This window comes from Malania oleifera, chromosome 1 (genome assembly GCF_029873635.1).
Source record: "Malania oleifera isolate guangnan ecotype guangnan chromosome 1, ASM2987363v1, whole genome shotgun sequence".
Taxonomy (NCBI): domain Eukaryota; kingdom Viridiplantae; phylum Streptophyta; class Magnoliopsida; order Santalales; family Ximeniaceae; genus Malania; species Malania oleifera.
The window spans coordinates 1,653,971-1,798,149 of record NC_080417.1 but is presented as its reverse complement, the minus strand read 5'-3'; the positions used below and the strand labels follow the sequence as shown (position 1 = coordinate 1,798,149).

The 144,179-nt window shown below is 36.4% G+C and overlaps 5 protein-coding genes across 12 annotated transcripts; 3 read left to right on the top strand and 2 right to left on the bottom strand.

Annotated features, from left to right (window-relative positions):
• Positions 1-20,836: 20,836 nt before the first annotated feature.
• Positions 20,837-22,408, bottom strand: LOC131151720 (uncharacterized). The gene has a single exon (XM_058103103.1). The coding sequence runs from the start codon at positions 22,201-22,203 to the stop codon at positions 21,244-21,246; it is 960 nt and encodes a 319-aa protein (XP_057959086.1). The 5' UTR covers positions 22,204-22,408; the 3' UTR covers positions 20,837-21,243.
• A 49,738-nt stretch (positions 22,409-72,146) lies between these two features.
• On the top strand, positions 72,147-99,764 carry LOC131151687 (uncharacterized). 8 transcript variants are annotated; one of them, XM_058103039.1, is made up of 6 exons: positions 72,147-73,440; positions 76,208-76,260; positions 83,799-83,865; positions 83,993-84,078; positions 87,758-88,047; positions 88,125-88,649. In XM_058103039.1, the coding sequence occupies exon 1, from the start codon at positions 72,205-72,207 to the stop codon at positions 73,387-73,389; it is 1,185 nt and encodes a 394-aa protein (XP_057959022.1). In that variant the 5' UTR covers positions 72,147-72,204; the 3' UTR covers positions 73,390-73,440; positions 76,208-76,260; positions 83,799-83,865; positions 83,993-84,078; positions 87,758-88,047; positions 88,125-88,649. The 8 variants fall into 8 exon arrangements, with proteins under 8 accessions (XP_057959022.1, XP_057959031.1, XP_057959049.1 ...); XM_058103048.1 differs by lacking the exons at positions 87,758-88,047; positions 88,125-88,649 and adding an exon at positions 99,076-99,540; XM_058103066.1 differs by lacking the exon at positions 76,208-76,260.
• Positions 99,765-106,005: 6,241 nt separating this feature from the next.
• On the top strand, positions 106,006-107,545 carry LOC131151679 (transcription factor bHLH30-like). Its single transcript, XM_058103019.1, has 3 exons — positions 106,006-106,172; positions 106,292-106,578; positions 106,766-107,545. The coding sequence occupies exons 2-3, from the start codon at positions 106,345-106,347 to the stop codon at positions 107,225-107,227; spliced, it is 696 nt and encodes a 231-aa protein (XP_057959002.1). The 5' UTR covers positions 106,006-106,172; positions 106,292-106,344; the 3' UTR covers positions 107,228-107,545.
• Positions 107,546-117,895: 10,350 nt separating this feature from the next.
• On the top strand, positions 117,896-119,136 carry LOC131151672 (protein PELPK2-like). Its single transcript, XM_058103006.1, has one exon. It carries the CDS (start codon positions 118,372-118,374, stop codon positions 118,762-118,764), a length of 393 nt encoding a protein of 130 aa, XP_057958989.1. The 5' UTR covers positions 117,896-118,371; the 3' UTR covers positions 118,765-119,136.
• A 451-nt stretch (positions 119,137-119,587) lies between these two features.
• Positions 119,588-137,676, bottom strand: LOC131151666 (uncharacterized). Its single transcript, XM_058102993.1, has 6 exons — positions 137,293-137,676; positions 137,031-137,072; positions 120,747-120,862; positions 120,361-120,466; positions 120,128-120,181; positions 119,588-120,031 (listed from the first exon to the last, which is right to left on the bottom strand). Exons 1-6 carry the CDS (start codon positions 137,542-137,544, stop codon positions 119,879-119,881), a joined length of 723 nt encoding a protein of 240 aa, XP_057958976.1. The 5' UTR covers positions 137,545-137,676; the 3' UTR covers positions 119,588-119,878.
• Between the last annotated feature and the right edge of the window lie 6,503 nt (positions 137,677-144,179).

The window sequence follows — 144,179 nt, the reverse complement described above, 5'->3', positions numbered from 1 at the left end:
ATTAAGGGAAGTTTAGATGGTTTTAAATCAACATTTTTTCTCTTCAAAATTTACCTTTATTTACAAAATTTACAAAACGTGCATAAGTATTTTAATAAAATAATTTTAATTTTAGAATTTTAAAATATTTTTAGCTCTCCCATTATCTCCATTAGTATTGTTATGAATAATGGTGGATGTCCACTTCCATCTCTTCTCCGAAGTTTGTGTATGGTCATTTGACTTCCCTACGGTCAATCTATGGTCTTGTCTGAGCATTCAATTCATATCATATAAATGCATGCATTATTATAGGTCAAATAATAAAAATAAATGCAATACAAATTAAAATCAAAATGTCTTCTTCTTTTACTCTTCATTTTCTATGGAATTCGCCAAGAGAGTGTGAGTTTTATGTCCTTGTTAGCTTCAATTTTGTGGTATCTTATGTTCATGCTGAAATGATAACCTGTTCACACACTAAATGCACACATAAGATACTAGTGGTTTGTCAGCATCAAAATAGAAATCAGACTCAAAAGCCAACACCATTATACTGGAATGAGGTTGGTGAACGACGACTTTTAGGTCCAGTGATTATACAGAGAACCTCCGAGAAAATTAAGTTCATACTAGATATAATAAAAACAATTTAGAGTCGACAAAAGAGTTATGCAGACACCCATCGACGAGACTTAGAGTTTGAAGTAGGGGATAATATATTTTTAGAAGCTACTATAATGAAAGTGATCATAAGGTTTGGAAAGAAGGGTAAGTTAAGCCCTAGATATTTTGGACCATTCGAGATATTGGAGAGGATTGATCCAATTGCTTACAGAATAGTTCCACATCCTGTATTATCAAAAATTCATTATGTATTTCACATTTTTATGCTGAAGAAGTACATTTTAGACTCTTCTCATGTGATAAGTTATGAGTCGTTGGAAATCAACGATACTTTATCATATGAAGAAGCAGGAGTCCAGATTTTAGACAGCAAAGATCATGAATTACGTACAAAGAAGATTCTATTGGTAAAAATGTTCTAGCGCAACCATGTCATTGAGGAAACGTTGTGGGAACTAGAAAAGAAAATACGTTAGAAATACTCACATCTTTACAATAATGGGAGGTTGGACTAAAAACTTGACATTATACAAGGTACTCATTCAATAGATTTTAATTAGAATTATATTTAGTAAATTTCGAGGACAATTTTTATGAGGGGAGGATGTAATGATCCCAAAAATATATATACCATATGTGAGCCGATCACTCACTTCCACACACCAGCATAATATGATAATAAAATAATATTTTTATTGAAAGCTCATTCCCACTCCATTGTGGTTCACTATAACTAGGAGACCCTTCCTACTAAAAGTCACAATTTCCACTGAAAATTTCAAGGAGAAAAGGAAAAATGGGAAAAAGATTTGAGTGGTGGAAACTCACAACCTCCACTAAAAATTTCAAGAAGAAAAGGAAAAGTGAGAAAAAGATTTGAATGGTGGAAGGAGATTTTTTAATTTATTTTTTATATATGCTTGAAATTCTCACTCTCACTCTTTTCAATCTCGTTTTTATATTTTAAGAGATAAAAAAAATTTGTGAGGAATGGTGTAACTCTTTAGGTGCAACTTGAAATCTCGCACACATACAAACACTAAACATGATATCAGGTCTACTCACAGTTAGGTATAACAAACTACCAATCATGTCACGGTAGAGCTTAACGTCTACCGATATGCCTTGCCCATCTTTATCTAATTTGGTGAAAGTACTCATAGGTATTCCTAAAATTTTACCATCTTCCATATTGAATTTCTTGAGCAAGTCTCTAACGTATTTTGATTGGCATACAAATGTTTCATGTTTGGCATGTTTTATCTGAAGTCCTAGGAAGAAATTAAGTTCATCCATTATGCTCAACTCAAATTCATCTTGCATGCATATGGAAAACTCATTACACATCTCTCTATTTGTTGCTCCAAATATGATGTCATCTACATATATTTGCACTAGGAGCATATGTTCATTTTCAAATTTAATAAAGAGAGTTGTGTCTATCTTTCCCTAGTGAACCCATTATCTAAGAGAAAACCACTTAACCTTTCATACCAAGTTCTAGAAACTTGCTTTAAACCATATAAGGCTTTAGTCAATCTAAACTCATGATTTGGGAATCTGTGATTTTTGAAGCTTGGAGGTTGCTCAACATATACCTCCTCATTTATGTAGCCATTTAGAAATGCAATTTTAACATCGATTTGATATAATTTGAAGTCATTAAAAGTTGCATATTTTAATAACATTCAAATGACTTCCATCCTAGCTACAGGAGCATAGGTTTCCTTAAAGTCTATTCCTTCTTCCTAGTTGTAACATTGGGCAACTAATCTAGCTTTGTTTCTAATTACAACCACATTCTCATCTTTTTTGTTCCTATAGACCCATTTACTTCTAATGATAGTATGATCATCTGGTCTAGGAACCAAGGTTCGGACTTTGTTTCTCTTAAATTAGCTAAGCTCCTCCTGTATAGACATCACCCATGAATCATCGTCAATTGCCTCATTCACATTGTTGTCTCATTTGCCAGATCATCAGGCTAGTCGATTGGGCTTTAAAGCGTATTTAGGGACTGGTCGACTGAGCCTTTGTATTTTAGCCAAGTGTATGGTCCGGTCGACTGGGCTATAAGGGCCAGTCCATGGTGTAAAATTTATATTCTGGTCATAAGGCTTGGTCGGTCGACTGGGCCTTCTTGGCTAGTCGACTGGACACTTGAAAAATATGATCTTAAGCCCTGTTTTGAGCTCAAAATTATTTCAAACCTTTGTATGAGTGTGATATTTTATGAAAAAGGGTTTCCCATGAAAAGTTTTGGATCTTAAGATCTCTTTGCGGTCAGTATTGAGCATCAAACCAAATCATGCAAGACATGCAATTTACAACACAAATTAAATGCAATTACAATTGAAAAGTTAAGGTCTTCACTTCTTGCTCTTCAGTTTGCCATGCTACGTCATGTGATGTGAGCTTTACAAGTCTCATGGCTTCCATTGTATCCTTATCATACGTGCGTGTTGAATTATAAACCTGTTCAAGTACTCAACGCACAGATAAGAAACATGTGATTTGTCATTATCAAAACGGGATAGGACTTATAAAGTCAACAATCTCTCCTTTTTTAATGATGACAACTACAAGAGCAAAAAATGGTTCAACCTGAAAAGGCTTCCCTTAAGAATATGCAAAATTGTAAAAATTTACAATGAAATTCAAGCATATGTGGAAAGAAGACATTTAAACTTTTCAATATGCAATTTGATTTGACAATATAACTTAGATATTTTTCCCCTAAGTTTTCTCGCTCAATTTTCCCTTTTCTCACCCAATTTTGCTTACTTCTCCACCTTTTGTCATCAATAAAGGGGTTAAGGTCAAAAACATATAAGCAATTAAAGAGTCCTTAGCTTGAGAAGTTCTGTTTTGAAAAATATGGCAATTTGTACACAAAATAGTGTGACAAGCATTATGACATCAATTACCTAGGCAGCATGTGTGTTTTTATATACTCATTTTAAAACAACATGCAAACCCTAATCAACTACCAACATGCATACACAAATTCTGTAACAGCCTTGTAGATGGCGTTCCATTCAAATAACATGCAAGTAACCTAAATAAATATCGATCATGCAAATAATAAAGTTCTGCATTAGCCATGCAAATGACATTCCATACAAGTAGCATGCACTCCAGTATATCCAAACAATTCAGTATAACCATTGATAGTTCAAGATATTGGATATTAATCATCCATCAAAAGAATTTAAATATTCAGTACAATATGGATAGCACATGTAAGCATATAAGCATAAAACAATATAATATTGTGAGAATGTTTAACTTTCAGAGCCATAGTATTTTTAAGACTAGATGCTCCCCCTCAGTTATGCACTCCAGTTATTACCATAGGATAGACCTATTTTCTCACATGATCACTTAAGTATATCTAGGCAACTTCCCTAGTGTGTAGTAAGTCTAATTCATGTCTATCCTCTTGAAGTTGTTTCGTAAATATATCAGCTCATTGTTTGTCAATGCACACAAATTCAAGTACTACATCCCCCTTTTGCACATGGTCACGAATAAAGTGATGTCTAATTTCTATGTGCTTAATTCGTGAGTGTGATATGGGGTTTTTTAGAAATATTTATTGCACTAGTGTTATCACATTTTATGGGAATAGTGTCATAGTGCAATTTATAGTTCATAAGTTGTTTCATATAAAACGTTTGTGCACAACAACTTTCAGCTGCTATATATTCAGCTTCAGAGTAGCTGACAATCTCAAACAAGGTATACTTAGGGTACCATAATCCTAACTCAATGGACCCAATAAGGTATTTAAGTATCCTCTTGACAAATCACAAGTATCTTATATGTGTATTTAGTGCTTAAGTAGGTTATAATTCAGCACACACATAAGGTAAAGGAAAAATAAAAGTCATGAGGGACTTAAAGCACATATCGTCTTGCGTATTCCATGGAAGATTGAAGAGTAAAGAAGAGAAGACATATATTATTTGAATTGTAATGCATTTAGATTTTGTTGTATGTGCATGTCTTGTTTGGTATGATGCAAAGTTCATTAACAATTATAGACTGACCTTAGAGAATCATATTTTTCATGAAAAACCTTTTTCTTAAAAAACTTTTATACCAAGTGTGATTTATGTTGTATTCCCAAGAAGGAGATGAATCGAATATTTAAAAAAAATTCATAGGTTAAGTATGTTATATTTTTAAAACCACAGATAGTATTTTGCAACCTAGGGTCTTTCTATGCAATCGTCAATCCAACAAATATTTAAAATGAATATGACTATTTCAGTATTTCTCAATCAACCACAAAGCAGTGCTCACACGCATATACAACAATCACAACATGTAACTCAAAACATGCAAATACGGAAAAGTAAAGAGTGTATGGAAGAGAGAGCAAACACAAGGGTTTTTACGAGGTTCGGCAAACCCTGCCTATGCCCTCACCCTAAGCCAACCCGCTTAAGGATTTCACTAAACTAGCTCCATTAATTGGGTGGAGTCAAGTCGTTCCACACTCCTTATAGGGTGGAGTCCCCCTTTACAACCACTCCTTACAGGATGGAGACCTCCTTTTCAGGCGAAACCCCATGCCTGGCTTAGTTCACTACCCGAATCGTAGGGATACAAAATATATAAAAAATTTGTGCGTTCAACAAGATGCTTCTCAAAAAGCTAGTGTGTACAATGTAAAAAATATAAGCACTCTCAGATGATTAGATTTTTGCTCAATAGAGATTTAGGGCTTTTTGTTACGACCCAAATTTAAATTGGAAATTTGAGTAATAAAAAGAGAGGGAAATAGAGACAAAAATAGAAGGAGGCTGTAGACTTCGTCGACAACAATGCTTGTGGGGAATAAAATAATTTTAAAGAGATTGCCTGAATTCGTCGACGAACACAGGGTTTCGTCGACGAAGGCTTAAAGGATTTTGTCGACAAACATAGGGCTTCGTCGACGAAGAAATGCCGAGAGGGGTTTTTGAGCTAACTGAATTTCGTCGACGAGGAGTGGATTTCATCGACGAAATTTGTGAAGGACTCGTCGACGAAAGTTGGGCTCGTCGACGAAATCCCCTGTATAAATATGGAAAAACCCGACTTTTAATTCATTTGAAGATTCCTCTCTCTCTCTCTCCTCTTCGGCCCTCTCACTCTCTCTCTTCGATTTTGGCCCCACAAGTCGCCGAATCGAAGATTTGAGGCTACCACGACGTTCCCGGCGAAGTTCACTATGAGTTTGCCGGAGCGGATCATTGGGAAAACAAAGTTGGAGATCATCCCTAGGTTGAGGTAAGGCTTTTTAAGCCAAATTAGGCTTTATGGTAGTTAGAGAAATTGATGTATGCATGAAAATATCGAGGTTTAATACTAAATGTTTTAAGTTTCAAGGTATTGAGTAGGAAATCCTATGTGGGTCAGGCTAGGAAGTTGTAGGGACTTTTTCAGTAGTTAGGTAAGAGAGTAAATTAAAGCAGTTCTTTTCCATGCAAACTATTATTGATTATGAGTAGATTTATTTTCAGAAAAGCATATGATATATTCGTTTATTATGAATGAAATGTATGATTTGGAAAAATACTGTTATGATGCTTAAAATATATATGTATGTATGAGATGTCAGAAAATCATGATTTTAGTATGACTTTTAATAGAGCATGTGTGACATGAATATTATTTTACGTGAGATATGAATGCTTTTACAAGTAAAACACATTTCCAAGTATTATGAAACGATGAGTTATATTGTGATGGTTTTGACGATTATATGATGAACGATGTATTTTCAGAATGTATATACCTGAAACGATTTGCCGCGTGAGGCCATATTTTATGTTATTGGCACGAGGCCGTATTTTATGTTATCGGCACGAGACCGTATTTTATGTTATTAGCACGAGGTCGTATTTATATTATTGGCGCGAGGCCATATTTACTATGATTTTGGCGCGAGGCCATAGGTATGATCTTGGCGCGAGGCCATATCTATGTTTTCAGCACAAGGTCGTAATGATGTTATGTATGATCATGTATTATATATTTTCACAACCAGGATGTTAATTTAGTTCAGACCAGGAGCTCGGTACCGTAACTATGGGTTGATTTTGGCACGAGGCCTTATTAGTGCTACCGTCCCACGAGGGGATGGGAGATGGATAGTCGATGAGGCTTTCAGTAGAGTGTAGACGTCCACCTGACAGTTCGGACCAGGGTGCGGCGGGCCCATCGTACTTACAAACATAGTTGATTCGGCAGTGGTCGGCCAGCCATTTTCAAGTTCCGCCTTCGGGCTGCACAACCCGTCATGAGGGGTAATACATGACATTAGCTAGCTATTCATCCTGAGTTGATTTTCAGTATTACGAGTTATAACAGATATATATATGTGTTATGATTTATTAACGAATATGAAAGTACATGATTATCGAGTATGATATTATGATTATTTCCAGAGTTATGAAATGTATTATACCTGTATAAGCACTCTAAATATTCATGTTGCCACACAACTGTATTTAGTTTATTTTCTCTTACTAAGAAGTGTCTCACCCCCAACATTATTAAATTTTTCAAGAGCCCCTAAAAGACCGGCGGGTCAAGGTCACCTTTGAGATAGAGAGATTACCCCGTGAGGAGGGTAAGATTTTTGTACTAGGGTTAAAGTTATTTTGTGTGACCCTAGAGATATTTTGATATATATGGATATGTACAGAAGTACAGGAATATAATGTTATAAAAGCTCTAGTATTATGTTTTATGGATGGATGTATGAATTTTTTATGTTTACTGCTGCTAAGTTTTTTTTCGCTGTGTATGACAGGTGTCCCCGTTACCCACGGGTTCGGGTTGACCATTTGATTTATTTGTTGTGTTTTAATGAGGGACATTACACTTTTCTTCTCTTGAAAATGTTTTTAAGATAAGTGAGAGGATATGTGAGTATAGATGATCTTTGATTCAAAAAGAAAATATGCAATAGGTCCTTTCAAAGATCTAAAACCCCAAAGTGTCTTCTCCAAAAAATGTTTTGCAATAGATGAGGTGAGGAGAAAATGAGTTTTGCTCTCAATAAATTTTTCAATTAAATGAGAAGGGGAGAGTGAAGATGTAACGACCTCAAATTCCTTAATCGAAAATGAAATATAATAAATAAAATGATTAACCCAAACCCGTGGGTAATGGGGACACTTGCCAATCACAACGGAAACCTAAGTAATAGTAAATATAAAATCTAAATCATCCATCCATAAAACATAATACCAAAGTTTACTACATCATTAAAATACTATATTTATGTACAACCTTCAAAAACATCAAAATAACCCTAGGATCGTATAACAAAATCTCCTAATCCTAAGTTAAAATTACCCTCCTAGTGGGGTAACTCAATAAGATCAACGGCGGCCACGACCCGCTGGTCTCTCAGGGTCTCCTGAAAAATATATTAAGTTTGGAGGTGAGACACTTCTCAGTAAGGGAAAATAAACTAAATACAGTTGTGTGACAACATGAACATTTAATACAATTATACATATACAATAGATCTCATATATCTGTAAACATTCGTCATGTCGTACTGAATAATCATATACTTCCATACTTGTTAACAAATTGTATCGTACATAAAACATATGTTATAACTGATAATACTGAAAACATACTCAAGATGAATAGTTAGCTGATGTCATGCATTACCTTCCCCCCCCCCCAATTACAGGTTGTGCAGCCCGAAGGCGGGACCCAACGATGGCTGGCTGACCACTGCCGAGTCAAATATGTCTGTAAGTACGATGGACCCGCCACACCCTGGTCCAGACTGCTAGGTGGACGTCCACACTTTACTGAAAGTCACATCGACTATTCATCTCCCACCCCCTCGTGTGATAGTTAGTACTAATCTGATCATAAACGTCTAATCTATAAGCTACGGTACCGTGCTCCTGAACTGAACTAAACTAACATTCATGTTCTGATAACATATAGTACATGATAATATAATATCTTTCATAATTTCATAAATACGATCTCGTGCCGAATATTTAATATAAATACGGTCTTGTGCCGAACATTTCATAAATACGGCCTCGTGCCGATCGTTTCATAAATACGGTCTCGCGCCGAAATCATACATAAATACGGCCTCTCGCCGAAATCATACATAAATACATCATTCTAAAAATAATCAATTTATCATGTATTTGTCAACATCATAATGTACTGTATACTTTCATAATTTCTCAAACCATACTGTATTCATATCATTATCATATAATAATATTTCTCCACGTAAAATAATATTCATGCCACACATTTGTTGTGTAAAACCATACATTGTATTCTAAAAATCATGATTTCCGACATCTCATACATATATACACATTTCAACATAATAACAGTATTTTTCCCAAACGTGCATTTATTGCATAATATTCAAATATCGTACATATTTTCAAGAAATCAATTTGCTATAAATAATAGTAATTTGCGTGAAAGATAACTGCTTTAACTTGTTCCCTTACCTGGCTATTGAGAAAGCCCCTAAAATATCCTGGTCTAACACCCGTAGAATTTCTTGATCAATACCCTGAAAATAAAAACTCTCAGTATTAAACTTCAGTATTTCCACGTGTACATCATTTCCTATAACTACCATAAGACCAAATTTGACTTAAAAAACCTTACCTCAACTCAGGGATAATTTCTAACTTGCTTTCACCAGCGATTTGCTCCAGCAGATTTAGAGAGAACTTCCCCAGGAGCGTCGTGGTGACTTCAGATTGTCGATTCGGCGTAAATCCGGCCCAAAATCGAAGAGAGAGAGAGAGAGAGAGAGAGAGAGAGAGAGAGAGAGGACCGAAGGGTAGAGAGAGAGGAGAGAGGTTGCTTAATAGTGAAGTTAAAAATTCGGATTTTGATATTTATAGAACAGGGAATTCGTCGACGAGCCACGTCATTCGTCGACGAATCCTTCAATAATTCTGTCAACGAAATTCAATCCTCGTCGACGAAATTCAGTCGGCTCAAAATCTCCCTCGATATTTCCTCATCGACGAAATTCAGTCTTCGTCGACGAATTATCTTATGCTCTCGTCGACAAATCCTGTCTTCGTCAACGAGTCCTCTGATAATTTCCTTTCCTCTTTATTAATTAAATTCCATCTTTATTCGGGTTGTCACAAAAGATCTTTGATGATAAAAATTAATACCCAAACAAAAGCTTCTTCAACAACCCTCAAGAGCAATAAATGATTTTGCTAATGAAGGGAGTGAATGAGAATGAAAGTTCTCTTTCAAAATAAATTTTTCAAAATAATGAGAGAAAAAGAGAGATGTTTGCTTGCTTTTGAAAAGATGAGATAAATAATGCTCAAAATAATCAAGGGTATGATCAAGATAATCAAAAGTTGATAAATTAGCTTTGAGTCAACTATATATAGAGTTTTTGAAAATCTTCCCTTTAAGTGACCGTTGGACAATATCATAATATTAAATTTTGAAATTTTTGGCCGTTTGGGAGCTTAAAAATGGCTCAACCCGAGAGGTCCCATCGACTGGCCTTAGGTGATTTTCAAATCCTCGAGGTTCGGTCGACTGGGGCTTAAGATCCAGTTTGCCGGATCATCTGTCCGGTCAACTGGGCCTTAAAGAGTATTCAAGGGCTAGTCGACTGGGCCTTTGTAGCCAAGTGTATGGCCTGGTCGACTAGGCTATAAGGGCCGGTCGAATGGGGCCTTTGTAAATTTATGTTCTAACCATAAGCTTGGTTGGTCAACTAGGCCTTCTTGGCCGGTAGATTGGGCACTTGAAAAATATGATTTTAAGCCCTGTTTTGACCTCAAAATTATTCCAAACCTGTGTATGAGTATGTCATTTTATGAAAAAAGGGTTTCCCATGAAAAGTTTTTGATCCTAAGGTCTCTCTATGGTCAATGTTGAGAATCAAACCAAATCATGCAAGACATGCAATGTAATAACCCGGGAAAAAAAAAAAGAGTTATTAAATTAAAAAAATATTATTAATTAATTAAAAGTATCAATCAATTAATTAGTTAAACATTATTAACTTGAATTAATTAAGTTAAGTAAAATGGTGGTTATATATATATATATATATATATATATATATATATATATATATATATATGATATGAAGTTAAGTTAAAAGTAAGTACAGGAAAAAAAAAAGGGAAAAGGATAAAGGAGCTTACCTCAGAAGAAATTTCAGAGGCTCCTCATGCGTCTCTCTTAGTCTCTCACTTCTCGTCGCCTCCTCCATCCTCCTTCTCTCTCTTCTTATTTCCATGGCCAATATTCGGCCGATCGAAAAACAAAAGGTATCGTTGAGTTCATAGCTCTGCCACTGACATTTCTACTGGAGTGGATTTATTATGGGAGCGGCGTAGGCACCACTCTTAGGGAAATGTATATTTCCTCTAAATCCTTAATTTCTCCTTAAATCTACCGTTAAATCGATGATCAGGCACCACTATGTGGTCCTAGTCACGATTGTTGTCATTTTGGCGTAAGTAAATTTTCAATTTGGGTTTTCTAAGCCCCACTTCAAAGCTAGAGTGGGATTTGGGGAATTAGGTAAATTGGTTATATTTTGAGTGTATAATTATTTATTTGGAATTTATGAACTTAGGAAATATTAAAATAATATTTTATTTATGGTTGATTTAATGGAATTAGGATTTTTTATTTAGGACTCGGATGAGCACTACAGGTATTTTTTCGTGGTTCTTATTGGCGTAGTTTAAGAAACCAGATAAGAGGAAAATATATATATCAAACTAGAATTTTTATGAATTTAATGGAAAATGAATTGTGTTATATATACGTTTATATGTTTTGATATGGGTTTAAAATGTCAACCATTTAAATTATGTTTTTCCGAGTTTATGACTATTTATTAGATACATATATGTAAAAATGAACTGATAAAATTGGAAAATATTTTCAAGATAATTATGTAAGAAATGAAAGGTATTTTCAGTATATAAACATTAAATGTTGGTCAACTTATTTTACAGACAATGTATGAATTTTATTACTAAATTGTATGGCATGAGTAAATGTAAGTTTTGTGCAAATATATGTTAAATATATGAGATGCAGGCTAAGTAAGTAATGCATTGAGAATGAAATATGATATAAATTATGTTGCTTGTGTATGTTAATGCAACCATGTAAATGTAAGACAGCTGAAAAACCGTGTTAGCAGATTTTAGCGCATTTCTATGTGGACTAACTGATGACAATTAAAATGAGCTGTGTTAGCAGATTCAAGCGCATTTCTATGTGGACTAATTGATGATGGCTAAAGAGCAGCTGTAGTACGAATGAATGAAATGAAAATGTAAGGAAAATGCAATGAAATGACAATGGAATGAAATGTGAAATTTGAACGATGTAAATGGGAAATAGTCACCTAAAGTGAAATGAAATGAAATGTTAAAACTATAAACATGAACAGATGTGAATGGTTGAATAATGACAGAAAGAATAATGTATTATGATATTAGAAATATTTATGTTAATGGAATATGTTACAACTGGGGTGGGGCATACTCTTCGTCCGAGGGCTTATTGAGAAAGACGAGTGCGCTAGTAGTATCATATGTAGTAGTAGGCTGCATAATGCACAGGGCAGAGGGAACCTACTTGTATGGGCGGGTAGATTTTCCTATCCTTGGGGTCTTCGCTGGTAAACTTTTGTTTGAATTGTGTGAATACGAGATCAATCTAATACTAGAGGGCTTACTGAGTAAGGTGAGTGCCCTGATATGCTTCAATAGTGACCTTGGAGTTGTCAAATGTATCAGAGCAGAGAGGTGCTACTTGTATGGGCGGGTAATCACCACCATCCTTGGGTAATCTCTTGAGTTAAATCTTTTGCATGTAATTGATTAAGTTCAGAGAATGATTTTAGAAATTATGTTAACAATTTTCAAATATTAAATATTATGTTATTACATAAACTCATGTTAGTCACATGCTGTTTTAATATGTTGTTTCTTCTCTTACTGAGATGTGTCTCACCCGAATATGAATTTATCTTTTTCAGGATTTCCTCGAGATCGAGCTTAGAAAGTTTGAGGTTTTATAGCATTTTTGGGAAATAGAAAGAGAAAATGGTATATTTTTATGTTAATTTTGAGATGTATAAATTTATATTTTATGTTCTATGTTTTACGTTTTCTAAGATATGGATGGTTGAAAATACTAGTATTTGGGGATTATGTTTTGGAGACATGTATATATGTGATTACAGGTGGTGAATAATTAATTTGGATTATGGATAGGAATAGTAAACTCTAGTATTATATAATTGAGGATCATAGTTATGTTTACTGCTGCGTATTTATTATGATTTATCAGGTTTTTATTAGGTTTAATGCACCAGACCGAGTTTAAGGGTTCAGGGCGTTAGAGATGTTATCAGAGCAATGTCCAGCCGGAAGTGTGATTGGATTCACATCGCCTAGTTATGAAAATATTAGAGTATTAGGTTATGAATGATTTATACCAGAGTATAAGATTGAGTTGCGATAAGGATAGGGATGGGTAGATTAAGATACCGTTCGGAATTCTGAGTTATGTTTCGTAAGCTTGGGGGCAGAAATCCCTTGATGGTCTTCTGTGTTTTTCTGAAGAAGTAACTAACTTTAGAATATCATAGCAAATCCATCAATGGTGATGTTTCCGAATAGAGAAATTAGAACTTGGAATTTGAACTCGAAGGCTAAGTTGGTTGATTTAGGGAGAAAAATCTTTGAAGGAGAATAATTTAGGTGATGTGATTAAATGGTTTGTGGTCAAGTTAGGTGTTTGATATTTAAATTGGAGTAATAGAAATGTGTGGTATGAGGTTGGCTAGTTGATTTCAGACATTATGGTATCAGGGGAAACCAGCAAGTACCTTTAGGTAGAGGTGGATCAACACAAGTGTACTCGTTGATCCCAACTGAGTCAGATAATGTCAGGGGTGCAGGTATAGGTTTATGATTAAGCTAATAATGATTTAATTTGACTGTGGATGATTGAGAAGTTTATATGATGATTTTATTTCATTGTGGATAATGTAGAAATTCATTTGATATAAATATTGGGATATAGTGAGTTAATGAATGTTTGAAATGAAGGAATTAACTACTAACTAAATCCCACCATCTCTCTTCTTAAATATTCTCTAAGAAAGATCTTCTCAAGGTCTTGCTTCTTGTCCTACATTACAACGTTTTCAAAATACATTTATTTCTGCTCCTCCAAATGTGATAAACACTTGCAGCAAAAGTCATAGAACACAAATCAGCTTTAGGGCCTGAATTGAAGCTCATAGCCTTTCCATTCTCTCAAACAACAAAGGATTGGGGAGGCTTAGAGTGCAAGCATCATTCTCATAACCTTTGAACACTTCAAAGTTTTGATTAAATAAAAAAAAAGCTATAAATGAATTAGAACAACTAAAAAGTAGAAACCAATCATGCATCCAAGTTCAAAGGAACTAACTCTCTATTTATACGATGTTTTGTACAAAATGGTAAGTTTGTTACTGTTCCTCAATATGCATTTGAAGACTTAACACGAGCTCAACTCATTTTCCCCACTTCCCTCTCCCAACCATTCTTAGTGAATGATAAATAAATAGATAAATAAAAAATAAATTCAATGAGAACACACACACACACACACACATTCTACCAAGCCACGAACTCGAATAAATATCATAAACCCAAATATAACAATATGCCATAAAACCCAACAAACTAAACACTATTCTCTTGTAGAAGGGCAGAACATGCAAAAATTTGGATTTGAGACTGCACTGTAATAGAACAAGAAAAGAAGAATCTACTTTTCTAGGTCTAAGGGATATATATTTTCCGACAAGAAAATTTGAAGAATATATATATATATTTGCAGAGATAGACTCTAGGATTTGAGATCTCTGGAGGGGGTAGTGGGTGTTGGGGGAATAAACCTGGAGCAACAATCACACACAAAGAAAAATACAAGCACATCCACAATGGAACACCAGATTTATGTGGTTCGGTCCAAACTGACCTACATCCACGGGTGCACACACCACTACACTATAAATTGGGAGAAATATAACAAGGAGGAGGAGCCACACTGCTCAACTCTACTCTCTCTGTCTCACACTCTCTAACTCTCTACACTGCACAATATATCACTCTACACAGCATACAAAGCTCTCCACACTCTCTGCTCTCTACACACAACACATAGCAATAACAACTCCACACACACACGTATATATATATATACACAAGAGGGAGCGGAGAATTCAAAGAGGGTGGCTGCAGATTTCAACAAAATCTGCAGCGTAGGTGGCCGTCGGTCTTCAGTGTCAAAGGTGGTGGCTGGGTTGGTGCGGCTGTCGGCGGCTCCACACTTGCAAATTCAACAATCTCCTACTTGGAGGCGAAGACAGCATCTCAACCAGTGTATATGCAAATGTTGTGCTCATGTCTGACTTCAATCATGAAGACCAACTGAAGTTGAGCATAACTTCAGTTTCTCTGTAGTTACCACCTTTGTCAACATGTCAGCTGGATTTCTGTTGTCTTGAATCTTTTCAAGTGTCAGTACTCCATCCTCTAATAGAGATCTGATGAAGTGATAACGCAATCCGATATGTTTGGTTCTGGAATGAAATGCAGAATTCTTTGCCAGATGTATCACACTCTGACTGTCGTTGTACAAAACATTCCTCTCCTGCTTTAACCCAAGCTCTGTCAACAAACCCTGAAGCCAAATCATCTCTTTGCTGGCTTCTGTCACTGCTACGTACTCAGCTTCTGTAGTGGATAGGGCAACAATCTTTTGTATCTGCGACATCCAACTAACAGTTGTTGTGCCAACAGTGAATACGTATCTGGTGGTGCTCCTGCGGTGATCAATTTCACTAGCAAAATCGGCATCTACATACCCTTTGATTTTCAAGTCTCTTTTGTCGAAACATAAGCGCTTATCAGTAGTGCCTCTGAGGTACCTGAAGATCCACTTCACTGCTTCCCAATGAGTCTTTCCTGGATTAGACATGAATCTACTAACTGCTCCCACTGCTTGGCCAATATCCGGTCTGGTACAAATCATAGTGTACATGAGACTTCTAATGGCTGAGGCGTAAGGTACCTTAGCCATGAAGTCCTTCTCTTCATCAGTCTGAGGAACCTGATCCTTGGAGAGGCGAAAGTGTCCTGCCAAAGGTGTATTTACTGCTTTGGCGTTGCTCATGTTAAACCTCTGTAGAACACGGCCAATGTACTCCGACTGAGATAACTGCAATGTTCCTTGTCGCTTATCTCTGGAGATTCGCATCCCAAGTATCTGCTTCGCTGAGCCTAAGTCTTTCATGTCAAATTCCATTGACAATTGCTGCTTCAATTTCCTGATCTCTTCTATATCTGGTCCTGCGGTCAACATGTCATCCACATATAACAACAGAATGATATAGCTACATCGATACCTCTTGAAGTAGCAACAGTGGTCGGCATTACACTTTAGAAAATCATTCCTGTGCATAAAGCCGTCAAATTTTCGGTACCATTGTCTGGGAGCTTGTTTGAGACCGTACAAGCTCTTCTTTAACCTGCACACCAAATTCTCTTTACCTTTCTCTGAGAATCCTTCTGGTTGATGCATGTAGATTTCTTCATCAAGTTCACCCTGAGGAAACGCCGTCTTCACATCTAACTGCTCAAGATATAAACCCTCTGAGGCAATAATACTCAGAACAGATCTGATGGTTGTCAACTTCACAACTGGTGCAAAAATATCGGTGTAGTCAATTCCTTCCTTCTGCTCGAAGCCTTTAACTACCAACTGAACCTTGTATCTCCTGGAGCCGTCATGCTCCTCTTTGATTCTGTACACCCACTTGTTGTGAAGGGCCTTCTTACCTTTGGGCAACTCGGCTAGTTCCCACGTTCTGTTGGAGGTGAGGGATTTCATCTCGTCCTTCATTGCAAGTTCCCACTTGCTCGCATCTCCTGCCTGATATGCTTCATCATAGCATTCGGGCTCTCCTCCATCTGTAAGAAGTAAATAATCTATATACCTTCTGTTTGGTACATGGGGCCGAGTAGATCTCCTAAGCTCCGGAGCTGGAGTAGGAGACAGTGATGCGACGATCTGCTCCACTAGTTCCTCCACCTAAGGATTCTCTGCATTTTGCTGTTGTGTCCCGGCACACTCTGGGACATCATCCATATCTACACAAGTTGATTCTCTCTGAACTGGTTCGGTGGATTCAGCTGTGTGCCTATCTTTGTACATCACCTTTTAATCAAAAATCACATCTCTGCTTCTAATCACCTTTTTGTTTTCATCATCCCAAATGCAGTATCCAAATTCATCTCCACCATAACCGATGAAAGTGCATTTCTAGGATTTCGGATCCAGCTTATCCCTAACATGATCATTGATATGTACATATGCAATACAACCAAAAACTTTCAAATATGAAAGTCTTACCTCTTTATTACTCCAAACTTCTTTTGGTAGGCAATAGTCCAATGGTACTGAAGGACTTCTATTAATCAAATAAGCTGCTGTGTTGACTGCATGTGCCCAAAACATCTTTGGCAAGCCTGACTGCATACGCATGCTTTTGGCTTTTTCTGTCAACGTTCTGTTTATCTGCTCGGCTAGGCCGTTGTGTTGAGGCGTACCTGGCACAGTCCTTTCCATTCTGATACCATGCTCATAGCAGAATTTCTTGAACTCTGTGTCAACATACTCTCCACTGTTATCAATTCTCAACCTTTTGATTTTCAAACCAGTTTCATTTTCTACCATCGCTTTCCAATTTTTAAAAGCATCAAACAAGAAGTAAACCCATACCTTCCGTGAATGATCATCGATAAACGTGACGAAGTAATGGTTTCCTCCTGTAGACGAAATGGTTGTTGGTCCCCATACATCTGAATGGACTAGCTCAAGTCTTTCCTTCTTTGGGGTACTGATATTTGCCTGGAAACTAACTCTCTTCTGGTTTCCAAATATGCAATCCTCACATGTGTCGATCTTCACCGACTGTAAATCACTCAACTTACCCTTTGAGTGCATCACCTTGAGTCCCTTCTCACTCAGGTGTCCGAGTCGTTGATGCCATAGGTTGCTATCATCATTTCCTGTAGCAACTGTAATAAACATACATGTATCAGGAGTTACATAAAGAGTACCACTTTTCTTACCTCGAGCAATTGTCAATGCACCCTTCGAAATATTTCATTCATCACCAATGAAAGATGTATTATAACCTTCATCTTCCAATTGACCGACTGAGATCAAATTCTTCCTCAGGTTTGGAATATGTCTAACATCCTTTAGCTTCCATACTGACTCGTTCATTTTGATCTTCACTATCCCCTTACCGGCAATGTCGCAAGGTTGATCATTGTCCAGATATACTTTACCGAAATTACCTGATGTATACTCCTCCAGGCAATTTCTGCTGCAAGTGGCATGGAATGAAGCTCTAGAGTCTAACACCCAAGACTCCTTTTTGCTCTCCAAAGAGCAGATCAACAAATCATCAATTTCGGAAGCAATATTTGCTTTTGTCTTTGCCCTTATCTCTTTCTTTTGACTTCTACACTGGTTCTTGTAATGACCAGTCTTTCCACAGTTCCAGCACTCAATAACTTTTTTGCTCTGAGAACCTGTGTCTTGAGTACCTCTGGAATCTCTGGATTTGGACCGCCTGGTCCTGGGTCTGCCACGATTGTTAGATCGTCCATGCCCGCTTCCCTTTCCTCTACTTTCCCCATTCAAAGCTGAACTTGAAGTGGAGTCATTGTTCGACTGCATTCGGATCTCCTCTGTCAAAATCATGCCAATAACCTCGTTGTATTTTAGTTTCGATTTTCCTGCAGAACTACTGATCGCAGTGATAATACATTTCCAACTCTCAGACAGCTGATTGAGAATTAATAGGGCACAGATCTCACTATCAAAGGTAATCCCGACCGAGGCGAGTTCATCCGACAACTCGTTGAAATTATTCAAATGCCTGCTAAAACTCTCACCTGCAAACATGCTCATTGTAAACAATCTCTTCATTAGATGTACCTTATTTGCGGCTGATGGCTGCTCATACATGTTAGATAGCACATCCATAAGGGACTTGGTAGTTGTCAAGTGCTTGATGTTGAAGGCAACAGACTTTGCCAACATAATCCTCACAGCTCCAAGGGCTTTTCGGTCAAGCAACTCCCACTTGCTCTCCTTCATGGATCTGGCTTCTCCATCAGTGGTAAGTGCAACTTCTTACCAAACAAGAAGTCCTCGATCTGCATTTTCCAGAAACCAAAGTTCGTGCCGTCAAACATCTTGATGTGAGAGCTCTTTTCGTTCGACATCTCGATTCGCTGATCTAGAGATGGAATTGACTTAATCGAACAGCACAGTTGGATCCGAAACGGCCAAAAACCCTAGAAATGGCTTAAGTCGCTCGAAAAACGAACCCGAAATGGCTTCGAAAAAGCCTGGTCAAACTTTCGGTCAAATTTGGTCAACTTGGTCAATCCTGCTGACATGGCACATGGGGCCCACTGCTGACGTGGCACGTAGGGCCCACTGCTGTCGTGGCACTGTGGGGCCCACACACTGGCGAGTGACTGTGGGGCCCACTGATGACGTGGCGTGGGACCCGACTGACTTGGGGCCTTCTCGGATGCTAACGTGGTGGTGACGCGGCAGCTTGCTGGCCGCTTACTTGGCGCCACGTGGTGCTAACGTGGACTGGCAACGTGGCGCTGACGAAGCAGCGCTGACGTGGCTCCAGGTCTGGAACGGTTCGGGTTGATCCGAACTAAGAGCTTCTCCGGGTCGGGTCAGGTAGAGTTTGGGTCGGGTTGCGTTTGTTCGGGCGAGGAAGACGCGTGGGCATGCGTGTGGCGCGTGACGGGCAGGCACTCACGCGTGATCAGCGCGTGCGGAGGCGTCTTTCTCCGGCTCGACGCGTGGTGGCGCGTGCATGGTCTTCCGAGCTCTGTTCGAGCTCCGGTTACCTGTGTTAGCTTCGTCTCGTCGAGAGGAGCTCGATGGTAGTCTCAAAATCAAATTTCGAGTTACTAGACAGAGGGTCAAAATCCGAAATTTTTCTCGATCTGGCGATTTTACTCCAACCAAGCTCTGATACCAATTGTTGAAGGAATAAACCTGGAGCAACAATCACACACAAAGAAAAATACAAGCACATCCACAATGGAACACCGGATTTACGTGGTTCGGTCCAAACTGACCTACATCCACGGGTGCACACACCACTGCACTACAAATTGGGAGAAATATAACAAGGAGGAGGAGCCACACTGCTCAACTCTACTCTCTCTGTCTCACACTCTCTAACTCTCTGCACTGCACAATATATCACTCTACACAGCATACAAAGCTCTCCACACTCTCTGCTCTCTACACACAACACATAGCAATAACAACTCCACACACACACGTATATATATATATATATATATATATATATATATATATATATATATATACAAGAGGGAGCGGAGAGTTCAAAGAGGGTGGTTGCAGATTTCAACAAAATCTGCAGCGTAGGTGGCCGCCGGTCTTCAGTGTCAAAGGTGGTGGCTGGGTTGGTGCGGCTGTCGGCGTCTCCACACCTACAAATTCAACAGTGGGCAAAGGAATGAAAGTTCAACACTGTTCTTCAACAGTTTAACATGATCTTTTCTTTTTGGTGTGAAGATTTAGATTTGCAACTAACAAGGAAAGAAAACCAAATAGGTCGAGTACCGATTGTGAACATGCACACTTCTCTTATAATTTATAATTGCTTTTATCAATGCTGATGGAACACTCGTTGAGCATCTGCAAAATCAGTTTGATCAATATATCATTAACTCAAACATGCATTAATACAACTAACACGTCAACGAATCAGAAATGAATTTCAGCCCTGCGCGAGGCCCAGTCATTGATCTACTAATGATATACTAGCATCCACATTAAGACATCCTGCCTTCCCCCAGCAATTACACTGCTGCACTATTTTTAGCGTACAATTCATTCATGTAAAGAAGGCAATTACACAGAAAAACAGCCATCAACACAGAACCAGATTATCAACATCACCATCTTGATGAAGGCAGCCCATTGAGTTCTTTCACCATCCTTCATGCAAGAAATTTAGTCAGCTAACAGGGTTAGGAATATTCATTGTGACAACCTATGACCAAGTCAATTAGAGCTTTAAAAGTGATATATACTTAACAAAAGCTTAATCAAAGTAGCATAAAAGCTCGTGTCCAGAACTATTCTGTCCACTTTTCATCACATTTCAAGTTTTCAACTATTTTAGGCCACCCTCCACTACAAGAAACATATAAACAAGAGAGAGTTACCAATGCCAATCCTAAGGAGTAAGGAGCCTTTAACCAGTCATCAACCCTGCTTCAAGAGACTCCGCAACACTGACAAAGATGTCATCATCTCCATCAGAAAACTCAAAATCCACCCAGGTCAAATCCTCACTCTCCATTCCCCCACCCCTTTCAATACCAGGCTCTCCATCCTCTGTCTCTGACTCCGTCTCTGCGCCCGCATTCAAATTCAATCTTCCGGTTTCGTGTTTCTTAACTCCTTTCCCCATTATTTTCTTCGTAAGCTTGCCGCGGTTTTCTTATTCCGCGCAGAAGGCCTCGCAAAATAGGGCATTTCTCCCCTTTCACCCCTTCTTTCATGCTCATGCATTCCCGTGTTCTCAGTCCCCTTCTTCCCTTCCCTGGTTTCTACGTTCTCAGAATTAACATTCAGAGAATCCTCCTCCTCCTCCTCCTCCTCCTCCTCCGCTTGACGACTTGAAAACATCGGCGAGAAAGGCCAACCAGCCTGAATCCCCATCCCTCCGCCACTGCCTTCCGGCGTAATGAACCCCATCGGGAAATATGCGGAACAGCAGCAGTACTCATCCTTCCCAGGAATCGTCGGCGGCGGTGCTGCTATAGCAACCCCATGAAATGCCCTCATACAAGCTTGACACTTCAAGCAACACCCTTCATAAAACCGATCGTACTCATACACATAGTAACAGTACGGACACACCGTCCAGAACGTTCCGCCACCCAAACCGCCATCAGAGGGCGCGGTTTCCTCTTTTCCGGAGCTTCGCTGAGGAGATTCTTGGTCAGGCGTCTGTTTCTGTTCCGCATCGGCATCGTATTGAGCCTTCTTGGCGGGATAGGACAAGACGGACCACGCATAGGTGACTCGATCGAAGGCTTCCTGGGCGAAGGCGAACTTGTTCTCGGCGGGGTTCAAGAGGAGAGCGAGCCTCTTGAAGTGGCTTCGTATGACGCGAGTGTCGTCGCAGGGGGGCTCCACTTGCAGTACCGCGTACAAGTCGGGGTGATCGCCGGCGGAAGCGGTGAGCACTTCGGCGATGGCTAGAATCTGGTCAGCTTCAGCGAGGTCGGGGTGGGAGCGGAGAGCGAGGAGAGCGCACTTCCGGCAGGCAGTGAGGTTGCGGCGACAGAGGAACTGCTCCGAGAGAGTGAGAAGGCGTATGGGTTTGGCTCTGCTGCTCTCTCCTCCCTCCATTTTTGGAAACATCGAAGAGCGTGTTCTTCCATACCCAATCAATTTGTATAATAAATATTAAATATTAATTTGTATATTTACAGCGAAGAGCGTTTTCTGATGGTCCATACCCAATCAATTTTCGGGTGTGGACAGCGCGAATTGCATGGAGGAAAGGCGCGATAGAGAAGAGCGTTCGGACTTGGGAAGGGAGAGAGTTAGTTGCAGTGGACGAAAATGGACTCGATCTTTTTCTTAAATGACGGGCGGGGGATTTGGTTTTCACCGTAATCCACGCCGTACATGACCACGTGTGAAGAATGACAAAGCGGGGGATGTACACGTGGATGGTGGGATGAAACGTGGGCATGTGACTACAAAGAGGAGGGTGTTTTGGTAATATGAGTCGAATTGGCCGTCTATGGCGGGGCTTACCATGTCGATTCGATTTCAATAATAGTTCAGGTGATAGTGTGGATTGCAAGAGTGCCTTTAACGAGGTCAGTTGTTCAAACCCTCTTGTACTCGTTTCCGCTCCTGGACTCCTAAATTTACCCTCCCTTTGGAGTTGTAGGGTCAACTTCAAGGGGCGCAGGATTAATCACGTGGACTGTAAAACGGACGCGTGGATACCCGGTGCGTAATCCAAAAAAATAATAATAATAACAGAAACCGCAGGAGATCGACCGGCGATCGGTTGTCCAAATGCACTTCCCTTCTTCTAATGACGACGTCGTTTAGTAATATTCAGCTCAAGCCCCCTCGAAACGCGTGTGCTTTCAAAATTTCCCTATCTTATTAACATACATCCATGCTACTCTTCTTTTATATCTCTCGAATTATTTCGAATTATTTCTCCCCATCCCCTTAACTATTATACCCCATGTCATCTATGTACCTACCGATACCATTCTTTCTCTCAAATTATTTCTCCCCATTCCCTTAATTATTATACCCCATCTCATCTATCATTTATATAGGGGAGAAATAATTTAAGAGAAAGAATCATGTCGGTCGGTATATATATGTATGTATATATATATATAATATAAGATACATACCGGCCACAACATATGCATTCTCAACCTATAAATAGAAACCACCTAAGGATTCCACTATCACGTTCCTTTATGGGCGAAACAAACTGTTACAATCCCTCCTTCAATTAGGGTGGAGCCTCCTCTCCAAGTGATACCACACGCTCGGTACAACAATCTAATAAACCTGAACCGTCAAAGAAAACAAGGAAACAAAAGAAGATTCTTGTGTACGAGCGATGCTCTCAGATAGAGCTGGTCAGTACAAATATAGCACAGTTAATACTTCAAAGTAAATATCAAAGAGAATTGAATTGAAGCTCAAGGAAGTATGTCACTGAGATTCTTCTTTTGATTTGTATCAAACCTCAGAAGATTAGCTTTCAAATCAGTGATCAGAGACTCAGTTTATCTCAGAAAATTCTCAGCAAGAGTATATGTGCAAGAGGGCTTTGCGAGAGAGTGAGTAATGTAGCTTGAAAACTGAATTTTAATTCTTGGTATTGATTTCATCTGAGAAACCATGTATTTATAGGCTCAAAAAGTGTTAAATTCGTGTTACCCAAGTTACTTAGAGTGTTTCTCAAGTTTATACGAAGTTAAATGCACAAGCAACTCGATTTTGTAATTTAAAAATCTATATTTAAAAATTGGTCGTTCAATGGTCAGTCGCCTGAGCCCTTAGGGGTCAGTTGCCTGATCCTTTTGAACACTGCAAAATTTCAGTTTAAAACAGGGTCACGCGCCTAAGGATTCAAGGGTCAGTCGCCTAAACCTTCACTACCTGTTCAAAATCAGTTCAAGAAAATCTTCAGTCGTCTAAGATCTAAAGTTCAATCGTCTGAACAGTTATAAAAATTGTTTTTGAGGTTTGTTTCCAAAATCCTTAGCCATCTTGCTTTCATACATTTAAAAATCATTTTACAGGGTTTTTAAAGTAAGGTCTCTAAGTCCATATCAATCCCTAATGAGTTTCAAAGCATTCAAAATGATATTTATAATGAAGTACTTACATAAGACTTCCTAAAGACTTAAAAACCCTCTAAGCTTGAAGTCTTCATGTATTTCTTTGTTTTGAGTCATCTTTGCCTTGAGCTTGAGTATTCTTTAAGCTTCCATATGTTTTGAACATTTTTGTCCTCTTGAGCTTTTCTTTTGATCACCTTGTTGATGAAGTATAACTTTATGGTACTTGTGATCTTAGATTTTCATTTCTTTGAACCTTTTGAACTTTGTCATATTAGGTTACCTGAAATATCATTACTTAAATAATAATTTATTTATTATCATAAAAATAAGATTCGAAATCCATGTTAGGCCAACAATATCCCCCTTTTTTATGATGACAAATAAGGAGCAAAGATGAGAGAACTTTGATAAGGCTCCCCTTTACAATAGGCATACCTTTTAACAATATGAAAAAAAAAATGATGATTTCAAATATAAGTTCAAAACTAAATAAGTCATAGTCAAGTATTATAGCTCATTTCAACATACTTAATATTAAGATTATGTTTCAATGCATTATAGCTCATGTCAACATACTAGTATTAGTTATAGCTCATTTCAAATAGTTATAGCTTATGCTTATGTTTCTTATATCCTCATTTGTGCTTTCTCTCCCATGCTATATCTCATGTCAAGAATATGTGTTTCACATGTTTGTCATGCTCTCATGCTCTCATGTTCTCATGTTAAGATACTCTCTAAGAAACTCATGTTCTCATGTTTGCTTTTAAGATATCTCTCCCCCTTTGACATCAATCAAAAAGAGATCAGGAGCATAGTCATATAGTCATTAAAGAGTACAAAAAATCATAATCCAGGGAGTTACAAACCAGACTAAAAGAAAAAACAAACAAACAAACAAAGCAACCCAATGGCAAAGCCAATACATAGATAGTGTAACGCCCTGAACCTGTCACATAGGGCCTGGAGTGTTATGAGACCGACACGCGTCTCAGATACCATTCACGTAGTGAAAAATAATAAAACAACCTCGAGCATAATATACCAGAGTTTTATATTTGTACATCAACAAACTCATACCATACAACCACTGTGATACCATATTGATGAAAGATTTAAAAGGATTAGATGTTACTACCCATATCAATAAGGTGCACCTTTCTTTTCAGAAACTTTCCCATAAAAACTTCATAGTTAAGCGTGCTTGACTCGGAGCAATCTTGGGATGTGTGACCACCTGGGAAGTTTTCTCAGGAAGTGTGTGAGTGAGGACAAAACACACTGAAAAGGACACGTGTTGGTTTGTAGGGCCAGTCATTAGTCTAATAAGGCCCGCCCCCTGTTGTCTGGTCCAGATGGAGGAGGAGAAACACAGTGCTCCCTGGCAGACTCAGGTTGGGGCGTTACAAATGGTATTAGAGACAACACCTAGCTGGAAGTGTGATGAGATTCACATCACCTGAGTTTGGAAATGTGGATTCGCAATGAGGATGTTGCGTTCCATAAGTGGTTCTCCCATATTGTTATTCATTGCAAAAATTTCTTTGGGGTAGATTATTATACTCTCCCTTCTCTCTTTCTCATTCCTTTGAAAAACATTTTTTAAAGAGAGCATTTATTTTGTGGGCATTCATTATATTTGAAAGCATTTACTCTCTCTCATACTTTATTCTGAAAATCTTACTTGAGAGTAAACTTGAAGGTGTCTCCACACATTTTTCTTGATAAGTAAATTTGGAGAAACTCATTTTAGCTTGTGAATATTTTTGCACAATTTTTTTTTTTTATATATACATATTCATGTGTGCAAAAATCCCTTTGAGAGCAAACCTTATGTTCTCCTACATTTTATTTGAAAAACACTTATTGGAGAAAGTTTTATTTGGGTTTAAATCTTTGAAGTGCTTATTATACATATCATATCCAAAAATTGCAAAAATGATTTTGAAAAACTCATTTACTCACTTGAGCATATTTCATATCATATTTGAGAGTGCATTGAACTTTAAAATTATACATTTCTGCTTGTATTGAGAAGCATTTTTACATGTACAAAAATATTTTTAGTAGACCGGTTCGGCTCATTTCATGAATTGAGTTGGGGAGTGACTCACTTCTAAAAATGAGTAGCACTAAGGCTATCTCAAGTATAAGAGTTACGTCGTGTAATAATTAGCCCAAATAGGCCAGATCGTCTCCACGGGGAATGCAGATTAGTTCTAAACTAGCGCAAAACAAAAAAAGAGAAAATAAGAAAACAAAATTTACTGAACATGGTTCAGATTCAAATTTTTTGGGGGTTTTGAAATTTCGTGATGAAATTTAAACAAATTAAAACCTAAAACAAGAACATAACGTGGATAAATAGGAGAATAACTAACATACAATTAAACAAATAAATTAACTAGGCTAACTTAGACAAAAGTCCTTCAATAATAAACTAACCTAAGATACTACTTGAACAAATATTTAAATCCAACACTAATTTTAAATAAATGCAGCAATCAAACTCAACACAAAGCATCACTTAAACTAGAATTAATGACTTTAATTAAAAAGAAAAACAAACTTACTTTAATAATAAAACAACCCAAATAAGATTCAACAATAACTCAAACAAGTATTCAAATTCAAGAGAGAGAGAGAGAGTAAAAAAAGGAGTAAAGCAGAAATTAATCTAATAAGATTTTTCAATAATGGAATAAATTTACACTCTAATCAACTTATACCAGAATTTAATCATAAAATTAACTTTAAATAAAAGTAAATTAAAGACTTAACAATGAGAATAATCCTTAACAAATATTAAATTCAAAGAGAGAGAGGAAAATGAAGGAGAGAGAGAGAGATCAATGGAGTGCTGGCCGTGAGGAGGTCTCCTTGCTGTCCAACGGCGTGTAGACTCCCTAGAAGACTACAGCTGCTGCCCCCCTCCAAAAGAATTAAATTTCTTTAACCCTACCCTACCTCATTTTCTTTTTGTTTTTCTTTTTTTTATTTCCTTTCTTGCCCCTTTATATGACTTTTCAAAGCATAAAAAAAGGAAACACAAACTCACCCACACACCCAGTGCACATCCGCATGGCTGGGTCACGTCAACACTTTAATTATTATTATTATTTTTTTTTTTTGTTCTCTGTTCACAGCTAAATTTGACCTTTCTAGAGTCTGTTTCTCGTGAAAGTCAAAACATGGAAGTTGTAACTAATCTTTTCCTCTTTCTTCAAAAATTTGAATCGTCTCGATTGGAACTCGTACGGAAAAGTTATGCGTAAATTACAAACAGGTACCGATTTTGGTTTTCAAAAATTTTCCTGTGATAAAAAATTACCAAAAATTCATAAATTATGAAATAAAAATCAAAATGATAAATTCAGCACTTTATTAAAATATTAGACGTAATTGGACATTTAATTAAAAATATAAGCTGTAATGCCCGGATTAAGATGTCTAATTACGCACTTTAGACGCGTGATCACACCCCCCAACTAACGTTTTGGTAGTCCCTAATAAAGAACGTAAATGCAATCAAACTAGGGGAAAAGTTCTAAATTTCAATACTTATGAAAATTACATGCCATAAAATATGCTTAATGAGTTTAGGAACATAGGACACAGATTAATCTAAGTTACGTCTCAATTAGAAGATTTATATACCATTTAGTAAAACAACCAAGGTAATGAAGAATAACAAAGCTCACGTGTACAAGAGAGGTTCAGAATTCCAAGATTGACCACCAGCAAACATTAATGGTTTCAAACACAATCAATTAGTCTAAGACAACCGCATGGTCTTACTCTAATTCAAAACCATTGTATTGGCGGCTTTCACACTATTACACTTTAAAAGGCACCAACTTTTTTAATTAGTTAGGACTCTGGTAGTAAGTAGCCGTTTCCAGTGCATGAATGTACAAAAGTGACTTTCACATTACTACACTTTAAAAGGTACCCACTTTTTTGTTTAGTTGGGGCCCCGGTAATAGTTAGCCCTTTCCAATACACAATTGTTTTCCTTTTTTTTTTTCTTTTTGCAACTAATCCCTGACTTGTTTCTTGTTTCACTTGCTTCAAACCTTTTTTTTTTTTTCCTAAGCCATTAGGATATGGTTCATTAGAGTCACAAACAACTGAAGTGTATATCAACCAGAAATGGTGTAAGGTAGTCTTTCTAAGTCTTCTAACCTGTATAGTGTGTGTAGCAAGACTTTCAACATCATTCTCTTGGTTACAACTAAATGAAATGGATAAAACTCTCTTTTGATTGAAACTTTGATTGCACTACATCTTACTTGTTCCATATCCTCAAAAAGAAAAAAAAAAAATTTGGGCATGTAACTTTCACAAATAAGGAATTCAGCATGCTCTGAGCTCAATACCAGTATTTTCCAAAAGGTGGGTCTAACTAACATGCAAACACCTATAATATGCAAATATTACATTAAAACTCATTAAGTGGAAGCACACTATTAGGGCATGCAAATTCTCTCCCCCCAACTAAAATGAAACATTGTCCTCAATGTGAAAGCATAGGGGAAAAGATATGCATAGGGGAAACAAACTAATAGAAAAAAAAAAAAAAAAGTAAACAAGAAAGGTCAGACGACTCCCCTGGGGTCTTGTAGAAGCAAGACCTCCTCATGTGGATCGAATGGAGTCATAAAGGGCTTGAGACGCTGGTCATTGACTGTGAAGTTGTTGCCATTCTTTAGATCTACAATTTCTACCGCGCCATGGGAATGAACTTTTTCAATGATGTACGGACCACCCCACCGGAACTTCAGTTTTCCAGGAAACAGATGCAATCTGGAGTCATAAAGAAGCACTTACTGAGTAGGGAAAAGTTGTTTGTCTTTGATTTTCCTATCATGCAGCAACTTCATCTGCTCCTTTGCTAAGCGGGCAATGTCATAAGCTTCCCTCCTGGACTCTTCAAGCTCACATACCTGCAATTTCCTTAATCCTTTGGCGTCATCAAGTGAAAAGTTAATCTGTTTTATAGCTCATAAAGCACGATATTGAATATCAACAGGTAAATGACATGCCTCACCGTAGACTAATCTGTAGGGAGACATCCCTAAATCCGTCTTAAATGCAGTTCGATAGGCCTAGAGTGCATCAACAAGTTTTTCTCACCAATCTTTTCGATTAGGACGCACTGTTTTCTCAAGTATGATTTTGATCTCTCTATTGGCCAACTCAGCTTGACCATTACTCTGAGGATGATATGGAGTAAAGACCTTATGGGTCACTCCATACTTTTGCATAAGTTTTTCAAATGGTTTGTTACAAAAGTGTAACCCTCTATCACTAATGATCGTCTTGGGCATTCCAAAACGTGCAAATAACTCCTTCAGAAAATGGATAACAACCCTATGGTCACTTGTTCTACAAGGTATAGCTTCCACCCATTTTGAGATATAATCCACAGCAACTAAAATGTAAGAATGCCCGAAAGAGTTTGGGAATAATCCCATAAAATCAATCCCCCAATAGTCAAAAATTTCAAGAGTCAAAATGGGAGACATAGGCATTTCATTCTTTGCTGTGATTTTCCCTAATTTCTGACAAACCTTACAAATTTTACAAAAATTTTCAACATCTTTGAACATAGTAGGCCAATAGAGTCCACTATACAAAATTTTTGAAACAATTTTCTTTGTAGCAAAGTGGCCTCCACACGCTCCACTATGACAAAAATGCATCACAGAAGTAAATTCATCATCGAGCACACATCTGCGAACCAATTTATCAAAACAATATTTAAACAGATATGGATTATCAAAATAGTAGTGACGTACCTTTGCAAGGAACTTACACTTGTCCTAAGTTATCCAATGGTCTGGCATTCGGTCAATGACAAGGTAGTTTACAATATCAGCAAACCAAGGAACGCGCGACACTGCAAAAAGACGCTCATTAGGAAAATCATCATTTAAAGGGGAAAGAGACAGAAATATCAGTTAGCTGCAAACGAGAAATATGGTCAGTTACAACATTTTCTACTCCCTTTTTATCTTGAATGGTGATGTCAAACTCCTGAAGAAGTAGAATTCATCTTATCAACCTGGGCTTAGCATCTTTTTTTGCCAATAAATATTTCAATGCAAAATGATTAGTAAAAATAATAACAGGAGATCCAATGACATAAGAGCGAAATTTTTCTAAGACAAACACAATAGCCAACAACTCCTTCTCAGTGGTGGTAAAATTTTTCTGAGCATTATTCAAGGTACGACTTGCATAATAAATGATAGAAGGCTGGTTATCAACTCTTTGACCAAGAACGACCCCAAGAGCGAAATCACAGACATCAGTCATAATCTCAAACGGCAAGTCCCACCGAGGGGGTTGCATAATGGGTGTCATGGTCAAATATTTTTTCAGTATCTCAAAAGTCTGTTGGCATGCATCAGTCTATAAAAATTCAATCTCAATTTGCAATAAAGAACACAGTGGTTTAGCAATACTACTGAAATTCTGAATGAAACGCCTATAGAAGCCAGCATGGCCAAGGAAAGAACGAATATCCTTCACTGTCTTGGGGACAGGTAATTGGGAAATCAACTCTACCTTGGCTCTGTCGACCTCTATACCACGCTCAGAAACTAAATGGCCAAGTACCAAACTACTACTTACCATAAATTGACATTTTTCCCAATTCAACAACAAGTTCTTTTCTTCAAATCTTTTTAGAATAGTAGACAAATTTTTCAAATAAGTGTCAAAAGACTTACCAAACACAGAAAAATCATCCATAAAAATTTCACACATCTCATTTAACATGTCAGAGAAAATACTCATCATACAGCACTGGAAAGTAGTGGGTGCATTGCATAATCCGAATGGCATCCTGCTAAAAGCATTACCAACTACTTTTTTGAGTATCTGAGCTAGGAAAGGTAACGGGAAGTGATCTTTTCAGCTAGCCAAATTTAATTTATGATAATCAATGCACATTCTCCAACCCGTTATTTTCCTAGATGGGATCGACTCTCCATTAGCATTCTCAATGACAATCAAACCAGATTTTTTTGGTACTACCTGTGTCGGGCTTACCCACTTGCCGTCAAAGATGGGATAGATGATGTCAGCAGCTAATAGTTTCAGCACTTCTTTCTTTACCACCTTTTTCATGGTTGGATTCAATCTCCGCTGCACATCACGAACTGGCCTTGCATCTCCTTCTAGAAAGATGTTGTGAGTACAGATTGCAGGATCAATACCCTTGATGTCTGCAATTGTCCAGCCTATTGTTCCTCCATGTTGCCTCAATACCTGCAATAACTCAGTTCCCTACTTCAAAGTAAGATGAGAAGAAATTACCACAGGGAATGTTCCCTCATCTGGGCCCAGAAAAACGTATTTCAAGTCCTCAGGTAGTGGCTTCAACTCAAGTGTAGGGACTTCTTCTTCTGATGACTTCATGACTTCTAGTAAGTCAATAGCTTCAAAAGTTGGCTTACACTAACTACTCATATAACCTGCATCTAACAATTAAAGGGAACCATCTATCTCCATGCACTGCCCCTCAGATTCTATCAACTCTCTATACAAAGGAATAATCTCATCAAAAACGTCAGGCTGCTCGGGAGAGTCATTCTCAAATGCACTGTCAGAACCAAACACTGATAACAACTCTGAAATATTAAAATCATCTATCATATCAACTGCACGTACCTCGGAGTCATCACAACCACTAGGCATCTTGCAAGCATTGAACACGTTCATCCCCAATGTCATATTCCCGAATGTGAGCTTCAACACTCCACTTCGATAATTGATCAACGCATTGGAGGTAGCAAGGAATGGGCGTCCAAGTATGATAGGTGCCTGGGAAATGGTAAAGATAGGCTGCTGCATATCCAAAACCACAAAGTCCACCAGGTATTAGAATTTGTCGACTTGAACCAATACATCCTCAATAACACCCCGTGGTATCTTCACTGATCTGTCAGTCAACTGTAGCACAATAGAGGTCTTCTTCAACTCACCTAACCCCAACTGCTCTTATATCGAGAATGGTAGTAAGTTCACACTACTCCCCAAATCAAGTAGAGCTTTCCCAATGCGAGATTCACCAATCATAATGGAGATGGTGGGAGAACCAGGATCTCTAAGTTTTTGAGGAGTTTCACTCAATATTAATGCACTAACCTGCTCTGTCAAGAAATTCTTCTTCTTTACATTCAATTTCTTCTTCACTGTGCACAAGTCCTTTAAAAATTTTGCATACGAAGGAACCTGCTGAATGACATCTAGAAGCGGAATATTAATCTTCACCTACTTGAACATCTCTTGAATCTAAGTGTGGTATTTGTTCTTCTGACCAGTTGTCAACCTCTGAGGATAGGGTACCATAGGTTGGTACTCCTTACTAGTCTCGGCCTCCACGTCGACTGACTTCTTCAATTTTGGACATACTTCCTCCGATTTTTCTTTGGTCTCATCTGCCTCAACTGCAACTTCCTGTGTCGGGGCAACTATTTGCCTCTCAGTAGATATCTCGAGTCGGGGGACTTCCTTCCCACTTCTCAAAGTAATGACAGCCTTTGTCGTCTCAATGAAATCCCCTGAAACATTATGCACTGGCTGCTGTTGCTGCCGGTATACCTGAGGATTAGGCTGAGGCTGCGCTGGAAATTTCCCTTTCTCTAAGGTACTCAACTGTGTACTGATCTTATTAATGGAGCCTCGCAGTGCATTGTAAGTTGTGGCCTAAATTTGTATGAACTGCTGAAGAATATCCTCAAGAGACCTTTTCGGTGGTACGGGTGCAACATTAGATGGAAACCCTAGAAGTGAGTAGTGCTAAGGAATTGGATGTGGCTGATAGGGATGCTGAGACCGTGGTGCAAAAGATTGTGGGGGCTGCTAAAACTGTGAAGAAGATTGACCAGCCTGATCATTCCTCCATGAAAAATTTGGGTGATTCCTCCATCTCGGATTGTAAGTATTCGAGAAGGGCTGATTGGGAGCTCTGTTAACCCAATTTTCTGACTGAATCTAATCAGACCTACTCTCCTATACTACCGTCATGATCGGACAATCCTGGGCCTTATGGCTAGAGTCAGAGCATAGAGAGTACACCTCAACTGATTTCGCCGCTTTCACCTTCTCTAACTCCATAACCTCTACCCTCCTAGCAATACGAGCCTGGATATCAGTTTCCTCCTTTACCTCATATCTACCTCCACCACCAATTGCCCTAAGAGGTTGCACTGCCATTGGTGCCCAATCAAATCGTGTATTCCACTGTTGTGCACTTTCAGTTAAGTAATCAAAGAATGTTAGTGCCTCATCTGGTTCCTTGCTGAAGAACTCCCCATTACACATAGTCTAAACAAACTGCTTACAATCAGGAGTGAGGGCAGTATAAAAATAATTTACCAGCCTCCAAGACTCAAACCCATGATGCGGACAAATATTAATTAGCTCTTTGAACCTATCCCAACAATCCTAGAAAGTCTCATCACCTCTCTGCATAAACTGACTGATTTGCTCTTGTAGCAACTGGGTTCTCTGAAAAAGAAAAAATTTATGTAAGAACTCACATTGCATGTCAGTCCAATCAGAAATAGAGTTAGGTCTTAGAAAATTAAACCAAATCTTCGCTTTATCCTTCAAGGAAAAAAAAAATAAACGAAACTTAATGTATTCATCAGTTCTTGCTCTAGTAATGAAGGTAGTACATGCCAACTCAAAATCGGTCAGATGCTAGTAAGGACTCTCAAAATCCATCCCGTGGAACTGAGGTATTACTGACAACATATCATGCTTAATGGTGAAATTCGGTGCATTATTTGGCAAAGCAATGTAGGATGGTGTAGTGGTGTGTGTAAGCTGCAAAAAGTCTTTCAAAGTGCGAGGTGCAGGTGGAGGTTCAGCCATGGTTTCCTCAAAATTCTCTTCAAAAAAATCACTCAAATCAATTTCAGTGTTCTCACTTACAACAGAAATAGGAAACCTACTACCGGTATTAGGTGACAGATTGTATAACCTATGTGAAATGTCTCTAACTCAAGGGATCAAACATTAACCCAAATAGTAAACAGTCACCAACATAGCAGCAATCAAGCATGATCAAAAAAAAAAAATTTTGCTCTTTTTTTTTTTTGAAAATATTTTATATATATATATATATATATATATATTGTGTTTTTAAATTATGAGAGAAATCAAAATAAATGGAGAAACACTAGATTGAAACTAATTCTGGAAGTCCCCAGCAACAGTACCAAAAACTTGACTTACTTCTAAAAATGAGTAGCACTAGGGCTATCCCAAGTATAGGAACTACGTCGTTTAATAATTAGCCCAAATAGGCCAGATCATTTCCACGGGGAATGCAGATTAGTTCTAAACTAGAGGAAAACAAAAAAAGAGAAAATAAGAAAACAAATTTTACTGAACATGGTTCAGATTCAAAATTTTTTAGGGTTTTGAAATTTCGTGATGAAATTGAAACAAATTAAAACCTAAAATAAGAACAGAACGTGCATAAATAGGAGAATAACTAACATACAATTAAACAAATAAATTAACTAAGCTAATTGAGACAAAAGTCCTTCAATAATAAACTAACCTAAGATACTACTTGAACTAATATTTAAATCCAACTAATTTTAAATAAATGCAGCAAGCAAACTCAACACAAAGCATCACTTACACTAGATTTAATGACTTTAATTAAAAAGAAAAATAAACTAACTTTAATAATAAAACAACCCAAATAAGATTCAACAATAACTCAAACAAGTATTCAAATTCAAGAAAAAGAGAGAGAGAGAGAGAGAGAGAGAGAGAGAGAGAGAGAGAGAGAGAGAGAGAGAGTAAAAGAGGAAGTAAAGCAGAAATTAATCTAAAAAGAAATATATTTAAGATTTTTTATCTCTTTTTTGTTATCAAACTTCTTTTGTGATTTCTCTAACTCTAGAGATAATTTTCTTATTCTATCCTCTAATTCAGAAATATGCGTATCTTTCTCATATACGGTAGAGGATAGGGATCGAAGGTCTTCTATCATTTGGTCATTCTTGTTTTCTAGTTTCTCAATTTTCAAGTTGTTTTGTTTTTCAGCAAGATTTTTGGATTCTATTTCTTTCATTGCTGATTCATACTTATGTTCTAATTGCTTAAGTTTTGAATCTTTATCTCTTTCAGCATTCTTTAAGAATTCTAACTCTTTCATTAAACTTTCATTCTTATTCTTTAATGAGGTGTTTTGTTTATTTGTTTTGATCAACATCTTATGTACTTTGAATAGATCATTTTGAAATTCATCATAAGATGGCATACCCTCATCACTTGATCCATCACTACAAGAATTATTTGAAGATTTAGTTGAGGAGCTTTCTTTTTTATCCCATGCCATAAAGCACGTGTAAGCAACCTCTTGGTCACTTATTTCATTCTCCGAACTACTTGTACTATCCCAAGTAGTGGCTTTCATGACTTTCTTGTTTTTCTTTTTAGACTCTTTCTTTAATAGTGGACATTACGGTTTTATATGTCCAATTTTATTGCAATTATAGCATGTAGGAGTTTTATTTTTAGATTACTTTTTGCTAATTTCTTCTTTTGATTCATCTGATTTAGATTTTTTATTTCTTCTCTTGAATTTGTTTCTTCTTCTTAGTATCCTTGCTAGCTTTTTAGATATGAAGGCTTCTTCATCTTCATCCATTTCACTACTTGAGTTTTCTTTTAAGGCTTTAAAGGCTATTTTTTCTTGGGCTTTGGTTTTTCCGTTCTTTTCATTTATCGTCATTTCGTATGTGAGGAGAGAACCTATAAGCTCATCTAAAGATGTGTTTTTCAGATTTCTTCCTTCGGTTATGGCAGTGGCTTTAGGTTCCCATACGGTTGGTAGCCCTCTAAGAATTTTCCTTATCATTTCATAAGTAGTGTAGGTTTTTCCTAGTGCATTTAGGGAATTGATTATGTGAGTGAACCTAGTAAACATATTTGTAATTGATTCATCCGGGTTCATCTTAAAGGCTTCATACTCGCTTGTGAGCTTATCAACCATATTATCCCTAACATCCGTTGTTCCTTCATAAGTAACTTCTAGCTTATCCCATATTTCCTTAACTGATTTGCAAGTCATTACTCGATTAAATTCATTAGCATCCAAGGCACAATATAAAGCATTTATAGCACTTGAATTTGTTTAGAGCATTTTATAATCTTGATCGGTCATATCTTTCTTCTCTTTTGGGATTTGTTTTCCATCAACTATCTTAGTGGGAATTTGATCTCCATCTATAACAACTTTCCATACTTTCTAATTCATCGTTTGGAGATAGATTTGCATTCTCTTTTTTCCAAAACGTGTAGTTCAAACCACAAAAGATAGGAGGCCTAGTTGTAGATTGTCCCTCTTCAAAGGGAGCTACGCCTAAGTTAGCCATTACGATCTTTTTATAGCTTCTAGTTAAGAGTTTCTATAACTCCTTTCTGATACCAATTGAAATTAGGAATAGCTTCCCAAGAGAGGGGGTGAATTGGTTTTTAAAAATTTCTTTTAATTCCTTTTAAGATACCTTAAACTTCCTTTATTTCTTTTAATCAATTCTTGATTTGTTTGTTTAATTATTTAATCAATCGAGAACTTAGTTCCTTTATCCAATCAATAATACAATTAAATAACCAATCAATTAAACAATATCTTCAAGTCAAACAATTAATTTATTTGTCAAGTACAAGTTAAACAACAAACAACCAAACCAAGATATAAAGTATTCAGCACTTTAGTAATATAACAACTCAAGATGGTTGTTTGTTTATATTTGCCAAATTTGAACCAAGCCCTGTAATGAATGAGAATTTATGTTTGTTGATGTAAAGCCATGTATAGATGAATCAAATCACTCTTTCCAAATATTTAGAACTCAAATAAACTCTTGGTAAATTTATCTTTAGGATGTTAACCAAGTAACGTACTCCTGTAAGGTTTCCGCAAAATATAGTGTAACCAACGTACTCCCTTTTAGTTTCTACAACCCAAACCAAAATTAAACCTTAAGTTTGTTTAATTTTCAAATATATGTAGTTTATATGATTTTCAAATTTAAAATCATGCACACAATTCAAATATGCTGAAAATAAAGAGTAAGGGAAAGAGAGAATAAGACGGAGATTTTTACGAGGTTCGGCTTATACCTAGCCTACGTCCTCGCCTTTGGCAAACCACCAAAGGATTCACTAGTTCAGTTCCGTTGACGGGTGGAACAATACCGATTACAACACTCCTTGGTTAAGGCTAGAGCCCGCCTTCTCCAAACGATATCCCCTCGTTCGGTCACTCCTTACATAGGCTAGAGCTCGCCTCTCTAAGCAATATTTCCTTGTTTAGCCAACGATCCAAACAACCCTTGGAAAATCAAAGAACTCTAAGAAACACAAGATAAGATCTGCGTACAAATATACTCTCTTAAAGTGCAAGTTAGTACAATTTCAACACTATATACTTTGAATGTAAAATATCAATATGAAATACAATGAAACTCAAGTGTAGAATTCACCAATATCCTTCTTAGAAGAGGATTAACAGTAGGAACTTAGAGAAAGAAGGATCGGCACTTCAGAATTCTCAGTAAAAGAATTTTTCAATGAGTAAACAAGAGAACTTTTGAAGAACAAGAGTACTTTCAGTTTTACAAGCAGATTTTTCAATTCTTTGATGAGTTTTGATTTGAAAAACCATGTATTTATAGGCTTTCAAACTTGTTTCCATGTTGCAAAAGTTTCCTTTAAGTGTTTCCCAAAATTTTAGAAAATTTGAAGCTCAAACGGCTATATTTTAAAACATTAGAATTTAAAAAATTTTCCAGTTGAACAGTGTTCAGATGACTGAAGGCTCGAGTTCAGTCATTTGAAGTTCCCTAAACCCCTTTAAAATAGAACTAAAACAGGGTTAGATGTCTGAATTCAGGGTTTAGATGTCTGATGTCGCAGGTTCAGTCGACTGAAGTCACAAGTTCAGTCTTCTGAACTTGCTGCTATAACTCTCTGCCTATTCTGTCTTGTTCTCTGTCAGCAGTGACCCCACTTCAATGTTTTGGTCATAACTTTTTCTGTATAACTCCAAATTAGGTGTTCTTGGTATCAAATGAAAGCTAAGAGAAAATACTACAACTTTCATGTTGACCACTTTTCAAAATTTTGATAGTGAAAAATTCACCTGAATACGGCTGTATAAAAACTGACAGCAAATGGAAGAACTCTTTTTGATGTTTTTCATTCCAAAAATGACTCTAACCTTTTTAAAATAATTTTTGCCCTTATAAAAATAATTTTCAGGTATTTTAAAAAGTATTTAAGTCTAAGTTAACCTAAGAGCTTCAAAATATTTCAAACGATATTTTAAACATTAAAGTACTTACATGAAAATTTCTAAAACTTTTCTCATTTTAGGTTCTTGAGTCTTCATGCTTTGTTTCTTCAAGCTTCCATCTTTTCTTCAAGCTTTCATATTCTTTGAGCTTTATCACTTGCCTTTCTTTGGATCTTTTAATATTCCTTGGCTTTCAACAACTCATTTTTGTCTTCATATTCTTCAAGGTTTAATATATCATCTTTAAATCCATGATTTGACTCTTTTAAGCTTCATTTGATCCTCTTAAGCACTTTGACCTTGCTTTCTCATATATGAGCCCTGAAATATCATTACTCATACAAATACATTAAATTTCACTTGTTTGTTAGCATCAAAACAAGATAACAAGGTTTTAAGCCTTGTAAGGACAACAATCTCCCCCTTTTTTATGATGACAAACAAGAAGCAAAAATTTGAGTAAGCCTTAAAACGGCTCCCCCTTTCAATAAGCTTCATCTTAATAAGATCAATATTAATTTCATCAATCATGCTCATCACTTTCTTTTGGTTTTACAAGCTTTTTCAATCAATATTATGTTCATGCTCAATTATGCCCAATTTTTGTTTCACAACTTCTCCCCCTTTTGACATCAATCAAAAAGAAAATAAATTATTTAAATTCAAATACAAATCATTTTAAGCATATCAATAACCATGTATTCCAAACATATGTACATACTCAAGTTATTGTTTTTCAATATAGCATGTGTAGTGTGTAGCTCACAGCATTTATTCAAGATACCAACTGATATTAATTTGATGGTTTTTATGATATCAATTTAAAATTTAAAATTTAATTCATGATATCAATTGATTAATGATTCATGACACTCCCCCTGAATTCAATACATTCAGTTTTGTTATTAATTTTGCTTTTATCATCCTATGTAAAATATTGAATCATATCATGTATCAATTATGCTTTTAAGTTTATTATCCATGCTTCATATTGATTCATATCCTGTATGTTCTCATGAACACACTCATCAAATACCAATATCATGCTAAGATTAACAATGTCACATCATGCTCATAGACATAATCATGCTCACAAATAATTTGACTTCGTGATATCAAGTGAACTTTTAGATTTGATATCTATTGAAAATTTTTAACATGTGATACCAAAAATACTTTATAGATACCAAAGCTTAATATCACATAATGTATAGTTCATGGATATCAAAAATATCATTCATAGCTCATGGATACCAACATAAAGAGCAACACAAGACAAATTTATCCACTTTATTCATTATTAGCATGCATAGTCAAAAATTAATTTTATATCAAGAATAATGCTCATGCTCAAACTCTATTCTTCGTATATCAAGATTTAGCTTCACAATCATGCTCAAGTTTGCAATATAATGAGCCATAAATTATCAATATAAGTCAAGTCAAGTCAAGTCATACTCATGTAGCATATAGCATATCAGCACATAACATAAGCAGGGAGCTTATCATATAGACATGTAAGCATGTAACATATAGCATCAAGGCGCTTATATAATAAGCTCAGATTTGATATTTTATTTATATTTTCTTAAGTTAAGCCTTGTAAAAAATCATCCTAAGATTTTGGCTAACAATGCCTTTTTCTATTTTATATATGTGTGGAGTCATTATTTCATTTTTGGCACCCATATTTTCTTGGGTCTGGAGGATTTTTGAAGGAAGATTTCTTTTATTTTCCATACTTGCTTGGTTTTAACACCTTTCCTCTTAAACGGACATTTAAACTTTATATGCCCCTTTTTCTTGCATTGATAGCATATGGTGTTTGTATAGGCATTAGAAGATGTGCAAGTATAGTCTTTGGATTCTTTCGAGAAATATCCCATGTAAGAATTCTTTTTCTTTTTATTTTCAATTCTATTGAAACCAATACCTTCTTTATTTAGAGACATTCTTTGTAAGTCAATCATCTTATCAAGGTTTTCCTTTCCTTTAGTAAAGTTATAAATGATCTTATCTTTATCTTCAATTTGACTCTTAAGATTTTCTCTCTTTCTTGTTATCAACCTTCTTTTGTGATTTCTCTAACTCTAGAGATAATTTTCTTATTCTATCCTCTAATTCAGAAATATGCATATCTTTCTCATATACGGTAGAGGATAGGGATCGAAGGTCTTCTATCATTTGGTCATTCTTGTTTTCTAGTTTCTCAATTTTCAAGTTGTTTTGTTTTTCAGCAAGATTTTTGGATTCTATTTCTTTCATTACTGATTCATACTTATGTTCTAATTGCTTAAGTTTTGAATCTTTATCTCTTTCAGCATTCTTTAAGAATTTTAACTCTTTCATTAAACTTTCATTCTTATTCTTTAATGAGGTGTTTTGTTTATTTGTTTTGATCAACATCTTATGTACTTTGAATAGATCATTTTGAAATTCATCATAAGATGGCATACCCTCATCACTTGATCCATCACTACAAGAATTATTTGAAGATTTAGTTGAGGAGCTTTCTTCTTTATCCCATGCCATAAAGCACGTGTAAGCAACCTCTTGGTCACTTATTTCATTCTCCGAACTACTTGTACTATCCCAAGTAGTGGCTTTCATGACTTTCTTGTTTTTCTTTTTAGACTCTTTCTTTAATAATGGACATTTCGGTTTTATATGTCCAATTTTATTACAATTATAGCATGTAGGAGTTTTATTTTTAGATTTCTTTTTGCTAATTTCTTCTTCTGATTCATCTGATTCAGATTTTTTATTTCGTCTCTTGAATTTGTTTCTTCTTCTTAGTATCCTTGCTAGCTTTTTAGATATGAAGGCTTCTTCATCTTCATCCATTTCACTAACTTGAGTTTTCTTTTAAGGCTTTAAAGGCTATTTTTTCTTGGACTTTGGTTTCCCATTCTTTTCATTTATTGTCATTTCGTATGTGAGGAGAGAACCTATAAGTTCATCTAAAGATGTGTTTTTCAGATTTCTTCCTTCGATTATGGCAGTGGCTTTAGGTTCCCATATGGTTGGCAGCCCTTTAAGAATTTTCCTTATCATTTCATAAGTAGTGTAGGTTTTTCCTAGTACATTTAGGGAATTGATAATGTGAGTGAACTTAGTAATCATATTTGTAATTGATTCATCCGGGTTCATCTTAAAGGCTTCATACTCGCTTGTGAGCATATCAACCCTATTATCCCTAACATCCGTTGTTCCTTCATAAGTAACTTCTAGCTTATCCCATATTTTCTTAACTGATTTGCAAGCCATTACTCAATTAAATTCATTAACATCCAAGGCACAATATAAAGCATTTATAGCACTTGAATTTGTTTGGAGTATTTTATAATCTTTATCGATCATATGTTTCTTCTCTTTTGGGATTTGTTTTCCATCAACTATCTTAGTGGGAATTTGATCTTCATCTATAACAACTTCCCATACTTTCCAATTCATCGTTCGGAGATAGATTTACATTCTCTTTTTCTAAAACATGTAGTTCAAACCACAAAATATAGGAGGCCTAGTTGAAGATTGTCTCTCTTCAAAGGGAGCTACGCCTAAGTTAGTCATTATGATCTTTTTATAGCTTCTAGTTAAGAGTTGCTATAACTCATCTCTGATACCAATTGAAATTAGGAATAGCTTCCCAAGAGGGAGGGTGAATTGACTTTTAAAAATTTCTTTTAATTCCTTATGAGATACCTTAAACTTCCTTTTTTTCTTTTAATCAATTATTGACTTGTTTGTTTAATTCTTTAATCAATCGAGAACTTAGTTCCTTTATCCAATCAATAACACAATTAAACAACCAATCAATTAAACAATATCTTCAATCCGAACAATCAATTTATTTGCCAAGTACAAGTTAAACAACAAACAACCAAACCAAGATATAAAGTATTCAACACTTTAGTAATATAACAACTCAAGATGGTTGCTTGTTTATATTTGCCAAATTTGAACCAAGCCCTGTAGTGAGTGAGAATTTATGCTTGTTGATGTAAAGTCATGTATAGATGAATCAAATCACTCTTTCCAAATATTTAGAACTCAAATAAACTCTTGGTAAATTTATCTTTGGGATGTTAACCAAGTAACGTACTCCCGTAAGGTTTCCGCAAGATATGGTGTAACCAACGTACTCCCTTTCGATTTCCGCAACCCAAACCAAAATTAAACCTTAAGTTTGTTTGATTTCCAAATATATGTAGTTTATATGATTTTCAAATTTAAAACAATCCACACAATTTAAATATGCTGAAAATAAAGAGTTAGGGAAAGAGAGAATAAGACGGAGATTTTTACGAGGTTCGGCTTATACCCAGCCTACGTTCTCGCCTTTGGCAAACCACCAAAGGATTCACTAGTTCAGTTCCGTTGACGGGTGAAACAATACTGATTACAACACTCCTTGGCTAAGGCTAAAACCCGTCTTCTCCAAACGATATCCCCTCGTTCAGTTACTCCTTACATAGGCTAGAGCCCGCCTCTCTAAGCAATATTTCCTTGCTTAGCCAAAGATCCAAACAATCCTTGGAACGTCAAAGAACTCTAAGAAACATAAGATAAGATCTGCATACAAATATACTCTCTCAAAGAGCAAGTTAGTACAATTTCAGCACTTTATACTTTAAATGTAAATATCAATATGAAATACAATGAAGCTCAAGTGTAGAATTCATCAATATCCTTCTTAGAAGAGGATTAACAGTAGGAACTTAGAGAAAGAAGGATCAACACTTCAAAATTCTTAGTAAAAGAATTTTTCAATGAGTGAACAAGAGAGCTTTTGAAGAACAAGAGTACTTTCAGCTTTACAAGCATTTTTCAAATCTTGGATGAGTTTTGATTTGCAAAACCATGTATTTATAGGCTTTCAAACTTGTTTTCATGTTGTAAAAGTTTCCTTTAAGTGTTTCCCAAAATTTTAGAAAATTTGAAGCTCAAACGGCTATATTTTAAAACATTAGAATTTAAAAAATTTTCCTGTTGAACAGTGTTCAGATGACTGAAGGTTCGAGTTCAGTCATCTGAAGTTCCTTAAACCCCTTTAAAATAGAACTGGAACAGGGTCAGATGTCTAAATTCAGGGTTCAGATGTCTGATGTCGCAGGTTCAATCGACTGAAGTCGCAAGTTCAGTCGTCTAAACTTGCTGCTGTAACTCTCTGCCTATTCTGTCTTGTTCTCTGTCAGCAGTGACCCCACTTCAATGTTTTGGTCATAACTTTTTCTGTATAACTCCAAATTAGGTGTTCTTGGTGTCAAATGAAAGCTAAGAGAAAATATTACAACTTTCGTGTTGACCACTTTTCAAAATTTTGATAGTGAAAAATTCACCTGAATACGGCTGTATAAAAACTGACAGCAAATGGAAGAACTCTTTTTGATGTTTTTCATTCCAAAAATGACTCTAACCTTTTTAAAATAATTTTTGACCTTATAAAAAGAATTTTCAGGTATTTTAAAAAGTATTTAGGTCTAAGTTAACCTAAGAGCTTCAAAATATTTCAAACAATATTTTAAACATTAAAGTACTTACATGAAAACTTCTAAAACTTTTCTCATTTTAGGTTCTTGAGTCTTCATGCTTTGTTTCTTTAAGCTTCCATCTTTTCTTCAAACTTTCATATTCTTTGAGCTTTATCACTTGCCTTTCTTTGGATCTTTTAATATTCCTTGGCTTTCAACAACTCATTCATGTCTTCATATTCTTCAAGGTTTAATATATCATCTTTAAATCCATAATTTGACTCTTTTAAGCTTCATTTGATCCTCTTAAGCACTTTGACCTTGTTTTCTCATATATAAGCCCTGAAATATCATTACTCACACAAATACATTAAATTTCACTTGTTTGTTAACATCAAAACAAGATAACAAGGTTTTAAGCCTTGTAAGGCCAACAGCTAGGTTATGGCTCCGCCCGATAAGTGTACTCGTCCCGTAAAAAGAGGTTGTAAACGGCTTTTGTTTCGCCCATTTAAGTAAGCAGGGATAGTGAAATCCTTGGGGGGCATGCCCAAGGCGGGGACGTAAGCTAGTTTGGCTTAACCTCAATAACAAATTTTTTTTTTCTCTCTCTCTCTCATTTATTTTCTACTCTTTAATTTCCATATGTGTATGTTTGTTTATTTACTACTGTTACATTCATTTGCATACACACATTTAATTTGAAGTTAATTTGAATGAGATATGTTGCACACGTGTAAGTTCACATTCATTACTTAATTATTTTACTTGCACGCTTATTTTGAATGGGATATTATTCGTGGTGAATTGGCGCAAATGTTTAAATTAGCTAAATATTTTTAAAACCCAATTTACCTCCCCTCTTGGGATTACACCAATTACATCATATATATTCATATAATTTTTTATAAATTATACTAGATCATTAAGAAAAAATCAACAAAATTGAACAAAATATGTTCTACGTTTTCTATTATTAAATATCTTTAAAATTTACTATTGTTAGTAAGAAAATATTTTATTCAATTAAAAATTTTATATACATAAATTATGTATAATAAAGATCATATGACATTAGGGCTTCAAGCGAGCTAATATTGACATAATTTCAATTTTTTTGAAAATAAAAAGTTGTCGAGCCTTTAGGTATTATATATTTATATACTTTTTATAAACTAAATTGAACAAAATTTGTTATACTTTTTATATTATTAAAATATCTTTAAAATTTATTACCGTTAGTAAGTAAATATTTTTTTTCAACTAAAAATTATATATGCATATTAAGTGTAATAGTTATATGACAATAGGCTGTAAACGAGCAAATATTAACATAACTTCAATTCTTTTTCAAAAGCGAGAGCCTTTAGGGATTATATATTTATATACTTTTTATAAATTAAACCGAACAAAATTTGTTCTACTTTTTATATTATTGAAATATCTTTAAAATTTATTATCATTAGTAAGAAAATATCTTATTCAATTAGAATTTTCTATATATATTATAATACCCATATGACATGTTGGGGCTGCAAACGAGCTCATAATGAGATAACTTCAATTCTTTTTGAAAAGAAAGAGTTGTTGAGCCTTTTGGCTTTTATATATTTATATACTTTTTTATAAATTATACTAGTTCATGAAGAAAAAAATCAACAAAATTGAACAAAATTTGTTCTACTTTATCTATTATTAAAATATCTTTAAAATTTATTATTGTTAGTAAGAAAATATTTTATTTAATTAAAAATTACATATACATATATTATAAATAATACCCATATGACATATTGGGGCTACAAACGAGTTAAGTCAAATCGAATTAGGTTTTGTCATGCTCAAGTTTATTAAATTTTTTACCAAGTTCAAGTTTTGGTCAAGTTCAAACTGAACTTTAGTATACTTGCTTAAGTTTATTTATTATACAAACGAATTCACAAACCTTTATCGAGTCAAGTTATTATTATTATTATTATTATTATTATTATTATTATTATATTAGAGTTTTGTTTGTCCCTACCAAACTAGCCTATTGACTTTGGGTATTGGCCCTATTACTAAATTCAAGGTATTTATCCCTATAAAACTAGCCTATTGGCTTTGGGTATTGGCCCTATCACTAGATTCAAGGTTTATATGTTCCTATATTGGCTTTGGGTATTGGCCCTATCACTAGATTCAAGGTATGGTATTTGAGAAAATAAACCGTGCTTGTATGGTCCTTATTTTTTTTCGATAATTTGTATAGTCTCTAATTTTAAGCTTACGGTAGTCAATAAAGTCCAATTTGACCTTGTCAAACTAGCGCACAAAATGAGTCTAATTCAAAAGCACAAATTGAGCCTGTAAGGACCCGAACTCGAATGGGTTTCTACATATAAATTTTTCAGATGACACAAATAAATTTAAATTATTCTATTACCAGAGCACTAATCAGCTTTATTACAAATATATGTCTCAACTATTAAAATGTAAAATTCTAAAATTTTAAAATACACAAATATATTTTAAATTGTATTATGCTAATTTTTTTATTCTACTCTACTCTCTCTACTACCGATCATGCACTTACTACTCCAAATTTCTGGTATGCTCCTCAAAATAATCTGAAATGTAAAATAATAATTAAGATGAAACAACGCTCAGTCTGTAAATAAGATTATTATTAGTGTGTGACCAAAATAAGTTTTCATAATACTTTAATTTCGTAAAATAATATTTAATACTATAACTTCAAAACTGTTTCAAAAATAAATGTAAATTTAAAAATTTCTATATAAAACTTTTACTATCATCTATAGCAGTAGAATTTTATAATCATATACTATAACTATTAAATTGAATTTTTTAACTTTTAAAACTATAACTGTAATACTCAATCATGTATATATATACATATATACTTTTCCTTATTAAATCATTATCTAGACACAAAAATGCCCCCGTTCACATAAACATATACTTTTCTTTCAATTCATCAATATTTTTGTATACGTAATTAAATATGTATATACACGTACTGTAAAAAAAACCCACCCTTAGGCCTATTAATCGTAAATCATGTTTACCCCCATGACTGGGTTGTGCGGTTCAAAAACTAGACTTAGCTGCCTAGCCGGTCAAATTAAATCAACGTACATCATCATTAAGTAAGATTTTCCCTATTAAATCCTGATCTGACTCAGGTGTAAACTCAGGAGAAATCTACTACCATATAAAACTACTCTGCAAGTAGTGTGGGTGCATTCTGATCTGTTTAAACTTTAAGTTGCGGCACCGAATATTCGTAATTTTCTGTATCGTCTGTGCCATAAGGGGTTTTGAAAATATCTTATTATAAAATTTATAAAATTACAATAATATCATGAAAATATTATTTTTATTCATTTTTTCGTGAAATACGCAACGTAAAAATTAACTCATATCATTTTTACTCATATTTTTGTGAAATATGCAATGTAAAAATAAATTCATACCATACAATTTTTGTATTGAAAAGTATTTTCTTGAATAAAATTTTTGATGTAAAATACCCGAGGGGTTTAGAACATTTTTTAACTCAAAAATAAATGCAAGTATATTAAAGATAAAATTAGTATAATTAAATATGCATAAAAATAAACTCAAAAGAATTTTATGAAACTAACTAACATAATTGAAATTTACTTACAAATAAATTCAGGTATAAATTTTAAATAAAAATCTAACATAATCAAATTTACTTATAAAATAAATTCAGGTATGAATTTTAATAAAAGTCTAAGATAATTAAATTTACTTACCTCTTACTTAACCTTGTGCTATAATTACAACGAATATCTTTAAAAAAATAAGATTGAAAAAAGTGGGTGAGTAAGAATTTAATTATAATAAAAATTCTCACTCCACCACTAATTATTTCACTCACTAATCATTATCTTCCTTTGAAATTTTTTTTGTAAAAAATGAAAGTTGAGAGTTTCTTATTTATAAGAAAATTTTGGAGAAGAAAGTGAAATTTATAAAAGTGTGGGGAGAGAGGGGTGAAATTATAATTTTTTTTAAAATTAAGGAATGGGCATGGGATGGATTAGACATTGGTTAAGTATAAGATGGGAATGGGAATCATGTGGTAGAAATGAGACTACTTTTAATTAATTTTTTTTTTTTTTGAGATCATTATTATTATTTTTAAGCTATGTTTTAGTATATTATTTTTTTTTATGAAAAAGAATTAAGTTAAAATTTCGAAAACTCATGTGGGTCCCACATGATCTTGTGGGCCCCACACAACTTCGAGACCCGAGTGGGTCCTATTTAACTCCAATAATTATCGCGCGATTTTATGAGTCCTAATAGTTTCGAAACTCATGTGGACCCCACATGACTTCGGGACTCATGTGGGCCCCACACAATCTTGTGGTCTCCACATAAGATACCTATATTAATTATTATTATTATTTTACCATTTATTTCTACAAATTATGTCTGTCAAAATATTATTTTATGTATATGTACTTATTTACGTGTACAAACGGTGTCTATCCTATTTATCGTATAAAATTCCATTTTGACTAAGCCAACCTTTAGAGAGCGACTAAGCCGCAATGGTCTCTGGGCACTCACTAAGACAATGTCTTTCTTAGGCATCAAATATGAAATCAAGGATCCTACAGAAAAGCACTTCTGTATTGATATTAACTTAATGACCATTTTTATTATTTTATTATTATTATTATTATGCTTTAATCGTATATATATTTTTGGGTCATCACATTCTCCCTTCCTTATAAAAATTTCGTCCTCAAAATTTACTAATTTAAAATGAATATTGTATAATTGGTTGCGCTATTTGAAAGAGTAAATTGATGAACGATTTGATTAAATCTTAAAATAGATTGAGGGTCAAGTTGGCAAAATATTTTATTTTGGGAATTGAAGCGTGAATCATCGGTCTAATAGGTGTTGAAATGAAAAAGAAATTCAGAAGATGTGGAAAAGGATACTTTTATATATATATTATACATGTCCTATAAATTAAAAATATATATATAAAGCAAAATGAAATGAAATTTGGCCTTTAGAGCCTTAACTCAACGTCAACGTCTATTATTAACCTTATAGGTCACGCCCGATTTTGATAATGACAAATACTTCTGTATTTAATAAATATCTAGTTCATGTGCAGGTCTATATTAGCAGATGTATTGATGGCACGTGAAAGCTCAAAACTTGAAGAAAATTTATGTTCTCAATTGTAATATTTAGTAGTGAGATTTGTTTGCAATAGTAAATAGGTCTTTGGTTTGTAATAAGCTCACACACAACACATGCATGGCTTATTTTGTAAGCTCAAACCAAAAATGGACTAAAAGTGACATTTGAATGACCATAGGGTTTACCCTTCGGTCGATCGACACCGGACTTTTTCGGTGTCTTAATTTTGGACAAAAATGACCCTAGGATACACACATTTGTACATATGTTTGTTATGCACTTGAATAGGGTTTGTATATTTCAAGACAGGACCGAAATGCACACTTGGTGCACTTTCGGTCGATTGGCCAACTTAGTTCATTATGGCCTGGTCAACCGAACCAGGCATAGGTCAATAGTTGACCAAGGCCCTCGTCGACCAAACCATGTAGTTCAAAAATCCCCGGTCGACCGAAACCTCTCTAGGTCAACATCTTGATCATCTAGTCGATCGAGCCTTTTTTGTACTCCAACTACCTGGTCGACTGATGGTCCTCAAGAGAAATCCTAACGGTCTGGTCGATCGAACCTCAGAAATTTGAAAAATCACCTCTCCTGGTCGATCGAGCCTTTAGTTCAAAATCCCCCTGATCGACTGAACCATATGAGACCTGGTCAACCGAAACATTTCTGGTCAACCGGACCTCTCAGGTTGCACTTAATTTTTTACTACAGTTAATATTTTTAAAAAAGGTTAAAATGCTTTAAACGTCATTAAACTTTTCTAACAATCCCTAATAGGTCCCCAACAGCCAAAATTCTGATATGTCTATATATACTCTTTTATTTAGGAGAATTAAGCATCGATTAGCAAAAATAGAAAATCAAATTCTCTCTCAAGCAAAATATTTCTCATTGCTCATACTCTTCCAAATACACTCTAGCTTACATTAAATCATCTGTAAGTGTTCTTGAGTGTTTAGATAGGAAGGTTTGCTCTCTCGTTGTTGTGAGATTGATCTATTTTTATTGAGAGTCAAACCAAAAGGATTCTTAGGGGACTTTACTGATAAGTTCATCCTAAGAAGACTTTACTAGATCTTCTGAGATTGCATATTCGTTGCAACATCTTAAGAAACTCGTATTTGCTTTTGGTTGCGAAATATTTTCAAAATCATTTACAAATATCTATTGCTCTTTATTTTGAAAACCATTTGATGAGATATTTGTTTTTGAAGTGAAACATCTTTGTTGCAATATTTATTCACTCATATATTTTTTGCTGAAAACAAAGATTATATATATTTTGCAAGTCCAAGCATATACATATTTATGTGATTGAGATATTCTGCTGATCGATACTCTTGAGGCTTGCTTTATATTCTGTGTGAGCACGTTTGATTGAATACCTTGAAATACACAAATTGTCGTTGACACTCTTATGTACGTATTACACTAATAGAAAATACATTTGAGAGTTGAACTATTTAGACCACACTAAGCTTACATTTTAAATCATCTATGGTGTTTGTGATTGTGTGCATTTGGGGTATAAATTTGCTTTACGTGAAAGCATCCTTATATTGTACCTTTTGATTGTATATCTGAGAGATTTTAGGCGTGGCCTGAGGGGGTGGTAATCCAGCCCGGTAAGGATTGGTGTAAAGGTTGAGGTCAGCTCTATGCTAATTGACCTGGTTTGTATAGGTGTCGCTCCACCCGTTTAAGTGAGCAAGTTATTGTGATATTCCTTGTGCTGGTTAGCCAAGGCGGGGACGTAGGCAGTTGGCCGAACCTCAATAACATATCTATGTGTCACCCTTCTCTTTACTGCTTTCTGGTGCTTGTGTAATTAATTAAACTGTTTTATTTAATTTCTGATATTACTTGCACTAGATTGACCATAGGATTGTGAACATACTACTATTACGAGGAATACCTAGGAGATAAATTTTAAAAATACCAATTCACCCCCCCCCCCTCTTGGGATCACGGTAAAGCTAACAATTGATATCAGAGCCACGTAGCATAGACTAGTTGTTATTTTGCAAAAAGATCACATATGGCTCATAACTTTGTGACCCCTTTCCCTGAGGGACCATCTTCCACACGACATCCTGTTTTCAGTGGTGTTAACTACACCTTCTAGAAACAGAGGATACGCATCTACCTTCAGAATACTGATTGGAAGATGTGGAGGATTGTCTCTAAGGGAAACTATGTTCCTATGAAAACTGAGGGTGCGACTAGGGTTACTAAGACTGAGGATGAAAATGATGATGATAATATGAAAGCTATTAGTCTTAATGCCACTGCCATGAATATTTTATACTATAGTCTTGATGTAAATGAATTTAATAGGATCGTGGCATGTTCTACTGCAAAGGAAATATGGGATAAGTTAGAGGTCACATATGAGGGTACTAGAGATGTGAAAAACAGTAGGATAGATATGTTGACCAGTGAGTATGAGGCCTTTAGGATGAATGTAGGTGAGTCCATTTAGAGCATGTACACTAGATTCACACACATTATAAACTTACTGCATGCATTAGGAAAGACCTATCTCACATATGAGATGATCAGGAAAATCCTTAGAGGCTTACCTCCTGTTTGGGAAGCCAAGGCTACGACCATTGCTGAGGATAGAGATCTTAAGGCCATGAGCTTAGATGAACTGATAGGTTCCTTGATCACTTATGAATTGTTCATCAATGAAAGACTTAATGAGCATAACAAGGCTAAGAAAGTGACTGCACTAAAAGCATCTAATAACACATCTAGTGAGTATAGTGAATTTGACACTAATGATGAAATGGTCATGCTAACCAAAAAGTTTAGAAAATTTTTCAAGAAGAACAGGAAGCCATTCAGGAAATACAGAGACTCCATTAATGAGAAGGGAGAGTCCAGCAAAAGAAAGGAAAAATCAAATGCTCTTACATGCTACAACTGCAACAAGGTGGGCCACATCAAACCTGATTGCCCACTACTAAGAAAGGAGGCTAAGAAAAAGAAGAAAGTAATGAAAGCTGAGACTTCATGGGACCAATTCAGCAGTAGTAACTCAGATTCGGATCATAGTGACACGGAGGTCGCTAATCTATGCTTGATGGCACACAAGGATGAGGTATTTTCTTCTTTTTCATCATCTTCTTATTATTCATCTGATGATTGTGATTCTGACAGCATGCCTACATTTAGAGAATTACAATTTGAATATATATGTGTTTCAAAATTGTTAGGTAAAATGACCAAAGAGAATAACGATTTGAAAAAGAAATGTAAAAATTGGTCAAAATTATTTAATATGGCAAAAACCTCTCATGTCTCTATTTTAAAAGAAAAGAATATTACTATTGTTGAGCTTGAGAGGAAATTGGAGGATAGCTCCAAAATCATTTTTAAATTCACCAAGGGCAAAGAAAATTTTGAAAAATTACTTGGTGCCCAAAGAAACTCCTTAAGTAAATAGGGTCTTGGTCTTAATGGTATTGAAAATGTTAGACGCCATAATCCTTACTTAAGACATTTTACACGTAAGTCAAAATCTCATATTCCTCCTAAAGAACCTAAGTGTAGATTGAAATGTTTTAAATGTAAACAGATTTGTCACATTCAATTTGATTGTCCACTTAGGAATAAGCATGCTAGAATTAGGAAAGTATGGATAGTTAAGAGAGATCCTGCTACTAACCCCCGTGGACCCAACAAAATTTGGGGACCAACATCAGTCACTTAGCTTATTTTGCAGGTATGCCTAAGATCGTCCTCCTCCAAGGACAAATGGTACTTGGATAGCGGGTGCTCACGACACATGACCGGCAACAAGGGAAAATTCACATCAATCATTCCCAAGGATGGAGGTTATGTAACATTTGGGGACAATGCCAAAAGGCGTATCATCGGGGTGGGTAAGGTTGGTAAGGATTCCTTCCTTTCTATTGATAATGTTTTACTAGTTGATGGACTGAAGCATAATCTACTTAGCATAAGTCAATTGTGTGACATAGGATATAAAGTATTGTTTGAAAATGACAAATGCATAGTGAAAAATAAAACGGATCATAAAGTGCTTTTTACTACTGATAGACATGAAAATGTCTATACTACTTCACTTGATAATTTAGCTTCACAACAAGTAACATGTTTTTCTGCTATAAATGAAGCTAGTTGGTAGTGGCATAGGCGTTTAGGACATGCTTGACATGCTAGTATGGATTTATTATCTAAACTTGTTAGAAAAGAATTGGTTAAAGGTTTGCCTAAAATGTCTTTTATAAAGGATAAAATTTGTGATGCATGTCAAATGGGTAAGCAAGCAAAATCTAGTTTTAAGAAAAATAAATTCATATCTATTACTAGACCTTTGGAGATACTTCACCTAGATCTATTTGGACCTAATTCTATGCAAAGTCTTGGTGGTAAATCGTATGCTTTTGTAATTGTGGATGACTTTTCTAGATTCACATGGGTGTTGTTTCTTGCACATAAAAATGAATCATGTGAACAATTCACCAAACTTTGTAGGAGAATTCAAAATGAAAAGGGATACAAAATCAGTCACATAAGAAGTTATAGAGGCACATAATTCAAAAATGAAAGTATATAAAAATATTGTGACTTAGAGAGCATATCACATAACTTCTCTGCACCTAGAACACCTCAACAAAATGGTGGAGTGGAAAGAAAGAATAGGTCACTGCAAGAAATGGGTAGAACCATGTTGAATGAGCATAACTTACCCAAATATTTTTGGGCTGAGGCTATTAATATTGCATGCTATGTTATGAATAGGGTGTTAATTCGACCATCAATTAACAAAACCCACTATGAATTGTGCAACAACCATAAGCCTAATATTTCCTATTTTCATGTGTTTGGTTGTAAATGTTTTATGCTTAGAGATAATGAGCATCTAGGAAAATTTGACTCTAAATCTGATGAAGACATCTTCCTAGGCTATGCACTTAATAGTAACGCATATAGGGTTTTTAATAAAAGAACTTTAACTGTGATTGAATCTATTCATGTTGTGTTTGATGAGTCTAATCCATTTTCTAATAAAGATGATGAAGATGATATTGATATTAGAAAATGCTTAGAGAAAATGTCTATTGAGAATAATGCAAGTGAAAATCAAGAAACAAATGAAAAATCACTTGAAGATAATGAAAATGGAAATCAGGAGTTGCCTAGAGAGTGGAAATACATTAGAAGTCATCCTATAGATCAAATCATAGGAGAACCATCCCGTGGTGTAGCCACAAGATCCTCCTTGAGAAATATAGTGAATCATTCCGCTTTCTTATCCCAAGAAGAATCTAAAAATATTAAAGAAGCTATAGAAGATGAATCTTGGGTGACGTCCATGCAAGAAGAACTTAACCAATTTGAAAGAAGCAAAGTGTGGACCTTAGTTCTTAGGCCAAATGAGCACACCATCATTGGAACTAAATGGGTATATAGAAACAAGAAAGATGAGAATGTGGTAGTAACTAGGAATAAAGTTAGACTAGTTGTCCAAGGGTATAACCAATAGGAAGGGATTGACTTTGATGAAACATATGCTCCTATTGCTAGATTAGAAGCCATTCGTATGCTACTTGCCTTTGCCACTTTTAAAAACTTTAAATTGTTTCAAATGGATGTTAAAAGCGCTTTTCTAAATGGTTATATTAATGAAGAAGTATATGTAAAACAACCACCCGATTTTGAGAATCATAAATATCCCGATCATGTTTACCAGTTGTCTAAAGCCTTGTATGGATTGAAACGAACTCCTAGAGCTTGGTATGAGAGGTTTAGTGGTTTTCTACTAGAAAATGGGTTTACCCGTGGCAAGATCGACCCTACCCTTTTTATCAAGTCCAAAAATGATGATATGTTGCTTGTTCAAATTTATGTGGACGATATCTTTTTTGGAGCAACTAATGATAAGTTGTGTAAAGAGTTTGCCAAATGCATGCAAAGTGAGTTTGAAATGAGCATGATGGGTGAACTTAGTTTCTTCTTAGGTCTACAAATTAAGCAAGCTAATTATAGAACTTTCATATGGCAATCTAAATACATTAGAGACTTGCTAAAGAAATTTAATATGAAAGATTGTAAAATTTTTGGCACACCTATGAACTCTTCCATTAAACTTGATAAAGATGAGTAAGAAATCCCTGTAGACGTAAAATTATATCGTGGCATGATTGGAAGTCTCCTATATCTCACTGCTAGTAAGCCTGACATTATGTTTAGTGTGTGTATGTGTGCTAGGTTTCAGGCTGCCCCTAAGGAATCTCACTTAAAAGCTGTCAAACGAATCCTTAAGTATCTAGTTGGGACTATAGAGTTAGGCTTGTGGTACCCTAAGCATACTACCTTTGAGATTGTTAGTTACACTAATGTTGACTTTGTCGGTAGTAAGGTTGATAGAAAAAGCACTAGCGCCACTTGTCATTACTTAGGACAATCTCTTGTTTCTTTGTTCTCCAAGAAACAAAACTCAGTTGCCTTATCCACAGCCGAAACTGAATATATTGCGGCTGGAAGTTGTTGTGTTCAAACTCTTTATATGAAACAACAACTTGTGAATTTTGGATTGCACTATGAAACAATACCGATCAAATGTGATAATACTAGTGCAATCAACATCTCTAAAAATCCTTTCTCACATTCACGAACTAAACATATTGAGATTAGACATCACTGTCTTCGTGATCATATGCAAAAAGGAGATGTGACTCTTGAGTTTGTATGCACTAATGAACAGTGAGCCGATATATTCACTAAACCACTACCCTAGGATAGATTCATACAAATTAGACGTGAGTTAGGATTAATGCACAGTAGAGAAGCTTCCTAAACTTAAATGTCTCATAACTTGCATAATTTTAGGAGGAGCTCTCTCATAGGAAATTTTCAAGTCTTAGCAACTAATTCTATTGTTGACTTATCTTCTTGCTTAAGACTTTGTGAAAAGTTAATTATTGATTGTATGCACAGTTCATATTTCTAGCACATGCTTATATTGCTTATCATCTGTGTTGCAAATTTGTCCAATTCATGTTCATCTTGATATTTTATTTGCTTAATTGGACCATACTGAACTGTTTGAGTAGTTGTGCATAAATTATTAGGAAATTTAAACTCAAACAGGTTATGATTATACAGGATGTCTTTTGGAAAATCCGATTTACAAACGGCACTCAACCAAAATTTTTCTAAATCTTTCCAAAATTCTTCTTGTATAAACTATAATATTTACCCACTGCCTAGGATTTTAGTTTAATTGACCCCTTTTTACTGTTGTCAAAAGGGGGAGATAGAAATAGACAAAAATAATGAGTACATTGGATGCATATTATGAGGGGGAGCCTTCTTGGGCTTAACCCTATATTTTGCCAATCGTATTTGTCATCATAAAAAATGGAAAGAATGTTGACCTTATAGGTCACGCCCGGTTTTGATAATGACAAATACTCCTGTATTCATAAATATCTAGTTCATGTGCAGGTCTATATTAGCAGATGCATTTATGGCACGTGAAAGCTCAAAGTTTGAAGACAAATTTATGTTCTCAATTATAATATTCAGTAGTGAAATTTGTTTCTAATAGTAAATAGGTCTTTAGTTTGTAATAAGCTCACACACAACACATGCATGACTTATTTTGTAAGCTCAAACCAAAAATGGACTAAAAGTGACCTTTGAATGACCTTAGGGTTTACCCTTCGGTCAACCGACATCGGACTTTTTCAGTGTCTTAATTTTGGACAAAAATGACCCTAGGATACACACATTTGCACATATGTTTGTTAGACACTTGAATAGGGTTTGTATGTTTCGAGACGGGACTGAAATGCACACTTTGTGCACTTTCAGTTGATCGGCCAACTTAGTTCATTTTGGCCTGGTCGACCGAACTAGGTCTGGGTCAACAGTTGACCAATGCCCTGGTCGACCGAACCATGTAGTTCAAAAATCCCCGGTCGACCAAAACCTCTCTAGGTCAACATCTTGACCATCTGGTCAACCGAGCCTTTTTTGTACTCCAACTACCTGGTCGACCGAGGGACCTCGGGAGAAATCCCAACGGTATTGTCAACCGAACCAGCCAGTTCAAAATGGCCCGGTTGACTGAACCTCAAAAATTTAAAAAATTACCTCTCCTGGTCGATTGAGCCTTTAGTTAAAAATCCCCCTGGTCGACCGAACCATATGAGACCTGGTCAACCGAAACATTTCTGGTCGACTGAACCTCTCGAGTTGCACCTAATTTTTTACCGCTGTTAATATTTTTAAATAGGGTTAAAATGCTTTAAACGTCATTAAACTTTTCTAACAATCCCTAATAGGTCCCCAATGGTCAAAAATTCTGATATGTCTATATATACTCTTTTATTTGGGAGAATTAAGCATCGATTAGTAAAAACAGAAAATCAAATTCTCTCTCAAGCAAAATATTTTTCATTGCTCATACTCTTCCAAATACACTCTAACTTACATTCAAAACTCATTAAATCATCTGTAAGTGTTCTTGAGTGTTTAAATAGGAAGGTCTGCTCTCTCGTTGTTGGGAGATTGATTCATTTTTACTAAGAGCCAAACCAAAAGGATTCTTAGGGGACTTTACTGATAAGTTCATCCTAAGAAGACTTTACTAGATCTTCTGAGATTGCATATTCGTTGCAACATCTTGAGAAGCTCGTATTTACTTTTAGTTACAAAATATTTTCAAAATCATTTACAAATATCTATTGCTCTTTATTTTGAAAACCATTTGAGGAGATATTTGTTTTTGAGGTGAAACATCTTTGTTGCAATATTTATTCACTCATATATTTTTTGCTGAAAACAAATATTATATATATTTTACAAGTCCAAGCATATACATATTTATGTGATTGAGATATTTCGTTGATCGATACTCTTGGGGCTTGCTTGATATTCTGTGTGAGCACGTTTGATTGAATACCTTGAAATACATGGATTGTTGTTGACGCTCTCACCTACGTATTACACTGATAGAAAATACATTTGAGAGTTGAACTATTTAGACCATACTGAGCTTACATTTTTAAATCATCTGTGGTGTTTGTGATTGTGCGCATTTGGGGTACAAATCTACTTTACGTGAAAGCACCCTTATATTGTACCTTTTGATTGTATATCTGAGAGATTCCAGACGTGGCCTGAGGGGGCGGTAATCTAGTCCGGTAAGGATTGGTGTAAAGGTTTAGGTCAGTCCTGTGCTAATTGCCTAGTTTGTATAGGTTCCGCTCCACCCGTTTAAGTGAGCAAGTTATTGTGATAATCCTTGTGCTGGTTTAGCCAAGGCGGGGACGTAAGCAGTTGGCCGAACCTCGATAACATATCTGTGTGCATGTCACCATTTTCTTTACTACTTTCTGGTGTTTGTGTAATTGATTAAACTACTTTATTTAATTTCTGATATTACTTGCACTAGATTGACCATAGGATTGTGAACATACTGTTGTTAGGAGGAATACCTAGGAAATAAATTTTAAAAATACCAATTCACCCCCCCTCTTGGGATCACGGTAAAGCTAACATCTATTGAAGTGCTAGTGGTGTCATTGCTAACTGTCTGGGTTCTCTCTTGGCGGAATTGACCTCTTATAATGTCACCGGCTTGGGTCGGAAAAAGGGAGAGGACGCCCGTTTGTTCGGCAATGGAGGAAGAGCTGCCCTCTTTCCCTTGTGGCCTTTGGTGGGGATGCTAATAACGAGTCACCGGTGGCCCGTACATGAGTCTCAACGCATTTTGGATCTCTTGGCAATGGTGGAGTAAGCCAGTATTATCATTAACCCTTAGTGTGGTGACTGCTATGCTGCCATTGTTAGGAGTATGGCTCATTGGTGTGATGTTAGTTACAAGTTTCATAGATAGAATATTGTTGATAGGAATGAGGGTACAAGTGGTTGGGAAAATGTTAGAGGCACTGCTTAAGGCGGTAGTAGCGGAGGAGGTAAGATGGATAATTGGTGGGGCAGTAGTTGAAATAGTGGTTTCTTCAACTAATCCCCGCTTACGCCTACGGTTCTCAAACCAAAAGCGTACATTTCTCGACTCGATTTGACCATACTATCGGAGTCATGCTGCAAGCAAGATAGCCCGCTCCACAGAAGGGAGTTCCCCTTGACTGCTGCAGAATGCCTTCTCTAAAATCTCCAACTGTGCCTTACTGGGTTTCAATCTTTGGACTTGCGATCTAGTGTTGCTCTTAGCAACTTAGAAAGTTGGGTGATTTGGCAACATTTTCGAGTAATGAGACAACCATTATATATATATATATTCTAATATTATTATTATTATTATATTAGATAAAATATATGTTGGGTATGTTTGATCGATCGATAATTTGACATTGGTTAGTTATTTGAAGAATATTAGTTAATTTTTATACTGCTTTCATTAATAGATTTTTTTTAACTATATAAAGTTTTTATTTTATTTTATAATATAGTCAAATTTAAGTTGTATTAACTTTTATAAATTTATACAAAATAAAAATTAAAGATTCCGTCAAAATTTGTACTCCTAAATCAAATTTGGATACTTGATGGGAATTAAATATGTAATGAATATATATATATATATATATATATATATATATATATTTTCATATTTAACTTGCACATACTAATTTTTTGAATATTATATAGTAACATTTAAATTGTATTTAATTCCTTATAAACTAATACAAAATTAAAATTAAAAATTTCGTCAAAAATATATATTCCTAAATTAAGTTTAAATGTTTTTTATGAGAACTAAATATGTAATGTAAAAATACATATTCATATCCAACTTGTACATGTAAAGAAATTTTGGTTAAATTCAGATTTCAGAATAAACCGTTTGTTCATATCTATTTGTATGTGTAGCACCTCCAAATCCAGTAGGGTCTAATGTACTACTTCTTATATTTTTAGTAAAAATAATAACAGCGAAAATAAATAAATCTCGGATATTATTATATTTATATATATGAAAATTTTAAATTATTAATGCATATGATCTAGCAATTAATTATGAGTCATCGATATGGGTATGTGTTTTTATAAACATAAATAACATATTTAACTTAATTAACGTGTTTTCAATAATATTACCATTTTTTTTAGAAAATATAAGATTGTTTCCTTTCTTTGGGAGCCTTTACGTTAATGTCATTTTCTCCAATGTTACTATCTTTGGGATCCATTATAAAACAATGATTAAATGTTATTTTAAAATCATAAATCTATTATTAATGTAAAATAATATAATAAACTAAAATAAATATTCTAAATTACCCAATCCTACCCTAATCATGTTTTATGCCTAAGTTATGATAAAATCTATTTGCTAGAGTATGCAAAACCTATATTTTATTCTCTGATACCAATTGTAAGGACCCGAACCCGAATGAGTTCCTACATATAAATTTTTCAATGGATGCAAATAAATTTAAATTATTTTTATTACCAGAACACTAATTAGTTTTATTACAAATATATGTCTCAACTATTAAAATGTAAAATTCTAAAATACACAAACATATTTTAAATTGTATTATGCTAATTTTTTTATTCTACTCTACTCTTTCTACTCCCGTCCATGCACTTATTACTCCAGATTTCTGATACGCTTCTCAAAATGATCTGAAATGTAAAATAATGATTGGGGCGAGACGATGCTCAATAAGTAAATAAGATTATTATTAGTGTGCGGCCAAAATGAGTTTTCATAATACTTTTATTTCGTAAAATAATATTTAATATTATAACTTCAAAATTGCTTTTAAAATAAATGTAAATATAAAAATTTCTATATGAAACTTTTACTATCGTCTATATTCTATAGCAGTAAAATTTTATAATCATATACTATAATTGTTAAACTGAATTTTTTAACTTTTAAACCTATAACTATAATACTCAATCACGTATATATATACAAATATACTTTTCCTTATTAAATCATTATCTAGGCACAAAAATGCCCCCGTTCACATAAACATATACTTTTTATTCAATTCATCAATAGCTCTGTATACATAATTAAATATGTATATGCACATACTGTAAAAAAAATCACCCTTAGGTCTGTTAATCGTAAGTCATGTTTACCCCCATGATTGGGTTGTACGGTCCGAAGACTGGAGTTAACTAGCTGGCCGACCAAACTAAATTAACGTGTTAACTAGCTGGCCGACAAAACTAAGTTAACGTACATCACCATTAAGTGAGATTTTCCCTATTAAACTCTGGTCTGACCCATGGTGAGCTCAAGAGAAATCCACTACCATATAAAACCACTCTACAAACAGTGTGGGTGCACTTTGATCCGTTTAAACTTTAAACTACGGTACCGAGCATTCATAATTTTCTATATTGTCTGTGCCATAAGGGGTTTTGAAAACATCTTATTATAAAATTTATAAAATTACAATAATATCATGAAAATATCATTTTTACTCATATCTTCATAAAATACGCAACGTAAAAATTAACTCATATTTTTTGTGAAATATGTAATGTAAAAATAAAATCATACCACACAATTTTTGTAACGACCTGCTTATATACCTGTATAATATAAGAAAAATAAATAAAACAATTAACCCGAACCCGTGGGTAACGGGGACACCTATCATTCACAGCGAAAACCTAAGCAGCAGTAAATATAAATCACATTCTCAAAACCATAGACTACACAATACTAGAGTTAATTATAATCCATCACGTTTTGTATTTATATACAACCTCAAAATACCCAAAAACATCAAAAAGTATTTCTTAGGATCCTACAACAAAAACCATTAATCCTAGTACAACACTTACCCTCTTAGCGGGGTAACTCAATAAACTCAACGGCGCTCACGACCCGCCGATCCTTCTGGGTTTCCTGAAAATCATTTAATGTTCGGGGGTGAAACACTTCTCAGTAAGGGAAAATATACTAAATACAGTTGTGTGACAACATGAATATTTAATGCAGTTATACATATTCAGTACATTTCATATATCTAAAAGCATACATCAAAACATAGTGAATAATCATATACTTTCATATTTTCTAATAATTCATACTAATCATGAAATGTCTGTTATAACTGATAATACTGAAAACATACCCAGGATGAGTAGTTAGCTGATGTCATGTATTACCCCCCATGACAGGTTGTGCAACCCGAAGGCGGAACCCCGACAATGGCTGATATACCACTACCGAGTTAAAAATGTCTGTAAGTACAATGAGTCCACCACACCCTGGTCTGAACTGTCAGGTGGACGTCTATAATTCTATACTGAAAGTCACATCGACTATCCATCTCCCACCCCCTCGTGGGGTGGTTAGCACCAATCTGATCATAGTTATCTGATCTATATAGCTACGGTACCGTGCTTCTGAACTAAACTAAACTAACATCCGGGTTTTGATAACATATAGTACATGATAATATAACATTTAACATAAATGGATTGATAGCATTTTTATACTTTCATAAATACGGCCTCGCGCCGAAAACATATAACATACACGGTCTGGCGCCGAAAATCTCATACATATCATTCTGAGTAAATAAATCATTTATCATATACTTCAAAATTATCATATACTGCATTATTTTATAATTCCTGAAAACATGTTTATTCATAAAATTGTCATATCATAATACTTTTCATGAAAATAATATTCATGTCATACAAAGCTGAGTAAATTCGTATATTTCATTCTAAAATCATATTTTCTGTATAACAATAGTATTTTCTCAAGTATGCATCTTTACCATAATATACCAATATAAAACATGTTTTCTTGAAAATTAATTTGCTGAAAAATAATAATAAATTGCATGAAAAATAACTATTTTAGTTTATTCCCTTACCTAGTACTGAAAAGAAACCCCCTAATTTCACTTGTCCTTCACCTGCAGGGTTCCTCGTTCAGTACCCTAAATTCAACAATCCCCATAAGTAAACTTTAATATTTTCACGTGAATATCATTTCCTATATGTAATGACTCGAAGAATAATGTTATTTAAATAATAAAGAGAAAGGGAAATGGGAACAGGAACAAAAGGAAGCAGTAGATTTCGTCGACGAATGCTTCGCGTTCGTTGATGACATTGCATTTTGGATATAATAATCCAAGATATTTTTTCAGGCTTCGCCGACGAACACAGGGGTTTCGTCGATGAGGGTTCTTTAGGACCTCATCAACGAGGTCCCATCTTGTCGACGAGAAGATACCGAGAGAGGATTTTTAGGAAGTCTAAAATTCGTAGACGATAGTGCAGATTCGTCGACGAACTTTCTACAGAACTCGTCGACGAGGTGACGTGGCTCGTCGACGAATCTCGTAGTATAAATAGCCCTAAACTGATTTTAATCACAGAAAATCGATGAAAATTTCTTCTCTCTCTCCTGGACGGTTCTTCCTTCATCTCTCTTTGATTTCAGCTTTGTCAATCACCAGATCGATGATTTGAGGCCACCACGACACTCTTGGTGGAGTTCTCTTCAAGTCTGCTGGGGTGGATCGTCGGTGGGATCAAGTCGAATTTCTCCCAGAATCAGGGTAAGGTATTTTAGCCAATTTTTGACCTCCTGGAAGTTGTAGAAAATGATGTAGGCCAAGAAATATTGGTATTTTGTTCTGAAGAATGTTGTTTTTAGGGTGTTGAGTAGGAAGCCCTGCGGGTGTTAGACTAGTATACCATAGGGGCTTTTCCAGTAGTCAGGTAAGAGAAACATGCTATGCTAGGAAACTCTTTTATGATTTCAGCAAAAATTATATATTTTTATCAAATTATTATTCAGGTTATATATTACAGTTTCCAGAACTTGATAATATTAGTATGTAATTGTGTGGCTTGAGTCGATAACAGAAACAGTACTATATTTACAGAATTTGTGAATACTATGTTTATAAACATTAACAGAAATACCATGATATTTGTATAATATAGAATTACGAATTTTTCAGTAAACAATAAACTCAGAAATACGCATTTTCAGTAATTCTAAAATAACATGTTTATTAGTACCATAACGCCCCAATATATAGATATTCAGACAGAAGTTCAGTTATATAGAAAACAGATTTCAGTCAATTAGAATTTTAGATAAATTTTATGGGGTTATGGTTATTTTAGAAATCACAGTAAAAATAGTATATTACAGATATCAGTTACCTATATAGTATCAGACCCTAATGGATCAGATAGCAGAGTACGGTGCCGTAACTACAGATATTTAGTTCAGAGTGCAACCACTTTACTCAAATAGTAAGTGATATAAGGTCGATCATGCCCACGTCGGGACAAGCTCTCCATCAGATATGGATTGAGGGGGCCGATCAGACTGTCAGAGTTCAATTGACTTACCTTGGTCGGCCAACCAGAATAGGTCCCGCCTTCGGGCCGCACAACCCTGTCATGAAAGGTTAAATCATGACATAGGGCATCCAGGGAAATTTTCTCAGATATTATAAGTATAAGTAGATTTTTTAGAAATAGTAGTATTAATATGAAAAGTAGTTTCATACGGATTAGCATGTTAAATAATATAGTTAATGGTTTTATTATACGTTATGTAATATCAGCATTTTCAGATTCAATTATTCATGTTATTTCTAAATCAGATTATTTTTACCAACTATAACTCAGTGGCCACATACTAGTAATATCATGTTTCATCTTACTGAGCGTTGGCTCATCCTAGTGTTGAATTATTTTTCAGGTGAACCAGCTAGGTGAACGGAACAGGCTCGCAGGTAGAGGGGCTATTGTACTGCCCTTTTCGAGAGTGAGTATCATTTTTTTTGGGTGTTATGTTTTGTAAACCTTTAGTATTAGAAAGGGTAGTTTCAAGAGGAATAGTGATGTTTATATATCATGGAATGATTTGACACTTTAGTGTTGTATTATATGTGGACTTATTTTATATGATTGGACTTCCGCTGTTTAGGTTATTGTTGGATATTAAAAATAGGGAAAAAGAATTTTATTTTATTAGCAGGTCGTTTCACTATAACTATGAAAAGACCAAATTTGGCATAAAAAATCTTACCTCAACTCAGGGATAAATTTTAACGGAGTTCCACCAACGATCCGCTTCGGCAGATATGCAGAGAACTTCTCCAGGAACGTCGTGGTGGCTTCAGATCCTCGAACCGGTGGAAATTCGGCCCGAAATCGAAGAGAGAAGGGAGGGGAACAAAATAGAGGAAAGAGAGAGAGTTCTGCTCCGAAAATTAAGCTTAAAAATGAAGTTTGGGCTATTTACACTACGGGATTCGTCGACGAGCCACGTCACCTCACCTCGTCGACGAGTCCTGTAGAAAGTTCGTCGACAAACCTACACCTTCGTCGACGAATTTTAGACTTTCAAAGATCCTCTCTCAGTATCTTCTCGTCAACGAGATCCTGGAGAACCCTCGTCGACGAAACCCTTGTGTTCGTCGACGAGGTCTGGAAAAATTTCTTGGATTACACCTCAAAGTCGGCTGCCTCCTTCTGTTATTGTTTCCATTTTTCTCTATCTTATTATTTAAATACCATTATTCCTTAGGTCATTACAATTTTCGTGTTGAAAATATTTTCTTGAATAAAATTTTTGATGTAAAATATCCGAGGGGTTTAAAATATTTCTTAATTCAAAAATAAATGCAAGTATATTAAAGATAAAATTAGTATAATTAAATATACGTAAAAATAAATTTAAGATAATTTTATGAAACTAACTAACATAATCGAAATTTACTTACAAATAAACTCGGGTATGAATTTTAAATAAAAATATAATATAATCAAATTTACTTACAAATAAATTTAGGTATGAATTTTAATAAAAGTCTAACATAATCAAATTTACTTACCTCTTACTTAACCTTGTGCTACGATCATAACGAATATCTTTAAAAAAATGAGATCGAAAATAGTAAGTGAGTGAGAATTTAATTATAATAAAAATTCTCACTCCACCACTAATTTTTTTACTCACTAATTTTTTCTTCCTTTGAAAATTTTTTTGTGAAAAATGAAAGTTGAGAGTTTCTTATTTACAAGAAAATTTTGGGAAAGAAAATGAAATTTATAAAAGTGTGGGGAGAGAGAAGTGAAATTATAATTTTTTTAAAATTAAAGAATGGGCATGGGATGGACTAGACATGCGTTAAGTATGAGATGGGAATGAGGATCATGTGGAAGAAATGAGAGTACTTGCTGACACTCCCATTTAATTAATTTTTAATTAGTTAATTATTTTTTTAAAATCATTATTATTATCATTGTTATTATTTTTAAGTTATATTTTAGTATATTATTTTTTTTACGAAATAAAATTAAGTTCAAATTTCGAAAACTCATGTGAGTCCCACGTGGTCTTGTGGGCCCCACACAACTTCGAAACCCAAGTAGGTCATATGTAATTCCAATAATTATCACGTGATTATATGAGTCATAATGGTTTCGGGACTCATGTGGACTCCATATGACTTCGGGACTCATGTGGGTCCCACACAGTCTTGTGGGCCCCACATAGGATACCTATATTATTATTATTATTATTATTATTATTATTATTATTATTATTACAAATTATGTCTATCAAAATACTATTTTATGTATATGTACTTATTTACGTGTACAAACAATGTCTATCCTATTTATTCTATGAAATTTCATTTTGACAAGACCGACTTTCAGGGAGCGATTGAACCGCAATAGTCTCTAAGCACTCGTTAAGATAAGGTCTTTCTTAAGTATCAAACATGGAATCAAGGGTCCTACAGAAAAACACTTCTGTATTGATATTAATTTAATGACCATTATTATTATTATTATTATTATTATCATTATGTTTTAATCGTATATATATTTTTGAATCATCACAGAGCCTATAATCTGGATGCTCAAGAGCTACCTACAATGGGTCGAGCCCATTTATATTTAGGGTCATCTTGGTCATTAAATGATTACGAAATTATACTTGAAAATTGCTCATTTATATAATGATGAGTGTGAACAAGGTCTTTTCAAGTCAAAATCTCAAGTTGTACATTAAAGGGTTTGTTTTGTTTGTGGCATATAACATATATGTTCCAAAAATAGTATCATAAAATACAATATGATTTCATCCTATCTCCTAAACTAGCGAGGGACCCGATTACCCAATTTTGGTCTAATTTGGTCGAACAGATCCCATTCAAGTTTTAAAACTATGATTTAGATTTAAAAAAAGTTTTGTAAGCCCTTTGCGTAGGTAACTCCCATCCCTCTATTAAAAATTAATTTGGAGGACAATTATGTAACACCCCAGCCCCGAAGGGTCTAGGATATTTACTTTTTACTATTGATTTACAACGGAACTAAATAAACTCAATTATTATTAAATCAGAGTGCTAATTATCCATATTACAATCATTTATTTCAAAAGAAAAAAAATTACACAAGCATAAATATCTGAAATCATACTAATATTTCTAATCAATATTTATTTTTCTATCCCCACCCGTATGCTTGCTAAACCTAATTTCCAACATGCCCTTCAGAGTTATCTGAAATAAAAATATGATTGGAGTGAGACGACGCTCAGTAAGTAAATAAGATTATTATTAGTGTGTAGCCAAAATGAGTTTTTTAAAAATTTCGTAAAACAATATTTAATACTATATCTTCAAAACTACTTTTAGAATAAATATAAATTTAAAAATTTCTACATAAAACTTTTGTTATCAATTACAATAGTAAAATTTTATAATCATATACTATAATTGTTAAATTAAACTTTTAACTTTAAAACTATAAAAATATTTAATGATAAACATACATATATTTTTCCTTATACGTTTTCTTTAGATCGTCATTTAAGCACAAGAATTATCATTTTCATGTAAACTTACATTTTTCCTTCAAATCATCAATAACTTTGTACACATAATTAAATATGTATAAACATATATTATAAAAACCACCCTTAGGCCTATTTGTCGTAACTCATGTTTACCCCCACGGTTGAGTTGTGTTGTTCGAAGACTGGACTTAACTGACTGGCCGACCAAACTAAATCAATGTACGTAAACATTAAGTGAGATTTTCCTTATTAAGTTCTGGTCTGAAACCAGGTGTGCACTTAGAAGAAATCTACTAACATAAATAACCACTCTGTAAACAGTGTGGGTGCACTCTGATCCATTTAAACTTTAAGCTGTGACACCGAACATCTGTAATTTTGAACTTTCGTTGCCATAAGGGTTTTAAAATCATCTTATTATAATTTATGCGGTTTAAAATAATATTATGAAAATCTCATCTTTACTCATATTTTAATGAAAAAAAAAATGTAACGTAGAAAAAAACTCATGCCACACAATTTTTGTGTTAAAAATATATATAATTTTTTTTTGAATAGAAAGAAATGCTGAAAATTTACCCAAAGGGATTAGAACATTTCTTAACCAAAAAATAAATGCAAGTATATTAAAGATAGAATTGGTACAATTAAATATACGTAAACATAAACTCTTAAAAATTTTATGGAACTAACTAACATAATTGAAATTTACTTACAAAATAAAGTCGGGTATGAATTTTAAATAATAAAAAAAAATTAACATAATCAAATTTACTTACTTCTTCTTTTATCTTATGTTACGAACATAGTAACTATCTCTAAGAAATGAGATCGGAAGGAGTGGGTGAGTGAGAACTTACTCAAAAAATCTCTCTCCACCACTAATTCTTTCACTTACTAATCTTTATCTTTCTTTGAAAATTTTTGTGAAAAATGAAGGTTGAGAGTCCTATTTATAAGAAAATTTTGGAGAATAAGTGGAATTTGTAAAAGTGTGGGGAGATGGATAAAATTATAATTTTTTTAAAATTAGAGAATGGGTAAGGGATGAGCAAGGTGTGGGTTGAATATGTGATGGGGATGAAGGCTATGTGGGAGTACTTGCCACCATTCTCATTAAATAAATTTTTAATTAATTACTTACTCAATTAATTAATTAATTAGTTAATTAATTATTTTATTATTTTTAAATCATTATTATCATTATTATTACTTTTAAACTATGTTTTAGTATTTATTTTTATTTTTATTTATTTTTAAAAAAAGAATTAAATTTAAATTTCGAAAACTCATGTGAACCCCACACAACTTCGAGACCTAAGTGGGTCCTACGTAACTCCAATAGTCCTTGTACGATTTTATTAGTCTTACATAACTCCGGAACTCATGTGAATCCCACACGACTTCGGGACTCATGTAGGCCCCACATAGTCTTGTGGGTCCCACATATGATACCTATATTATTATTATCTACTATATATTTTTATAAATTATGTCTGTTAAAACACTATTTTATGTATATGTACTTATTTACATATACAAACAATATTTATTTTGTTTGTCCTACGAAATTCCATTTTGGCCGGGCCGACCTCCAGGGAGCGACTGAACCGCAATGGTTTCTGAGTATTCGTTAAGACAATGTTTTTTTTAGGCATCAAACATGAAATGAAGGATCTTACAGAAAAACACTTCTGTATTGATATTAACTTAATGTCCATTTTTATTATTTTATTATTATTGTACTTTAATCGTATATATATTTTTAGGTCATCACAAATTATGTGGCTAAAAACAATTAAATAAGATATTCATATTTAATCATTTGGCATGTACACATGTACAAATCAACCTTGTATTTGAAATTAAAATACCATTAGTGACTGATATGAATAATTGTTAGAATTAATTATAAGTTTAAAATTTAAATTCAATAATCATGATTAATTGAAAGGGTTTAATTAATAATTTTTTTAAAATTATTTTTATTTGAAAGGATTGAAATTCTTTATGTCTATAAATAAAGGATATTATTAATCAAATCAAAACACACACTCTCACTCTCTCTCTCTCACACACACACATTTGCCAATAAATGCCCAAAGAAATCTTCAAGTTTATAGTCTTTTTTTATTTTATTTTTTATTTTTTTTAAAGCTTGCTCTCATAATACTCTACAATCCCAAATACTGATGATATACAAATTTTCTAGGGAAAATTTGTAGTTTACTCCATGCTAAACAAATAGATATGAGGATTAATCTCATTAATAAGAGGCGAAAAAACTAATTGCGACATGAAATTTCAATTGAATAATTTAATTTTAAATTTTTGACTCATCCGTGAGTCATAATTTACTTAACACTTTTAGGGTTTGTTTGGATTCAGGATTTTATGTAGGGAAAGAAAAGGAAAGAAAAATAATAAAGAAACTCATTTTCTTTTATATTTTATTTTTCTATTAAATAATATCAAAAATGAAATTTTGTTTTAAATTAAATATTAATGATGTGTATGGTCAAATTTTTTTTTATAAATTTAGTATATATATATATATATATGTTTATTTTCTTTGATAATCCAACGTGAAAATAAGGATTCCATTATATTTTTTTTCTTTTTCGTAATATTTTTTGCATTCTAAATGGAATCTTAAAAGTTAATGTGACAAAAATCGGAGGAAGATCTTCTCAATAAATTCTTGCCTAATAAAAGTTAAAGAGAGAAATTGGTGAGAATATAAAATTTAAAAATGAATATTACCCATTACGTGAAAGAAAAAAAAAGAAAGAAATCTTTATTTGTAGTGAATGAAGGGACTATTGCTAATTCTTAGCTTTTTAGTGAAATAGGAAAGATGAAAGTCAACAAACCTGCAATGCAAGAAACATAAATTTAAAGTAGAATAATAGAAGACAAATTGAGGGCTATTTGACAAGTTCATGCCAGAGACTGATTGGTAAATTTAGCACAAATTTGTTCCCACTATTGAGTATAAAAATTAATGAATAGAAAAAATCAATAAATAGCGTCCATATGAGTTTTTGAATCGATTTAAAGCCCCCATGGCATGACGTGGTGGAAAAGCATCAATAAATAAGAAAGAGTATCGGAAGTTCAATTTCAGATAAATACACTCACTGAACCAGCAGTATCTGTGGATAGTGAGAGTTTACTCTGTGAGTTAGTGAGAATCGTGGATGATGAAAATTTGTTCTGTGAGTCAGTAGGAATTGTGGATGGTGAGAGTTTTTTGTGAGTCAACAGAGATCGTGGATGGTAATGAACATGTGTCTCAGGAGTTGGATTGATTGAACGTTCAACTGATATCATACTAGGGGGGTCCGAAAGACTTGTCAGTGGTGGTCTATGTAATAAAAAAAAATAATGAAATTATTATTCATTCAATACTTTCGGTTGTACGATGAAATCTTATAACCTAAAACTACTCATCATGTCCTATTACTCTTTTTGTGTTTATAAAATAATAATAAAATGTAAAATACATATAAAATCCATAAAACTTGAACTTTAGTATATGAAAATTGTATCATATAAAAACTTTTGGATAAAATATAAAATAAACCATAATCGAAGAATCAAATTTTAAAGCTAATGAGATAACTCTATTTTAAATTTTATCCATGAGGGAAGGCTTCATTAGAAAATTTATTTTAACTCATAAATTAAGGTTTGGGTAAAAATTTTAAGGAGCTTCTCTTGTTTTTTTTTTAAAAAAAATAAATAAAATCCATTAAATGGAAACTCCCAATTCCCAAAGACAAGGAAAGAAAGGAAAATTTTGAAAGCACGCGCTTCTCGGGTGGACATGAGCTGAACATTGCTAAACGACGTCGTCATTAGAAGAAGCCGGTCGGTCTCCTGCCTCTGCGGTTTCTTTTATTGAAATCGAATCGACATGGTAACCCCCGCCACAGAGTGCCAATTAGACTAATATTACCAAAACACCCTCCTTCAGAAGTCACATGCCCACGTTTCATCCCACCATCCACGTGTACATCCCCCTCTTTGTCACCCTTCACACGTGGTCATGTACGGCGTGGATTACGATGAACACCAAATCCCCCGCCCGTCATTTAACAAAAAGATCGAGTCCATTTTCGTCCACTGAAATTAACACTCTCTCTTCCCAACGCTTCTCTCTCGCGCTTTTCCTCCATGCAACTTGCGCTGTCCAGCACACAACACGGAAAACGCTCTTCGCTGTTTCCAAAAATGGAGGGAGAAGAGAGCAGCAGAGCCAAACCCCAACGCCTTCTCACTCTGTCGGAGCAGTTCCTCCGTCGCCGCAACCTCACCGCCTGCCGGAAGTGCGCTCTCCTCGCTCTCCGCTCTAACCCCGACCTCTCTGAAGCCGACCAGATTCTAGCCATCGCCGAAGTGCTCACCGCTTCCGCCGGCGATCACCCCGACTTGTACGCGATACTGCAAGTGGAGCCTCCCTGCGACGACACTCGCGTACTACGAAGCCACTTCAAGAGGCTCGCTCTCCTCTTGAACCCCGCCAAGAACAAGTTCGCCTTCGCCCAGGAAGCCTTCGATCGCGTCACCTATGCGTGGTCCGTCTTGTCCTATCCCGCCAAGAAGACTCAATACGATGCCGAAGCGGAACAGAAACAGCCGCCTGAGCAAGAATCTCCTCAGCGAAGCTCCGGAAAAGAGGAAACCGTGCCCTCTGATGGCGGTTTGGGTGGCGGAACATTCTGGACGGTGTGTCCGTACTGTTACTATGTGTACGAGTACGATCGGTTTTATGAAGGGTGTTGCTTGAAGTGTCAGGCTTGTATGAGGGCGTTTCATGGGGTTGCTATAGCAGCACCGCCGCCGACGATTCCTGGGAAGGATGAGTACTGCTGCTGTTTCGCATATTTTCCAATGGGGTTCACCACGCCGGAAGGCGGTGGCCGAGGGATGGGGGCTGGTTGGCCTTTCTCGCCGATGTTTCCAAGTCGTCAAGCGGAGGAGAAGGAGAAGGATTCTCTAAATGTTAATTCTGAGAACGTAGAAACCGGGGAAGGGAAGAAGGGGGCTGAGAACATGGGAATGCATGAGCATGAAAAAAGGGGTGAAAGGGGAGAAATGCCCTATTTTGCGAGGCCTTCTGCGCGGAATAAGAAGACCGTGGCAAGCAATACGAAGAAAATAATGGGGAAAGGAGTTAAGAAACACGAAACCGGAAGATTGAATTTGAATGCGGACGCAGAGACGGAGTCAGAGACAGAGGATGGAGTGCCTGGTATTGCAAGGGGTGGGGGAATGGAGAGTGAGGATTTGGCCTGGGTGAATTGTGAGTTTTCTGATGGAGATGATGACATCTTTGTCAGTGTTGTGGAGACTTCTTGAAGCATGGTTGATGACTGGTTACAGGCTCCTTACTCCTTAGGATTGGCATTGGTAACTCTCTCTTTTTATATGTTTCTTGTAATGGAGGGTTTATCGGGTAGCAGTTCGATTTTTTTTTTTTTTGGTTGTCTGAGTGGCCGTACCCAGTGCACAAGGCTCCCACTTTGAGTGGGGTCTGGGAGAGGTGGATGTGGGCAAGCCTTACCACCATTTTTGTTGTCTGAGGTGTTGCCTAATATAGTTGAAAACTTGAAATGTAATGAAAAGTTGACAGAATAGTTCTGGACACGAGCTTTTATACTACTTTTTGTCTAATTTGACTGAAATGATTTGCTTTGATTAAGCTTTTGTCAAGTATATATCACTTTTAAAGCCCTAATTGACGTAGTCATAGGTTGACACAATGAATATTGCTAACTTGTTAGCTGACTAAATTTCTTACATGAAGGATGGTGAAAGAACTCAATGGGCTGCCTTCATCAAGATGCTGATGTTGATAATCTGGTTCTGTGTTGATGGCTGTTTTTCTGTGTAATTGCCTTCTTTACATGAATGAATTGTACACTAAAAATAGTGCAGCAGTTTAATTGCTGAGGGATGGCAGGATGTCTTAATATGGATGCTGGTATATCATTAGTAGATCACTGACTGCGCCTTGTGCAGGGCTGAAATTCATTTCTGATTCATTGATGTGGTAGTTGTATTAATGCATGTTTGAGTTAATGATATATTGATCAAACTGATTTCGCAGATGCTCAATGAGTGTTCCATCTGCATTGATAAAAGCAATTATAAATTATAAGAGAAGTGTGCATGTTCACAATCGGTACTCGACTTATTTGGTTTTCTTTCCTTGTCACTTACAAATCTAAATCTTTACAGCGAAAAGAAAAGATAATGCTAAACTGTTCAAGAACAGTGTTAAACTTTCATTCCTCTGCCCACTATCCCCTCCATAGATCTCAAATCCTTCAATCTATCTCTGCAAAAAAAATATCTCCAAAATTTCTTATCGGGTAAAAAAAAAAATCCAGATTTGCCCCATAGTTAAAAGTAGCTGCCACCTAGAAATATATAGAAGATAATTTTTTTTTTCGAAAAAAAAGTCTGTCCATTCCTATAGATTGTTTAGCTTTGCCAATCTTTGTGCAAATGATTTTCTCATGCATGCAGGCTTTCCTTTTGTGCATAATTGATACTCAATAGTATTAATATCTTAAGATACATGATGTGCATTGTGTTTGTTGTATTGTATTGAGGCAAAATTGTTGTGTACTGTGGACTACATCGAATGGATTAATGTGTTGTGTGATATATGCAGTCTATCATGCCGTACAGATCATGTCATTAACTTGTTATACAAACCTCATGATTATATGAGGCTCTTTTATCGTGTTCTTCGTAGTTTATCAAAGTTCAGAAGGCTGAGGTTTTTTTTTTCTTTGTTTATTTTTTCATTTAGCTTTTATTTTCTTGGAAAATGACTTCCCAAGGTATTTTGGCCTTACTTTGTTGCATGAACGGTTCTATCTTTTTTAACTAAATTTAAAATGTAGGGACCCTTAGCCCTAGAAAAGAAGATTCTTCTTTTCTTGTTCTATTACAGTGCATTCTCAAATCGAAATTTTTGCATGTTCTGCCTTCTACAAGAGAATAGTGTTTAGTTTGGTGGGTTTTATGGCATCTTGATTTTTTTGGGTTTATGATAGTTTATTCGAGTTCGTGGCCTGGTAGAATGCATGTGATGTGTGCGTGTTCTCATTGACTATTATTTTTATTTATCTATTTATTTATCATTCACTAAAGAATGGTTGGGAGAGGAAGTGGGGAAAATGAGTCAAGTTCGTGTTAAGTCTTCAAATGCATATTGAAGATGATGTGAGGACCCAGAGCACTAGTCCCGAGTTAATGTGCAGTAATTGTGGGAAAAGAAATATTGGGGTGGTGTTGAGGCTTATTGACGTTTTTTACATGAATATAAAAAAATGGGAGGAACAGTAACAAACTTACCATTTTGTACAGAACATTGTATAAATAGAGAGTTAGTTCCTTTGAACTTGGATGCATGTACGTGGCTCAACAGTTGCCTCTGAACCTGGAATCATAATGCATGTTCTATGTCTCTTTGGCTTTGGAAATTATAGATTGATTTCTACTTTTTAGTTCCTAGTAATTAGTGTTCCAATTCATTTATGGCTTTTTTTATTTAATCAAAACTTTGAAGTGTTCAAAGGTTATGAGAAAGATGCTTGCACTTTAAGCCTCCCCAATCCTTTGTCATTTGAGAAAATGGAAAGACTATGAACTTCAATTCAGGCCCTAAAGCTGATTTGTGTTCTATGAATTTTGCTGCAAGTGTTTATCACATTTGGTGGAGCAGATATAAGTGTATTTTGAAAACACTGTAATCTAGGACAAGAAGCAAGACCTTGAGAAGATCCTTCTTGGAGAATATGTAAGAAGAGAGATTGTGGGGTTTAGTTAGTAGTTAATTTGATGTTTAGCTTAATTAGTATAGTATTATGTGTATTTGGGGGCTTTTTTTGTAATATTTGTGTTTTCTAGGGGCATGTTTGTAATGTAATGTAGGTTTAGGGGTATATGTGTAATTTCATGTGAAGAAGCTTTCTTATAAAGGCCATGTCATAGGCAGTTGTTGATGAATTTGAAATGAATTGAACGCGCGATTCCCCCTTTTATTTCCTCTCTCCTGTCTTCCTTCTTGCCCTTTCCTTCTATCTCTCATGGCTGCAGGTCCTCAATGCTGTCCTGCATCACATTGTTCCTAATTGTGATTCAATTGTATTTTGTATTGTAGGATATGTTGAAGGTAGGACTTATCGTCTTAGGAGATTCAGAAGGTTCTATTTCGTAAGTTGTATTGTCTCCCTTTGAGCTAATACATTCTTTCTTGCTTCCTTGAAAAAAAATTTGCAGTGTTCATGTATCAGTACAATAGAATATGCAATATACAGAAAAGGGAAGTTGATACGTGATACTATTTTCAAGTTGACAGTTCTTAATTTGAAATGATGTGATTTCAGTTACAGTAACTTGAAAGTTGCAGGTTTGAGAAAAAAAAAAAACCAGAGAGTATGTTGTGAATTTATTTTTGTGACACTTAGTGTGATTCTGTTTAGGATATCTTGCAGAGAAATGATAGCTGGTGTTGTTTGTAACTGCGTAAGGCTTCCTCCGGGGGGTGGGGGGTGGGTTGAGTTGCATTTAAGGCCTAATGCCACAGCCGCACTGTTTGGCCACCCCTAAAAGTAGTCTCAGCAAAACAAGTTATGCATAGAATAGAAGTGTGGAAATAATTGTATGTCAAATCCCTTTTTTGATCTCTTGTTACATAGAATGATGTTTGATGTTTTTAAGGAGAGGAGGATGATGTTTTGTAGAAAAGAATATCTGTCAAAAGTAGCAGATGAAGGTAATTTTGATTTACTGAGGCCTTGAGCCTAGAATTTAGCCCATTGTGCAAGCATAATCTTCAGAAGGTTGGAAGCATTCTACTTGCTGGACTACTGAGCTTAGCAATTTGTGATACTAACAGGATGTAGTAGATTTTTTTGTAAGCAATGAAAATATTAATGTAAGTGCACTCTAATGTGATTCCTCCCTATTATTCAGGGTCTTAATGGGTTTATGTTGTTTCACAGTATGCTGCAGGAAAACATTTGAGACAGATTAGAGAGGCTCAGGCAAATGATTCTCCTTAGGCTTCATGAGACTGAACTAACTTTTGCACAGCTTGGCAGGCAACTTTTACCCTAGCAGCATTTTCTGTAGCTATATGCGTTTCTTTCCCAAGATGGTGAATCTTGTTTGATTGCTGATGAGTGTTTGCCAACTTTAACTTTTTGTTTCTATTTTCCTACTCCTTTAATGTTCCTTGTTGTTTCTCTGCATCTGTCTACATGGTTATGCTATATGATTTTTGAGATGTTAATAGTATTACAAAGGATCTGAGCTTGGGCAAATCAATGAGCACATTTTACAGTTGAAAAAAATTTCGCCCTCCTTCTTCCATTGAGATTATTTCATGGATGATCAAGTGGATTAGGTACAAATTGATTTTGGTACTTGACATAAAGTGTCTAAATTTCATCTAGACTGACAACTGTGACTATAACTGGCCTTTGATTTCATGCCTTGCTATTTTCTGTAATGTCATGTTCTTCCTACGTGTAATCTATGGCCCTTCTATTGGCAGAATCATTCAACTTGATGTTAAGCAATTATGTGAAGACATTTTTTTCCCTATATCAGTTCATCCATCTACTTATCATCTTACCTACCTCTCTCTTTTCTCTCTCTCTCTCTGTCGATGCAGTCATGATTAGATAATTAGAAACTCAGATTTGAATTGTTGTTTGAGGATGTCTGTGCAGTTGGTAACATGAAGCAGCTTCTTGCAGATATGGAATACAAGCTTCCTCATCTTGATTTTCTTGAACTTCTTAGATTGCCATCACTAAAAGTAGTCTCAACGAAACAAGTTATGCATACATATGCTTATTTTGACCTAACTACTCTCACCTCATTGAGGCTCAAGTGTTTTGTTGGGAAAGGAACTTGTTAAGCCATAGTCTTGTTTTTCCCGTCCGCACACACGTAATTCATTTACATGAATGTAGTAAATTAAAGGCGGTGTTAACATAAAGTTGTTTTGAGTTGCCAGCCTTGGACTAGAGCAATGGAGAGGACTGCTTATATGATATTTGGTTTTACAACCGGCTCATAAGCATGTCATTAAATGCTAGGAGAACAGCCTTCTCATGAAACTCCCTTAGTGGTCCAATTACCTCAATCATTGCCAGTGGATCTGGGCAAGGTTTGCTGGGCAACTAATCCTAACTATGAGGCATGAGGGATCTCATTAGAAACCATGATAAGGTTCTTATTTGTTGTGAAAAACGAATGCACAGCGGAATAAAACGATCATACAACGCAGCACTCAACGGTGAAATATACAGAACAACAATCACGCAGATTATAATGAAAGCAATAACAATGACATAAAAAATTATGTGGTTCGGCAATGCCTACATCCACGGGAGCAAACAATAGTGTTTTTCACTATCTTCTTGTTCAAAGACATGAACCTTACAGATTTACAACATATACAACATATATATATAACCCTCTCGGAAGTTTCCTTTTGGAACCCAACCTATCCAATGTCCCAAAATTCAAAATTTGAAAACTAACGTTGGGAGCTTGAGCCAAACCATCGACGGTTTCAAACATACCATCAACGGTTTAATACCGAGAGCAAACAGTTGCAAAAACAGACTCAGAACTGTCGACTATTTCACTGAATTGGGCCAAACCATTGACAGTTATAGGGAAACCTCGACGGTTTCCTCTTGCAAACATCAACTGCTAGTTTCTTCCATGTTTTCTCATTGTACATGCAATCCACTCAGTATATGAGCCACATATCACAACAATCTTCACCTTGGCGAATATGCGCCCCTTAGGAGAAAATCGAAAACATAAACCCGCTGCTCTACCGAAGACAAAAATCCGTATAGGTTGGGACCGCCTCCCGTTTAGCAATTGGAAACAAAAACCAAGTCCAAGCAAAGCTTGAACTTGTTAATGGCAGCTTCAGCTTCTGGCATGAACCCCAATTCAGTTGTAGATGTTACAACCATAGATTGCACCCTAGACTTCCAACAAATAGGCCTTTCCACAGCAATAAACACATACCTTGTTGTAAATCTCCTTTCATCAAAGCCCTAGCATAGTCTGGATTCACAAATCTCAAAACTAACAGATCAATCTATTGCCAGCCGAAACACCTCATTGCACCAGCATAGGGGACCTTTGACATGTCCCGAAAATCACCGTCCATCCTTGGGTACCGAGCGGTAGACAATTTACATTGATTCTCCACAAAACCACCCTGAGACGACAATCTCCACAAAGCCACCCTAAGATAATCCCAATCTCCCTGTAGCTCTGTCCTTGCGAATCTCCAAACCAAGATTATCCTTGGCCGTACCCAAAATTTTCGTGTCAAAACCTTTTTTTAACAGAGTTCCCAATTGATTAGCCTCTGTCAAAGTCTTCTTAGCAAATAACATGTCATCCACAAATAACAGAAACATCACCCCCTTTTATCCTATCACCCCCTTCCCTTCTGGAAGCTCCACCAACTCTCACATCTAGTTCATATACAATGACTTCGTCTCCTCCACCATAGCACTTATCCATCTATTTTTCCTTTTACTGTGCACCGCATCTTGAAAAATAGTAGGAACCTTACTGGTAGTAATGAATGCATAAAACACCAAATCATCAAATTCATACCTGAGTGGTAGCTTGATAGTGCATCTGGGTCCACTGTTTTCTTGATGGTATCCCGATTTATAACTCCTTGCATTATGAACAATGTCATCTTTGCCCTGAGTCTATAACTTCACGTGCATCACGTGTTCATTGTTGCTACAGTTTTCAGGCATATGTTTCTTTATTGACTTGAGTACGTTGCACCATGACTTTCTCACCAAAAATCATGTCTTCACTGATCACCACCTTGTTTGCCATTGGATCACCCAGCTTGAACCCACCTTTTTTATACCCCAGAAAGATGTACCGTCTGGACATTACACCAAGCTTTGATCTCACCTAACTAGAAATGTGCATGATTGGACATCCAAACACTCTCACACCGGAGTGGTCTACTGCATAACCTGTCCACACCCACTCCTGCAACTCTCCCATCTAGTGATACCCTTGGCAATCGATTAAACGAGAAATGCGTCATACTCATTGACTTCACCAAGTTCCTTGCAAGCCTTGCTTACAACCTGACATGCTGCTCACACAAAACTCCTTGAACAAAATCACTGTACTCAATACTAATGTTTGACCTAAGGATCTCTCTCCCGGTCTGGTTTTCCACCTCAGCTACAAGTTAGAACTGGCAAACATTTCTGACTTGTGTCGTATGAGATACACTAAGACCTTTCGTGATAAACCCACAAAATATATATGTCCATCTTGTGATACCATCCTCACCGGTCCCCAAACATCTGAATAAATGTAATTATGAATACCCTCTGTCTTGTGTGTGGTTGTTTTACACAAAACAATATCATTTGACTCAGATTTTACAGTTGCTGCTCCACCTACAACTATTGTACCCTGCAGTGCATAGACATTTCCCTCTAATTTCTGCCTCTTCATCATCATCAAGTCGCTTTCACACACTTTCATTATCCCACTTTCAGACTTGTAACTATACCCGTTACAATCTAAAGTGCCCAATGAAATCAGATTCTTTCGTAGATCCGGTACATGCCTTATGTCACATAAAGTTCTCACAACACCATCATACTTCTTAATTTTGATATTTCCTATTCCAATTATTTTTCATACAACATTATTTCCCATTAGAATATAATCAGAATTAACTGACCTGAAGGTATTGAACCAATTTCTATTTGGTATCATGTGATAAGAACATCTAGAATCTAGGATCCAAGAATCCGTGAGGCGTTTTGAACCTGATGAAACATATAGCATATCACCATCACTGCTCCCTGAGTCTCCTTTCACTACATTTGCAGATTTTGACGAACCCTCTTGATTTTCAGCATCCCTTTCTTCCACTTTGGACATTCCAATTTTATGTACCCAATTTTTCCACACTTAAAACATCTTATGTCATTCTTCTTCCTGGACTGAAATCAAGATTTATTTCTACTCGATCCGCTTCGGAAATTGCTTCTCCCATGTTCCTGGTTACCCTTTACTACAAGCCCTTCACCATGTGAAATTTGATCGCTAGCCATTTTCTTTGATGAAAACCTAGCAATGCGCTTGTTACCTCTTCCAAATTTAGGCGTTCTTTGCCCCATGTTAGAGTAATCAAGTTCTCTTACGTGTGAGACGCAGGTAGGGAATTCAATAGCATCAGTGCTTTGTCTTCCTCCTCGAACTTTACATCAACACGCATTAAATCACTTACAATGTAATTGAATGTGTTGGTTCAAATCCAAACCCTTCACCATCTTAAGTCAATACAATTTTTACTTAAGAAATAACTTGTTCAATAAAGACTTAGACATATACTGGCTTTCCAGTTTTTGCCAAACTGCTGTCGGAGAATCCTCATCCATGACGTGATACAATACGTCATCAGCCAAACAAAGTCGGATAGTTGACATTGCCTTTGCTTCCAATTCATTCCAGCTTGTTTCATCCATGCTTTCCGGTTGAATTCCGTATAAAGCCTTCACCATACCTTGCTGCACTAACAGATCCTTCACCCTTCTTTGCCATAAATCGAAGTTTCACGTTCCATCGAATTTAACGACATCAAACTTTGCATAAGAAGTTCTAGAAGCCATTACAACAATGCTCTGATACCAATTTGTTGTGTAGAATGAATGCACAGCGGAATAAAATGATCATGCAACACAACACTCGATGGTGAAATTTACAGAACAACAATCACGTAGATTATAATGAAAGCAACAACAATGACACAAAGAATTACGTGGTTCGGCAATGCCTATATCCACGGGAGCAAACGACAGTGTTTTTCACTATCTTCTTGTCCAAAGACATGAACCTTATAGAGTTACAACATATACAACATATATATAACCCTCTCGGTAGTTTCCCCCTGAAACGCAACCTATTCAATGTCTCAAAATTCAAAATTCGAAAACTAGCGCTGGGAACCCGAGCCAAACCATCCACATTTTTAGACATACTGTCGACAGTTTAATACCGAGAGCAAACAGTCGCAGAAATAGACTCAAAACCGTTGATTGCTTCATTGAACTGGGCCAAACCAGCGACGGTTACAGGAAAATCATCGACAGTTTCCTCCTACAAACATCAGCTGTTGTTTTCTTCTATGTTTTCTCATTGTACATGCATTCCACTCAAAATATGAGCCACATATCACAACATTATTTATTGAGATGAGATGTCAAATCCCTTTTTCTGTGCTCTTGTTACATAGAATATTGATTTTAAGGAGAGGAGGACAATGTTTTGCAGAAAAGAACATTATGTGTTGAAAGCTGCAGATGAAGGTAATTTTGATTTACTGAGGCCTCGAGCCTAGAATTTAGCACATTGTGCAAGCATATTCTTCAGATGGTTGGAAGCGTGCTACTTGCTGAACTACTGAGCTTAGCAATTCATTATACTAACAGAATGCAGTATATTTTTTGTATGCAACAAAATACTGATGTAACTTGCAAGCTCATAGACCAATCCACTCTTATGTAATTTCTCCCTATTATTTAGATGCTTGTAGGTTTATCTTTGTTTCACATATGTTAAAAGAAAGTATTCGAGACAGATTAGAGAGGCAATTGATTCTTCTTAGGCTTCATGAGACCACCCAACATTACTTTTGCATAGTTTGCCAGAGCAACCTTTACCCTAGCAGTATTTTCTTTCCTAAAATAAAATAAAAAATAAAAAATAAAGACAGTTCCTTTCCTGAGATGGTGAATCTGATTTTATTGCTGATAAAGATTAGCTGACTTTAACTTTTTGTTTCCATTTTCCTAGTCCTTTAATGTTCCTTTTTCATTTCTTTCTGTCTGTCTATATGGTTATATTATAAGATTTTTGAGATGCTTAGTATTACAAGGGAGCTGAGCTTGGGCTAATCAATGAGAACATTTTACAGTTGAAAACTTTTCACCCTATTTCTTCCGTTGAGATTATTTCATGGATGATCAAGTGGATTTGATACAAATTGGCTGCGTTACTTGACATAAAATGTCTGAATTTCATCTAGTCTGCCAACTGTTGCTATAACAGGCTCTTGGATTTCATTTTCTGCAAATTCATTTTCTTTCTGCATCTAATGTATGCCTCTTTTGATTGGCAGTCATTCAACCTGATGTTAAGCAAGTATGCAACGATATTTTTTTCCTCATATCTGTTCATCCATCTACTTATTGTTCCAACCCCTCCCCTCTCTCTCTCCAGTCATGATTGGATCATTGGAAACTCTGATTTGTGTTGTTTTATGATATCTATGCAGTTTGTGACATGAAGCAGCTCATTGCATGATTCCATATACAGAACACAAGCTTCCATATTTTGATTTTCTTGAACTTATTAGATTGGTTTTACTAGTACTTTTTCCCCAGGTTCCAGGTTGCTTACATTCATATAAACTGCAGCATCAATATGGGAGCACCTTTTGTGTAGTTTGCAATTTTTTACAATTTAATCAATCAGATAGTGGAGCAACTACCAAAGTTGAGAAAAATGTGAAATGATTATCTTGAGTTTGCTTTTTTTGTTCTGGTTTTCTGTTTATCTTTTTAGCTTGGGGTAAATTGGACTGAGATGTGGAACTTTTGGATATAAATGGGTATATAGATAATATTTAATAGTTATTTTATTATGTGTCTCAGGTACTGTTTTGTGCACATTGCAGAATGCAGACTGAGAAAGCACTATGGTTATTTTTGGGAATTGGAGGTTAGTAAATGATAAACAACTAATACTATTGTATTTACATTTTTCTCTCCTGAATCTTGATGAATGATCTCCAGTTTGTGATTTTAAAATTTGCTTATTCCTCTTAAAATACTTCTATCAAATTCAGTGGTCTTTGAGAAATTCATATACTGCAAGAAGCTTGGGCTGTGCTTATACAGGTTCTTATGCTGTTTTGTGGAACTCATAAGTCTGGTGAGGATTTTTACTCTGCAGTCGTGAATTCTATGAAATAAGTGACAGCCCTAGGTTCCCTTTTTTCTGTTTCTTTTATTTTTTTAAGTATAATATGCAGTTTGTAGCTTTTTGTCTATTTCTTGTAATTTTTTTGCCTAAGAATGCATTTGTATGATGAATAGAATACAACAACAACAAGCCTTAAATTTTTCTAGGTGGGGTCGGTTACATGAATCCTTTTTTGCTAATTCACACGGTTGGGGGCATTTTCCTCAAGCTAGCTTAGAGCTATTAAATCCTTGCTCACTATCTAATTTCATGTTATTTAAGGCCTACCTACACTTCTAATTGCTCACTTCTCCTCCACATGCACTGCTTGGCTTGCATTTCAAATGCCCAAATCATCTAAGGCGCCCCTCCCTTATCTTATACTCTATTGGTGCTATGCCTAACTTATTGTTAACATGTTCACTCCTTAATTTATCCTTTAATAGTTTAATGTAATACTGCTCATCCACCTTAATATTCGCATTTCAACAACTTTTACTTTTTGGATATGTTGTTTCTTAGTTGTTCAACATTCTAATTTTTTGAGCATGGCTGGTCTTATAGTCATCTTATTGAACTCCCCTTTTAATTTTGTTGCTGTAAAAAATCAAACGGCTTTCGTGAATCGTCCTTCAACCGCGACCACTTGAAAAGAACCAAACGTAGATGGCTTGGAGGGCCCGAGGTGTATTCCGGAGGATCACTCCAATGCCTAAGTTAGGGATTGTGGGAGGCTTTAGGTTGCAACAGTGAGAGAAAAGTGCGTGAGAATGAGATGTTTACCTCCTCTCGGAATACCCTTTTATAGTGTTAAAGGCATGCCCTCCTTTAATTTCAAATTTATAGGTGCATTATTACGTTTATGGGGGTTATAGATAATTTAAGGGCATTTATGTGGGGGGGTTTTAATAGCAGTCTTATAACTGTTTCACCTCATGAATGTGTCTATTGATTTTAGTATATCGGTTATGCAGGGGTGTTAATGATGGTTTTATAACTGTAGTCTCTCATGAATGTGCCTATTAATTTTGGGTATATCAGTTGTCCTCCCTTACTCTTGAATTTTTGAAACAAGTTTCTTTTATTCGAGAGTCTTTCGAGGTCCGCCATATGACCTTCCAACGTAATCCGAGGTAGTCACTGCATGCTCTAGCTCAATTTGAGCCATTTGTAGAGCTTGATTGCAGAGCTTGTTGGTTCGAACCAATTACTAGTTCATTTGGCTTAATCCGAGCTGATCTCCAACTATTCGGCTCAATTTGAGTCGATAATCGAGCGATTTAGCTCAATCCAAGCCAGTTACCATCCAAGTTGGCTCAATCAAAGTTGATTGCCTCAATATTCGCCGGTTGCTTCATTGTTCAGATCAATTCGAGCCGATATCCAACTATTCGGCTCAATCCAAGCTGGTTACCGACAAATTGGCTCAATTTGAGCCGATTGCCCCAATATTCGGGTCCAACCGAGCTGGTTTCTTCATTATACGACTCAATTTAAATTGTTTGCTTCATTGTTTGGCTCAATCCGAGCCGATCTCCAACTATTCGGCTCAATTCGAGCCAATAATCGAGTGATTTAGCTCAATCCAAGCCGGTGACTGTACAAGTTGGCTCAATCCGAGTCTGGTGCCTCACTCCAACAGAGCCAATTTCCTAAACCGAGCCGGTTGTTTAATTGTCAACTCAACGGGTTGCTTCAGTGCTTGGCTTAATTCGAGTCGTTTTCTTTACTATTCAACTCAATCCGAGTCGGTTGCTTCACTGTTCGGCTCACTCCGAGTTGGTTGCTGAATTCTTATCCTCAATCTGTTCGGCTTAATCCGATTCGGTTACTCCACTCTTTGGCTCAATATGAGCCAATGTGTCTACTAGTCGGCTAAATCCGAGCCGTTGCATATGCTAAAAATATTTTTTGATCAATTAGGCCTTATCTGAATGGCCTTTTGCCGAATAGCCCTCGCGAAGCTAGTTCTCTGTGGCCTCGTGAGTCATGGTCATCAGATGTGTATGTTTTTGTGGCCTTATGAGTGGTACTCATCGGATGGGTCATGCCTGGTGAGCTGTGCTCACTCCTTGGTTACTTTATGAGCTGTGCTCATTAACTGGCCATGTCTTCGGAGCCTCATGAGTGGTGCTCATTAGATGGGCTATTGGTAAGACGTGCTTACTCTTTGGTTATCTCATGAGTTGTGCTTATCAACTGGGCATATCTTTGGGGCCTCATGAGCAGTGCTCATAAAATGGGCTATTGCTGGTGAGCCGTGCTCACTCCTTGGTTGCCTCATGAGCTATGCTCATCAATTGGGCATGTCTTTAGGGCTTCATGAGTAGTGCTCATCAGATGGGGTCATTGCTGGTGAGCCGCGCTCACTCCTTGGTTGCCGCATGAGTTGTGCTCATCAACTAGGCATGTCTTTGGGGTCTCATGTGCGGTGCTCATCAGATGGATCATTGTGATTTGTGCCACATTGTGATGCACTCCACATTGTGATTTGCGCCATTGTGATTCTATAAGTTGCCTTCCTCTCATTTCTCTCATCACTGGAGAAAGTCACTTAAGCAGCGGGTACGTCTCCACTCCTTGTCTTTTTCTTTTTCCTCGTTATGCTTTAATGATTTATTGGTTTGCTTGAGTTTGCATTGGTAATTCTTGATTGCTCATGCATTTTTCACATGTTCTTCGTGTTTTTAGCGTGCTCTTTCGTATTCTTCATGTGTTCATCAAAATTTCCCAAAAGAAATTTTCTTTTGATCTTGTTTGATGAGTAAAAGTGTTATTTTGTTCTTATCCTTCATCTAGGACCTTTGTAAGAATGAAAAATTCTGAGGCTAAATCTTCAACAGTAGTTAGTATAAGGAGTGTTAGATCTTGCCTTTTCCCGGATGATCTGTCTTGTTTGCGCGGCTTGTATTTTATCCCATGCACTATTCGCCTCAGGGTACCCACTAGCTTAGAATCGGCCCTCCAGCCTGGTCCAGATGAAGTTTGCCTGTATGCTGATTACTTTGAGACTGGGCTTAGGCTGCCCTTGCACCCTTTCATCTCTAATGTCTTGCGGTTCTACAACTTATCACCTAGCTAGCTGGCCCCCAACTCCTACCTTACTCTGGCGTGCTTTGCAGCTCTAGTCATCCGAAAGGGTCATCAACCTACAGTCAGGTTATTTCGATCATGTTATCAGATGAGGAAACATTCTTTTGAAAAAGCAATTTTCTATTTCTCCCAGAATTTAAGCTTTTCACCCCTAGCTCCTCTTCCATTCACCAATGGAAATCTAGGTTCTTTTTGGCTTCCTGGGAGTTAAACTTTCATGGGCCTCGCACTTTGTCAACCCCTCTCGATGGTGATATCGCTTCTCCTTCCCTCCTTATATTTATGTTCTTCTTGCTTTGCATCTAATCCTACCACCTTTGCAGCCCGCCAGCATCACCTGCTTCCCAATTTATCACCTTTGGAGCAAGCCATTGTTGAAGAGCTTCGTATTGGGGCTCGTCAAGGAATTGTTCCTTGCATTGAGCTGCTTAAGGAGAAAAACCTTGTGCACTGCGGATTCAGCTCCATTCCATCTAGTCTTGCCACCTTATCTTTCACAGCTCGGATTTATTGCCTTATATATATTTACTTCTGATTTATTCTCCTTCTTTTGCAGACATGGACTGGATTGAATTTAAGCAGATGATTGCCAAGAAGAAAAAAAGAAAAGGCAGCACCAGGAAGAAGGCTTCTCAGGGTGAATCTTCCCAGGTGGATGATACCCCCAAGGCCCCAAATGAGGATCCTGCACCTCCACCTTTGACTACTGCACTCGAAGGGTCAAGTTTGCATGACTCGGTTGTCTCTAGTGTTGCCCTCCACCATGCCATACTCTCGGAGGATGCTTATGAGCTAAAATGATGCTTCCTAAAGCCCCCCTCAGCTGCCCATCATGCTGCTTATCGAGTATGTAGCTGGTGTATATAAATATGTTTTTGCATGTCCACCCTACTTACCTGCTCTTTATTTTTTTATTTTTTTAGCTTGCAGCGATTAACCTCACCCTGGAGGATAAAGTCAGCAAAATGCACAGGGTGTCCTTGGAATCTCAGCAACAGGCAGTAGATTTACAAGTGGAACTGAATGCTAGCGCCACTCGGGAGAAAGCTCTTGAAGAATAGATTGCCCTGATTCGGAATGTGGAAATTCCTGCTGTTGTTGACTTCGCTATAGTTGGCTATCAGAATTACAAAGAATTTCAGAAGAGTAGAAATAAATTCGGAGTTCAGTCATATTGTGAGGGCTTTCACAAGTGCCAAGAGCAGTTTAAGATTAAGTACCCCAATATTGATGTGTTTGGCATCTATTCTGCTGGGTTTGGGACTGTAAGCCCTCCCTCAAGAGATGAAGATGAGGAAGAGGGAGAAGAAGATGAGGCAGAGGATGCGGGCAATTCTGGGGTATAAGATTTTGATTTATAGAACTCTTATTATGTAACTACATCAAATAAGATTTTATTCAAAGAACATACAGATTATTGATAATATTTCTTCAAGATTTTTGAGTTCCATGTGTTCTGAATCTCCTTTCCCTCTAAATCCTTTAATATATATGTTACCAGTTTGACCTCTATTGATATCTGGTAAGGTCCTTCCCAGTTGGGCTTCAGCCTGCTAGGTCCTAGATCGCTAGGATTGTTTCAGACTTTCCTCAACACCAAATCTCCCGGCTTGAACATTTGAGCTTTTACTTGAGCATTGTAGTATTCTGTCACCCTGTGCTGGTAAGCTGCCATCTTGATTTGGGCCTGGTCTCGCTTTTCTTCTAGTAGATCTAACTTTGCTCTGAGCTCCTCATTATTCCCTTCTTTGTCAAAGTGTTGTCTTCACCACGAGGGGATTCCTACCTCGGTCAGGATGATTGCTTCTATTCTAAAGGCACGGAGTCTTCCCCGTGGCTGTTCATCAAGTGGTATGGTATGCCTATATGTTGAGGGGAGTTCTTCCACCCACCAACCTTGCGTTGATTCTAGGTAAGTTTTTAGGTTGTGCAAGATGGTACAATTTACAACTATAGGCGCGAAGAGCAGCTTTATGCCCAAGTTGGAGCAAAAAGCTTTAAAATGATTGTTATCGAATTGTCTCTCATGGTATGTCAATATTGCCCAAGGCACTCCATATCTGCATATGACGGAAATCCAAATGAACTTGGTGATATTCTGCTCCATGATGTGAGATAAGACATCAACTTCTACCCATTTTGTGAAGTAGTCTAAGGCAACCACTAAAAATTTTTGTTGTCCCACTGCTTGAGGCAATGGGCCCAATATGTTGGGCCCCCCTTGTGCAAAGGGGCACGGGCTGGTCAAGGAAGATAACGTATTAGCGGGTGAGTGGGCCATGTTAGCACATATTTGACATATGTCACGCCGTTTTACCAATTCTAGCGCATCTTTCCTCATGGTTGGCCAATAGTATCCCTGTTGTAAAATTTTGTGAGCCAGGTCTCTTCCGGCTAGGTGGTTACTACAGATCCCTTCATGGATTTCTCTTAATATATACTCTACTTCTTTGTTTCCCAGGCATCGTAAGTATGGCAACGTTAAAGGTCGTCGATACAATTCTTTGCCTAGTAATGTATATCTTGTTGCCTTCTTCCTTAGCTTCAATGATTCCTCCCTATCGTTAGGCAACCATCCATTTTGGAGATATTTTACCATCGCAATTCTCTAGTCTTCCTCTTCTTCTATTGTTGTTATAGTGATTTCTTCATAAGTTGGTTTTCCTATTCACTGCAGGTATACTGCACTCTTCCAGAGCTTTAAGGCTGAGGCTAGCTCTGATAGTGCATAAGCTTTTGCATTCTCTATTCGTGGAATGTGCTTAACGTTAAATTCTGAAAATGTCTTGGTATATTCTAATACCTTTGCTAGATATCTTTTCATCTTCGATTCTTTGGCTTCATAATTACCTCTCATTTGTTCTACTACCAACAGAGAGTCACTCAAAATTTGAAGCTTTCTCACCTCAAGGGGCATCAAGAGCCGCAACCTTGCCAATAGGGCTTCATACTTTGCATCGTAATTCGTCGTTGCGAATTCCAACTGCAATGCGTACTGCACCTCTTATCCATCTGGAGTTGTAAAAAATCAAGCTTGCACCCCCTTCTGTTCCATTAGAGAACCTGTCCATATGGAGCATCCAAACTTCCGCATCTTCTAAATTTTCAGAGGTTTGTTCGACGATAAAATCAGTTAGAACTTGGGCCTTGATTGCGGGCTTTGGTTTATAGTGGATATCAAATTCTCTAACCACTTCACCATCCTTCCCGATGTCTTTGGTCGCTGAAGGGTTTGTCTTAAAGGCATGTTGGTTAACACGGTTACTTTGTGCGCTTGGAAGTAAAACCTTAGTTTCCTAGCTGCACAAATGACTACAAAGGCAACCTTCTCTGCTAGTGAGTAATTGATCTCTGGCCCCTCGTAACACCTTGCTAGTGTAGTATATATGCTTGTGCTGCCTATTTTCTTTTCGTACAAGGATTGCACTCATTGCACAACGCATAAAAGCTAGGTACAAGTACAAGTCTTCTCCAATATGTGCCTTGGTCAAGAGGGGTGGAGAACTGAGGTATTCCTTAAGTTGTGTAAAGACTTTATCCTGCTCTTCGCTCCATTCAGACTTTTCTACCTTGCGTAACGCCTTGAAGAACGGCGGACACTTTTCTCTTGAACAGGAGACAAACTGTAGTGACTCGAAGAATAATAAGTATTTAAATAATAAAGAGGGAGAGAAATGGAAGTAGTAATAGAAGGAGACAGTCGACTAGCGTTCGTCGACGACATTGCATTTTGAATATAATAATCGAGGGGATTTTCTCATTGCCTCGTCGATGAACACAGGGGATTCGTCGACGAGGGTACAAGAGGGTCTCGTCGACAAGAAGATGCCGAGAGATGATTTTTGGAAGTCTGAAATTCGTCGACGAGGGTGCAGGTTCGTCGACGAATCCCGCAGTATAAATAGTCCTAAACTGATTTTAATCGCAGAAATTCGGCCGCAGTCTCTCTCTCTTATTTCCTCTTCTTTCTTCGATTTCGGCTCCATCAATCGCTGGATCGACGATCCGAGGCCACCACGACGCTCCTGGCAGAGTTCTCTGCCAGTTTGCTGGAGCGGATCGTCGGTGGGACGAAGTTGGAATTCATTCAAAATCCATGGTAAGGTCTTTTATTTGGAATTTGACTTTTCAGCAGTTGTAGGAAATGCTGTAGACGTAGAAATAGTGACGTTTTGTTTTGAGATATATGATTTTCAGGGTGTTGAGTGGAGAACCCTGCGGATGCAGGACTCGTCTTAGTAGGGAGATTTTAGCAGAAATCAAGTAAGGGAAATATGCTATGCTAGGTAGTTCTAAAATGATTTCTAGTATGAAATATATATATTTTTACCAGGTTATTATTCACAGCAGGACTTTATATCGTTTATTAATTATGAATATTATGTATTAAATTACTGTGTAGCTTGAGAATATAAATATAGTATAGAAGTATGTTTTACAGTATTTTCAAGTTATGATTTACAGAATATACAGCCAGTGGATATGTTTTATAGTAATTACAGAATACCATGATTATATAGTTTTCAGTACCATGACTTACAGATTACAGTTCAGTTCAGAAATATAGTTGATACAGTTATAGTTTATTTCAGTGTCATGGTTAATATAGTTATTTCAGAATCATGGTAAATCAAATAATTGTATATAGAAATATATTATATAGTATCAGACTCTGTTGGACTTGCAGCAGAGCACGGTACCGTAACTACAGATATTCAGTTCAGAGTGTGACCACCTATTCAGATAATATGTGGTAGTAGGTCGATCTTACCCAGACGTGGACAGGCTCCCCATCAGATATGGGTTGAGGAGTGGCCGATCTGACTGAGGGAGTATAGTGGTTTACCCTGGTCGGCCAGCCAGGGTAGATCCCACCTATGGGCCGCACAACCCTGTCATGAGGGGTTAAATCATGACATACAGTTATCCATAGGGAAGTTTTCAGTTATTATTATGTATATATAGATTTACAGAGACAGAAAATATACTTAAGTACATTAGAAGTATTTTGAATAGTAATCTAAAATACAGATATGTTAAGCAACATGGAAATGGTGGCGGTTTCTATTACTTGTGCTGTATTTACAGATCTAGTTATACATGATTATATAGAAACAAATTTTCATAATGTTGTAACTCATTTGCCACATACTAGCAATAGCATATTTCGTCTTACTGAGCGTGGTCTCATCCCATTAAATTCATATTTTTCAGGTGATCCAATTAGGCGAGCGGGTCAGGCTCGCAGATAGAGGGGCTTCTGTACTGCCCTGTTAATAGAGTGAGTATTTTTGTATAACCCTAACCCAGTTGAGGGTATTTTGGGGAATAGCCGTACATGTATATTTTGGGAACATTTTAGTACTCTGGTATTGTATATTTTAGATATGGTTATATGAATATAGCTTCTTGCTGCTTAGGTTGACAGTTTGGTATCAGAGCATTATAAATGTTATAGTATATATAAAAAAAAAAATCCAGTTAAATAGCAGGTCGTTGCACAAACCTTCTCAAAGATGCAATCCTTCCTGTTAGAATTTGCACTTTTTTCTTGGTTTGTGGGGCACACATCACCATCAAGGCTTGTATTTTATCGGGATTTGCTCTATTCCCTTGCGAGTCACCATGAATCCTATGAATTTTCCTCATGAAACACCCAAACACACATTTGGTAGGAAGTAACCCCATCCCTTTCTTACCTAGCAACTTAAATGTTCTTCCCAAATCCCCCACGTGATCATCAAATTATAAGCTCTTCACTAGCATGTCGTCCACACAGGCCTCCATGGTATTCCCCAAGTGATCCTTGAATATCTTATTCACCAACTACTGGTAAGTCGCTCTTGCGTTTTTCAAATCGAATGGCGTCACTCTGTAGCAATAAGGCCCTTTTTTTGTGATGAACGCAGTTTTATATTTGTCTTGCGGGTGCATGCGGCTCTGATTGTAGCCTGAACATGTATCCATGAAGCTTAAGAGTTCATATCCGGATGTGGAATCCACCAGTTGATCAATTCGTGGAAGAGGGAATCTGCCCTTGGGACATGCTTTGTTCAAATCTGTGAAGTCAATGCAGGTCCGCCACTTGTCATTTGACTTCCTTACTAGAACTACATTGGTAAGCCATTCTAGGCAATTAACTTCCTTGATGAAGTTAGCTTTCAACAGCTTGGTTACCTCCTTGTCGATTATCTTGATTTGTTCAAGAGCAAAACTCCTCTTCTTTTGTTTTACTGGACCGTGGCTAGGGTCTACTTGTAATTTGTGCTCGATGATTGTGGGATCGATTCTTGGCATATCGTCAGTTGGCCAGGCAAAGATTTCTTCATACTCACCCAACAATCTCACAAGCTCTGTTTTCAATGAATCTGGAAATTGGGTCTTGATCTGGATGCACTTTTCCTGGTTGTCTTTCTTTATTGTAATGTTGACTAGCTCCTCATCTTGTATGTTGATCTGAGAGTACTCACCCCTCACCTTTAGGTCTTCTATGGTCAAAGCCTACCGTCCTTCTGTTTTTCCCTTTAGAGCCATTATGTAGCAATTGTGAGCCGCCATCTCATCTCCTTTTATTTCTCCCACTTGGTTCGGGGTGGGAAACTTAACTTTCAAATGATTAGTAAAAGTTACTGCCCGAGCTGCGTTGAATGTGGGGCGCCCCAATATTATATTGTAAATGGAAGGACGATCTACTACCAAGAAGTTAGTCATGAAGGTGATCTACTGCAGGGGTGTCCCCATAGTTAGTAGAAGTGTGATTGTACCTAGGGGATGGACTACATCCCCACCAAATCCGACTAAGGGCGTTGAGATAGGCTTCAGACATTCCCTTTCCATCTTCATTTCTTGTAGAACCGACCAGAAGATTATGTCGGTTGAACTTCCATTGTCTACTAGTACCCTTCTTACCTGATATTTAGCAACGAGTAGTGATACCACCAAAGCATCATCGTGTGGCTATTGTACACTTTCCTCATCTTCCTTGGTGAAAGTGATGATCTCCTCCTGCTTTTGTTTTTTCTGATTCTGCCTTTGATCCTCGGCTAGAAAAACCTTCTTTGCATATCTCTTCCTTGCTCCTCCACTATCCCCTCCATTGGCTTGTCCTCTGAATATCACGAAAATTTCTCCCCAACTTGCTCCTCTTTTTGCTTAACCTCTGGTTTTTTATGACTACATGCTGCGGCTCAGCAATCACTTTTTTCTATAAACTTTGACAAGTACCCCCTTCTTATTAGAGCTTCAATTTCATTTTTTAACTGGACGCACTCTTCTGTGTCATGCCCATGATCCCTATAGAATTTGCAAAATTTTGAGGTGCTCCTCTTGTACGATGGTGTGCACATAGGTTCTGGCCAGGAGATGTAGCCTTTCTCCCTAATGTGCATCAACACATTAGTTTAAGAGACATTCAAGGGGGTGTAGGACTAGAACTTAGGTGTGGGTCTCTCCTCCCTTGGATTGCTAAATTTTCTAATACTTTCTTGCCTTTTCCCCCTTTTGGTTGCTTCATTCATGTCCCTTGGTCCCTTCCTTTTGAAATTGGTCCGACTCCTTCTTATGGTCATAACTTCTTCTAGATTGATATATTTCTGGGCTCGTGTGATCCATGTGTGTAAGAACGTTGTATAAATTGAGCCCTTAGGGCCAATAGAAGATGTAATATTCATTCATTCATTTATTTTTTTATCCTTTGCTAACATGGTATCATAGCCCTGATTGCCATGCCTCCACCATGGCTGGTGCTCCCCCACGTCTCTTCTTGTCATCATCAGTCCTTTGTCACCATTGGCTCTCCACTATTAACAAAGATCTTCCACCATCCATAGGATCTCATCAACCATCACGCATGCACACCAATACCACTTTGTGCACCCAATCAACATTGCTTACACATGTCATTATGGGTTGCCTAGCTCCTTGCTGACCTCTCCAGAATCAGATTTGCACCTAGCTCCTTGCTCCCCTCTCCTTGCTCAAATTTTCTCCTAGCTCCTTGCTCACCTCTTCAAGCTCAGACATGCTCCTAGTTTCTTGCTCCTCTTTCCTTGATCAAATTTGCTTTGAGCTCCTTGCTCACCACTCTAGGCTCAAGTATGCTCCTAGCTCCTTGCTCAAATTTTCTTCAAACTCCATGTTCACTTCTCCAGGTTTAGGTATGCTCCCAACTCCTTGCTCCCCTCTTTGGGCTCAGATTTGCTCCTAAGTTGCCTAGCTCCACGTGCAGTACTTCTTGGGCCTCAAATTTGTGTACTACCTCGATCACGAGTGGTCATGCTCCACCTTGCGCCATTGCTCCCTAAGTGTTGAATCCTGGTTGTTTTCAGCAGTTAGTTTCCAAACTCAAGTTGGTCTTTTAATCTCTTTTTGAGTTTGAGGGGAGGGGGGGGGGGGGGATGTTGGAAAGATTCAGTTGTGTGTATACATGTATACGTGTAAATGTATACATACCTACCTTATATAAATTTACCCATGTGACACATACCTACCTTGTATGAGTTAGCATATGTGATCTCTTTGTGTAACTACTTACCTTCTATGGATTAAACCATGTGATCCATGTGTGTAAGAACGTTGTGTAAATTGAGCCCTTTAGGATCAACAGAAGATATAGCAAAAGGGCTCAGCAGAAGATATAGCAATCATTCCTTGATTCATTCATTTTGCTTAGCCAACAGTGGCGATGCTTTGGGCTGGTAGGGGTCTTCAACAACCCACTTTACCTAACCAACTCGAACTGGACCGACCCAAAAGACCAATTTCAAATGATTTATGGGTTGGTTAGCAATTTGCCATTTTATACAACCTACCCAAACTGCTTCCTCAATGGTTCATCTTCAGCTGGCTTTTTTCCAAATAGACAAAATTGGATTGGATGGAATTTTGAGCCCAACTCAAGGCATGAACACCCATATGGGCTTGGCTAAAAATTTGGCCCTTGGCCTAGGCCTTTTTAACATTGGCAGCCATGAGCTAGGGCTGGGTTAAAAATATTGGTGCTTAGCCTGGGCCCATTCAGCCTTGGTCATTGTGGGCTGGGCTAAAATTTTGGCCCTTAGCCAGGGGCCCTTTGGGTGAAGACAGCCAAGGAGCCAGGTTTGGTTGGATCATTTCTGAAACCCTTGACCATTAAGCCCGGGCCTCACTCATGGGCTTGAAATTTTTGGCCTTTTGTGCTCAACCCTAATTAATTACAACAGAACAATGGTTGTGGGAACCTGAGTATTTAAGAAAAGAGTAATTTTTTTATGGACAAACTGGGAAGCTTTTTGGACAACCTGAACTATTGTTACTTTTATTAGTGTGTTAAGGCCCTGCCATAGCAACTATAATCCTGGCAGGTTGTTGTTCCTCCTACAGGCTGGATCCCCGTTCTGATTTATGGTTTTCTGAGCTTTCAGCCCAAAAAAACTGCATTTTAAGTGTCTTCTTAATTTTATATAATTAGTATGTGTAGATTAATTTTATATAATTACTATTGAAACTTTTATTAGTGTGTAAGGCCCTACCAAAGCAGCTATAATCCTGGCAGGTTGTTGTTCCTCCTACAGGCCAGATCCCCATTCTGATTGAGGGTTTTCTGAGCTTTCAGCCCAAAAAAACTGCATTTTAAGTGTTCTTAATTTTATATAATTATGTGTAGATTATGGGTTGAGTTCATAATGAGTAATCCTAGATAATCAGTCATTGAACCTAATGTCCATCAACACTTGGAACATGTGTCTTGGAAGTTTCAATAGCTGCATAGGCACTGTAAATGGTAATCATTATTTGTTGGTATGTGGTGATTGATTAGTCAAACATTTTAACTTGTAGTCTCTTTATCTGTTTACTATTTCATGTCAAAAAGTTCCCAGGAATCTGCTTCATATATTTTTATTTTTATATCTCACGTATCTACAGCAATGGAATAGTTAAAGTTATGAATTATCTTGCGATTTTTCCTAAGTAGATAATAATTTAGTACATGGTTTGGTTGCCTCCAGAATCCAGAGTCTAATTTAGTACACGTTCCAAAACGTGGTATCTTTCCCAAGTTTTAACAATATTTTTCACATAATGTATGTATATATATTTTTTAGTTAAAAAGTAGAGAACTATGGCTTTATAAATTCCATCCTAGTTCATTATTTATCTATTTCATAAAAGAAAATCTCTACTAGATTTTGAAACATTTCAACATTCTCCCCAAAATATACGTATGAATCCTTCAGAAATACATCTATATAAGTATACCTATATTGTTTCACAGTTTAGAGCATGCGCCATATCATGATTCCATTCCCATTGCATGAACCAATACATTTCACGTTCTAGGCAACATTGATTCTTTGCTTGGTTAGGATACTAGAAATTACTTCTACCCTGCATGCACTTCAAAATTTAGCGGTACACATTTGATAAAAATATTCCCACAGATGCATTGAACTGAAAACTTGTGTAGCTATCTGTCTTTTAGTAAACATTTTAAGTGATTTTTCTTCTCCACAACACAGCATTTGGCAGTCATGGTTTTATGTCATATTTCAACACTTGATGGATGTAGATTAAAGGGCTTCTTCCATAAAGAGAGAGAGAAATTAAGTGATTTTTCTTCTTCTCCACAACACAGCATTTGGCAGTCATGCTTTTGTGTCATAGATGGAAATGGATGTAGATCGAAGGGCTTCTTCTATAAAGAGAGAGAGAAAGGATAAGGCGAGAGAATAGTTGGCCCCTCCAGAAAAACCATTGGGGAAACAATTCAGTAGTTGAGAAAGAGGGAGATTGGTGTCCGTAGTTCATCATGGCATTGAACTTTTTTGTTCAAGCAAAAGAAAGAAATTCAGAGCGTTAGAAGGAGCAACCAAACATGATCTCGAAAAGCCAGCCTCTCAACACGGACAATTAAGCACAAACAAGCATCCCTTAAAAGCACAGGCATGATAAGAACTGAAGTTGATGCACTTCATAAAAATATTTTGTTCTGTTGACCATGGGAAATCACTCTCTTTGGCCTCTCTGATTTTTTTCATTTTCTTCAAAACAAATGGAGCCAGAGATTAGGGTACTAAAATCTAGGCTAGCCATCCCAGGAAACCCACAGTATGAACACAGCCCCTCTCCAACTATTGCCACAGCCAAAGATTGGGATCTAAGTAGGTGGATTCTTGCCTTGTGTGGTGGCTTAAAAATGGACAGACAAGTAGCATAAGGGGACATATCACAAGGTCTTGAAAGGAACTTTCCTGCAAAAGCAAGAGAACCTTATTTTGGCTGTGTCTGAAAATTTTGTCCCCCCTACCTTTTTCTCTTAAATATACATTTTAGTTTGAACATTATGGGATGGTAGAAGGGGTGGGTCAAACATGGAGGGGAACCTACACCCTCTGAACACTGATCAGAGGAATATGAAGGACCAGTTGGGACACCTTATGTCCTCTAGCCTGCGCGCTCCTTTTCATACTGAAACATTCTTGTGGTATAAAATCTTTTTGAGGGAGAGATTTTGTCCTCAGATTTATGTTTCTATTACAATATTCCATTACCACACTGTTTACAATCTCGATTATGTGTTAAAATTTTGAATAGTTCGAGGATAAACCGTAGCAGAATGTCACTGCTAGTGCGTCTTACTGTTGATGTGAAAAATCAATCAATTGCTTAGGGTGCGTTCGTCTTATAAAACACGATTTGTGAGAATGAATACGTGCATTAGGACTTGTCACTTGATTTTTTTCATGTCTTCGGCATAATTTTTTATTTTGCAAATTAAACGTGGTGCCTTTGTGTTTGAAATTCCATTAAACCTCCACTGTCTATTAAATTGGGATCGACATGCTTGAAATCCTGAAATGAGGTGGTCAATGGGGTTTAATGCCGTTTATGTTGTAGGTGAGGGTGGTGGAGTGGTAGACCCAGCAGCTGCATCTGCCACCAGTTCAAGCCACTTCTAGCCGTCCATGGTCACGTGACTTGCAGGTGGTTGCCACCATATATGGACCGTCCAAATTGGACTGTCACGCTTGCATTCATTACTAAGCTTGGTTTCCCTTTTTCGTTTAGTAAATATATATATATATATATATATATATATATATATATATAAATGTAAAGCCACTTTTGCATTTCATTGTTATGGTAAAGAAATCAAGCACTGTGGAAATTGGGGTTTGCCGTTGTTTGGAGAGATTCTTTTTCTCTCAAATCAGAATCGGGTGGACTGCTTTTCCTTTGAAATTGTTTCTTCTCACTTTTACACCGAAAAGAAAATAAAAGAGAAGGGGGGAAAATGCAAACACCACTCAATAAAATCACTGTACATGTTGGATAAAGATGTAGAACCATGTCTGCCCATGATCCACGCTCTCTCTCTCTCTCTCTCTCTAGTTTTTTTTCTCTCTTTCATTCCCTTTTTTTCTGATATCACATCAGGATTGTAATCTGTCCGTACCATTTCCTTTCTGATATCAAATTTGGGGCGGCTGTCCTATTAGTCCATGTGAATTTCATTTGGACGGTCGTGATCCAATCCTGATAGCAACAATTTTCCTTTTTTAATTATGGTCAAGAAATTAATGTGGTAACCTTGGTTTTTTTTTTTATTCAAATATGTGTCTTTAGCGAAGACCCATTTCATTAATAATCATAAGTCATCGCTATGCCTATGTTTTTTTTGTTTTTCGAATTTGAGTCTTTAGTGAAGACCCATTTCATTAATAATCATAAGTCATTGCTATGCCTATGGGTTCGATGTCCATTTGTGGACCGTTGTGATTTACTTTTTATAAATTTTTTAGAGTACGAGAAAAATGTTGGACAACTATCTTATTATGCCATGTGAATTTCATGTGAATGGAATCTTTGCAATATTTTCTTTTGATTATAGTTGAGAAATGTTAAAGATAGTAATAAAGGTCTAGTCTATGAATAATTTATTTCAAGTGTGCAAAATGCATTGGCAAAGGAACATAAAGTGTTAGTAATAACTTTTGGAAAAAAATTGAGTCTTTAAAGTGAAGACCATTTCATTAACCTTTTGTTGCAATAATCATGATGGTCATTGTTAGGGTTATCGTTTTGTTTTGATGTCGATTTGTGAACGGTTGTAATTGAACTTTGATCTTTTTGCTAAGAAAATCTCCTGACCGATTGCACTAGGTCGCATTTCATGAAAAATCTAAAATCTATTATAGGCGCATGAAAACCTAGCCTCTATGGATAACCAATATTTGTGTCAACAAGATATAAAACAGCCCTCCACTTTCTTTGGGTAATTCCATGATGCGATCGAGTCTTATAGTCAAAAAAAAAAAAAAAAAACTATCTTTTGCTTGAAAGAAAATTACCTCTTTAATTTTATTAACAAATTCTGATATATTATTGCAGCACCAGTTAAATGCCAATTAAAACCATTAAATCTCTTCTTTTATGATTAATCAATTAATCTTCTTTTTGTTCAAAAAATAAATAAATTTTTTTTAACGTATACGGAAACAAAAGGGAGGAAGAAACTTATTTTTTATTGTATTTTCCTTATATCTTAAGGGTCCATTTGGATCGAGGATTTTGTTTCACCTACTTTTATCATTTATATTTCTATGTGAAATGTATAAGGAAAAAAAAGATTAATTAAAAAATATAAGCTTTCGGATTAATTAATTAAATTCTTCCACCTATTTTTATCATTCATATTTCTGTGTGAAAGAATTGAAGAACATTCTCCCTAGAAATTGGTCAAGTTAGGATGCAGTAGGAGCACTGTGGCAGTCGTGGAAAGACCCAACAATTCAAAATGCTTTGGTTTGAAACATTATGATTTGCAAAACAAAAGTGTTGTCAATTTTTTGTTTTCATTTGGGGATTTTAAACAAATACAAAGACAGCTGCTGGGTGGCACAGCCTAATCACACTGAGCTGCAAGCAGAATGATTGCGCGTGGTGCTCCTTTTCTCACTCCTCTCTCTCTCTCTCTCTCTCTCTCAAAACATATATGCATTTTTTTGAAATAACACTTCCCGACTTACGCATATTCCAATGAAGGTGTTTGGATGCATGGAAAAGACACAGTGGGAAGTGGGAATGCATTTTCCCGGCTGCGTTCTTTCTTTTCACTTGTCAAATAAAATCATCAAATTAATTGGATTCCTTTTCCCACTAATTAGTTAGGTGGCCATGCACTGCCCACTCCACTGTTGATTCAAAAAAAAAAAAAATTTCAAACACATGATTTAAGACTTGTTTGGGAAATTTACACCCCCTAAATTTCTTTTTTTTTTTTTTTTAATGTGTTGGGGTCTCTTTTGTCTTACATAGAATAGTGATTTGGGAAAGTTTATTGATGGAGAAGGCCATCATTTGTCTTGAGATGGTCATCATATATATCACTTTAGGGTAAACATTTTATGTTAGATTTAATTCAGGGAGTGTCTTTTCTTTTGGAAAAGAGTGGAATGTGATAAAAGAATTATATAAGAATATAATAATTTAAAAAAAAATATTGTTCATGAAAAGCTTTTGTGCCTATAGGATATGATGTAACAAATTTTGTATGGTAATTTACTTTATGAGATAACGACAAATTTTCGTTTTAAAAAGTTATCGTAATAATTTACATTATCACTCTTTTATACTTCGGGAAGTAGACATTTCGTGATCGGTTTCGGAAGAAATCGTACTCGTGGCAAGAAGGTTTATGTTGTGCTGCACACTTTGTGGGATGGAAGATACTATCTTTATTTGTATTAGGGTTTTTACCTCTAAACCCCTAGGTTTTTATTATACTTCCGTCCTCCCAAAAGCACAAGTCTTAGGGATACTATTTGGGTGGAATTCATTCAAGGGCTCAGTATTATTCTCATATGCAAGGTCTGTATTGAGAACAAAGTAGTTGATGCTTGAGAGTTGGTCTATTTTACATGATTAGTGTCATTTTTAAGGAGATTTAGGATGGTCTTTGAAGAAAAGATGCTTACTTTTATCATTTTCTTGGGATTGGGTTGTGAATTCTCTATACCTTTGTTTAAGATTTTCTTGTCATTGGGATTATGTTGGATGCAATAAGACAACTTTTTTTTGGAAGACGTGTTGATCTATAGTGTTAGGATCGGAGGAGCCCATGGGTAGGCTTGATATATATGAGTGAACACTAACTTGACCCAAAAGCTTAAGCCTATTGGGTCTTGGGCCCAACTATGTATATAAGACCCCATCATCCACTCAAATTTTTTAATGTGAGACAAACTCACAAGTGCAATTCTCAACAATCTCCCCTTCACTTGTGAGTTCACTACTCCCCCTTAAACGGAAAGCGTCTCTCTTATGGGAGTAAGCTCAATTCTCCAACAGTTGCTTAAGTGAGTTTTACCACTGACTTCTTACGTGCATCGGATTGCATTCCACATGCCTCCGAACTAATTCTACCCCTCATGTCTAGACCCTATTCGGATCCATTCTCAGCCTAGATGATTCTTATTGGTCTCGGCCACACACTTGGTCCTCCAACTGTTAGCATGTCAGGAGAATTAGCTCTATGTCTCGACTTTTTACGATGTCACTCACTCAGAGTTACGAACCGTCAGCTCTGATACCACTTGTTAGGATTGGAGAAGCCTATGGGTGGACTTGATACACATGGGTGAACACTAACTTGACTCAAAAGCTTAAGCCTATTGGGTCTTGGGCCCAACCATGTATATAAGTCCCCATCATCTACTCAAATTTTTCAATGTGGGATAAGCTCACAAGTGGAATTATCAACATATAGTATGTGTTTTAATGTTGAATTTATCAAACTATTAAGGTTAAGAAGCAAAATGTGAAATTATACACACCATTGCCTTTGTCACATGAGCCTAATTAAACAGATGTAAAGACTTTCGTGCTAGGATTAATCCATGAATACTAGGGGTCACAATTCTATTATGATAACTGATAGATTTGTTTTAACATGACACGTTTTGTCCCTTATAGTCAGACAATATTTGACGCTTCTCACATGACTAACTAGTTATTTTTCAAAACAAGGAAGCTTTGTCTTCATGTATCTTAATAATTTTCATTGTGTCTAATAAGGATCTCAAATTCCTTAATTATTTTTGGAAGACACTCAACCAATTATTGTTTGACATACATCCTATGTGCTAATTTGCTTCTCACCCTGAGATGTACGGTCAAATAGAAGTTATTATTAGCCATATTCGTGGAGATATGCTTTGTTTCATTTTCATAGTGAGTATCAAAAGAACTGAGAGTTGTCATTTCAACTGGTAAATTGTTCAGGTTTAGTAGTTCTATTAGTGAGCATTTTTCACTATACAAGGTTATACTCTCAGTAAGCCTTTTGACCTTGTTCATTTCATTCCTAGCCTTTCTAGTCATTTAAGTCATTTGCTAGCATATCCATTATGTATACGCCACCATCTTGTGCAACCTTGCATAGAACAATTTAGATGATAAATTAACAATTGATGTGTGTGATAGAAATCTTACAATTGATACGGGGGACTGTTATGATTCAAAAGTAACAGAGCACGACTTCTCTATTTTTTAAGAAATCTACATCAATGTGTCATTAGCCCTTGTCACATTCTTTGCAAATATGGTCCTACTACTTATATGATTGTCTTGCCTTATATATATTGATGTGCACATTAGCCCAATTTTAATGTGGAAGATTTGCTACTAACTAGGTTATATTCAAGTCTTCTACTATGTAAGCATATTCTTCAAGTCAACCTTCTAGTTCACCATCATACTAGTTCACGTTCCTATAGTTTTACTTGTTTCCCTATTTAGTTATAAGTAGATTTGGTAGATAAGGAGACTATCCTTGTCCTTAGTGGGAATCGCCAATAATTCTCATTTTTGGTGGGATCTTACTCCTATTCTAGTGATAGCTTTTGGAAGACTGTTGTATCTTAATCTCTTCTACTTCTCTAAGTTCTCTCTTCTTCCCTTCTCTCTATAGTCAATTTCTTCTCTCTTTTTTTTCTTCCCTCCTATTTCTCTCTTTGAGATTTTAACGAGCTCGTTGATCTACATCACTTGTTAGATCACAATTCCTTTATCGACGAACCTCACATTATTTCAAACTAAAGGATTATATGAGTTTTTTGTCTTTTTGCATACATGCATCATTTTGTTTTGTTTTGTTTTTCTTTTCGATAATATTTAAGGGCAATAGGATGAAAGTGGTTGATGCACCTGTGCAAGATCAAGGAGGAGGGATTCTTTCTTTTATATATTTTATGCTTTTATTACTTATTTTTGTAGATAAATGGAAATTGATCATAGATAGTGAAGGCTTTTTTTATTTATTTATTTTAGAGTAGAAGTAATATAACTCAAAAGTGAAACCTTAAGCATTAAGTTATGAGGTCATCAGTGTAGCATATTATTATGTGGTATAATCATAAATCGCATTATACAAACATTTAATAACTTATTCCTTTTGCGTAACTCTATTGTTTCTTTTGATCATGAGATTAATTTTACATTTGGCCCCTTGTTTGATAGAGCTACTATCTTAAAAAGTAAAAATTGGGATCGATATGTTAGGTATAATAGTTTTTATTTTTTATTTTTTATAAGTTAACTTATTCTTTGTTGAGGATTTTAAAAGTCAAAAAATTGAGACTTTTAAAAGTGAAATGCAAGTCTTTCTAATAAACTATATATTCCCTATGTGTTTTTTGCCTTCTATTATTATTATAAAATTGTTTCATCGGACATTCATGTACATTTACTGATTGTCTATTTTGATTATTTGAAACATATAAGAAAATTCAATTACAACTTTTGTTTTAGGCGATGATTTATTTTTTGGGCCTTCTATACTATGCCTACCCCAAGGGTGGTATCATACACATCCTATTGCAAGCCATTGGACTAAAAATTCAATAGAGGCTAAGGGAGTGTGTGTGTGTGTGCGCGCGCGCACAACCGCATAGGGGTTTGTATCATATCATTTTTACTTTTTTCTAATAACTCATTTTTCACAAACGATGCACCGTTTTTTAAAATATCTCATCACTAGACCAGACACTAATTTTTACAATCATACTACTTATAGATTTCACAACTTATCAATTCTTAAAAGTGCATTCATTGGTGTATAAACCTAACTAGCTAAACTAATCAATCATATAACATTGCTTAACAATTCTTATAGCAATTTAAAAAAGAGAAAAATAAATATTATTTTTCAATTTGTATGATGTATTCATAGGTTTTACGTTTAGACTGTTAACAAATAACCCGTTTGTATTCAAACTTAATGCCTTAAATAGTTTTATCGAGTACAAAACACTAGTTATCTCACGAATCAAAACTAAGGTTCAACCTAAAGGATATTTTTTCTTTTTCCTTTTTGGGTATGAGCTAACCACTCCATGTCATAGACCAAGAGCCCAGTGAAGTCAAATGAGCTATTTAAAAAATTAGGATACCATAAGGTAAGAAATTATAGGAGAACCATGCATATATATTAAGAGGCAATGATATGAAACAGCATGCATGCCTTTGGTTTTTCTTTGTTTGCATTAAATTTCAATGAAAGATATTCTTAAATCCAAAAGGAATATCTTAATTTGATTAAAAGCAAAAAGCTTTATTAATTAATTCGACCCAATTCCTTGTCTAATTAAATAGGAACTAAGTTAGAGTCCTATAAATAAATAAATAATATGAAATTAAAAAAAAAAAACAGTGTCAGTGTTGAAGCCCTACCTGTCTGCTTTTCTTCTTCTTCTTCTCATCTCTTTGACCATTGTTGAAGTACACATTCTTCTCACTATATATATGGGTTTGTGTGTGTTTAATCTCACTCATTGGAAATTTTCATCTATGGAAGATTGATCAAAACGGAGAAGGGTCTTGGAACGTTGGTTTTGCTTGTGTCTTTGAGATAATCTCGAGTTCAAAACAAAAATCTCTACTCAGTTTGGATTGATCTCTGCTGCCCATTTCTTATTTTTCAAATTTTCTCGCTGGTATAGTTGAATCTCCCTCTGCTTTGCGATTTTTGACAAGCATTTTGTTCATCTTTTGCTGAGTTTCTTGCCATGAATGATCATGTCCTGTGCTTGTTTTAATTTTTTGATTATTATAGGTAGGGATTGAACAATTAACGATCGAGCGAGAAGAACAGCTGAAAAAATTAAAATGCATCCCATTTCGAGTTTCTATTCGAACCAGCAGAGTATATGTCTCCAGGGACTGATCAGTTCGACAGCGGAGACGATCACCGGCGGAAATTCGATGACTCCGACGACATCGACGGCGGAGGAGAAGGCAATCGCGGCCTGCAAGAGCCACAGCGAGGCCGAGAGGCGGCGCCGGAAGCGCATCAACGGCCACCTCGCCACCCTTCGCACCCTCCTTCCTAACACAATCAAAGTAAATAGCGATCATCAACTTCAATTCTATATATGAAGAATTTATTGTTCATATCGAGAAATTAATTATCAGTATAATTTGTTAGGTTTAGTTTCAAAAATTCAAATTATGAGACTTTACATTGCTTTTTATGAAAACTTCTTATCATAAGATGCGAAGGTAGTGACGTAATTTGGGTGGATGGCAGACGGACAAGGCGTCGCTGCTGGGGGAGGTGGTGCGGCGGGTGAGGGAGCTGAAGACGGCGGTGGCGGAGATGGCGACGAGCGAGAGGAGCGTGTTTCCGGGGGAGGCGGACGAGGTGGGGGTGGAGTATTGCGAGGAGGGCGGCGGCGGCGGCGGCGGTGGGGCGGCCGTGAAGGCGAGCTTGTGCTGCGAGGACAGGGCTGGGCTGGTGGCGGATCTCACGAGGGCGCTGCGGACGGTGCGGGGGAAGGTGGTGAGGGCAGAGATGGCCACCGTCGGAGGGAGGACCAAGAGCGTGGTGTGGCTGCAAGGCCTCGCCGGCGCCGCCTCTGCCGGCGGTGAGAAGGAAGGGATAGAGACACTGCGAAGGGCGTTGAAGGTGGTTATAGACAAACCGGCTTTGTCGTGTGGGTCGGGCCAGACTTTGCCGGGGAATAAGCGGCCGCGCGTTGGACCATCTTAGGGTTTTTTTTTTTTTTTTGGCATTTTTAGGACTGCCCCTCCTACTCTCTTAGGGCTTTTTTTTTGAAAAAAACAAGAAGAATTTAGAAGGTAGGGAGTAATGTTGTGGTTTTTTTTCATATGGTTTTTTTTTTTTTTCTGAAATGGAGTTGAAATTGAAGAGGGTGGTTTTGTATTTAGGTGGTGAAGTAGGTACTTGAGCTTAGGTTGTTAGGGTGAAAAATGGGACATGTTTAAACTTTGTAGCAAAAGAGAATGTACTTTGCTATTAGTTTAATTAGTATGTACAAACTTTTATTTATTTAGAAAGATTCTGTTTGCATATTGGGTATCTTTGTCTTCTTGAACTGCGTGTCTCAAGAGCATCCGAGGAACACATGGTACTAACCATGAGTTTTACAGGATCCCAGACACAATTCGAGAAAAGGAAAATATTTTCATCACTATTTTTTTCTCCTTTTTTTTCCTTAAGCATTTTAGTTTTGGTACATATAGGTCAAATCCTAAAGAAGGGAGAAAAAAAAACATCCCGATAACTGATTCTATCCTTATATTCTTAGACGACAGATGATGTCTCGTGTCCTAGAGTATTAGAAGTTTTATATTTGAGATCTCAAGTTTTAACTAATTTTAACCTTCTTTTCTTGTATGATCCATGCCTAATCAACTTTTCGATAGATCTATTAAAAGAAAAAAAAAAAAAAAAAAAAAAAACCCTTATCCATATCCTTGTTTGTCCAGCATACTATGAACATAAATCAGTGTGGGGTACATTGTATATCCCATAAGATACGATGGATCTCAATTTATAATGAAGCCAAATGCATTGCTTACATATAGTATATATATTAGTAATTGGAAAAGTTATTGTTTCATTAGTGGTGGTGGTGTTGGGTAGGCAATAAATTTCCCTCAATATAGTAAAACTGGGAAGTGGGAATACGGCAACCATGCCTAGCTACTCAAGATTTTGTGGGGGTGGGCGCGGGTGGAGGCAGTGAGATTATTGACCTCCAAAAAAGCTTCAAAAGAACATTAAGCATAGTGATGGATAGGATGACATCATGCATACACTCTACAGATAGTAAGAACACAGAAACTGTCCAATCGGATTTCTCCAGTAGTAAGAATGAAATTTAATTTTAGTAGTATGATTTATCTGATAAATTATGCAATGAGTAGTCGACATTTTCGATATTAATCTGGTGAGAGTTCGAAGGACTTGTTTAAATAGGAGTTTTGAATCATTAAAAAGAATAAATAAAAACAAAGAAAGTGGTCCGCAAGATGTGAGAAGGATGGCCTGAGCAGAGAGCAATGAGCATATCAGTGTGGTACATGCAGGAGAGAGAGAGAGAGAGAGAGAGGTTATGGCTCTGTGTCAACTTGGTTCTTTGCTTGCTTGCTTGCAGCAATAGGTAGGTTGGTTTGGTTCTGAGTTTCTGAGTTTCTGAGTTCTGAGTTCTGAGTTCTGAGTTCTGAAATCTGACTCCCCAGGGGCAGTGGCAGCCTGTTGTTGTGGTGCAGCCAAATTTTTGTCCTGCCTCTTTAAGTTTTTCCCAAAGACAATTTGCTGTCCTTTGAAATTGAAACTACACTATTGCATATACTCATTTTGCCAATCACTTCCACCTACTCCCAAGGAGGGTGTCGGTTTTTTTTTTTTTTTTGGTTTATAAAGCTAGGGTGGTCAATTGGTCTCTCCCCTCATGGTTAGGGTTTGAATTTTTTTTTTAATCATTCAGGGTCATCAAGTCAAATTTATTACACAAAAGTTGCAATCTCTTCCCTCAAATTCTTTCTTAGAAAATTGACATAGAAAATCCTCGATTTTAAAAGTTTCAAACTCTAATCACTAAGATGTCTGCTTGAAATTTGATTAAATTTTTTAACACAAATTCAGTTAGTGCGGACTAATCTAAAAAGGAAGTGAACGACAAATATCAAAGTTTGACTTTAAACTTACCAATCTATTTAGACCAACTAAAAAGAGGGGAAAATATGAAAATACATAAATAAATAAAACACAAAAAAATTTATTTTTTAAGATAGTGTTTTATGAACATGAATTTTGCAATTTAGATTTAACTGTAAAGTTATTACTCATATTTAGAGGGGTTGTCCACTTGAATCGCGTTACAAATGAAAGGTTTTGCACCCTACATGCGTGAAACCTCTCTTTCTGCTTAAATCAAACCTTCCAAGATGTCACGAGCTAAACTTGTTCAGGGCATTATGCTTGCCTGTGACCACTTGCCTCGTGTGTTTGGGATGGGTTTTCATCATGTAAATACTAGTGTAAGGTTATTTTCCAGTATTTATTTCATTGTAAGCTAAATAAGGCAGTATGACTCTTTGGTCACTTTGATGTTCCTAGTATCAGAGTGAGAATAACCCAGAAAGCTCTTTAGGGGAGGGTGAGTGTTCATCAGTCATTGTAAAACTCACTAGCAATTGTCAACGTGCTTAGCCTACTTGCCCCCCTAGCTAAGTACACCATGTCAACAGAGGATTTGTTAATGAATTACGTTTGCTTCAATGTTTACTGCTTGCTTACCACGGCTTTCATGAATTGATTACTGTTTTCGCTGCTATCTGAATGAATGTTAATGAAAGTGCTTCGTGGATGAATGTTGGTAAACGATAGGCTGGCTAGTTAAACAAGAGTACTTTAACTAACGCCGCACTGCCCTTCACAAGGGTGTGAAAATAGTCGGACCGAGACATTTGGTATCAAAGCCAAGTCGGTGACACTTGGTGAGAGCCCAAGGTTGAGTTGCTACGTGAATTCGATTGCCTTCATTGTTGGATTTGGGAAGCTTTGGTAAGTGACCATGGCACCAAACAATGCTGAAGGACTTAGTGCACTGGAAGCACAGGTTGAAGAGACAACCAACAATATGGCCAACAAGATGACCCAACTGAGGGGACTTGTTGATGAAGTGATGGGATCACAGCAGCATCAAGCAAGTTTGACAAGTGAAATGTCAAAGGACTTTCACCATACTGTGGAAACTTTGCAGGCCCAGATGGCTAATCTAGATGCAAAGGTGAATCTAATGGTTCTTGCTATAGGGAAGTCCAACACTCTGGGAGTTAGTAAGATCAAGGTACCTGAATCCAGGACGTATGGGGGTGCCCGTGATGCTAAGGAGTTAGAGAACTTCTTGTTTGATATGGAACAGTATTTTCGCGCTGTGAGGATGGCCTCAGAACAGGTGAAAGTGGATACTGCAACCATGTACTTGGTGGGTGATGCCAAACTGTGGTGGCATGTTAAGTACAATGATATTGAAAATGAAAACTGTGTAATTGATAGTTGGGCAGACTTGAAAAGAGAGCTCAAGGCCCAATTCTTTCCTGAAAATGTTGAGTACAATGCAAGGAAAAAGCTGAGAGACCTCAAGCATACTAGGTCAATCAGGGAATATGTGAAACAATTTTCTGCTTTGATGTTGGATATCCGGGATATGTTGGAGAAGGACAAGTTGATCTATTTTCTAGAGGGGATGAAATCGTGGGTAAGGACTGAACTTCATAGACAAAGAGTTCAAAATTTGTCTACCACACAAGCTACTGCAAAATGCTTGACTAACTACGCTAGGGAGAATACCACTTTGTCCAAAGGATTTGGCGGAGAGGGAAACAATGGAAAGCCTTTCAAGAAAGGCAAACCCAAGAGTGGGGGAGTTGACTATAAAGCATCAACCTCAAAGGAAGCTTCATCGTCTCGAGGGTTCAATACACCCAAGGGAAAGGGTAAACTTGAGTGTTTCTTGTGTCGAGGTCCTCATAGAGTTTTTAAGTGTCCTCACAAAGCATCACTTAATGCTTTACAGGCTTCCATTGTCGAATAGGCACTGGAAGACGATGGGGAAGAAGATGAGACCCCGAGGATGGGTGCAATGCAGCAGGTGAGCGCATTGGAAAAGCAAGCGAAAGCCCCAAATGTTACATGAGTCAGAGGGCTAATGTTTGTGGACTTGAAAATCAATGGGAAGAGCACCCGCGCTATGGTGGATACCAGGGCTACCTATAACTTTGTTTCGCAACCAGAAGCTTGGAGACTCAACTTATCCTTAGAGATGAATGCAGGATGCATAAAAGCAGTTAATTCTGTAGCCCAGCCTACTCTGGGAATAGCCAAGCAAGTTTGAAGCTTGGGCAGTGGGAAGGTCATGTGAATTTCACAGCAATGCCATTGGATGACTTTCTAGTCATTTTGGGAATGGAGTTCCTAAAGGGAACGAAGGGAGTGCCGATACCTTCGGCTAGTTCCCTATGTCTAATGGGAGATCACACGTGCATGGTGCAAGCTGTTGTAACGAAAGGAGACGATGGGAAGTTCCCTTCAGCCATGCAACTCAAGAAAGGTTTTAGGAAGGGAGAGCAGACATATCTAGCTACGGTGGTGGTAGATAAAGAAGTAGGCAAAGAGCTGGTGCCTACAACCATCCAAGCTATGTTGGATTAGTACAAGGAGGTGATTCCGGATAAGTTGCCTCACGAATTACCTCCACAATCGGGTGTGGAGCATGAGATCGAGTTGTTTCCAAGAGTGAAAGCACCTACAAAAGGGCCATATTAGATGGCGCCTCCAGAGTTAGCAGAATTGAGGAAGCAACTTGATGAAATATTGGACGCAGGATATGTTCGCCCTTCCAAAGCACCGTTTGGAGCACTGGTGCTATTTCAAAAGAAACATGATGGGAGCCAGTGGATGTGTGTAGACTACCGCGCGCTCAACAAGGTGACAGTGCGCAACAAGTATCATGTTCCTTTGATTGATGATTTATTGGATCAGTTGAGTCACGCCAAGTACTTAACTAAACTTGACTTGAGGTCAGGCTACTATCAGGTGAGAATTGCTGATGGGGATGAGCCGAAGACTACTTATGTGACACGGTATAGGGCATTTGAAGTCTTGGTGATGCCATTCGGGTTGACGAATGCGCCTGCAACATTCTGTACCTTGATGAACCAAGTTTTCCGTGAGTACCTTGACAAGTTTGTCATGGTGTACCTGGATGATATTGTTGTTTACAGTTCCACTCTGGAGGAACATAAAGAGCATCTACTGAAGGTGTTCGATAGGCTGAAGGGGAACAATCTATATGTGAAGAAAGAGAAGTGCTCTTTTGCTCAGAAGAGCATCAAATTCCTTGGTTATGTGATTGAACAAGGTCATATCAGAATGGATATGGAAAAGGTAAGGGCAATTCAAGAATGGAAGATCCCAATGACAATGAAAGAGTTGCATTCCTTTCTTGGCCTTGCCAACTACTATAGGAAGTTCGTAGAAGGGTATTCACGAAGAACGGCCCCTATGACAGAACTACTAAAGAAGGGTCATGGGTGGAACTGGACAGAGTAGTGCCAGGGAGCCTTTGATGACTTGAAGGATCCCATGATGAGAGATCCGGTACTGGCTCTTCCAGATGTCATGAAACCCTTCAAGGTACAGACAGATGCATCAGATTTCACCCTTGGAGGAGTCTTGGTACACGAGGGGCACCCTGTTGCGTACAAAAGCTATAAGCTTAATGAAGTAGAGCAGAAGTACACAACTTAAGAGAAGGAGATGCTAGCGGTGATACATTGTCTCTATGTGTGGAGGCATTACTTACTTGGGTCAAGGTTTGTAGTGAAAATAGATAACTCAAGTGTTAGCCATTTCTTCACACAACCAAAGCTAACACCCAAGTAGGGCCGATGGCAAGAATTCTTGGCAAAATTTGATTTTTCATTTGAGCACAAGGTGGGGCGATTGAACCAAGTCGCGGATGCACTGAGTAGAAAGGCCGAACTGGCGACCTTACAAATGGTAACACATCTGACTTTAAGTACTGTTACCACAACGATGCGGGAGCGCATCAAGGAGAACTTAGCCAAAGATCCAATTTCTCAAAACTTAATGAAACTTATCGAAGAAGGGAAGGCACGACAGTTCTAGATGGAAAATGGATTACTAATGACCCATGGTAACCGACTCTTTGTGCCACGAGCAGGTGATTTGAGGAAGACATTGCTGAAGGAATGTCATGATACCATATGAGCCGGACATCCAGGATGGCAGCGCACTTTGGCCTTACTGAAGCGGGGGTACTATTGGCTGCACATGCATGATGATGTGGTTGATTATATCTGAACTTGTCTCACTTGCCAATAAGACAAGGTGGAGCGGACGAAAATTGCTAGGCTGTTGGAGCCCCTACCAGTACCGTCTAAACAGTGGGAAAGTGTCTCATTGGACTTCATCACCAACCTGCCTAAAGTGGGAGACACAGGGTCTATACTTGTCATTATAGATAGGTTTTCGAAGAATGGTACATTCATAACCGCACTGAAGTATTGTTTGGCAGAGGAGACAGCACAATTGTTTTTTAAGAACATTGTGAAATATTGGGGTGTTCCCCACGACATTGTTAGTGATTGAGACTCAAGATTCACCAGCAACTTTTGGATAAAACTTTTCAGAATCCTCGGTTCACAACTAGAAGTCTCTTCAAGTTATCAGCCACAGACAGATGGACAGACGGAGAGATTCAATGGGCTACTTGAAGAGTACTTGCGCCACTTTGTCAACACCAACCAGAAGAATTGGGTGCAACTACTTGATGTGGCTCAGTTCTGTTTCAATACCCCAAAGTGCTCCACAACCAACAAGAGTCCTTTTGAGCTTGTTACAGGCTAGCAACTGCTGTTACCTCACACAGTGGATGAGCCGTACAGAGGAAAGAGTCCCAACGCGTACGTATTTACCAAAGAATGGAGACAGAATGCTGAGATTGCTCGAGCCTACCTAGAGAAAGCTACTAAGCAGATGAAGAAGTGGGCAGATCAGGGGAGAAGACCGTAGCACTTCAATGTAGGTGACTTGGTGCTTGTTAAGCTCAATCATGAACAGGTCAGGTCACTACGAGGACGAGATAGGAGACTACTTCGCAAATATGAAGGACCAATCCCCATCTTGGCCAAAGTCGAGAAGGTCTCCTACAAAATCGACCCTCCAACTTGGATGAAAGTGCATCCTATGTTTCACGTCAGCTGCCTCAAGCCATACAACGCCGACACTGACAATCTGAGCAGAAATTAGTTAGCCAGAGCAGAAATGAGTACAGTTCAACCTGACAAACGTGAAGTTGAAGATATCCTTGCAAACAGAGAGTTCACATCCTCAAGGAAGAAGCGGCAGGAATTCTTAGTGAAGTGGAAAGGCCTTGGCGACGAAGAAATTAGCTAGGTTTTTGCGAAAGATATGCAACCGTTTGTAGACAAAGTCGAAGTGTACCTAGCGTCAAAGTCTACGAGGAAGTCGACCGCATAAGTGGGGGAGAATGTCACGAGCTAAGCTTGTTTAGGGCATTATGGTTGCCTGTGATCGCTTGCCTCGTGTGTTTGGGATGAGTTTCCATCATGTAAATACTAGTGTAGGGTTATTTTCCAGTATTTATTTCATTATAAGTCATATAAGACAGTATGACTCCTTAGTCACTTTGATGTTTCCTAATGCCAGAGTGAGAATAGCCCAGAAAGCTCTTTAGGGAAGGGTGAGTGTTCCTCAGTTATTGTAAAACTCACTAGCAATTGTCAACGTGCTTAGCCTACTTGCCTCCCTCGCTAAGTACACCATATCAACAAAGGATTTGTTAATGAATTACGTTTGCTTCAATGTTTACTGCTTGCTTACCACGGCTTTCATGAATTGATTACTGTTTCCGCTGCTATCTGAATGAATGTTAATGAAAGTGCTTCGTGGATGAATGTTGGTAAACGATAGGCTGACTAGTTAAAAAAGAGTGCTTTAGTTAGCGCCGCATGGCCTTTCATAAGGGTGTGAAAATAGTCGAACCGTGACACAAAACTAAGTTGTGGCCATGGTGTGGTATAGTACATTTTACTCGTGGTGTAGTGTAAAATAGCATCATATGAGGGTATTTTAGGAATTTCATATGCGGTTATATATACATATTGTAGTCGAGAATTGAAACCCTAATGCAATTTTCATTTGATGAGATCGTAAAAATTACGCAAGGGCTCTATAAAAGTAGGCATACTGACGAATCACGTAAATTCGTTGTTGTTCTTCTTTCTTTTGATTTTCTCATTTTTCGTATGTGTGCCTAACCTTAAAACATGATTTCACAACATTATTTATGTAAATTTGAAAAAAAAAATTATAATTTATATTATATTTAATTAAATTGATATAAAATCTAAATTAAAGTTCTAATATTTATGTTTTTTCATCTTAAAAATTTGTCTTTGCAGCTGGTGCAATGCCACCACTAGGGTCAAAAGGCTCCTGCCATGTACAATCTGTGATCAGACATAAGACATTTATGACCAAGCGTGGTATTGAAATAAAGAGACCCTCCCTTTCTCAAATTTGGGGAGGCGATCGGATGCTTAGAAAAGGAGGAAGTATGATGGACCACATGACCACATGCCATATGCTTGTTGGGTATATCAGTTGGATATAAAGTTGAATGAATTATAAAATAAGTAATTATCATAAAAAAAATACTTAAATTAAATATTTATGTACAATTAAATAAATATTTTTTAAAAAAATAAGTATTTTAAAAAATTCTAAAAAAGTATTTATCTAAAAAATATTTAAAGTAATTTCAAACCATTTTTAGATAAGTATTTTTTTTTAAATAAATACTTCTTTCATAAAAGTACTTCTTTTCAGTAAGTTCAAACGATTCCTAAATCGATTTGAGTTATCAGATAGTTCGTACCATCTCGTTGTCTTTATTGGAACGAATTTGATAATAATTTTCAAATGAATTAAGTGCAATCATTGAGATTAATTTTGTGACTCGAAGCGGATCCCAAATATACCTTTTTATTTTCAAATGAATTAAGTGCAATCATTGAGATTAATTTTGTGACTCGAAGTGGATCCCAAATATACCTTTTTGCCCTAAGACAAATTAAGGGCGAAAGAGGGGGGTGGATTCGAGTCTATGCTTGTCATTCCAAATTTGCCCTATTTAACATGGAGCCATCAAAATTGGCTTCCTCTCTAAATAAACCAATGAAAGAGCACGGCATTTTTGGCTTCACAAAATCCTTTTGGGCTTTGTGAAGAAGATTTCTTTTATTTTTCTATTTTTAGTTTTACAAAGAATTATAAATTTTTTTAATTTATTTCTTAATTTTAAAATTTAATTAAAATGTAGAAAACAAAGAATTTTTTCAAATGTGGAAAATAATTTTCTATTTTTCATTTTTTGATTCTAATACAATCACCAAAAAAATATATATATATATTTTCTAATTTTTCAAATTTTATATAAGTGATCATTGGAATCATGGATTTTAAAGCTCAAATTTGGATTTTTGTAAATTAGAAGAAATTCTATTCATACACATACAAATAAAAGTTCAAGATTTGAATTTCATGCTTTTGTATACAAATGAGGAGTTGAAAATCTAGAAAAATAATAAAATGATTTTTTTTTTTTCAACTTTTTATATATAATTTGAAAAATATAAAAGATGGAATTTTGAAAATTATAAATAAAAATAAAACTATTTTCACAAGTAAATAGTATCAAAATTGTTTATTATATTTTTCATAAAAATTAAAAAAAAATTAACTAAATTTTTCATAATAAAAAATAAAAATTATTTTCCAAATCTAAACAAGCCTAGGAATTTCATTTTTATATTTGCTTTAAGGCAAGATGTAAGTGATACAATGACAATAACATCACATTTTTTGAAAATTTCACAAGGCAAACCAAACAAAAAATACTGTTACTAATAGACATGTTATTCTTAAGAACAAAATTGCTAAAAATCAATTATTTCAGAGGACATTTAAATTTTTATGAATCAAACGAACGATATCTTTAAATTTAGTGGGTCGTTAACTCTAGATGTGGTCGACTTAAAAACTGCAAAAAGGAACTTCGGCTATGGATTAGAGCAAATCAATGGTCAAGTTAGGCCCAAATTTGATCTAATTTAGCGTTGGGGAGCATTAATTTCAGACTTTGAATTACAATTTATATAAATCAGAAAAAAATTTAATTCAATTTTGTACTGCCTTAATCCAAATCTAAACTCCCAAATCCATGTTCCTAGGTAACTAAAATTGAATCCAGATGGTCAGTTTTGATCAGTTTGGGCCTCATTTTCTGGGCTACTCTTCTATATCTCTCTTTGTCTCTTTTCTATTGTGGAACTACTAATGAGCCCAATAAACATTTAACTCAAATCCAAGCTTAAACACATCAATTTCAATGTAGATAAATCTAATTACATGTTTCAAATTCAATAAAAATTTCAATTCAGACCAAAGCTCAAGTGGGCATGTGTAAACACATTTTAATTTCGATGAAGAAAAAAAATTAAGGCCCAAACACATTTCAGTTTCAAGTTTGGGCCTTGGCAGGCCTATACACTTTTCAATAATTCAATTTTAGGTTTAAAAAGATTGCAATTTAGCAAAATTCAACTTCAACAATTCAACATACAAGGCTCCAAGCAAACTGCTTGACAACTTGAACGAAGAAATCCAAAGAAAAAAAAAAAAACAAGCACATAATTAGCGAGAGAATGAATTAATGGATCATGCATGAACTTAATCCAAATCGAGGAAACCCCTAGGTATCAATAATGAAATTCAAGAGCTCAATAATGAAACGTTTTGACGAAAACGATGAAAGATATTAATATATAACCTTCTTAATGCACTTTTCCATCTAATCTTGGATAATATACAGACCAAAAAATGAATATCAAATCTAATAACAGATTTTGTGTTTTTACACCCTGCCTGGGAATTAATTAATCAGAGCTACATTGGTCCAAAGTTTGTTCAATTGAAGTGTGTTAACTCTGCAAAAGAGCTTGCTTGGGTGAGTTGAGCCATCTTCTGAATTATTTTATGTCTAAATTTGGGCCAAGTCAAGGCTGGAAGTTCAACTAACAATGTAGCAATCAGTATTCCAAACTTCCCCAACCATATCTCACCAGCAGAGGCCATTGCCCAACTCCTCAAGAGAACCCTGGTGCATTTTGCTTCCTATAAATACCCAAAAGCACCTGCACTCAATTCATACCACAACACGCGTTCTTCTTATTCTAACTCCTGTGTGTGTCTTCTACAGCTCCTATCAAACCACCATGGCTGGTTCCAAGCCCCTCATCGCCATGTTCCTCATTGCTGCACTGTCACTCATGAGCATCGATATGAGCTTGGGAGCTCGCCGCCTTTTGGATACCCCAGCAGTTCCACCTCCAGCACTACCTACAATTCCAACTCTGCCAATGCCCAGGGGGCCACCATTGCCGACTACCCCACTGCCTACTGCTCCAACTTTGCCAATGCCCACATTGCCACCGTTACCAAGCACCAACGTCCCACCTCTACCAATGCCAACCATGCCCTCGCTGCCCAAGGTGACTCTGCCTCCTCTGCCTTCAATCCCAACCATTCCAGCAATTTCAATCCCGACCATTCCAATAACCATTCCATTCCTCTCACCTCCCCCATCCACCACCGCCACTAGCCCTTGAGGAGAGCTGCCGTTTAGTCATATATTTCCTTATCATGATATATAATATATTATATACATACAAAGGCACATCACTGTCAGAGGCCCTAGCTCGGCAGCTGTCCCATATTGCCTGTTTTTTATATAGTTTTCTGTTTTTTATTTTTTTGGGGCGCTATCCACACAGATTTATTGCTGGGGGTGTTATGTTTCATTTGAATCTTGAGTATCATTTTCATGATCTCTAGGAGTGTGTTGATGTTTGTTCTTGTAATAAAAATATAATTCCACTTTTTTTTTCCACGTTATGGTACTTAGTATCATATCATGATCTCTAGGAGTGGGTTGATGTTTGTTTTCTTGTAATATAAATATAATTCCACTTTTTTTCCCAGATATGGTTATTCAGCTACAGCTAAAATTTCGAACAGAAATCCATTTCAATGAATTATTTGGGGAAACAAAAAACAGCAAAAATAGAGAAAGGAAAAGTTTTTGAGCTTGAACATCAAACCATGTTTGGTGATTCCACACACAATGGCAGATATTGTTCACATCCATTGTTGTTCAGTAGTAGTAGCAGAGAGCTCTCCAAGGTTCGTAAATTTGGTAGTCAGCTCGATACTAGTCAATAACAGCTTCTTCTTCGTGTGGGGTTGATCCTGTACAAAAGATAAAAAACAAACAAGTGCGCACAGATTTCTGACGGCAGTTAAATGTTGAGACAGATCTCATTGGGTAACAAAATTAAAGAACAATCTGATGGCTACTTGACCAAATATAATGTGCCAATGAATAATAATAATAATATGATCCAACAGGTCAGGAAACAAAAATCAAGTATATTTTTTTGACAAAATCAACTATAATTTTATTTGACAAAAAATTGTATATACAACATATAATGTATCAGGCCAAACACCACCTGTCTGGCATATTATGTTATAGTTATCTTCTACATCAACCTGCAATTGACTTTACTGAGAATATCAAGACTAGCATCCTCATGTTGGGCATGATTAGTGACAAGCAGAGGAAAAACATATCTAGATATAATGAGCTATATTGGGAACTCTGTACTTGTGTATGTGAAGATGATAAAAAAGGAGTTATGATTGCTGATGTCCATTCCATAACTAGTAGAACTCAAGTTCCCGGCTACAATGGGATTTGATAGCATCCTTCAAACTCTCAACCCGATCAAAATCAACTTTGAAGGTTACCATGGTAATTCCATCTTTACCGGTTTCATAGTCTTGCTTTATGTCCTGAACTTGAAAAGATTGTAGCTGCAACCACCAAGCACATGGTACTCTTTTTCAGGTCAAATTGTGAAATGTAGACAAACTTTTCACACTCCATCACATTAGCATGAGCAAGGTTACCTGATGATACAAAATTCCTAATAGATCAAAGGGGACCTCCACACCCATCGAAACCTACAATTAAAAGCTATTCCCTAAATTAAATATCCAAAAAGTTGAACTTTCAATCCATAAAGAATGTGTAATCTGAAAGAGAGGGGTGGGGGGGAGATCTGCATCACATGCCTTCACCAACAGAAGATGGATAAAAAGAACAAAGGACACAAGAAAGTATTCAATAGGAAATCATGTACTTTAGATTTCATAAGAAGGGTGGGTGCATTTCTCAAGCATTCAGATGCAATTCCTCCGTAAGCCCGGACTAGTCCTCCAGTGCCAAGCTTGATACCTCCAAAATGCCTGAAATTAGGCATACAGAATTGGAAACACACCAAATTCGGCTCAAACATTGCATAAAAAACAAGAAGAAGAAGCTCATCCACAGAACAAGCAAACCCAAAAAAAAATAAGTTCATGCTTAAGATCACAGCTGGAGAGTTTACCATTTGTCAAAGAACATTATATATTCACAATATAGGCTATATAGCACAAGCAGTTCCTTTGCCAAAAGACAATAAGATAAATTGAAGTTGATACCAATGAAGGTAAAATGAATCATTGTAATGTGAAAATATTTCACCTGATCACAACCACCATCACTTTATCTAGTCCAGAAAAGTCTATTGCAGACTGTATTGGTTTGCCAGCTGTACCCGATGGTTCACCATCATCACTACTCCGGTATTGACCTCCAACCTAATAGAGTAAACAACAGCATAGGGCTAAGAAGTTTGAGCTGATGGATCAAATGGTACAGAGTAAATGCTACCCAAGCACTCCTTTTAATCAAATACATTCTTGGAGAAGCTACTGACAAATTTATTGTGATCAACAAAATTTAATATCAATTACCCTTATATAAAGGCCCTGAATATGGCCTAAAACAATATGTTCAAGTCTTAAACCTTGGATTCATTTTGTAACCCACATCTCCCCCGACAAATTTGCCACCCAATAGAAAGGAATTGTTCATGACAAGTGCAAAGAGACTAGCAGCCAAAATTTGTCCGGTAGAATTTGGATCAATGATGACTTCGATCACCAAACAAGAATGAGAGAAAGATGGCTTGGAGGACAAAAGACCCAAGGTTTACTAAGGGAGATCACTCCAATGCCTAAGTCAGGAAATATGGAAGGATTATATGGTCGCAACAGTAAAGGAGTGAATAAGAATGAGATGAGAAGTCTTACCTTAGGAATCCTTTTTATAGGCATTTGGGATACCTCCCTATTGATTTCCCTACTAATGGATTGCTGGGATTATATTTCAGATATGTTACTAGGGAGTAAAGATTAGTATGCGAACCTAATTAACAAACGTTACCTAATTTCTATTAATCCCTTGATGTCTTTTCATTTTTTAGTCTTACATAGAGTTAGTGTGGAGTTTAATGTTAGGGTCTCTTTTAGGTTATACCAGTTGTGCCCCCCCCCCCCCCCCCAAAAAAAAAAAACTCTCGAGTCTAAGAGTTACCTTTTTGGCTCGAGAGTATTTTGAATTTACTAAAAGTTCTTTTATTATCACAAGATTCAAATTAAGTCATAAGATGGGCATCTTTGGGCCTCATTAGCGGTATTTATCAGATGGGCAAATACTTTGCCAAGTAATGTCCGTTTCTTGTTGCCTCATGAGCAGTGCTCATCAAATGAGCATTTTTAGGCCTCATAAGCGGTGCTCATCAAATGGGCCAATTTTTTGTCGAGTCATATTTTCTCTTGTTGCCTTATGAGTGATGCTCATCAGATAGGCATTTTTTAACCTCATGAGCGGCGCTTATTAGATGGATCAATTATTTTCCAAGTAACACCCGTCTATTGTTGCCTCATGAGCACTGCTCATCGGATGACCATTTTTAGATCTCATAAGCGATGTTCATCACATGGGTCAATTTTTTTGCCGAACAATGACCATTTCTTGTTGCCTCATAAGCGGTACTCATCAGATAGACATTTTTTAATCTCATGAGCAGTGCTCATCAAATGAGCATTTTTCAGCCTCATGAGAGGTGTTCAATAGAACGGCCTATTTTTTGCAAAATAGTGTCTGTATCGTATGGACTTATGAGCAATGCTCATAGGATGGACATTTTTTGACCTCGTGAGCAGTACTTATCAGATGGACCCATTTTTTGTCGAGCAGTGCCCATTTTTTGGGTAGATTTTCCCCAACATGATTCGCATCTCACGAAGTTTCATGGTCCGAGCCACCACTTTTTCTCCTGTAAATAGTCTCTCTGCCCTTCTCTTATTCTCCATACTTAGAAGTAAAGTCTTTACTAGAGGTATATTTCCTTACTCCTCCCTAGAGAATTTCATTAGCGTTTCTACTATGTTTTCTCTTCAAATTCGATCTACTTATTTTTATGATAATAACCTCCTCTAGATTGATATATTTCTAAGCTCACACCATTAGCTCTCCCATATAGATCAGGGATTTCTTCCCTATGGAATTCAAGAAGTTACAACGTTGCAAAGTCGTTGTAAAGGCCACTGTTGGCCTAATAAGGTCTTTTAATTAGTTTTGGTGATAACAAACTAAGGATACTTTAATGTGCAAAGGTTGAGTTTTTGTTTCAGGAAATCAAGTGAATATCAAGTATAAATCAAGTGTAGATCAAGTATGAATCAAGTGTAAATCAAGTATGGAGCAAGTATAGATCAAGTATGGATCAAATGTAGGACATCAAGAAAGTTAAACTAACAAGTGATCCAAAGAAAAATTAAAGCATTGGCAGATAAAGCAAGTTCAAGCACATACTCAAAGAACTTCAAAAGCAAAAAGTATGAGAAAGATCTCAAACATGGCATATAAAGTTATTAGGAAATCCATTGTAAGTATTTCAAAGTTAAATATCAATTGAAATATGTTTTGAAGCTTTTCCAAGAGATTATGAGGACTTAAAAACCTATTTAGGATTATTAACACAAGTTTTGATTAAGAGATCAAATCATTTTTTCATGGAAAATATATTTCAACAGTGTTTGTCTGTTTAGATGACTAAACTTTTTGTTCAGATGACTGAACTTTCTGTTCAGATGACTAAAGTTGTAACTTCAGATGACTAAACTTCATGTTCAGATGTCTGAAGAATAAGCTCAGACGTTTGAAGAATAAGCTCAAACGTCTGAAGATTTTCTGGGAAGAAACAGAAACAGGCAATAGCTGTTCAGATGACTGAACTTGTCTCTTCGGTCATCTGAACCCGACTCTTCGGTCGTCTGAACCCTACTTCGGTCATCTGACCCTGTGTTCAGTTCATTTTTTAAAGAGTCTCAGGAACTTCAGATGACTGAACTCGACTCTTCAGTCATCTGAACACTGTTCAACGAGCAGATTTTTTAAAATTTAATATTTTAAATAATAGCTGTTTGAGCTCCAAATTTTCTAACAACTTGGGAAATCCTCTAAGGAAACTTTTGTAACAAGGAAACTTGTTTTGAAAGTCTATAAATACATGGTTTTTGTAAATCAAAAATACACCAAACTTTGAAAATCTCTCATAAGCTCTCTTGCTCTCAAAGTCTCATCTTGATCATCTCTTGCAAACTGAAAGTACCGTGATTCTAATATTCTTGTTCATCAATTCCTGAAGTTAGATTGCTGATTTCTCATCTGGAGAAAAGGAATTTGGTGAAATTCTTGTTAAAGCTTCAAAAGTGTATTTCATTCTTGATATCTATCTTTTAAAGTACATAGTTTTAAATTGTACTAACCTGCTCTTTGTGTGAGCGTTTCTTGTACACAATCTTCTAATTATTTCTCTTGTAGATTCTGAACGATTCCAGGTTGTTGGATCGTTGACCAAACAAGGGTATATTATTTGAAGAAGTCGGGTTCTAGCCTTAGCCAAGGAGTGATTGTAAACAGGTGTTGTTCCACCCGGTAACGGAACTGCTATAGTGGAACCCTTCGGTGTTTTGCCAAGGGCGAGGACGTAGGCTGTGTTGAAGCCGAACCTCGTAAAAACCTTGTGTCTTTCTTTCTTCTTTACTTATTATTTTCTGTACAATATGTTGTTGTGTATTTTAAAGTGCAGATTGCAAGATCTAAAGTTAGAATCAAAGGAGGACACTTGATATTTAGAAAGTACGTTTTGATTGACCGTTTGCGGAAACCCAAAAGGAAGTACGTTGATTAATCTGTGGAAATCTTAATAAAGGGAAGTGCATACAAAGGTTTTGTTCAAAGAAGGTTGAGAATATCTACAGGGTAGCTAATAAAGATTCTAAAATTCTTGCTTGATTGGTTAAATTGTTTAATTTGGTTGATTGGCTTGTGAATTTAAATTTCAGTATCTGGAAGTGTGATTGATAGTTAATTTCTTTCTTATTTTGGTGTCATAAGCATTAAAAATATTAAAAATGAAAAGAATCCAATTCACCCCCCTCTTGGGAAGCTATTCCAAATTTCAATGACCATTGTTACTTTGTGATCCAAGTTTCTAATCTCCAGAGTTGCACTGAAAAAGCAGTGCATGAACTCTTTCAGCATCTCTTCCTTTCCTTGAACGAGGCTCATAAGGTGGGCCGAAGTCTTCGCCATTTTTTAACTATTGATGAAATGTCCACAAACTACTACTCCATCTCATAAAAAGACCCAACCGAGCCGGGATTCAATGTTCAGTACCATGCTCTAGCATTCTTCTTTAGGGTTGTTGCAATGCTTTGTTACGAACCTAGCTTGTTCAGGGCATTATGCTTGCCTATGACCCCTTGTCTCGAGCGTTTCGGATGGGTTTCCATCATGTAAATACTAGTGTAGGTTTATTTTCTACTAGTTGTTTCTCTGTATGCCAAATACGGTAGTATGACTCCTTGGTCACTTTGATGTTTCCTAGTTCCAAGATGAGAATTGCATGTAAAGCTCTTTAGGGGAGGGTGAGTGTTCATCAATTTTGTAAAACTCACTAGCTATTGTCAATGTGTTTAGCCTACTTGCCTCCTTCGCTAAACACGCAATGTTAACGAAGGTGTTGCTAATGAATTGCATTTGTTCCAATGTTTATTGCTTACTTGCCATTGCTTTCATAATTGCTTACTGCTTCCGCTGATATTTGATTGAATGCTAATAAAAGTGTTTCGTGGATGAATTGTGGTAAACAATAGGTTGACTAGTTAAGCAAGCGTGTTTTAGCTAGCGCCGCACGGTACTTTCACAAAGGTGTGAAAATAGTCGGCCCGTGACACTTGGCACATCATGGCATTAGGTTCACCTTGCAATTGCGTCAACATTCTGAATGTGTCGAGGTGGTCTAGGGGATCTAACAACCAATCATATTAGTCTATGTTAGGCATCTTAAAATTTATTGGGTAGAGGAATCTCCATTATTTCCTAGGTAAAGGGAGGATCATAAGATCTAGCTAAGGTTTCACCTATTAAGGGTTAGTTGTAAACTTCTTTTACCATCTTTCATCAGTTGATCAATTTTCTTTAGTTTTTCTTCCAATTCCTAAGATCGTTGCTTGTTAATGCCCAAAATATTGGCTCCTTTTGCTTTCTTTGTCATATCTAAAATTTTCATGCCAACTTCATGTAGTTCCAACACCTTACCCTCAGGTGTCTTTTCTGCTTGAATAACCTTTGGGTCATGCTCTATAGGATCTTTTTTTGGTTGTAAGATCATGTTAAACATGTCTTCCGCCCTCCTTTGGAAGGCTAGAAATTGGTCTAAAGACACAATTTATGGCAAATTGTCTAGTTGTGGGGAGTGAACCAACTAAGGTGATTGATCCCCAACAACGAGTTTGGACTCGGAATTCTGTGATGCAGCCAGCCATGGTAGAGAGAAAGAAATCCTTCCAAGTTTCCCACACATAGCACAAACTATTGCAGCCAAAATTTGTCCAAGAGAATTTGGATCACGTCTTCGATAACCTAATAAGAATAAGAGAAAAACAACTTGGAGGACCCAAAATGTATTCCAGAGGATCACTTTGATGCCTAAGTCAGGGAATTTTGAAGGATTATATGATCACAATAGTAAAGGAGTAAGTAAGAATGAAATGAGATGCCTTACCTTCCTTAAGGCGTCATTTTTATAGGCATTCAGGATAATGGTTTTAAATAAAGGCCGCGACCGTTACGTAACGGTTTTTTGGGTTACCGATACCGTTACATACCGCGAAATTTGTGGGAAGAAAAATCACGTCCATAGCGGCCGTTATGGACCGCAACCGTTACGTAAAGGCCGCTACAGCCGTTACGTAACCGCTACAGGACTATTACACCAAAAAATTATTTTATTTTTCACTTTTTCTTCTCACTCTTTCCCTCTCTTTCATATATCATTCTCAATATACCAAGTGGCAAGAGGGGGAAAAGATTATAAAGAGGATGACAATGATACAAAATTTACTATTTCTTTAAATACTCACAATAGATGCATTAATTAACAATTTGAAAATATTCACTTGTTAGGAAAATATTTTATTTTGATAATATTAGTAATGTGATATTTATGTTCTATATTTTTCAACTTCAACCTTCTTTCTTTTCTAACTATTTTATATTTGTATTATTCGTATGTCTTATGTTTCTAATATATTAATGGAGTATATAATGTATTTTATTTTATTAATTAATTTAGCACACATAAGAATTTATCACAGATAAGAACAATGAGAAGTATAAATACGCACGCACACACACGTAATTTTTCTATCAATGGTGGTTTAAAACAAATGTAAACTTGTTGCCCTTACCAAATAACTTAGTTACTCGAACTAAAGGATCCAAAATACACTAAAACTCTTTCTAAGAAGGGTTAAAAGCTTAAAACATGCAAGTACGCTAATACGCACAAGGTTGTGCGTGCTTCAAAAAATTTCACAGTTGTTACACCCACTTCTCGTTATGTAACATCCGCTACTCCCGCTTCCCATTACACCCGTTACCGTTACGTTACGCTACCCGCTACTGCAATTTAAAACCATGTTTGGGATACCTACCTATTGATTTCCCTACTAATGGATTGCAAGGGATACATTCGAATATGTTACTAGGGAGTAAAGATTGGTTTGCCCAACCCCCCTACTTTAGTTAACCAATGTTACCTCGTCCTTTCATTAATTCCTTGATTTGATATAACCTAAAAGAGATCTTGACATAAACTCAACATTAACTCGTGCAAGACCAAAAAAATGAAAAGACATCGAGGAATTAATGGAAAGGAGGTAACGCCCATCAATTAAAGTAGGGACTTAGCACACCAATCTTTAGTCCCTAGTAACATATCTAAAGCCAAAGTGTAACCCCTGCAATCCAAATAAATATCCATTAATAGGAAAATCAATAATAAGGTATCCCTAACGCCTATGAAAAGGAACCCCTAAGGAAGGTAAGACATCTCATCTCATTCTCACACTCCTTTACTATTGCAATCATATAATCATTCTAAATTTCATAACTTAGGCATCAAAATGATTACCCAAAGTACACCCTGGGTCCTCCAAGCCATTTTTCTCTCATTCTTAGTAGGTGATTGAAGTCGTGATTGATTCAAATTCTCCTAGACAAACTTTCATAGCAACAATTGGAGCCGTCTATGGGAAACTTGGAAGGATTTCTTTCTAAAACTCAACCATTGCTACATCACGCAATTTCGAGTCCGAACCTGTTGCTAGGGATCAATCGCCCCCAGTTGATTCACTACCCCGCCACTAGACAATTTCCCGCAAATTGTGCCTTTAGAACAATTTCTAGTCTTCCAAAGAGGGGTGGAAGACATGTTTAGCATGATCTTACAACAAGAAAAAAAAATAAAAATAAAAATCTTGTAGAACATGACCCAAGGGTTGTTCAAGCAGAAAGAACACCTAAGATTAAGGCGATGATGCCATATGAAGTTGCCTTGAAAATTTCAAATATGACAAACGAAGTGTAAGGAGCACACAATGTGGGCATTAATGATCAACGGTCCTAGGAATTTGAAGAAAAACTCAAGAGAATTGATCAACTAGAAAAGTTGGTAAAAGAAGTTCGCAACCAACCCTTAATAGGGGAAACCTCAGTTAGATCTTCTAATCCTCCCTTTAGCAAGGAAATAATAGAGATACCTTTGCCTAATAAATTCAAGATGTACAACATAGAAGGATATGATGGGTCGTCAAATCCCCTACACAACCTCGACACCTATAGAATGTTGATGCAATAGCAAGGTGCACCTGATGCCATTATGTACTGAGCATTTGCAACATCCCTAAAGGGGAACGCTAGAGCATGGTATCAGACATTCAAGTCCGGCTTGGTTGGGTTTTTCTATGAGATGGAATAGCAGTTTGTAGCATTTCGTCAGCAGCCGTAAAATGGCGAAGACTTCAGCCTACCTTATAAGCCTTGTTCAAGGAGAGAGGGAAACATTGAAAGAATTTATTCGTTGTTTCGTTAACGCGACCTTGGACAGAAACTTAAATAATGTAGTAGTAGTAGCCGCTCTAACAACAACTCTCCAGCCTCGTGACTTTCTAAATTCCTTAAGGAAAAAGCTCCCCCCCCCCCCCCCCACCCCAAAAGTTAACATGGGGAGCTAATGATTAGCTCCGCGAGCTCAGAAGCATATCAACCTGGAATATGGCATCACCACAAGTAGGAACAAGATAGACTTGAGAAGGAAAAATTCGAAGGGGGCAAATGAAACGGTTTAAGGAGGCAAGAAACAAGAAGCTAATAAGTAGTCTAGTTATTTTAAGGATGTGCGATTCACCCCTAAATACCAATCCGACACACCCTTGAATGTCTCTCGAATCCATGTGTTGGTGCACATAAGTGAGAAAAGCTACGTAACATGGCCTGAACCCATGCAAACACCGTTATATAAACGAAACACATCTAAGTTCTATGAGTTCCATAGAGATCATGGGCATAATACAGAGGAATGCATCCATATAAAATACGAGATCGAGGCTTTAATCCGACAAGGACATTTGTCTAAGTTCATAAAAAAGAATGATCATAGGATAGAAGTACGCAATCAACAAAAACCAAAAAATTCTCAAATGGTGGAACAGCTTATTGATGAAATCATTGTGATATTCAAAGGGCTTGCTAGTGGATGTGACAGTGGTGGAGTAAGGAAGAAATACGCTAAACAGATCTTCTTGGTAAATAACCACACACCGACTTAGAAAAATTTTTGAAAAGATGAAATCATTATCTTCATAGAAGGGGGCATGAAGGGAGTTCGATAATCACACGAGGATACTATGGTGATATCTTTCCTCATTGCTAATTATTGGGTACGGAGAATTTTGATAGATAATGGAAGTTCGGCAAATATAATCTTTTGGTTAGTTCTATAGAAGACGAAAACAAGGGTGGAGCATTTGAACCCAGTCTCAATGCCTCTAGAAGGATTTGGAGGAGATGTGGCCCACCCCTTGAGAATCATCACCCTTTCCTTAGCAATGCGAACACCCCTCAGCAAATCACTCTTGTGACTAACTTCTTAGTGGTAGACTGTCCATCAGTTTATAATGTGATAATTGGTTGTCCAACTCTTATGCAGCTCGAGTCATCACCTCCACTTGCTAACTAAAAGTCAAATTTTCAACTCCAAACGAGGTAAGGGGAGAGACCAAATGGCAGCTCGCAATTGCTATGTGATGGCTCTAAAAGGAAAGACAGAGGTGCGAGAGACTTTAACCATAGAAGATTTGGACATAAGAGGCACAAACTCACAGATTGGCACCCCAATTGAGGAATTGGTCAACCGTTAGAAGAAAAAGACAAACAAAAGTGCATCCAATTAGGGGCTCAACTACCAAATTCGCTTTCTTTTAAAGTTATGAGAATACGCAAATATCTTTGCTTGGTTTGTTGATGACATGCCAGGTATTGACCCCACGATTATTGAACATAAACTCCAAGTGGACCCTAGCCACCACCGTTCTTGAGCAAGTCAAGGTAATTGACGAAGAAGTGATAAAACTTTTGAAAGTTAACTTCATCAAGGAGGTCCATTACCCAAAATAGCTTAGCAATGTGGTATTTGTGAAGAAATCAAACAAGTAGTGGCGAACTTGCATTGACTTCACAAATTTGAACAAAGCATGGCCCAAGGACAGTTTCCCCCTTCCTTGGATAGTTCATTTAGTGGATTCTACCTTGGTCCATGAGCTTTTCAATTCTATGGATGCATTCTCATGTTACCATCAGATCTGCATGCTCCCATGGGACGAAGAGAAAACTGCCTTTGTCACCAAAAGGAGGCTCTACTGCTACAGGGTAATGTCATTCAAGTTGAAAAATGCGAGGGCAACTTATCAAAGACTAGTAAACAAAATAATCGAAGATCTTTTGTGAAAGTTGAAACACCACGAAGCTTATGTGGACGACATGCTAATTAAAAGCTTAAAGTCTAGCAATCATGTAAGAGACTTAAGGAGTGCATTCGGACTACTCCGGAAGTACTGCATGAAATTAAACCACCACCAAGTGCGTATTTGGAGTATCCACAGGAAAGTTCCTAGGATTCATGGTGACTCACAAGGGAATAGAGGTAAATCCATACAAAATTCAGGCTTTAATGGAAATGCGTACCCCCACAAAGTAAAAGAGAAATACAAGTCCTCAAGGGAAGGTTGGCGTCATTGAGTAGATTTGTCTCTTGCTTGGAGGATAAATGCTTACCATTTTCAAAGCGTTATAGAAAGTTGAAAGATTTGAATGGGATGAGGAGCAGGATAAAACCTTTGCGCAACTAAAGCAATTCCTTAACTCTCCACCACTCTTGATTGAATTCGTCATAGGGGAAGACTTCGGCTTAGCTTTTACCAACAATGCAGTAAATTCTATCCTAGTACAAGAAGAAGGCAAACAGTACAAGTCTATATACTATAAACAAGGTGTTGAGGAGTGTTGAAATCAGCTATTGCCTCGCAAAGAAGGCAACTCTCGTTGTACTGTATTTAGCAAGAAAATTAAGACATTGTTTCCAAGCTCACAAGGTCAAGGTATTGACTAATATACCCTTACGACAAAAACTTCAGTGCCCCGAGCTATCAAGCAGAATGATGAAATGTTCAGTTGAGCTTGGAGAGTTTGATATTCACAACAAGCCAAGGTCAGCAGTTAAAGCACAGGTCCTAACCAACTTCATAGTTGAACAAACCTTTGAAGATACTGAAAACACAAAGCAGTGGATGTTACAGGTAGATGGGTCTTCTAATTGTGTGGAAGGAGGACTAATTCTCAATACACCCGATGGGACTAAAGTACAATATGCCTTGAGGCTGCAGTTTACTGCAATCAACAAATAATGCAGAATATGAAGCCTTGCTGGCAAGGCTACGAAGTTCAACATCCCTAGGAGTAAAGAAATCACAAGTGATGAGTGACTCATAACTGGTGGTAAAGCAGGTAAAAGGTGATTTTGAAGCTAGAGAACCAAAGATGATTAGGTTCTTGGCCAAAGTATGAGAATATGCAAAAGCACTCTCAGAGTTTAGCATTAAACATATCCCTAGGCTGAAGAACACAAAGGTTGACGCTCTATCAAGGTTAGCCTCCGCCTCAAAACTAGATTGGTAGAAAGTAATATACGTGGAGCCGATAAGGAAACCTACTTATGAGGAAGTTACTGTAGCAACTACAGTTGAAGGAGAATGTTGGAAGGCTCCAATTTTAAAACACCTTAAAGAAGGGTGGTTACCAGAAGACGGGAAAGAATCATTAAAGCTCAAAAGAAAGGCAGCCAGATACATAGTAATAGAAGAAGAGCTATACCGCCGAACTTTTACGTTACCATACCTACGTTGTCTGGATAAAAGTGAAGCAGAGTATATATTGAAAGAGATCCATGAAGGAATTTGAGAGAATCACCGAGGAGGAAGGGCATTGGCTCATAAGGCTTTGCAACAGGGGTATTATTGGCCTAGCATGAGAAGAGATGCTTTGAATTCAATAAAGCAATGTGACAGATGCTAAAGGCATGCCAACATATCCCGCTAACCAGCTAATGTTCTCTCTCCATTGGCTAGCTCATGTCCTTTTGCTTAATGGGGAATTGTCATATTGGACCCTTTACCTCAAGCCACGAGGGGGAAAAAAATAATAAGTGGTTGCTATAGATTACTTCACTATATGGGTCAAAGTTGGCACTGTCCCACATCACAGAGAGAAATATCACTAAATTTATCTGGTCCTCGATCATATGAAGATATGGGATACTGCACACTGTAGCAGTGGGATCAAGGGAAGCAATTCGATAACCATAGTTTCAAAACTTTCTACTCTGATTTAGGCATAACCCTGCATTTTACATCATTAGCATAACGGCAAAGCAATCGATAGATGGGAAACATAAATCGCACAAGACAAGTGGATAGAGGAGCTCCCTTCAATACTTCAGGCATATCACACCACCCGTAAAACAACCACTGGAGAAACCCTTTCTCTAGTAGCATTTGGATCAGAAGCAATGATTTCAACAAAAATAAGAATTCCTTCATGGCGAAGGCAACATTTCAATGCAGAAGAAAATGAAGAAAAATTGATAACAGAGTTAGATTTAATAGAGGAAAAACGAAAACAAGCCCGAATCAGGATGACGACGTACTAGCAAAAAGTGGCTAAGTATTATAACTTTCAAGTTAAAGCTCGAGTATTCAAGCCAGGATAACTAGGACCTAACAAGCTCAAGCCAAATTGGGAAGGATCATACCAAGTAGCAGTGGAAATCAAGCTAGATACTTATAAATTAAAAGGGCTTAGAACAGAAGGAGATTCACAATACATGGAATTCTAAGATTTTGAAGAAATATTATCAATGATTGTATGTTCAACAGAGAAAAATTCACCAAATCATTTGATGGGGAAAAAAATCCACTATTTGGAACTATTTTCCTCTTCTTCGTCACCATCTGATGAGCGCCACTCATAAGGCAACAAGAGATGGGCACTACTCAACAAAAAATTAGTCCATCTAATGAACATCCCTTATATGACAACAATAGACGGACACTGTTCAACAAAAAATTGACCCATCTGATGAGCACTGCTCATTAGGCAATAAGAGACGAGCACTACTCGACAAATAATTGGTCCATCTAATGAGCACCCCTCATGAGACCCAAAAATGTCCATCTGATGAGCACTACTCATGAAGCAGCAAGAGACGAACACTACTTGGCAAAGTACAAACCCATTTGATGAGCACCGCTCATGAGATAATAAGAAATGGGAACTGCTGGTAGAGCGTTGGCCCATCTGATGAGCACCGCTCATGAGGCCCTAAAATGTTTACTTGATGACTTAATTTGAATCTCGTGATAATAAAAATACTTATAATAAACGTAATATACTCTCAAGCCAAAAAAGGTAAAAGGCTCGAGAAAAAAGGGGCAACTAATATAACCTAAAAGAGACTCTAGCATTAAACTCATAAGAACAAAAAATGAAAAGATATCAAGGAGTAAAGCAAGGGGTTAGCACATCAATCTTTACTCTCTAGTAACATATCCAAAGCCAAAGTGTAACCCCCCCTGCAATCCAAATAAACATCCATTAATAGGAAAATCAATAATACGGTATCCCCAATGCCTATACTAATAATCCCCTTTGGAAGGTAAAGTATCTCATCTTATTCTCACCCACTCCTTTACTATTGCAAACATATAATCCTTCCACACTACCTAGCTTAGCCAGTGGAGTGATCCTCCAGAATACACCCCTGGGTCCTCCAAACCATTTTTCTCTCATTCTTGGCAAGAGATCGAAGTCATGATTGATCAAAATTCTCCCAAACAAATTTTGGTAGCAACAGAGACAAATACCACAAAGCCTTTTTCCTTAGCATGAAGATTAACTACTAATTCAATCAAAGTAACAAGACAAACCACTAAAGCTAGGCTAATTATTGATACAAGATATAGAATTAACAGAGCCTCATCAATCAATCAACCAAGCATCATAGCATAAAGTGTACCATATAAGCCCAACAACTGTGAGTGGCCTTTGGGTCTCGGACCTGAGGTGATCAACAAACAACGTTTATCAAAAGAGTGCATGTACTACAAAAATCTATCGAGGAGCTAAACAATATATTCTATGCTAAAACACAACAAAAAAAAATAACAAGAATACCCCTCGAAATGAATAAAAACAAGGAATTGAAACAAGATAGTGAGTTAGTGACCAATAAACTAATACACCAATGGGTAAGAACCCAAGTGGGAAGGGAGGGATGGGACCTGAGAGAGAAAGGAGTTGGCAGATTTATCATCAAAGATGGGGCCGGCAATGGCAATGAATTTGCTCTTCTTGATTTCCTTTTAGAAGGTGATGGTCTCGCGGATGGTAGTGTAGGCGCCAGAGCTGCTATTATTGCTCGCCATTGGTCTCATAAGGGCAGAAATTCAAAAGAACAAAGAAGAGATTCGATGATGATGAAGGATGAGCTTGAAGCTGCGGAAGGGGTTTCAATGTCGCCAACTTCATCAGATGCAGTTCGATTCTCTACTATTTTCTACTGGAATCACAGCTTTGTTGTTGTGTCGAAGGATTCAAAGGGGTTCTTCTACTTCGAGGCGTCAACACTCATGTTCCCTAAGGCCTTTGTTGTTGTTAACTTGTTATTACCAAAATGGAGGCGCACGACGCGTCTCGAGTCCACACAAGACAGGTGGATAGAGGAGCTCCCTTCAATACTTTGGGCATATCGCACCACCCGCAAAATAGCCACTAGAGAAACCCTTTTTTCTACTGGCCTTTGGATCAAAAGCAGTGACTTCAGCAAAAATTAAAATTCCTTCATGGCCAAGGCAACATTTAAATGTAGAAGAAAATGAAGAAAAATTGAGAACAAAGTTAGATTTGATAGAGGGAAAATGAGACCAAGCCCAAATCAGAATAGCGGCATACCAGCCAGAAAGTGGCTAAGTATTACCACTTTCAAACGAAGGCTCGATCATTCATGTCCGGAGATTTGGTCCTAAGGAAGGCACGGGTACGCTCAGGAGAACTAGGACCTAACAAGCTGAAGCCAAATTGGGAAGGATCGTACCAAGTATCAGTGGAAATCAAGCTAGAGACTTATAAATTAAAGGACTTAGAAGGGACGGAGATTCACAATACATGGAATTTTGAGATTCCTAGTCTTAGAATCTAGTTGTATCAAAATAACGATATGATTTTTTCAAGTGATCATGTGATGCCTTTTTTTCCCATTTTCATTAGAAATATTAAAATTATGTGAATGAAACTACTACTGAATGAATCTAATGAGTTAAAAATAAAGTAAAAGATGTTATAAGGTCTGAAAAAATATTATCAATGATTGAATATTCAACAGGTAATAAAAATTCATCAAATAAATACACTTGTTTGATAAAAAAAAATCTACTCTTCGAACTATCTTCCTCTTCCTCCTCGTCATCATCTAATGAGCGTTGCTTATAAGGCAACAAGAAAAAGGCACTACTCAGGAAAAAATTGGTCCATCTGATGAGCACTGCTCATAAGACAATAAAAGTTAACTAGCCAGCCTAACATTTACCACAATTCACCAACAAAACACTTTCATTGTCATTCAAACAGATATAAGTAAGAGCAATAAGCAACTTACGAAAGCAGTGGCACTTAAACAATAAACATTGAAATAACATAATTCATTATCAACACCTCCATTAACAATGTGTGTCTAGTGAGAGAGGCAAGTAGGCGCTAAACATATTGACAATAGCTAGTGAGTTTTACAAGTTGATGAACACTCACCCTCCCCTAAAGAGCTATTTAAGCTATTCTCACTCTGTCACTAGGAAACATCAATATGACCAAGGAGTCGTACTCCCTTTTTAGCCTAGGGAAAAACTATCTTTAAAAAATAACCCTGTACTAGTATTTACATGATAGAAATTCATCCCAAACGCACGAGACAATCGGTCACAGGCAAGCATAATTCCTTAAACAAACTCAGCTCGTGATGATGAGCATTGCCTATGAGGCAACAAGAGATGGACATAACTTGACAAAAATTTGCCCATCAAATAAGCACCGCTCGTGAGACCCAAAAATGTTCATTTGATGAGCACTACTCATCAGGCAACAATTCGGCAAAGTACAAACCCATATGATGAGTAATGCTCATGAGACAATAAGAAATGAATGCTACAAGTAGAGCATTGGTCCATCTGATGAGCACTACTCATGAGGCCCTAAGATGTCCATTTGATGACTTAATTCCAATTTAATGATAATAAAAGGACTTATCATAAATGTAATATACTCTCAAACCAAAAATGTAACTCTAAGATTCAAGAAAAGGAGGGAAACTGATATAACCTAAAAGAGACCCTAGCTTTAAACTCATCATTAATGTACGTAAGACCAAGATATAAAAAGATATCAAGGAATTAATAGAAAGAGGTAACATATGTTAATTAAAGCAGGGTTTAGCACATGAATATTTACTCTCTAATAACACATCCAAAACCGAAGTGTAACCCTGCAATCCAAATAAATATCCATTAATAAATGAGGTATCCCCAATGTCTATACAAAGGACCCCCTAAGGAAGGTAAAACATCTCATCTCATTCTCACTCACTCCTTTACTATTGCAATTATATAATCTTTCCAAATTCACTAAGTTAGGCTGTGGAGTGATCCTCCGGAATACATCTCGGTTCTAGCTGTTTTTCCTCTCATTTTGGCAGGGGATCGAAGCCGTGATTGATCCAAATTCTCTCAAACAAATTTTGGTAGCAACATAAACAAATACCATGAAGCCTTTTTTATTAGCATGAAGATTAAAGACTAATTCAATCAAGATAACAAGACAAACTACTAGAGCTAGGCCAATTACTGATACAAGATAGAGAATTAACAGTCTCGTCAATCAATCAACCAAACATCACAGCATGTAATGTACCTTATAAGCCCAACAATTGTGAGTGGCCTTCGGGTCTCGGACCTGAGGTGATCAACAAACAACGTTTATCAAAATAGCGCTTGCACTACAAAAATCAATCGAGGAGCTAAACAACGGATTCTATGCTAAAACACAAGAAAAAAAATATAGAACAACGGAACACCCCTCGAAATGAATAAAAACAAGGAATTGAAACGGGATGGTGACCAATAAACTAATACACCAATGAGTAAGAACCCTAGTGGGGAAGGGGGGATGGGACCTGGGAGAGGAAGGAGTTGGCAGATTTATCGTCGGAGATGGGGCCGGCGATGGCAATGAATTTGCTCTTCTTGATTTCCTTTCCGAAGGTGACGGTCTCGCGGATGGTGGTGTAGGCGCCAGAGCTGCTGCTGCTGCTCGCCATTGGTCTCGTGAGGGCAGAAATTCGGAAGAACGAAGAAGAGATTCGATGATGATGATGGGTGAGCTTGAAGCAGTGGGAGGGGAAGGGTTTCAATGTCGCCAACTTCATCAGTCGTAGTTCGATTCACTGCTTTATTCTACTGGAATCACAGCTTCATCGCAGTGTCGAAGGATTCGAAGGGGTTCTTCTACTTCGAGGCGTCGACATTCATGTTCCCCGAGGCCTCCGTTGTTATTAACTTGTCCCTTGCTGAAATGGAGGCCCACGACGCCTCGGTACGACGCCGTCTGTCCGCACAGGAGTTAGAGATGACGAAAGGGTATAAACGACGCCGTTTTCGTGTAGAAAATGGAGAAAAACATCTAAATGAATTAAGTCGATCACGAGCAATACACGAGTCCACTCGGCAAAAACTCATTCAAATTTGTTCATCATTTAAATAAAGTGATTCTTGAGTCACGATCATTTAATAGACGAATCTAGCCTGAACATAGGCTCGTTTCAGTTCCTAAACAATTCGACTATAAGCTCAACTAGGCTCTGATAATAAACTCGAACTATGGACTTATTTAATAGGATCAATTAAGTCATATACGGAAGAGTTTAGCTTTAAAGGTCTGCATTGTTAGGTTTTTTTTTTAGATTACGCATCGGGTTTTCATGTGTCTGTTTTACGATGCACATGACAAATCTCGCGCCCCTTGAAGCCGAACCTACAATTCCAAATGGAGGTAAATTTTAGGAATCTAAGGGCAGAAACGAATCTGGAAGGGTTTGAACACCTGACCTCATGAAAGGTACTCCTGCAGCCCGCACTATCACCTGAACCACACCATAGGGGTTCTGGTTTTGTTAGTTTGATCACATGGAGTGTTGGGTACAATAGCATAAACTCTCTAATTTTTTATGAATCTATTTACTTAATTTTTTTTAAAAAATATGTGTTTTACGCGCTTGTATATGATTAAAAAAACACCCTTAAAGACAATTCAAGATTGTCAGGCTAAGGAATCGAGGGATCATCCATCCACAAGGTCGAGATCCAAGATCTCAAGAGTCATGAGAAAGCTTTCACATCGATGTTATCATGAGCTTATTATTAGTTTAATTATTTATTTAGATTAAGGCTGCATTTGGGAGTTTAAATTTTGAACTTTATATTTGAATGTAAATAGTTTTGGATAAATTTTAATACATTTTATATTACTCATTATCCAAATATAATACAAATTCAAATCTAAAGTTTTTTTTCAGACATAGGATAAGAAAGAGTACACCATATGCGATGCAACACAATTCATACATTACTAGTTTAGCTTAAAAATCAATTCAGTTGTTACTCCCTCTACGAACATGATGAAGATGGCATATTGGAAAGAAATTGATTTCAAGGATCAAGGTTGAATAGGGATTATAAATACTATCCACCCTTTAAATAAATCATTAAACTTGTGAGAATTAAGACAAACTTTGCAAATAAGTTGACAATCTAAACACTTCCATAATTATTCTTTATTGATAATTTAGGTCGAAGTGATCAAGTTGAGCAATTTTTTGGCCTTATGCTCAACACAAACTTTGGATTTTGATTTTTGTGGATTTGAATAAAATAATAATATAAAATTGTATTAAAATTTATTCGAATTCACTCAAATTTAAAAATTCAAAACTCAAAATTTATGCCTGCAAACGTAACATAAATGTATTCCCAAAATGTACTCATATGAGAAGTCTCAAACTACGTATACTCATAGGTCTCCTCACTAGACCCCACTCCAAATAGTTGCCATTGGACATGATTAAGCGTAGGGTTGAGTGGTATTCGGTGAAAATTGAATTCATCAATCGAGCTGAAGAAGTTTTGTTAAATTGATTTGGTTAAAATTTTAATAACAATTGGTTCAGTTTGATTTTTCAAAAATTTTGGTGTTTGGTGATCAACTTTGTTGAAGATTTTTTTTTTCAATTAACCGAATTATTGACTGCAGATATAAATGTTAGATATAAATATATTTGTATTATATATCAACATAATATATTTATTTATATTATACATAAATATATAAGTAAATTGGAAAGGCATCAGGACCCCTTTACCATATATGTTATTAAGTATGATTAATTTTGATTAACCAAATTAATTAATAAAATTTGATCGAGTAAGGGCTTGGTATATCCTATAGTTTGGTTCGGTTTGATTGATGGATATGATTAATCAAAAAAATGTGATGAATTCGGTTAATTCACTGTACAACCGATCGTACTACCCTAATTAAGTGAAGCTCATCTCATTCTAACATTGCCACCCTCTTCCCAAAAGGGTCAACCCACTTTTCATCTCGTGTTGGCTGAGAACATAGCTAGCTTAGGCGTGGAATTAGTCTAGCGCGCAAACCCAAGAAACTCAACGTTTCAAAAATAATAATAATAATAATAATAATTACAAGTCACCATTAAACACATATTCAAATCTAGTGTAATTTATTTTGAGAAGAAAAATTATAATTAATAATGATTTTTTATATTTTATTTAAAAATAAAAATTAATTATAATTTAATGATGTTTTTTAATTTATAAATCGTTATTATTATTATTATTATTTATCTGAATGACGTAGCACAAGGATGTAATAATTTCAACACGTTGGACAATGGAGAATATATGTTTTCGTTTGGCGCTGCTTAGCCATCGAGTCGTCGGCTCTCAAGCGTGTGGCGCGCCACTCCCCCGATCCAACCTCCTCTGACATTTCACCCGGTGACTGGGTCAGGTCGCTTCCAATCATCACTAATGCCTTTCTCGTTTAAAGTCAGTGACGGACACGTGGAAGATCCTCAGAGGACCGCTCCGGGCCCACAATTAACCAAAGTTGCAAGTGGGTCCCACCCTTGCATGCCTTAGGCCGCCGCTAATGGAGGTCCGCGTAACACAATAATTCACCCAAAAATCTTATGATAATTAATATGGAAGGTCAAAGTATACGTGTTAGCATTTGATTGGACAATACAAATATAAAATTAGAAATGAATATTCAAATTTAAGACTCAAAATTTACACTCCAAATAAAATATTTTTAATATTATAAATTAACAATATTTTTTATTTTTTATTTTTATTATTATCAAATAAAAATTGGGAATGCCTAGTCTTAGATGCTCTGAAGGGACCACATCAAGGTCAAACTAAGGAAGGTATTAACCATTAGCATTTCTATTGGACATACAAGTCAAGACTCAAGGCATAGAATTTGGTCTCCCCAAATGGACGTAACAGATTTTTTTTTCTCCATAATTATATTAGACTTAGACTATGTAACATTGTCATTATTTCATTTCATACCTTTCCATACATTGAAATTTTTATTTGGATTCCTCTTGAATTAAATAAATTGAGTGAATGGTGAGTACTTTTTATATTGTTGAAACACAATAGAAGGAGATATAATATTTTTCTTACTCTATAAATTTTACTTATTACTCTATATTTTGAATTGTCTTTCAATTACAATTTGATTTGCAAGCATTGGCTCAATATTTTAATGTATTTTGAAATAATCATTGTTTATAGAGCATGAATATGAAAGAAGAGTCTGACAACTTTTCTAGAACAAGAATTATTTCTATTAGATAATTTGTTCTTCTAATTTCAAGACTTCTGTCAAACATAATGTTGGAATTGGTGTGATCCCAAGAAGAGGGAAGAATTGGATTTTAAAACTTTTTAACTAATTTAAATATTTGTCAATTCACCACAGTTCATATCTTATTCAATATTAAAAGCATGTATGTAAAATGATTAGGCTATCAGTGTAGGCATACACGTGTGCAGCATATATCTTTAAATTTAATGTGTGCATGCGAATAATTATAACAGTAAATAAGTAAACATACACATATGGGAACTAAAGTGCAATAATTTAAATGAGATAGGGAGAGAGAGAGACACACGATATTTGTTATCGAAATTCGGCCAAACTTGTAATGCCCAAGAAGATAATATGAATGGAAGTGTAAAAATAATAAATAAATTAAATAAAATAAATAAATCATTTTTATTTTTATTTTTATTTTTATTAATTAAATAAATTATTATTAATTAAGTATTATAATATCATATATATATATATATATATATATATATATATATATATATATATATATATATATCACCTAAAGAAGCTTCAGGATTTCCTTTGTTATTTATTGAGACAAAAGCACCCCTTGAATCACGTCTCTCTCTCCTTGTCTCCTCTCATCCTCTCCTCATTTCTCGACAAAACAAGCACCGATTAGAGAATGGAAAATACCGTTGGGTTCCATTCTCCGCTACCGACATTTTCATCTCAGTGGATTTGTCGTAAGAGCGACATAGGCACCACTCCTGGGGTAAGGTAACCTCTCATTCTTTCCTCAATTCTTCTTTTAATCTCCGGCCAAATCGATGATCGGACATCACCACAGGGTCCTAACTCAGAATCTCGTCATGTTGGCCAGAACATATTTTTAATTTGGGTTTCCTAAACACCACTCCAAGGTTAGGGTAGCATAGTGTAAATATATCCGTTAATTATAGTTAAAGTTTAATTGGCTATTTGGAGTGTGTGGGCCTAGAAAATATTAAAATAATTATTATTCTGAGAGTTGAATTGATTAGTTTAGGAGAAATGTGAATTTCAGGGTTTTGGAGTTTTGAATGTTGTGGGATGCATGAATTTGGGTGTTTTTAGACCTTTTAGTAAACCAAGTAAGAGGAATAAATTATAACAGACGATTTTGAGAAATATTGATCGAGTTATTATGTGAAAATGAAATATGATATTTTACCTGAATTTATTATGTTATGAATCTCAGATAAAATGGTGTGGCATATGAGGTATATTGAAAAATTATATATGATGATGAGTATTTTCTAAGAAAACGATGAAATGTGAAATATTGATATGTTTAATGGAAAATGAGGGAATGTGATATATAGATATATGTAGAAATGATTTCCTTGAAAATGAGAAAGTATGAAATACTGGTATGTGTATATTGAGAAATGTTGAAAATGTAAAATGAAATATATGTTATTATGAGAATTGAATGAATATTGGAATAAGTATATTGAATCGTGAATACTGAATTGAGAATGTGGAAACGTGAACCCTGATGGATGGATTGTGATATGAGCATGGTATCGTTGCTAGTGGTGATTACATGCAACCACACGGGCTCGTGGAGCGTGTAGCATGACAATCGATTGAGTCAGAGAGAATGATAGTTTTTCCCCCTGGGTCCGAACCAGGGTATATGGTAGGTCAATCGTACTACAGACGAATGTATGGTATGTTTATTTTGATCTAACTAGGTAGGCCAACCGCGGTTAGATCCAACCTTAGGGCCGCACAACCCTATTTATGGAAGGAAGCATGACGTGGAGAAATATCCTCAAGGCAGCCATGAGTAACAAAAGCGACATACTTACTGGTTACCAAGGACACTCATGGGTTGGATTGTGAAATGGAAATGGAAAATGAAATAATGATAAAAAGGGAAACGAAAGAATGACAAAAAGTGAAACGAAAGAATGACAAAAAGTGAAATGAAAAGAGCGTGAGTTAATAACATAAATAATTATAGCGAAGTAAAACACTCTGCTTAAGCGTCAGTTGCAGCCAAACCCGAGTTAATCGGGTAAGGTAACAAACGATATCGAAGTAGAGGGAAGCTGCATATATAGGCGTGTAATCTTCCATATTCTCATGAACTTTGATGGTAAACATGGGTTGCATGTAAATGGTTTTGAAAATGGTATTAAAAACTTATGAAAGATTGTGTTTTATATCTATATGATTATAAGCATATATCAATTTATTTTCTCAGTTGATATGATGATTTAAAATTGTATATTATGATATAATGAAACTCATACTGTCACACACTGTAAATAATTTATTCCGTTTTACTGAGATATGTCTCACCAAAATATCTAAATGTTTCAGGAAACCATGACAGAGCGGGTGATAGAGCTCTGTGATAGTAGGGAGCTAGTACTTTGATATATAGGGCAAGTGATTTGGACTAGGGATGTGTGTTTCCTCTAGAATGATTTGTTTTTGGGAAATATGTTAAATATATATGTATATAGGGATGATTAGTACTTTGGGTAATTGTATTCTGAATGATATGTATATACTAACTTCCACAGTTAGGTTTCTATATTTGAGATGACTGTTTACTCGGTACCCATTTCAGGTCGGGTTATATGGAAATGGTATCAAAGTTTTGACGTGACTGATGTTTGGCGATTAATATGTATTATTGAATGGAAAAAAAATGGCATAGAAAATCGGGGCATCACAAAATCAGCCTACGTCCCCACCTTGGGCATAACCCCAAGGATTCCACTATCTTTGCTTACTTAAATAAGCGGAACAGAAGCCATTACAACCTCTCCGTACGAGGTGAGGTAAACCCCAACTCAAATTTCAGGTTGAGCCCAACTAGTCTCCCTTATGGGGCAAAGACACTCCAGTTCAATTTACAAGCTGAACCCAACCAGTCTCACTTACGGGGCTGAGACTCCCCAGTTTAATTTACGGGATGAACCCAACCGATACATGAAAACATTTTTGTACATATAAATATGCTTCTGAATACAAACAGAGATGTACACATTTAAAGCTCAAATACATACCTTCTAATATGATATGAGTTATGTTCAGTAGAGTAAGGGTGTTCTTTCAAAACAATATTTTCAA

Excerpts from the sequence above, each read along its gene's own strand:
- LOC131151720 (XM_058103103.1), bottom strand. The coding sequence starts at position 22,203 with ATGTTTCCAAAAATGGAGGGAGGAGAGAGCAGCAGAGCCAAACCCATA.
- LOC131151687 (XM_058103059.1), top strand. The coding sequence starts at position 72,205 with ATGCAACTTGCGCTGTCCAGCACACAACACGGAAAACGCTCTTCGCTG.
- LOC131151679 (XM_058103019.1), top strand. The coding sequence starts at position 106,345 with ATGCATCCCATTTCGAGTTTCTATTCGAACCAGCAGAGTATATGTCTC. Across the intron at positions 106,579-106,765 it reads TCCTTCCTAACACAATCAAA|ACGGACAAGGCGTCGCTGCT; the intron begins GTAAATAGCGAT and ends GGTGGATGGCAG.
- LOC131151672 (XM_058103006.1), top strand. The coding sequence starts at position 118,372 with ATGGCTGGTTCCAAGCCCCTCATCGCCATGTTCCTCATTGCTGCACTG.
- LOC131151666 (XM_058102993.1), bottom strand. The coding sequence starts at position 137,544 with ATGAAGTTGGCGACATTGAAACCCTTCCCCTCCCACTGCTTCAAGCTC. Across the intron at positions 137,073-137,292 it reads CCAACTCCTTCCTCTCCCAG|GTCCGAGACCCGAAGGCCAC; the intron begins GTCCCATCCCCC and ends TGATCACCTCAG. Across the intron at positions 120,182-120,360 it reads CCCTTCTTATGAAATCTAAA|GTTTCGATGGGTGTGGAGGT; the intron begins GTACATGATTTC and ends TTTTAATTGTAG.